The sequence below is a fragment of the Crocuta crocuta genome, unplaced genomic scaffold (assembly GCF_008692635.1).
Source record: "Crocuta crocuta isolate KB4526 unplaced genomic scaffold, BGI_CrCroc_1.0 scaffold10, whole genome shotgun sequence".
NCBI lineage: Eukaryota > Metazoa > Chordata > Mammalia > Carnivora > Hyaenidae > Crocuta > Crocuta crocuta.
Genome location: NW_027527551.1, coordinates 4,145,499 through 4,289,677, shown reverse-complemented (window position 1 = coordinate 4,289,677; position 144,179 = coordinate 4,145,499). Strand labels below are relative to the sequence as shown.

Here is a 144,179-nt window from a genome sequence, read left to right as displayed (position 1 = left end):
GAATGAACAACAAAAGGGAAACGTGTCAGAGGATACTCCCTTGGAATGTTCTTTCTCTGTAACTCTAGCTTTCAAGTTCTCATTTCCGTTATGGCTAAAACTGCCCTCCGTTCAAAACACGTCAGGCATTTCTGGCTTAAAATGCATCTGTTAGGATTCTCTCTGGCTCCCCCTGTTCTCTCCCCAGCCAGGGTCATGTCTGGGGAGAGAAGGACAGGCCTTGCTGATGACCTTGTTCTCATGAGGGGTAGGGAATGTCTCAACAGTGCCGCCCTTGTGTGCTCTGGCTTTGACTGAAAGATACTATCTTGAATATATTGGGCATTGACCTCCCTGTCCTTAGCACTCATCCCAACCTCACTGGCCAATGTTATTTCCCACTGTACTGTTAGCACTGGCCTCGTATGATGATTGCTCATGTGCAAGTTCCACGGTTCTGTCCTGTCCAACTTGGGTCCCACCTCAGTTTGGATGGTGCTGCTCATCCTCAAAGAATCAACTCTTTTTTCTGTGCAGTACCTGGGGTGGGCTGTCCATCCCACATCCTATGCAGAGTCCCAATGGCTCTCAATTCCCATCTCCTTCCCATTCCTCTTCGGGGGCCTTGGAAAAATTTTGGATATTCTCTCTCTAACCTACAGGAGTCAAGGCTTAGGAGGTGCAACTGGGAAAGCCCCGTCTGTAGCAACTTGCTTTGTTGCCATTATTCCTCTGCTGCAGCCCCCAGATGTTGCTACGAAGAAGATCCATAATATTTTTAAGACGACCTTCCCCCCACCAAAAAAAGATATATGTTTCTATATACCCTGCAGACAGAGACAAAGCTTTTATGCCTTTAGGTCAATGAATCTTCCTAAAGGCAGGAGTAATAGTCAAAATACTTAACTATACTCAGAGCACAGGCAGCAATCCATCAGTATGGCTCCAGCCTAGTTACCTAAACAGAACTCATTGAGTTAGACTCTACCTATGATCTCTACGTTATCCCTCAATGATCATATTAAATGTAAATGATCAACAACACAATTTATTTTTTTTTATTTATTTTTTTAATGTTTTATTTTATTTCTAGGAGAGAGAGAGACAGACAGCGTGAGCAGGGGAGGGTCAGAGAGAGAGGGTCACAGACTCTGAAACAGGCTCCAGGCTCTGAGCTGGCAGTCAGCACAGAGCCCGACGCGGGGCTCGAACCCACCAACCGTGAGCTCATGACCTAAGCGAAAGTTGGACGCTTAACCGACTAAGCCACCCAGGCGCCCCCAACAACACAATTTAAAAACAGAGATGGCCAGATTGAATTAGAGAGCAAGAACTAACTCTGTGTTATCTACCAGAAACCAGCCTTTGATATAATGTCACAAATAGGCTACAAGTAAAAGAATGAACAAAGTGTACCACGGCAAAACTCATCAAAAGAAATGTGGAATGGCCATTTTAATATTAGACAAAGTAGACTTTAGAACATATAACAAACATCATCACTGTTAGCAGCCAAAGTTACATATCCTTTAAGTTTAGCAAGAATGGAAATAAAATATCATGTTGCATGCCTCCCCCCAACCCGGCATGAAAATCATATCCCCAAAAGGAATCTAATGGCCATGCTGCATCACATCCCCACATTTGGGAAGGCAGATCCAGGTGATTGAAAGCCTCGTAGAACTCCATAGAGTTGGGATGGACATTTTCTCCAAGAAGGAATTCAAGAGCACTGAATAAAAGTAGCAGATGTCCATGACAAATGGATGTTTCTGGACTGGCTATGTCCCTAACATGTCACACAAGTATGAAGCATAGCAATGGCACCACCCCATCCAAGAACAACATGTCAGTGATGGAGGAGATTGTGGGAGTTCTGAAGCAGCCTTTTACAAGGAAATCATTCTCTGAGAGAATGGATAAAGAAATAATTTCTCTTCAGAATTTATCAGCACAGACTCTAAATTCAGAGATTCGAGGAACCAGAAAAGATGTTATCATGGAACCCAGGTTTTCAGGAAAGAAACACAATGTTATTTTACAATGTCCTATTTTGTGTACCCCCATGGACTTACACAAATGTTCCTGCCATCCCTCAACATTTCCCAAAAATAATTTCCTCCAAAAATATAACCCAAGCCTTCTCCCTCCATGTAAAGTTGGGAACTCTCTCCATCAACTTCTGGTTCACAAGATATTGGAAAGCTTCTTGAAGATATATCCACTTGATATAGGATCAAGTGGAACACCTCAAATCACAGACTCTAAATGAAGGGGAATTTAGGGACCTTCTATTCCACCATCTCTCCCACAGGGGTTGAGATAACCAAGCACCATAGAAGACCTTCAGAAGAGACTGGTTGACCAACTGATTATGACACATACTGAATTAGCTCCTTTGGTAAATGTCTTAATAATTATTTGAAAAGAGACTTATTTTTCAATCAGTGTGTTTTGCAAAATAACACAGACACACACAAACCAGCCACCACCCATCCCCCCAAAAAAGAAGAAAGAATCTCCAATATTTCTGTAGACTGGGATCTACTCATTATAGGCCTTCTTCAATCTAAGGGTTGTAGAAGTTTGCCACCTACTGACTTTTTGCTGAAGTACCTTGTTCTTCTTGAAATATTGCAATCATAATTCAATGCCAGCAACATGCATTGAGGTCTGTTGGTTGTTGCAATTATTTCCCAATAAAGTGTGAAGAGTTTTTTTTTCATTTTCTTAAAATAAAATCCTGTAGGGAAGACAACCAAAAGTTCAAAGATCTCACACAGATAGGCAAGTGTTCCGTGCTAATGTTCATTTGAAGGCCCTCTGCTGGCCATCCTTATTGTATGTATTCCTTAGTTGGGAAAAAAAGAAAAAAGAAAAAGGAAGGAAGGAAGAAAGAGAGAGAGAGAAAGAGAGAAAGAAAGAGGGAAAGCAAGCAAGAAAGCAAGAAGGGAAGGAGGGAGGAAGGAAGGAAGGAAGGAAGGAAGGAAGGAAGGAAGGAAGGAAGGAAGGAAGAAGGAAAAAGAAAAGGAAAGTAAGGGCACCTGGGTAGCTCAGTCGGTTAAGCGTCTGACTTCGGCTCAGGTCATGATCTCACAGTTTGTGGGTTCAAGCCCCGCAGTGGGCTCTGTGCTGACAGCTAGCCCAGAGCCTAGAGCCTGCTTCATGCTCTGTATCTTGCTCTCTCTCTCTGACCCTCCCCTGCTCATGCTGTCTCTCTCTCTCTCTCTCTCAGAAATAAATTAAAAAACATTAAAAAAAATTTTTTTTAAAGAAAAGGAAAGGAATCACAAAAAGCTGGGAACAGTGAGATTTTCTAACATCTTTCAGTCCTCTCGGCCACTCCAGCATTTCTTTCCCTGCTTGTTTTCTTCCTTGGGAAAATGGGTGGTATGTCTTATTCCCCTTTATGGAAAACAGGTCAGTGGATCTGGCCCTGACCTTCTGTCTTGTACTGGGCTGGCTTCGATTTTTTTCCATTATTCTTATTCTTTTTATTTTTTATTATTCTTATTCTGTCACTTATGGCTTCTTTCCTGACTTCTTTCAGAGGTATTCCTTAATATAGGCCATGTAGTACATACCAAGGGTTTAAAGTAATATCTAATTACCAATAAGCTGGGAGCTCTTAGAGGCAGACACATAAAACCATCCCTAAGCATTACACGGTGATATTCTACAGACTGAGGAGTGAACGTGTCAGGACAAGATGCATCACCCACCACATTCTGAGGGTAGAGTCTGTCCCACTAATTATTTTCTCTTCCCTATTCCCATTTTTTAATTTTTCTCCCAATCTCTCTTTCTTCTTCAGAATTTTTTGGGCTACACTGCCTCTCTTCCCTTTACCCTGCAGGCTGAGATCTTCCCTGAAAATATTGTCCATTTGTCTGTAGGTGTGGGAAAGCTAAGCCAGAGAAGTTTTGAAATTCCTTGTGGCCATCGGATTCTATGGTAATCAATCAATCCACTGCCCATCTGATTTTAAACATACTAATATAGACACAAATGAATTGCTAGGTTTTTTCAGTAAATGAAAACTAGTTAATAAGGATTGACCTACAAGAACTATAACCTGAAAAGGGGTCTGATAATAATAGAACTTATCACCAGCAAATCAACATGGAGGTCCAAAGGCAAGGAATAAGAAGATTATAGCAAATACAGACAAGAAAAAGTATTGCCAGGGGCGCCTGGGTGGCTTAGTCGGTTAAGCATCCAACTTTCGCTTAGGTCATGATCTCGCGGTTCGTGGGTTCGAGCCCCGCGTCGGGCTCTGTGCTGACTGCCAGCTCAGAGCCTGGAGCCTATTTCAGAGTCTGTGTCTCCCTCTCTCTCTGACCCTCCCCTGCTCACGCTGTCTCTCTCTCTCTCTCTTCTAGAAATAAATAAAAAATATTAAAAAAAAAAGAAAAGAAAAAGAAAAAGTATTGCCAGAGTTAGAAATGTTTGAAATGTGAATAACAGTCTTTGCCACAGTTTCTTAATCTAAATAGTGAGATAGTAAGAGAAATCCTTGATGACACACAGCTGCATCAAACCCTGAGCAGAAACTCAGGGTTTCTGGTCAGAGATTTAAGGTTAATCTAAGCCTTATAAATACTTCCAAAAATTCCAGAATAGAACGACTTCTCAGTGAGTACCTACTGTGTCGCTACTCTATTGCTGCATAACAAACCATGTCAAAATTTAGTGGCTTCCAATAATGATTTATTGCTCAATTTTGCGATTTGGATGGGACTTGGTAGGACAGCTTACCTCTGTACCATTTGACATCAGTTGGGCCACTTCTGGCATTAGATTCACATCCACGACAGCTCACTCGCAAATTGTTGGCTATAAGCTGGGAACCATCAGCCTAGAGCTTCAGTTCTTGTGCACAGAACTGGACAAGTGTGTGTGCTGCTTGGGCTTCCTTAGGACATGGCAACTGAATCCAAGAAGGAAATGGAACCTGTCAGTCCTTTTAAGGCCTCTTAAAGGCTGGACTTGAAACTGACATACTGTCACTTCTGTCATGTTTGCTTAGTCAAAGCAGTCACATTTAAGACCCAGATTCAAGAAGATGGGGGAGTACATTTTTCTTTCTTTTTAAACAAATTTTTGTACATTTTTTCATATGTATAAATTCAGCCTTGGAAATATTAAGTAACTTACTAATATTATGTGAATTTAGAGAAACTAGAAAAAGGAACCGAGGGAAAATTCTTTTTCCTTAACCACCCAAGACCACTTGCAACTTCTGCTTCATGCAGAGTCCCTGGAGAAGAGAAGAGAAACAAAGAGGGATAGGAACAGAAGGCGTAAGGGAGAACTGAAGAGATTGTCAAGAGATTTGTTTCTCCAACATCACACTAACATGCAAGCTCCTTGGGGGTAAGGATTGCTGTCTGGTTTGTTCACTGCGATAGACCCCATACTAGCCTAGGACAGGTGCTTCATAAATATCTGTCGAATGAATGAATGAGTGAATGAATAGGCAGTATGAAAAGACCACCTCAAGTTTTAATTCAATGAACATGCTAGGTAGAGGATTTGGAATTGTATATTTCATGTAAGCAAAAATTAAATTAAATTAAAAATTAAAAAGCACTGTCTAAATATTGAAAACAAATAAACCTAAGAATATTACATTAGTGGACTGACCACAAAGAATAATTATTTCAAATAACTCTGAAACACAGCATTTTAACTCCATATCATGAGTAGGATATAAGATAAAAGCCTAAAGGTAAAAGAGCCATAAAGAAAATAAATTGTTTCGGTTATCATACTGATAATAATTATATTTGAAATTATCATGTGTTTGTTAGAGACTAAAACATGTTACTAATTATGAACCAAGAGTTTCAGCATAACAGACAGATAAATATAAAATCAAAGACATCTGTAAAACTCTATACTCTAAAATTTGAATTGGAAATTTCAATACAAATGCATATTTTTTCTTTTTCAAAAATATGTATGTCCCAGCTCCAGCCACTAAAAGGGCCTGAAAACAATAAGAGCCTAGTAGCTCTGAGCACCACCTCCACCCACATTGTGCCCTATAACGACCACATCCTACCAAAAGAAGTCAGGATTGCTTGGAGAAATGACTGATTCCAGGAAATAGCAAGAATGTGTAAGATGATTCTGGGCCACTTTGTTGTGCAAGAAAGTGAAGAAATTATCAAGTATTACTGCAGTCGTATACAAAGGTTATAGTGGCCATCAGAAGGAGCTCCAAATGGCCAAAGATAGATCAATTTGAGCAAAGAGTAACTGCAATGGATTACAAATATGAAATATAAAAGAAATCCATTTAGTTTATAATCAGTAAAATAATAACTCAAAAGGAAAACATAATTATCACTTTGAAGATTTCCTTTTTTAAAACATTTTATTTATTTATTTTTTAGAGAGACTATGAGCAGAGGAAGGGCAGAGAGAGAGGAAGAGACAGAATCCCAAGCAGGCTCCATGGTGTCGGTGCAGAGTTTTATGTGGGTATTGAGTTCACAAACCATGAGATCATGACTTGAGCTGAAACCAAGAATTAAACACTTAACCAAGTGAGCCACCCAGGCACCCCATCACTTTGGAGATTTCTACCACACCAACTCATTATTCTTAAAACTAGTAAATAACAGGGGCACCTGGGTGGCTCAGTCGGTTAAGCGTCCGACTTCAGCTCAGGTCATGATCTCTCGGTTCGTGGCTTCGAGCCCCACATCGGGCTCTGTGCTGACAGCTAGCTCAGAGCCTGGAGCCTGTTTCAGATTCTGCGTCTCCCTCTCTCTCTGGCCCTCCCCTGTTCATGCTGTCTCTCTCAGAAATAAATAAAACATTAAAAAAATTTTTTTAAACCAAACTAGTAAATAACATGAAAGAACTAGCAATTAGTCCTGCCTTTCATCTATAAATTGGATTTCAGCAGAACCAAACAGGATGAAAGAAAATTCTTCTTGATAGAAATGCAAACAGAATGGTAGAATTAGATGGACACCACTTTGCAACCCCTACTAAAATAATGATTCTAAGCCATGAAAATGAATGAAGGGGCACCTGGGTGGCTCAGTGGGTTAGGCGTCCAACTTCGTCTCAGGTCATGATCTCGTGGTTCGTGGGTTCGAGTCCTGCATCAGGCTCTGTGCTGACAGCTAGCTCAAAGCCTGGAGCCTGTCTTTGGATTCTGTGTCTCCCTCTCTCTCTGACCCTCCCCTACTCATGCTCTCTCTCTCTCTCAAAAATAAATTTTAAAAAAACATTAAAAAAAAGAAAATGAATGAATACTAAATCTTTAGGTGAAAAGCTGATGGAAGTTTTGTAATAGAGAGATCAGGCGGACACACCTGAACCCCCCGACCAATCTTTTTCTTTTTTTATGAAGGTTGTATCAAGAGCTGTGAAGGGTCTGAGATTTTACTCCATTTGCAAGATAACAAATTAACTTGCCAAATTTCATGGAAGCTGATTAAACTTATAGCCGCTGGGTTAAAGAGTGTGATATTTAATTTGATGTGTTAACATGACTGGGCCATGGGGTACCCAAATATTTGCTTTAAATTTTATTTTTGGGGGTGCCCATGAGGGTGCTTCTGGATAAGATTACCATTTGAATCCACAGACTGAGTAAAGCTGTCTCCTCTCCCCATCTGCTCCACCCAAGCTAAATAGAGCAAAAGTGAGCAAGAAAAAGTTCTTTCTATATTCAAGCTGAGCTGCCACATTGGTGCTCTCCCACCTTCACACTTGGATTTGAACGGAAACTTACACTATCAGCTCTCCTGCTTCTCAGGCCTTTGGACTCCTGGGTCTCCCAGCTGCATGACTACAGATCTTGGCCTTGTCAGCCTCCATAATCAGCCAATTCCTTACAGTAAATCAGTCTCTCTGTCTCTGTCTCTGTCTGTCTCCTGTGTATGCGTGTATGTACATGCGTGTGTGTGTTTCTCTGGAGAATCCAGTCTAATACCAAGGACTGTCAATTACAGCAATAAGCAGTGGCTATTTTCAGTATCATCATTTTCACACTGGTTCCCTGAGCCTCAATACTAATAGAGCAACACAAACAGGGTCAGATGACCTTGAATATTTAGTGGGTTGCTTTACAAGAAAGGAATCCCAAGTTTAGGGAATTCTGATATTTTATATTGTGCAGCTCCAGCAACAGACACTCTCTCTTTCTTCTAAGACTGTTCATATGCAAACATCCTTGAAAACATAATGTAGACAAAAGGCAGTTAAAGTTTTTGAGAAATGCAAGAGCCCCACGGAGAATTGTCTACCAACAGTATAATCTGTAGATCAATCTTCACATCACTGAAAATGGGGCATCTGATGTCCCTGATGTGATGCAATAAGAAGTACACAGCACCACCTAGGAGTCATCCTTGCCAAAGAGGAAGTCTCTGGATCTCCTCAAATCTAGAGATCTCACTGCTAGCTTGAAAATAATAAAAGAAGAGGTAGAACAAGGGGATAAAAGATCAAGTTGGATGAAGAAGTGATCAGCCAAATCAGCCAAGAAGATAGGAGGTTGTATGCAATCAATGACCCAGTTCCTTCAACAAATAAGTGGAATTTTCAAAGATGGGAGGAGAAGGAATAGTTGGATTAACAGACACTTAGGAGAAGCACCTGGGTGGTTCAGTTGCTTAAGCATCTGACTTTTGATCTCGGCTCAGGTCATGATCTCATGGTTTGTGGGTTCAAGCCCCACATCAGCCTGCTTGGGATTCCCTCTCTGTACCTCCCCCACTTGCTCACTCTCTTTCTCTCTCTCTCAAAAGAAATTAATAAATTTTTTAAAAAAGAGAGAGAGAAACTACGGAAACAATGCAATGTGTGGGCCTTGTTTGATCCTAGCCTAAATGAATCAACCGTAGTATAGTTTTTAGAAAATGGAGAAGATATGAGCATGGATGGGGAATTAAATATTATTAAAACTACATGAAAGAATTATTATTGTTATGAATTATGTTTTTAAAAAACCCTTGTGTGTTAGAGTTAATTACTGAACTATTTGTGGATAAAATGATATGATGTCAGCATATGCTTTAAATTACTTCACCACCACCACCACCAACTAAAGTGGAAGGAGAAAAATGTAACAAGCTTGGCAAGACATTATTAATTGTTAAAGCTGGTGATAGTACATGAAAGTTAATAATACTATATTCACCTATTTAATTTTGAAATTTTCTGTTGAAAATAAATAAAACTGTGGAAGAATGAGAAAAGCAAAACAAAAGTGAAAGAAATGAGTTATAAACATAAAACGTAGTAGGGGTCCCTGGAAGAATTGCCTTAACTTAGCCTTTAGTGGAACATCTCATATCTTTGGAAGCCTGTCCTTCAAGAGAAAAACTTACATTTTTCCTTTTCAATGTGGAATAATTAATACCTTTTGTTCAGTGAGAAGATAGAATTCCTATGGCAAAAAACAAAACAAAAAAAATGAGGTAGGAGAAGGGAGGTAGGGAGAAACAGAGGAGGGAAGGGATAGAGAGAGCGAGAGAGAGAGAGAGAGACTGATACAGATATATCCCCTTTTCTCGTGGATTTTATAGTCTAATAGAGGAAACATCCATTAATGCAATAGTTACAGAGACGAGTGTTTAATTATGATTGGAAAAAATGCTATGAAGTTAGAGAGGAAATTTCTGTAAGAACAAACAGCACAAGAACTTGTGAGGCAAAACACCCTCCGTAAAGAGTAACCCTGATCGTTCTGAGATATGACAAATAAGTAGACGTTACATAGACAAAAGGGTTAGAGGAAAGCTGTTTAGGGCAGTCAAGAGAGAAGGTCTTGACCTTAGGATGCAGGAAGGAGAATACATTGAAGGGTGGCATGAGACTACATAAAGAAGGGAGACCCTAAGAGATCTCTGCAGTGGCCCCACTAGAAATACTTGTGGCTTATGCTAGAATGGTGGCAATGGAGATAGAGAGAAGTGGACCCATTGGGCAGATATTTAGAGAGTAAAATTAATCCGTCTTGGTGATGGATTAGATATGATGATGGGTATGGATGTTTCATGTTATACTCAGTATTATTATTTCTGTGGTATCCACCCAAAGCACTGAGCTTTAGGGCCTGCTGTGCTAGAGCATCACTGGGTGGGTTGAGTTGTAGGGTGCCAGGAAAAGAGACTGTGAATTGGTCCCCAGAAAGGACTGATCCAAGTATTTTACATGAAACCTGGAAGACTATTAGGAGAGAGCCGACGTTGCTGTCTAGCACACCCACCAGGCTCACACATATTCACACCCACTGCCAGGCTCTGGCTCTTAGAAGCTAGAAGATATGGGTCAATACAAGTTTCTGGGTCATGAGCTCAGGTGCTGCCACTGAGGTCTATGGACCATGGGATCCTTGACTCCTGTAATGGGCACTGGGCTGAAATCTTGAGAGGAAGAAACTGGGGGAGATGGGAGCCATCCAAAGTAGGAGTTTAGATCTGGAAGTGACGAGTTCCACCATAATCCTTTGAGAGCAGGCTGGTCTTTTCTTGTGAAATCACCCAATGGTCCTTTTTATTGTATAAATGTGAAGGAAAAAACCCTCTATGAAATATTTCCACTTCAGAGGAGGACCTTTGCTTTCACTTTGCATAAACCAAGGCCTGCTTTCCACTCCACCCATGAGAGGGAAAGACCCAGGATTGTCTAGCAGGCTAGAGTCTACTGTTTTCCCTAATTGTAGATCTGGAGAGAGGGGAGAAGTGTGCCAGTGTGACAGCTCCTAAATCCATGCGTCCTGCTGCTAGGCTTACTTTTGTCCATGAATAGCATCCCTTGGAAAGGAAAACAAAGTCAAAATACAAGAGGTTCCCCAATATAGTGTTTATTCCACAAAGCACTGGATTTCAAAACAAAAGACCAAGGGGTGCCTGGGTGCCTCAGTTGGTTAGGTGTTGACTTCGGCTCAGGTCATGATCCCACAGTTGGTGGGTTCAAGCCCTGCATTGGGCTCTCTGCTGACAGCTCGGAGCCTGGAGCCTGCTTCAGATTCTGTGTCTCCCTCTCTTTCTGCCCCTCCCACGTATGCTCTGTCTGTCAAAAATAAATTAAAAATGTCACACACACACACACACAAAAAGACAAAAGACCAAGAGTCAAAACTCTTCATGTCCACTTACTAGCTGTATGACCGTGTGCAAACATCATATTCTCTGCATCTCCCTTTCCTCATCTGTGGAACTGTGATAATAAAGTCCTCTCCTCACTAGGTAATTATGGTGATTGAATGCACCACTCTGTGAAAGAACTCAGCATAAATGATTAAAGAGGGGCTGATTGATAGTTGCTTTCTTTCTGCTGAAGGGTATCAGTTTTTCAGTCATCTGCCCTTGTCCCACAGGGAAAACTAACGAAAGGAAGCACACTTTAAGGAGGATCATGCGGCATGTGTGCTCAGCCTGTCTCCAGTCACTTCTGAGTCTTAAAGGACACTAACCAGCCAAACCCAAATGTCCGAAAGCCTGGCCTTTCAAGTTGGCATGCCAGAGGGCAGCCTGAGCAGCTCTGCTTGGTCGACCAAGTTTCTAGCTTTGATGCCACCCCTGTCGGACACACTAGCACAGCCTTGACACATGAATGTTGATGAACAAGCATAACATCTGTCCTGCAGTCGTAGGTGCTGGAAACCAAGGTTCATCCCACTGATACTCTTGTTGACTGTGAAAGCTTTGCTGAGTCCTAATGAAAGAGGACTTCAACTGCCTCCGTTTTCACCCCCAACGTTCTAATGGATTAAGTTCTTTCCAGCTTATCTCTTAACTCAGGCAAAAGACAAGACTTCAAGCAGGGCATCTCCTGATGGGAGCAAACCTACCCCCTCAGGCAGTAAGGACTGTCCTCAGCCAGCAAGACCCCATGTGACTGACCCCAAGACAACGATCGACTTGACCTTTCCTGCCCACCTGCATGTACCTTTCCCTCACATTTTCCTTATATAAACCCGGGAAGTATTTTTGCCCCTTTGGAGACAGTCTTTGAGATGCTGGTCAGCAGCCTTCCCGATGCTGGCCTCACTGAAAAAATTCCTTTCTTGTTTGACTGCCACTCGTCTCCCTGCCTTCAGCTTTTGTCCGTGGTGAGTGGCCGAACCTGATCTGTTTGGGATCCCCAGAGCCGGGTGCTCTGGCAGCCCTGACTTTAGCTACACTAATGACCAATTCTTCCTTGCTTATGACTAGGAGTGATCAACTACAGCTTCTAAACTGGAACTCTCCTGGACTTGAGTGAAAAAATGTTAATCAGTATTTCTCAAGGTGTGGTCGCTGGGCCACCTGCTCCTGAAACTCCTGGGGAATCTCATTAAAATTGAGGCAATCCCCAGAGCTACTGAATCAGAATCTCTAGGTGTGGGCTCAGGGATCAGCACTGTTAACCTTCACCACAGGAGTTTGGATGCTCATTAAAGTTTGAGGACTGGTTAAGCAAACCCTTTCAAACTGCTAAGGCTTCAAGGGCTATAGATAATAGATAATACTTCAAGCCAGAACAATGTTTAAGTGTAGTGAAGTGCTGAATTCCAAAATATTGGTTATAATTTTAAAATGGAGTGCAATCTGAGGGGTGCCTGGGTGGCTCAGTCAGTTAAGTGTCCAACTTCAGCTCAGGTCATGATCTCACAACTCTTGAGTTTGACCCCAAGTCAGGCTCTGTGCCGACAGCTCAGAGCCTGAAGACTGCTTCAGATTCTGTCTGTCTCTTTCTCTGCTCATCCCCTGCTTGCACTCAGTCTCTCTCTCTCAAAAATAAATAAACATTAAAAAAAATGGAGTGCAATCTGAGATGTGTAAACTGGTGGCAAAATCTGATTTTTGGCATTTCACTACATTAATCAAACACATTGGTTGCACTAAAATGGGCAGATCTGTCCATAAGGTAATAAAAATTATTTACTAATGAAAAAAAATTATTTACTAATGGCTTCAATAGGGTGTTACATCAGTCTCTGATAATTAGAATATGCACAGTAGATAACCACTTGCCAAGTGCATCAGTAGCTGTAACCATTGAATGTGAACATTCCCTTTAGGCTTTTCCTTGTCTGCTGTGAACTTAGAATTGGATTTAAGTAGGAAAAACACTTTACATTATACTGAGTAGCAGAGTCTCCACTTCAGGCTTCATTAAAGAGAATAAACATGCCATCTCTCCCCCTTCCATATCCATTAGTTAAGATAAAAAATTGGTCAGTGGGGCTGGTGCCAAAGAGGCAGGCTGTGTGGTTAGAACATTAGTTACACACAGGAGAACTGGCCAATTTTGTTGGACTGGAATTGAAGGAATCAGTATAAATTCATGGTTTTTAACATATACACATAGATGGGGAGATGGATGGATGGATGGATGGATAGATAGATAGACAGATATGGATGTGTATAAGTGTGAGTGTGTCATGCTGTCCTAGTCTGCTGAGAAGACCTAAAAGCAATGGCATTCCAGTACTAATGAGCATCAAGTTCATGCTTTCCAAAATACAGTCTGTCTCCATGAAAAGAAACCAGGACACTTTAAAGAAATGACTGGTTTCAGGGCTGCTGCAGGAAAATAGCAGGTAAGCCTAAAATGTGGTGTTGTGCCAGAAAGTAAAGAAGTGCTCAAATAATGTTGGGGGCATGTCAAACGACATAGGAGCCAGGCTGAGGGGCTGAAGAATACTGAGAGCAACAGGTAATAACATACTGAAAAAAACAGAAGTCCATGAGTCCCTATGGATATAAATAAGTTAATTTAGAAATGAATGAAAGAAAGTGAATGATAAGGATTCTAAATAATAAATATAGAAGGAATATTGTAATTAGCAAATCACCATTTGGCAACTATCATGGTGCTAATTTATTTAATTATGAATCATCAATGGATGCTAAAACTAATGAGTGAGATTAAAAACATAATATTTAGATGATCTCAAAGCATCTCCCTACAAAACACTTATTCATTACTTATTAACAAATGAATAATAGTTATTCATTTTATAATAAAATAACCAGGAAGATGCCATCCTAACCAAGTGACAAAAGGCAGCAGCAACAGTAATAGGACACATGCATACTATGTGCCTCCTGATATTATACACCGAGAAGAACACAACATCACTTCACTACTATTTCTGCCAGAAATGTATAATCTGAATCCAATCATGAAGAAACACCAAAAAGAAAAAAAAATTTGAGAAATATTCCACAGAATAAATTTTTAAAACTGTAAATGTCACAAAAGATAAGGAAAGACAGGAAAGACTAGGGAACTGTTCTAGACTGAAGGAAACTAAAAGAAATGACAACTAAATATGACCCATGAGCCTAGATTGGATCCTGGACCTATAAAGGAAATTACTGGGTCATTATTGGGACAGTCAGCAAATTTTGAATGAGGTCTGTGTATTAGATGATAGTATTGTTCAACATTAATTTCTTGTGGTTATATAAAAGAGAGCCTTTATTTTTAGGAATTATATATGGAAGTATTATGGGACAATAACTTTCAAATGGTTTAGAAAAAATTAGGAGTATCCAGGAGAGAGGAAATGATAAAGCAAAAGTGGTAAAATGTTAAGAGGAGGCAAAATTTGTCAGTGTCCTGATATGTTCTTTCCCTAAGACTTGCATATTAAACTGGCGGGGGCGCCTGGGTGGCTTAGTCGGTTAAGCGTCCGACTTTCGCTTAGGTCATGATCTTGCGTTTCATGGGTTCCCCGCGTCGGGCTCTGTGCTGACTGCCAGCTCAGAGCCTGGAGCCTGTTTCAGTCTGTGACTCCCTCTCTCTCTGACCCTCCCCTGCTCACGCCGTCTCTCTCTCTCTCTCCCCTAGAAATAAATAAAAATATTTAAATAAATAAATAAATAAACAAACTGGCAAAAGACAGGTTAACAGGAGAAAAAGATTTATTCATGTGCCCATAGGAGCCAGTAAACGAAGTAGCTGGCTTCTTAAATAGTTTAAGTTAAAGGCCTATACAGTAAAACGTTGATTGGTGAGCATAATTCATTCCAGAAACACACTTGTAATCCAAGGCACTTGTACATCACAGCAAATTTCCCTATAATAAATAATGGAAACTCAGATGATTTGTTCCACAACCCAAAAATATTCATATAAAAATGATTATAATACAGTAATATAATACAAAACAATAAAGAAAATACAAAATATTAAGAAAAGTAAACAAATTAACTTGCACTTACCTTTGAAAACCATCATGGCTGGTGTGAAGGAGACAAAAGAAGAGGGTTATTGTGTAGGACGACTTTCACTATCACTAATGGAATCACTGCTAACTATTGGCTCAAAGGAATTTTTTTCTGGATGGGGGCCATTGTATATATTCATACGGATGTTGACTACAGTACAATATTAATAAACTCTCGCAGATCACAACCAACACTGCAGATATAAAACAATAATAAGAGAATATTTGAGCAATTATATGCCAATAAATTGGGCAATTCCTAGAAACATAAACTACCAAAACGGAAACAGTATGAAATAGAAAATTTGAGCATACTTATAACCAGTAAAGAAATTGAATTAGTAATAAAAAAAATCTAAAAAACAAGAGTCCAGGGCTGGATGGCTTTCAAAGGGAATTCTACGAAACATTTAAAGAAGAGTTAACACCTATTCCTTTGAAGCTGTTCCAAAAAAATAGAAATCGAAGGAAAACTTCCAAACTCATTCACTGAGGCCAGCATTACCTTGATTCCAAAACCAGACAAAGACCTCATTAAAAAGAACTATAGACCAAGTACCCTGATGAACATGGATGCAAAAATTCTCAACAAGATACTAGCAAACAGGATCCAACAACACATTAAAAGATAATTCACCAAGATCTAGTGGGATTTATACCTGGGATGTAAGGCTGGTTCAATATCTGCAATCAATCAATGTGATACATCGCATTAATAAAAGAAAGGACAAGAACCACATGTTCCTCTAAATATAGGCAGAGAAAGCATTTGACAAAATACAGCATCTTTTCTTGATAAAAACCCTCAGGAAAGTGGGGATAGAAGGATCATACCTCAGGGTGCCTGGGTGGCTCAGTTGATTAAGTGTTCAACTTCAGCTCAGGTCATGATCTCACAACTCCTGGTTGCAAGCCCCACATCTGACTCTGGGCTGACAGCTCAGAGCCTGGAGCCTTCTTCATATTCTGTGTTTCCCTCTCTCTGCCCCTCCCTGTTCACACTCTGTCTCTCTCTCTCTCTCTGTCTCTCTGTCTCTCTCTCTCTCAAAAATAAATAAAAACATTTTTTAAAAAAGAAGAAAGATCATACCTCAAGATCATAAAAGCCATAGATGAAAGATCCACCACTAATATAATACTCAATGGGGGAAAAACTGAGAGCTTTCTCCCTAAGATCAGGAACATAAGCGATGTCCACTCTTACCACTGTTATTAAACATAGTATTGGAACTCTTAGCTCAGCAAGCAGATAATGCAAAGAAATAAAAGGCATCCAAATTGGCTAGGAGGAAGTCAAACTTTCACTCTTTGCAGATGACATGATACTCTATATGGAAAACTCAAAAGATCCTACGAAAAAACTGTTAGAACTGATCCATGAATTCAGCAAAGTCACAGGATATAAAATTAATGCACAGAAATCGGTTGCATTTCTAAACACCAATTATGAAGCAGTAGAAAGAGAAATCAAGGAATTGATCCCACTTACAATTGCACCAAAAACCATAAGATACCTAGGGATAAACCTAACCAAAGAGGCAAAAAAATCTATACACTGAAAACTATAGAAAGTTTATGAAAGAAATTGAAGAAGGCATATAAAAATGAAAAAATATTCTATGCTCATGGATTGGAAGAACAAATATTGTTAAAATGTCTATACGACCCAGGGGCACCTGGATGGCTCAGTCAATTAAGCGTCCGACTTCGGCTCAGGTCATGACCTCGTGGTTCGTGGGTTCGAGCCCCGCATCGGGTTCTGTGCTGACAGCTCAGAACTTGGAGCCTGTTTCAGATTCCGTGTCTCCCTCTCTCTCTGCCCCGCTCCCACTCATGTTCTGTCTCTCTCTGTCCCAAAAATAAAGTATAAAAATTTTTTTAAAAAATTCTATACTACCCAAAACAATCTACACATTCAATGTAATCCCTATCAAAAGAACAACAGCATTCTTCACAGAACTAGAACAGAGAATCCTAAATTCATATGGAACTAGAAAAGACCCCAAATAGCCAAAACAATCCTGAAAAAGAAAACCAAACCAGGAGGCATCACAACTCCAGACTTTAACCTGTATTACAAAGTGGTAATGATCAAGACAGCATGGAACTGGCACAAAAACAGACACTTAGATCATTGGAACAGAATAGAGAACCCATAAATGGACTCACAAATGTATGGCCAACTAATCTTTGACAAAGCAGGAAAGAATAGCCAATGGACTAAAGACAGTCTCTTCAGCAAATGGTGTTGGGAAAACGGGACAGCGACATGCAGAAGAATAACACTAGACTGCTTTCTCACACCAGACAAAAAAATAAACTCAAAATAGATGAAAGACCTAAACCAAAATCCTAGAGGAGAAAGCAGGCAACAACCTCTTTGACCTCAGCCACAGCAACTTCTTGCTCAACATGTCTCCAGAAGCAAGGGAAACAAAAGCAAAAAATGACTATTGGGACCTCATCAAGATAAAAAGCTTCTGCATGGCAAAGGGAACAGTCAGCAACCAACAGAATGGGAGAAAATATTTGCAAATGACATATCAGATAAAGGGTAAGTGTCCTAAATTTATAAAGAATTTGTCAAGCTTACACCCAAAAAACCCCCAAATAATCCAGTGAAGAAATGGGCAAAATACATGAATAGACACTTTTCCAAAGAAGACATCCAGATGGCTAACAGACACATGAAAAAATGCTCAACATCACTCATCATCAGGGAAATACAAATCAGAACAACAATGAAATACCACCTCACACTTGTCAGGATGGCCAAAATTAACAACTCAGGGAACAACAGATGTTGGCGAGGATATGGAGAAAGAGGAACCATTTTGCACTGCTGGTGGGAATGCAAACTGATGCAGCCACTCTGGAAAACAGTATGGAGGTTCCTTAGAAAATTAAAAATAGAATTTCCCTATGACCTAGTAATTGCACTACTAGGAATTTATCCAAAGAATACAGGAGTACTGAATCAAAGGGGCACATGCACCCCAATGTTTATAGCAGCACTATCGACAATAGCCAAATTATGGAAAGAGGTCAAATGTCCATCAACTGATGAATGGATAAAGATGAGGTGAGTTGCAATGGAGAATTACTCGGCAGTCAAAAAGAATGAAATCTTGCCATTTGCAACAACATGGATGGAACCATAGGGTATTATGCTAAGCGAAATTAGTCAATCAGAGAAAGACAAATATCATTGACTTCACTCATACGTGGAATTTAAGATACTAAACAGGTGAACATAAGGAAAAATAATATAAAAACAGGGAGGGGGACAAAACATAAGAGATTCTTAAATACAGAGAACAAACTAAGGGTTGCTGGAGGGGTTGTGCGTGGGGGGATGAGCTAAATGGGCAATGGGGCATTAAGGACGACACTTACTGAGATGAGCACTGGGTGTTATATGTAGGGGCTGAATCACTGGATTCTGCTCTTGAAATCATTATTGCACTATATGCTAACTAATTTGGATGTAAATTAAAAAGAAATTAATTTAATTTAAACAAATAAACTCTTGTCATCTACTCTATTTAATGTAACTGGGAATAAAGCCGCAAAGGAAAGGGTCTATATTGGCAGGCAGCCTGACCTAGAATGAAGCAAAGCATTCCTAAGCTTACTGTTTAAAAGCAGAAGACTGTCCATAGGTGCTTTGAAGTGACAAAAAATACACTAGTGACAGTTGTGGGCACCTTCCAACGTTCTGAAAAATCATTGATTTCTGCCAAACACCTTGGCCTGAAACAGAGCATCTGAGCTGGGAAGACTATCACCCATAATCCCGCAGAGAGAGAGAGAGAGAAAGGGAGAGAGAAAAGAACCATTGGCTCACTTGTGATCATGTGACATTGGGCATCCCATACTACAAGTTTTGCAAGACGTTGCTCACTTATCAAGTTAAAATCTATTACAAATGTTTGCTTGTCTTGCAGAACACTAAAACACAGAACAAGTTAGTCACAATCAGAGGTTTTACTGTATACCTAACTTGATAGAAGGAAAGGAGAGAGAAAGACTTTTCTGCAAAGAACAAATAAGTTTCTTTAAGAAAAACAAATGGGTGTTTTGAACAATTGAGAGATAAGAAAGTGATAGTGTTTGTCTATATAGGTATGAATGGTTTTTCTGTCTCCCTCAGGCCCACAAAACTCCTGGGTGAAAGAATTTGGGGAAAGCTTTATTTATGTTTTCCCTTCTGGGAGTAGATCTTCCCAAAAGAAGGAATTTATTTTCCAGAAATTGCTGCTTTTAGTCAGATAAGGAAAGCTCCAAAAAAGGCTTTTTTCTGCATCTCTTTATTCTCAAATATCTTGAGCTGGAAATAATCTCTATACCAACCAACTCTGAGGTTCTGAGTTGGGAAACCTTTTTTTTTTTTTTCTTTTTGAGAGAGAGAGAGAATCTTAAGCAGCTCACACTCAGTGTGGAGCCTGCTTAGGGGCTTGATCTCACAACCCTGGGATCATGATGTGAGCCAAAATCAAGAGTTAGATGCCTCACCAACTGAGCCACACAGGTGACCCCAATAATTAGGATATCTTGATGGAAGATACGTAGGAGTCCTTTGTATTATTACTTGCAAATTTTCTGCAAATTTGAAATTATTTCAAAATAAAAAGTTTTTAATGTATACCCTAACCTCATAAATTGGAAAGTTAATTTAAAAATATATACAGTGATCTTGCTTTATTCTAGTGCCAACCCTGAAGGGCAATTCTGAAATATAAAAGGAAAGATTTAATTTCCATAAAAAAGTTAGTAGTAAATGTCCACCCTTGAGGAAGAGAGCACTGTAAGAAACATTAGCAACTCAATCCGGGTGGAACAACGTGTTCTCAGAGCTCTTCAGGAAGAAATGCAGCCTCTCCTGTCAGACAACAGATCTCGGGCTGACTGTAGGCTAACCACCTAGCTGAAGGCTCTGTGGACAGCTTCCTGGCATATAACCCATTGCAAAGATGACCTGTGTCCACGGTTTGATTCTCTTGCCCCAAATCCCTTCTTAGAAACTTATATAATGTTCAGATCTTCACGTTAAAATAACAGGGCCTCGCTTTTTTATTTTGCAGAACGCAAGTCCTGATATTTTCCACCAATAATAATACAAGCAACTCACATGTATTAAATATTTACTCTGCATCAGGGCCTCTCCTAAATATGTTACCTGCGTTGTTTTATGTAACATGCCCATTTTCCTGTGAAATAAGGACTATCATTATTCTCTTCCTTTTACAGAAGAGGAAACCAGATGCTCTGAGTGATTAAACTCTCCAGGATTACAAAGCTGTTAAGTGGCTGCATCTGGGTTTGAACCCAGACTTTCCAAGATATAATTAACCAGGATATAAGACGCTGTGCTATGCCTCAGCATTCTCTGGTTCCCTCTAGACTCCAGCTTGAGGTAATAACTTAGTGTCAAAATTTTGTGACAAATGTACCATCTCAGTTAAGAGAATTCCTGAAGTGCCCAAATGGACACCATCTCAACACAAACCCAAGAAAGAAGGGAAGTGCTCTGCAAACAAGAGCTACCTCAGGTCAGAGTTGATTCCCATACTGATGCCTTTGGTTGCCTCACTGTCATGGCAAACTGGTAAGTGTTCGCTATCTTTAGTTTGCATTGGTTAAAGGGCACACAGAAAAAGGTCGTTTACAAAAGATACTGAAGAACACTCATCTCCAAATTTAATGAATTTTCCTTTATATTCTTAATTATAGACTCTAGACAACATTCTTTCTTCCTCAGCTGAGTGTTATGTACATCAAATAGCTACTCCGGAACAGTATCTACTAAAATAAATTGGGAGTCTCCAAGAACCAGGACCAAACTAGAAGAAAATAATGATCCCTAACTCCTAGTTCAGTCCTAAGAGTTCTCAAACTCCCTTTCTGCTTCCGTACACAATGGATGATAGTTAAAGTGTGCCGCACCTCCTTACACATTTCCTGGAGGAAAGCTACCCATCTCTCTTTCATTCAAGAAAGGATATCAGAATCATGGGAGCTCAAGTGACATCATTACAGGGATAACATTAACTAATTTATGAAAAAGAACATCTTTTGCAAATTTCTATGTGTTAACTATTATCAGGAATAAGTCACAAGTAGCTATGGATATGATATGTATTATTTGTATATATTCTAGATTAAGTTTATCACTTCCTATTAAGGGCTATAGTATTTCCCCCTCTTCTTTTTCAATTATTTCATTTTACCTAGATCACCAACATAGCTGATCTGACAGAAGCATAATAGGAGCATGAAGTCTGTTAGGAATTCCTGCCCAATCAAGTCTGGATCTCTTCATCAGCTGGGAGACAAGGATGGTGAGGAATGGGATGTGGAAAGCAAGGCTAAGAATCTCTGTCATTCTCCCTGTCTCTCTCTCTCATTCTCTCTCTCTCTCTCTCTCTCTCTCTCTCTCTCTCTCACACACACACACACACACACACACACACACACACACAAAGTTATTGAGGTATAATTGACACATAAAAATTGTATGTATTTAATGGGGCACCTGAGTGGCTCCCTCAGAGTTAAGTGTCCAACTCTTGATTTCTGCTCCGGTCATGATCTTGCAGTTCATGACATTGAGACCCACATCAGGCTCTCTTCTGACAGGGTGGATCCTGCTTGGGGTTCTCTCTGTGCCCCTCCTCTGCACATACATGTTGTCTCTCTTTCTCTCAAAATAAATAAACATTTTTTAAAAATTATATGTATTTAAGGTGTACCACTTGATGTTTTGATATATGTATACATTGTGAAATGATCACTGCAATCAAGAAAAAACATTCATCACCTCACATAGTTACTATTTCCTTTTTCCCTTTTTTCTGTGAGTGCTGAGAACATTTAAGATCCATTCTCTTAGCAAGTTTCAAGTATACAATACAGGATTGTTAAGTGTCACTTTGCAGTATGTTAGACCTCCAAAACTCATTCATCTAGCATAAGGGAAACTCTGTACCCCTTGACCAACATCTTCCCATTCCCCATTCCCCACCCCTGGCTTCTGTCAACCGCCATTATACACGTTTCTTCCGTAAGTTTGACTATTCAGTTTCCTCATATAAGTGAGATCATGTAGTATTTGTCTATGTCATCCCCATATATAGGACTCCTCTGGTTGTAGACCGTTGTCATCAAGGCACTGGTGGCCTGACTTTGGTCACATTTATCTCAAAAGTGACAGGTTACAGATGAAGGTCCAAAAGGATCAGAGATGTGTTCTTCAGCCCAGGTGGCAGCCACTACTTGTGTAATTATATTTGGGTTCTATCCTTATATTCCCAGACCTCAGAAAGCTGGACAGCTTGATGCCACAGGTACTCCAAGCTCTGTTCTTGGTCTACGTATGTGACATAGGCTCTGAACACTTCATTATTAAATGATGATGATTATGACAAGTTTGAGTACATCATGTCACAGCTATTGCCAGAAATACACGAAATAACTTTTATTATCTCTCTTTCCCAGATGAGAAAATTGAGGTTTAAAGTATTTAAATAACTCATCTGGAGTCAAAAAGGCTTTATTTATTTATTTATTTATTTATTTATTTAAATTCAAGGTAGTTAACATACAGTGTAGTATTGGTTTCAGGAGTACAACCCAGTGATTCATCACTTAGATATAACATTCGGTGCTGATCCCAACAAGCGCTCTCCTTAATGCCCACCACCCATCTAGCCCATCCCCCACCTCCCTCCCCTCCAGCAACCCTCAGTTTGTTCTCTGTATTTAAGAGTCTCTTTATGGTTTGCCTCCCTCTCTGTTTTTGTCTTATTTTTCCTTCCCTACAATATGTTCATCTGTTGTGTTTCTTAAATTCCACATATGAATGAAATCTTATATTTGTCTTTCTCTGCCTGACCTATTTCACTTAGCATGATACACTCCAGTTCTATCCACGTTTTGCAAATGGCAAGATTTCATTCCTTTTGATTGCCAAGTAGTATTCCACTGTATCTATATACCACCTCATCTTTATACATTCATCAGTTGATGGACATTTAGCCTCTTTCCATAATTTGGCTATTGTTGATAGCACTGTTATAAACATTGGGGTGCTTGTGCCCCTTCAAATCAGCATGTTTGTATCCTTTGGATAAATACCTAGTAGTGCAATTCCTGGGTCATAGGGAAGTTCTATTTTTAACTTTTTGAGGAAACCCATACTGTTTCCTAGAGGGGCTCCATCAGTTTGCCTTCCCACCAGCAGTGCAAAAATGTTCCTCTTTCTCTGTATCCTCACCAATACCTGTTGTTTCCTGTGTTGGTAATTTTAGCCATTCTGACAAGAGGAGGTGGTGTCTCATTGTGGTTCTGATTTGTGTTTCCCTGATGATGAATGATGTTGAGCATTTTTTCATGTGTCTGTTATCCATCTGGATGTCTTCTTTGGAAAAGTGTCTATTCATGTACTTTGCCCATTTCTTCACTGGATTATTTGCTTTTTGGGGTGGAGTTTGATAATTTCTTTATAGACTTTGGATACTAACCCTTTATCTGATATGTCATTTGCAAATATCTTCTCCCATTCTGTCAGTTGCCTTTTAATTTTGTTGATTGTTTCCCTCACTGTGCAGAAAACCTTTTTATTTTGGCAAGGTCCCAATAGTTGATTTTTGTTTTTGTTTCCCTGGCCTCTAGAGACCTGTCTAAGAAGCTTCTGTGGCTGAGGAAAGAGGTTTTTGCCTGGTTTCTCCTCTAGAACGTTGATGGTTTCCTATCACATATTTAGGTCTTTCATCCATTTTGAATTTATTTTTGTGTATGATGTAAGAAAGTGGTCCCATTTCATTCTTCCCAGCACTGTTGCTGTCCTGTTCTCTGGACAGTTGTCCAGTTCTCCCAGCACCATTTGCTGAAGAGACTGTATGTTGGCTATTCTTTCCTGCTTTGTCAAAAATTAGTTGGCCATATGTTTGTGGGTCCATTTCTGGGTTCTCTATTCTGTTCCATTGATCCATGTTTCTGTTTTTGTGCTGGTGTCACACCATCTTGATGATTACAGGTTTATAATACAGCCTGAAGTCCAGAATTGTGATGCCTCCAGCTTTGGTTTTCTTTTTCAACATTACTTTGGCTATTCAGGATCTTTTCTGGTTCCATACAAATTTTAGAATTGTTTGTTCTAGCTCTGTGAAGAATTCTGGTGCTATTTTGATAGGGATTGCATTGAATGTGTAGATTGTTTTCGGTAGTATAGACATTTTAACAGTATTTCTTCTTCCAATCCATGAGCATGGAATATTTTTCCATTTCTTTGTAACACACACATAATTTGAATCCAAATCTCATTGACTCCCAAGCAATGCTTTTCACCCTAACTTGATTTTGATCGGGCTGAGCCCTTTCAATATCCTTCCCCTAAGCCTAGACCCTGACAGAGGCTCTGGTTTTCCTGCCACAGTTCTCCTATCACCCTCAACAGGCAGAAACATCCCATAATCCTTGACAGGTAGAAACACAAAGATGGTTAGCATTGACGTCATTTACAAAAAGGGCCTCCCGTCTCTGCACAAGTCTCTGAGCCAGCCCTTCAGGCATGCCTATATTGCAAACAGGTTTCCTGGGGAAGCAGACTGTGGATGGAGGTCAGCATCCGGGAAGTTTGTCAGGATGTACTCTTAGGGAGCACGGTTGAGCAGAGAGGGCAGCTGGGCTGGCATGCAGCCCCCCCATTCCCCATTGGCTCAGCCAATCAAAGGGGCGTTCTGGTGCTGGGATGGCCGTTCAGCACAGGGCAGCCCATCTTTACTGCCCACATTACTCAGGCTTTGGATGTGAGCTGTCCTAGGAAAGCATGGAACATCGAGCAAAGCAGCTCTCTTTGGCTGAGGAAGTTCCTAAGGGGGGCTGACAGCTGAGGACTGTGCAGGCAGCACTCCCAGCAGTAGGTAAGATGAAGGGGGTATCTCCGAGGGATCTTTGTGGATGACACCTCCTTCAACACACACACACACACACACACACACGTAACATCCACGATACTCACAAATGCCTTTTGGAACTTTGTCTTTAAGAGGAGGGATAGAGAGAGGCTCCAAGATGACCTGAAAAGACAAAATTGGGCTGCTGAACAGATCCAGCCAAGTTGCACTACTTGTGTCACTCAGTTTTCAACTGCTTACAAAGAAGAAGCCTTCTCCCTCGTTTCCTAATGCATCTTTCAAAATTTGCTTTCTGGAGCTCTGACTCACAACACACCCAAATGCTTATTTAAGTGTTCCCAAGCTTCCTGTTAGAATATAGGGACTGTCTGCTGGGAGAATACAAATAACTCCAGGACCCCCGCAGGCCTTCAGTTAGCATCTTCCCTAGGCTTCTGCTGTCTTGGACCTCACAGACTATGTGATGTGAAGGGAGAGGAGATTTTTCTGTACAGTGCTAGGTGCCATGGCTGGCATGCAGTGGGTGCTCAATACAGGTCAGTGGCCCAAATGACGTGTTCTCGTTGGGAATTTGAACCCCTCTTCTAATGCTCGTAACAGTCCACCACTCAGTCCCTCAGTCTTTGTGCCGTGTGTTTTCCTGCTCTCTGCCCAGTGCAGGTTCATTTTCCAGGCTCGGACTTGGTATCAAAAGGATTGATATTACTTCCCACGTGCCCCTATATGTAGGTATCCAAATACATAAGCTGGTAGTTAATTTAGTTAAATCCTTGAGGCTTAAATAAAAAAATAAAAGGTGAGGCTCACACATAGTTGTCTAAGCATTCAAAAGAGAATTCAGTACTTCCCAATGAAGTCAAAAATATGATTGACTCACATACACACGCAGAAAATTCAATTCTATTTCCCCCTTGGTGAAGGCAAACTAAGCCAAAAAGCTACGGATCTTTTGAGGTAGATGTAATGATTTTGGCTGACACTGCATTTTGGAAAGATAATATCCTTACAATATTTTCAGATCTCTTCTTGTAAGAAATAAAATCATTCTGTTGGGACTCAGAACCCTCTACATCAATCCACAAAATCTCTGCTGATATCCTTCCTGTTTCGTCTGCCTATTTAAATAACCAGACTGTTGGCCCTTTGCTGGCTGGATCCCTTTTGCTTCATCTATTTTTCTGTTTGTCGGCCTTGATTCTCCTTGCTGTAAGTAGGCTGCTTTGCCTGGAAAGCTGTGTCCTGTTCTTGACTCTGCCAGCAAATGGGCTGCATAGCTGACTTGACAAGGTTCTTTGGGTGGAGGAGACAGAAGTGACATATTGGGTGGCCAAGGAACAGGAAAATTTAGGTTACAGGTTAGAAAAACTTGAGAATGTACATTTTAAGTTTTAAAAGCACCGTCAATTTTTTTTTTAAGTTTACTTATTTCTGAGAGAGAGAGAGAGAGACAGAGCACAAGCAGGGAAGGGGCAGGGAGACAGGGAGACACAGAATCCGAAGCAGGCTCCAGGCTCCGAGCTGTCAGCACAGAGTCCGATGCAGGGCTCCAACCCACAAGCTACGAAATCATGACCTGAGCCCAAGGAGGACGCCTAACCAACTGAGACACCTAAGTGCCCCAAGCACTGTCAGTTTTAAAGCACTAAAGTTATTCCTCGTAACTAAAGTTATGTACATTAAATAACTTAAAAACAAAATAAGCGTCCAACTGAATTAGGTTTATGAAGTGTTATTTCATTAGGGACAAAATATAGAAATCAAACCATAAAACTTTCTTCTTCAAATTCTTAGGTCTCATTTACAATTCAGGAATAATTGAAATGTGTCTGAGGATTTGGATGTTTGACATGATAAAAAGAATATTTATATTCATAATACAGTAGGCCTTTGCTTGTTTCTCTTTTTAACAGAGTAGGAAAATAATTCAGGAAGAAAAATATCTGGGATCTTACTGATCCCCCAGAGTTTTTGCCTTCTTAACATCTCTGCATTCATAAAACAAAACAATTTGGCAAATGCCTCTGCATGTCACACAAAGCTTCACGAGCCTCACAGGAGCCCTTTGACTGGCCCCGTCTTCTTTGTGCCTATCGTGATGGCTGGCCCAGAGCAGGTCCTCAGTAACTGTTTAATAGGTAATGGAATAGAGCTACTGCCTCATGGCGGGAAATAACCTCTCATGACCTTATGAAGTAAAGGTAAAGAACACCGGCAGAGAATGCATACATCCAGGAAGTGTCAGAAGACGAGAGAAAGGGAGGGAGGGAAATACATAGTCTACTGGTTAACACCTCTGATACCTTTGATGATATTAAGTCTGAAAACTTTCTGCTGTGCACTTTAAAAAGCAATCTGCATCAATTAATACACTTAGGTAATAAACATTTATTTTATGCCTAGTATGTTCCAGAAACTGTTCTAGGCAGTGAAAAAATACAGCCATGGGCAAATTCCCTACTGTCAATGAGTTACACTCCAGGGCAACCTACATCACCAACCTGAAAGGCCACTACTGATACCTCCATTTTTATGAGTAGGGAAATGACACAGGTTTTCTTGCATACTATGCTTGGCATGCCTGAACTGTCCAGTGTCATCAAGTGGCCCTGGTTTTGCATATTAGCATCCAAATGTATTTAAAGGCAGCTTTATAGACAAACCCAATCACTTTACACTGTATAGCCAGCAATTGATACTCTAATTCAAGCAAGTTTTTACCACTAGGAAAAAGGTCTATTTAAAAAATACATACATACATATACACATACACACGTACACAAAAAAATAACTTCCTAATGTTTGCATTAATGTAGCACTATGAAGAGAATATTAATATGCCCCTGATTTTGCATGATGTTTTTATTAACTATTTTTCCATACTTTAAGTAGACTTCTAACTTGATTAATAATCAAGCTGGTTTTTCTATGAACTCCATTCTTTCTCTTAAAAAGAAGTATTTCCATGGGCTTATTGGATTTTTGACAAAGTGAAAGTTTACTGGAAATATAGCAAGAGTTACATGCTAAAGCAAAAACATTTGGAAAATTTAAAATTAAACAAATATATGAGTGTTCAACCTTTACAGAATGAGACAGTACAAAAGGAAACGTTGTTTTAAAAAAAAAGAAATCAAATTCAGTCCTCTTGAAAGATACTATAGACTTAATGATTAGATAGCAATTAGATATTAAGAACCACTTGATCTTAAATCCTTCAAAGGCTTGTACAAATTGGACCTATTAAACAGTTTGAGCATTTACATTTTATGCTGAATCGAACAGCTGAATTTATATAATTTAGAATTCATTAATGTTTTAATTCTATCCACCAGAATTAAATCTTTTGGATTCTGTTGCCTTTGGGTTTCACCAAACACTGAGTGTGGTGAGAAGAAAACCTGATCGAGGAGACTCAGGAGGCCTGGGTTAGGGTCTCACCACTGTTGTGTGACCTTGGACAGAGGTGTCATTTCAGCACTTTGAGGTTCAGTTTTATCTTTCCATCTCAAAAGACCTTTTTAAAGATGGAATTAGGGGTGCCTGAGTGGCTCACTCAGTTAAACATCCAACTCTTGATTTTGGCTCAGGTCATGATCTCAAGGTTCACAGGCTCAAGCCCTGTGTGGGGCTCTGTTCTGACAGCACGAAGCCTACTTGGGATTCTCTCTCTCCTTTCTGCCCTTCCCTCGCTCCTTCCTGTGCACACTCTCTGAAAATAAACTTAAATTAAAAAAAAAAAAAAAGATGGAGTAAATGTAGGTAAAACTGCTCTGAAAACTGTAAGAAGGCAGTCCTGTTGCGTCTGACTTATTACTACTATTACTCTGCTGCTCTCCCAGCACTGGAGAGAGAATACTAATCACAGTTCTCCACCTCAGGCTGAGGGGGTCATATCCCAGCGGCTACAAGTATCCTGTAACAGGCCAGACCACACGGATCCTCTCCTCGGTAGGTCGTGCAAAGCCGTCTAGGTGTTCTTCGGCTTCCAGCTAGTTGCTCTCTTAAACAAAATGAAAACTGGACTCACTGATTTGAAAGAACCAAGATTCTGTATGTGATTCACACTCCAGAAGCATTTAGTGTAAGCTACAGTACCAAAACCTTACAGAATCTCCTGATTTGGTGCATTTCTGCCAACTCTAGCCATTAGTTTAGGATTTCCTTGTATGTTCTGATAATTGCTATAATGAATTTATCCTGAACTATTTCTCTTTTTGATCCCTTTTTGACCACAGTATTGAGGTGTTTGGATGTAGGGTGATCCTTATCCTTTCCCCACCTTATTTTCTCCCAAAAGAAAAAATACACCACCCCCCTAAAAAAAAACCCTGCATTCACTTATGCAATCATCTCCATTAAAATTTTGTGCCTATTTTACCACCCATATCCTATCCTGCTCACCCAAATGTCTTTTCTGCCATGGTTTGTTGATTATATTTCAAAAGCCCAAGCGCTTCTAAAGTCATTCCTTTGTCACTGTTGGCAATTTCATCAGATTTATCAGTTTTGTTTCTTCCCCAATTTTCCCCCATGTTTTCACACAGGAAAACACTACATATTTGGGAGGCAGGACAGAGCCCCTGCTTTCGACCTTACTCTGCCACCACACTTATCCTTTCTCTTAGTCATTTGTCTGTGCCTCCAAATTCACCTACTTAGGTATCCTTGTAACAGAAATTGTTCATCCTTTTTGAAAAAGCAGGCTCCTCTGTTTTCATATTTACCCTCCACTTTTTAAACATCTCAATGCTGCTATGAAAAACAAAAACAATCTCCTAGAAATTGTAGTATTAATACTGGTTGTATGATGATTAAGGATTATGATGTGTGTAATGGTATTGTGGTTTTGCTTTAAAAATGAGACCTTAACTGGGGGACGTCCGGGTGGCTCAGTCGGTTGAGCATCTGGCTCCCGGCTCAGGTCATGATCTCACTGCTTGTGAGTTCAAGCCCCACGTGTGCTCTGTGCTGACAGCTCGGAGCCTGGAGCCTGCTTCCGATTCCGTCTCCATCTCTCTGTGCTTCCCCTGCTCACGCTCTCTCTTTCACTGTCTCTCAAATATAAAATAAAAACATAAAAAAAAATTAAAAAAAAAAAAGAGACCTTACTGAATTTATAGGTAAGATATAATCTCTGGGGTTTGTTTTGAAAAACTATGAGAAGGGGTGGTGAGGAATGATAGGGCCAGATTGGCCATACTGTTGGACCTAGCTGAGAAAAGTACATGAAGAGATCACTATACTCTTCTGTATGCCTATTTTAATATTCTCTACAATAAAATGGCAAAAAGTTTTTTTTTCTCTTCACCTGCTATAGTTTGAGCTACTCTCATAAGATCTAACATAATATGTAGATGACTTTTGCTATTTAAATATTACTACAAAACCAATGCCCAAAATACAAAATTACTATATACTATGGTATATATATTAACATTATATATACCAATATTAAATGCCAATGATAAGTGATCATTTATTCTTTACCATGCACTAAGCCAGTAGGCATTGTTAAGATGATTTACATAAATTATCTCATTTATTCTTCACAATATGCTTCTCAGATAGTAATCACTAAAGGCTCAGAGGTTAAGAAACTTGCCCCCCATAAGGATGGAAATAAACAGTTCAAATAAATGTTCATTACCAGTTCCAAATATGAAGAATATAATTATTCCCACAATAACTCAAGCACAATGTTCACATTCATATTGATGTACTTCATTTCCAAATTATCATAAGCTATCAAGTAGACTTGGCCAGAAACAAGGTTGAAATCAGTTTACATTTACCTAGTTAATACTTGGTGGACTTAACAAATTTTATTTGCATTCACAATAAAATCAAGTATAATGCTAGCTGACTGCAGAGTCACTATTTACAGCCACAGGTGGAGGGGGGGAGGTAGCAAAGTTTAAAGGCAGCAGGTTTAGCCCCCTTAAAACAATCAATAGCTGTGTGCAACCATGGGAAATCTGGCCCTAAAGACGATAGTAATCAATCCCCTATATTAGACCATTGAATCCTGAGTAGTTCACATACACACACACAATTTAGTGATTATATATTGTATCAGCTTTAAAAAGGTTCATGCAACTGTGGATTTTAATGCAGCACAGTTCCTTAAAATTGTCATTATTTCCTTAATGGAACTAATGCATTCCTAAACATATATTTTCACAAATTATTTTTACTGGCTTTACCTAAAAAATTGGCTATTTTCTTCTGGAATATAACTGAATCCCAGGAAATAAAACTTGAGAATGCCTGTGTAAGGTGCAAAAAATTGTTTTCAGTTCGTGCAACCTGCTGGCTTTTTAAAGAGTGTTTCTTTGGCATGAAAAGAAAACATAGGAGACATACAAATCTTTGCAGCTGTAAATTAACAAATCAGGGTACATGCTTCCTGAACACAGATCTCGCTAAATAAGAGTATGTTCACTAAAAAAACAAAAACAAAAACCCTCAGTCAATCGGACCAGAAAAGGCTATAAAACGTTTTTTAAAGAAATTTCAAATCGATTCACTGTGTTAACAAATCCAGTAACAAATGTCTTTATACAATTTCTTTAAAAGCCAGGTCCTTCCCCTAGCATATGGTAAATTCTTTTATTTACAAAAGCGCACATACAGAATCTCAGGAAATTGAGGTATTAGAAAATTGAGATATATTTATACAGCAGAGGTAGTAATGAAAATCCATAACTAAAAATGAGCTTATTTCTTAGCATTATAAAAACTTTACATTATGACCCCTACATCGTTCACATTTTCTTAAGTAGTATAAGATAGATTTTGGCACTTTGGTGGTCTTTGTTATCCCTAGGTCTTTTGACAATTAAACATTGCTATCAAACATTTGCTTTGAGCTTTCTCCAGCAGTGTTAACAAGCTGTACCAAGCTCGGCATTCTTTGGCCAGATGTTTTCCACCCCTACTTCTGCCCTTTTGATGAATTAAACGAACTAGTTGACCAGCTAGAATCAAGGGTGACACACAACATGGCCAGAGAACACAGCAAAACTAATCTTCTCTCAAAAACAAAAAGACACTTGCCTTTCCATCAGTATGAATGATCTTCCAGAATTAAAGTTAGTATAAATATGATACACTTCCATGTTTGACTACTGGTAAAATGAGAAATGACAAATCTCATTTAGGGATGAAATGACTTCAAATTCATCTCAAATGAGAAATTATTGGGTTTAACAATGTAAAATATTTTATCACTGAAAAGACAGGACAGTCTCATCAAAAGCTAATTTTTGGCACTTGAATCTGTGCATCTCTGCAACCCAGAAAACGTCCGAAGAAAAACTGAAAGGGCTGCCTTTCTCAGAAGGGCTAGATCACAATGGGGGCAAGGAGAGAGGTGGTGTCAAACACTGTACTGATGCAACAGGTAATCAACAGAAACAGTGCGGTTATACTCTTGCTTAGAGATCATTTTTAATCATGACCCTTCCATTTCATAGTTCAATAAATTAGTAGTCTTAAAAATCCTATTGAAAAAAACTGCTTTCCTTAGTTACTACCACTTAAATATTATCTAAAGCTATGCTGTCCAGTAGCCACTAACCACATGTGACTTTAAGTTTCAGTTAATTAAAATTAAAAATTCAGTTCTTCAATCATAGTAGCTTCTCTTCAAGGGCTCACTAGCTACATGTGACTAGTGGCTACCATACTGGAGAGCACAAAGAACATTTTCATTATTGTAAAAAGTGCTATCAGATAGCACTGATCTGAAGAAAGTGCAGTGTGCTATATGCTCATGAGATTTTTCACTCTTCTTGAAAGTTGTTTAAAAGTATCACTAAATCTCTGGGCTACATATGAATAGTGATCTCTGCTCACAGCTATCACAGGATGGTATCAACTTTCTGATCACCATTCAATTTATGAGGTACTCAGGAGTTCCACGTAAGACTCAAGGAAAACATGAACAAGATTATTTTCACTATCTGACCATAAAAGAACAAAGTGAAGACTGCATGGATGATGAAAGTAACTCAGCACTCATATTTAAAACAGATCTTTCTTCTACTAATATCCATAAATCTTGAAATGTAAAAGCATGCATAGCTACCATTTAAAGCTTCTCACAAGAATGGGGCAAATAGCCCAGATATTGCTCTATTTTACTTTGGTGTCTTAGCAAGAGGGGAAAAAACATTACTTAAGTACAAACCAAAAAAATAGTAAATTAAAATAAAAAGTCTTAGGAATAAATTGCTACCAAACAAGGACAAAAAACCAAGTTTTGGTTTCATGCATGCAAAAATGCTCTCATTTGTATTGATATCTGATATCTAGGTGGACTAACTTTGAATGCCTTTGGGAAAATCAAGTTCATGTTGTTATTTTCAAATTTACTTTGTCAGAACACAAAGTAGATAATAATTATATATCACTTCTTCCAAATAATTCTTGGATGGGAGGCACGAAGTGGGGAGCTGAGTGGATTGCTTGTTTTTTTTTTTCTTAGTAGGTAAAAGCAGAACAACTCAATCATAAAATGCACACAGCTGTATCTAAAAGGAAAATGCAAACACAACTTAACCAACTTTATTTGACTGCATCTTATTTAGACAGCTTGCACATTTCAAATCCCATTAAATCTCTCTCTCCAAAAGGATATGGGACAATAGAAGAAAATTATGCAGCAATATCCAGTCATCAAACAGCAGTCCAATATTTTGAGATACACGTGATATTTTATAGATACTCAACTCATATCTGACGTCAATATAATTTATGGTTATGTTTTTACAAACCTGAAAGCCCTGTAACATTATAGCACTCATTTTAGTGATGTCATGGTGCACTGAAAAGAAACTGATGCACTACCAATTTGCTTTTATCTATGCTCCTGGAAAGTGATGAACTCCATGATTTTTAGACACCATAATAAATATACACATCCAGTCTTATACATGTCAGCCAATACCATAACACAGGGCAAGGTAAAGTTAAAACATGTGACAAACAAACTCCTTTACACAGATTTGTCAAGCAAGTAGGGAGGGTAATTTACTCAGTAAGTAGGGAGAGTAAAAAACCAATTTTTTAATAATTTTTTCTTTTTTTATTTTGTTGGCTTCAACTTCAAAAACTACTGTCTGGTTTCTGATCTGTGGACTCCCCTAGAGTAGTTTCATCCTAATGTAAGGGAAATTACAATCAGTCCACACATCAAAAATGGTAGCATACCCGTTAGCTTTTTCAATACTAACATATATAGCTTCATGGTAGCATGTATAAAAATGTTCAGCAGTTCCAACTGCCAAACCAGTGTCAGTGGATAGTACAGTCAGTCTTAAAGAGGCAGCACCCCGTTAAAAGAAAGTTGCACCAATTTTGCTCAGTTTTAGCCAAGTGAACTCACACTATCAATTTTAAATGAGACTGTTTGAATATTATATAAGACGAAAGCCCAATATCAAAAAGTAAATGAATGCTTGATGCTGCTTCAACTGGAATGGAGACTTAATTTTGATGCTGGGTTATCATGCTAGATGTTAACATTTTAGTCTACTTAAGTAAACAACTTTTGCATACCCAATTAAAGACATTAAGGTAGACATTTATATTCAACATACACCAGGTTGAAAAACACGGCAGCCATCTGACTCTTTGGCCACAGGGTTTAAGGTCACGTTTATAAACACCCAGTCAGTTCAGCAACCTGGTCAATTCTGGGAGAAAAGGGTCAGTAGAGATGGTTTGACAACCTACCAAAAACATAATGGCTGAAATGAAAATCTAGCATGTATCTATCCACTTTAGAACTGTCCCCATTAGTGAGTCAAGCAAATATATGTTCATCAACAATCATTACTAATGAATCAGCAGGTCAAATATAAAGCAGTGAGATAAACTTTGACAACTCTTTTAGTTCAGTTCCCTCCATATCAAAAATAACAGAAGCATCACTATGATTGGCATTCCTCTAAATGCTAGAGCCCAAATGACGTGTGACCAAAGACATACTCAAAACAGTCAGCTGGAATCCAGCTGAGTATTGAGTGATCATCACATTTTTAATGCAATCAGTACTCTGCCCATTAAACTTTCAAAGAGCAATGTAAAATGGAAAGAAAAATTGACTTTAAAAATGAGGAACTATAAATGATCCCACCAGCAGGAAGATTTTATTTTCACCAAATCTGTGTATCTTTATTTTAAAAATATGTGTTACCATGTTCACTTTCAAGACACTACACTGAGCAAGGAGCAGCTTTCCTTTAAAAAGAAAAAAAAAAAGGCAACAAACTTTCCTGAAAGGGGGCTTTTACCAACTGTTAATGGAGGTAGGGTTTTTAAAAATACAGTAATTATAGCCATAAAATAAAATTCAAACCAAATCCTAGAGCAGAAATAAAGCATATCCAAATTAAAGAAAAACAAACACAGATTCCTAGAAAACATTTTTCACAGAGAATCAATCTTTTTTTTTTTTTTTTTATGGGTACCTAGGTTTTCCAGTTAAATTATCCATCACAGGTTTCCTGACTCAACTGAAAGCAATTAACTTAAAAATTTGGTACACTGCACAGACTGACCAAAATACAATGTAACTGAACACGGAGATAACTATTAAGAAAACCCATGGAACTCACTCCAAAAAAAATTCCAATTTTCCCTTTTGTTTTTCTCGGAACTAAGCAAAGCTTCCCCAAGAATTTGCTTAAATAAGTGAAAATAAAATAAAATCAGCTTAAAATGGATACAATGAACCTTCAAATTTATTTCCAAGACCAAGAACCAAAAGTGAAACATTTTAAGAAATGGAAGCAATGTGAATCCAAATCAAGTGGGAAAAAAGTTCCAGCTACTTTGTAAAAGCTGTTTTTCACAGCTTAGCAATAATTTTGATTAAATAAAATCATACCAATTTACATTAATTTTCTATTCTTTTCCAAAACTTCCCTCACTCTCAAAAAAAAAAGTGCATCCAAAACCCAGCAATTCCCGGCTCCATCAACTTTTCTCAGCCCTTTTGAGTCATTTCTCAAAGATTTTCCAAGAAGATTCAACTTCTTACTGTAAGGAAAGACGGGACTTTACAGTAAACCACTCTGTCACTCACCTGGAAAAAAGTATCCAAATTATAAAAATCTGAAATAATTTATTACCAAATTTAGAATTTAAATAAAAACAAAAGTTTGCTTGCAAAGGCCTGAAAGAAAAGGAAAAGATAGCATGCATTCAAAAACTAGAGATGAAGACAAATATACTTATCTACACAGGCACTGGCAGACGCGATTTAATTGTTATCTTTACTCATTGTAAGACACACCCAACCCTACATAACATTTGTTTTTCATTCACTAATCACTGAGGTACCAATATCCAAGAATGGAAAATTTAATATTGAAAAAATAAAACCTAAAATTGAAGCTTTTCCCCCACCCCCTTCAGAAAACTATGGCAGGTTTCATGAGGAATGTTAGTATACTTAGAGATTTTTACAGTCTACATTGGCTTTGTTAAGGAACAAAAATCATGTTCCACTTACTGGTTCTGTGACAAAATGATCACTGTGTAAATAACATTGTCAGCAGACTTTGCAAATGAACAAACAAATCTTGGCTATCAACTGGCACATCTTGCTGGTACCAAAAGAACTCTTTAAGTTTAAAACAATCTCTTTTAATTCAGAACAAATGCGCCATGCCAAAGTGCAACAAATATTGTGCGACACTCAATGAGACACTGACAGATAAGAGCTGCATGGAAATTACTAAATCCACCTGCAAAGCAATTCTGTACAAATTGCATTGCATGCAAAGGTCGATTCTGCGTGGTTGGAAAGTTGTTCCTTGATATCAGTTTCTCAACGCAGCCACAATTTAAGTCGCAGTGCATCAACTCCGTTTAAATAGTATCTGAACAGCCTCTTATCTCGAACAAAACCAAGATTTTCATAAAGTTTCAAAGCAGACTTATTCGTTATTTCTGTTTCCAAAACAACCTTCAAAAAAATATGAGAAAACTAAGTTATAATTTTATATATTTGAAATTAATACATAATTTCATAATTTGACAAATCACATATAAAGTAAACAGATCAAATATTTAAGAAAAACATTCCATATTGGTTTTAAAATTGGTGGTAAAGACAATAAATAATGATGTATAGAAAGAACCCAGAAAATGGTCATTGAAATTTTAATAGTAATTTTCTCTTGGGGTAAGCAGAGGTAGGAATGTGGACATTTTCTGTTCCATTGATTTTTGTGATGTCTGGAATTTTTAGCAATGATTATACTGAAACAAAGATGAATTATTTCCCCGTGGAGAGAAGAAGTGTGACAAAAAAATGGAAAAGAAGAAAAACACCAACAATACAAACTTTAAGAAAATACAATCTGAAACTATTCAAATTGACCTCCAACTCTTTACTCCTATATTTCCATTAATTTGTCATCATTTATGCTGGCAACAACTACCCTATTTGTCTAGAATCTAGACTAGAATCTGCAAACTATGTCCCTTGGGCCAAATGTGTCTACTGCTGATTTCTGTAAATAAAGCTTTATTGGAACGCAACCATGACCAATTGTTTATATAAGGTCTATGACTTCTTTTCTCAATATAAGGGCAGAGTTGAACAGTTGCACCAGAGACCTATAGCCCGCAAAGTCTAAAATATTTACCCATCTGGTCCTTTGCAAGAAAGTTGGCCAATCCTAGACCGAAGATACCCAAACATTAGTCAACTGGATCACAGACAGCCTCCTCCAGAGTTTCTGAGTAGATTTTGGGTGGGGCCCAGGAATTTATATTTTTAAAAAATTGCCAGTTGATGCTGATGATGCTAGTTGGAAAACAACAGTCTGAGAGCCACAGACTATACATTATGGACATCAACACTTAACAGAAGAATACACAAAATATTAACTTCTGAGTCATTTTTAGTATTACTGAATCAATGGCTCTGACAATGAAGAACTGATACTTTTTGAAGATTGTGTGATTTTCTTTTATTATTACTATTATTATTTTGTTTTTCCCTTCCTCTACCCAAACATCCTTTATTCCATCCTCCCACCTTTTACATACACAGCTCTATTTGCCTTTCTATCGATTCTCAACCTACCTCATTGAGCCACAGTTACTGTTGGGATGTCATAAGCCTCAGGTGTTTGAAGTGGGACAAAAAGGGCAAAGTATAATTAAACAAAGGTCTGAGTCACTTTTTGTTCTATCTCAAGCTATCAAAACATTTAACAAGAATTCAAATAGATGTAAATAATAAAGAAGAAAATGTACTTCATCATATCCAAAACTGAACTCATGATCAGTGCCTCTTCTACAATTCAATAGATCATTAACAATACTACAATGCCTCAAACCTGAAAACCTAGGAGTCACTGTTGAACTTCTTTCCTCTCTACCCAACTACATACATCCAAGCACTGAGTATTTCTATTCTTTCTCTTAAATCTCTCTAAAATCAACCTTTTTCCTTTTATCACTACTCCTACCACTCCAGTCCAAGCTGGCATCAACTTTCATTATAATTACAAGATACTCCTAACTCAAAAGGTTTCCCATTTTCTTTAAGTAGAATGATGTTCTTGTTAACCCCTGCTTAGAACCATTTACTGCCTCCCTTTTGTCCTCAAGATAAAGTTCTCAATTTATAGATAATCTAGGGGTGCCTCCCTGGGTGGCTCAGTCAGTTAAGCATCCGACTCCTGATTTCAGCTAAGTCATGATCTCATGGTTTGTGAGACAGAGCCCTGCCTTGGGCTCTACAATGACAGTCATGATCAGACTTTGGTCATAATCTCACAATTCGTGACATCAAGCCCCACATCGGGCTCTGTGTTGACAGTGCAGAGCCTGTTTGGGATTCTTTCTCTCTCCCCCCACCCTTCTGCCCCTCCCAGACTCTTTCTCTCTCTAAAAAGAACTAAATAAACTTTTTTTAAAAAGTTAAAAAGATAAATAAAGACAATGTAAAGAAACCTAAAAGACCCATCAAATTATGGGCTCTATCTACCTCGCCAACTTTGCTTTAGGTCTATCCCCTGGCTCTCCATGATCAACACTAAACTTTCAATTTCTGGAACCCACCTTAGGCTTTCATATAAATTGCTTTCTGTCCGGAAGGATGCTCTTCCTGTCCCCCCTGCTTTTGGCCTTAACTTATCACTTCCAGACTGGGTGGATTATCCCTTTCTTTTCATATTACCCCACTGCTCCTTATTCAACTGCATTCTCATTCAACATTTGATGACCATGTCCTCTCTCCTGCCATCTTCCCGTCTGGGACAGTCCAGTCTGATCAATACAGGTTTTCAATTTTGAACAAATCTCTTAGGTAACTCCTAGACCTCTGTTTTAGACCACCACCTACTTACAACTAAAATATTTCATCAAAACAATATGTGAAACAATGGTACAACTCAAAACTTGGAACTTGATTTCACAGAAAAAGGAGTGACAGTGTTTTTTTAAGCTAATACTTACTGAAGGCTTATTAAATGCTATCTAAAGCATTTATATGCATCATATCATTTTATATCCATTTGTGATATTATTTTCATAAATACCTCATGAAATAGAATTTTCTCCAATTTACAAATGAATGAAATTCAAGGCCACCAGTAGTGCAAAAACAGACCAGACTCCAAATCTGAACTAGAACTTAATAATATCCACTCTTCTGTGCCTCCCCAGATTGTTTCCCAGAGTAAAACAAAGGAGGAAATGGGAGATCTAACCTACTTACAATGCAATGAAGGGGATTTAAGTCCATCTTCATTAACATTTGGCAATCAAAAATATTCAAGACACATCTGAGGCTAATTATGGCTACATAAATACACACTTGAGGTGTGGTAAAGAGTTGAATTTGCCTTTGTTGGCATCCTAGCAGATGAGTGAAATACAGCCCAATTACACAGACATGGAATTACACAAAGGGCTGACCTTAGTTAAAAATCAAAGGATCCTCTCGGTACACTCATACTCTGTCAACAAAGAGATCATCTGACAAAACAGAAAATGTCAGAAAAAAGTAACTACTTTTTAATACTTAATCACTTAAATTCTTTTAAATATATTAAAAGAGAATCTGGGTTTATAATGAAAACTCAGTATGAAACTATTCGCTTAGTCCACATCATGGGAGTATTACATAGGAAGCCAAAGGATAATGAAGTTATTTTGGTCCCAAAGAAACTTGGCAAAGTTGAATTCTACTTAACAGAAAAAAAGGATTACAGTGAAGTTCCACAGATTCTCTTAGCAACAAACCATTGTCAGGATAAGCCAAACTATTNTTTTAATATTTTAGGCAGGAAGTGCTGGAGCTGCTGACTGCTAGAACGTAAGTACTAGCTTATCATCTGGCACTTCATAGACCTTATACTGATACTGCTGAATGAACTTTATTGCTCTTCATAACATTCCTGTAAGATGAGAATTGCCACCATACTGCATAGACAAAGAGACAGGCTATAAAATATGTTAAATGACTTGCCTACAATCACACAACTATACTAAGTGACAGAAGATGAATCTAGAACCCAGGATTCTCATACCCAGTTCTTGAATTAGGACAGACTACTTGACAAAAACTCCTTATAGCTTAAATAACTCCATTTTACTCTGCTCTTTACCTAGCAGCCTCTGTCTGATAGCCAAAATGTTTCCAGTGAAACTAAAAATGTTCAACATCTGATTGCTAAACATAAAAAGCTTAAAAGTCACCTTTGTACATTATCAAAAAATAATAAAAATACATGATGTGTATTTGTACATATCAAAATATCAAATGTATTTTGTTAAAATGTAACAGATTTATTACTGGTTATACTAAATTAGACCACTGTTGGTAGGAATGTAAATTGGTACAGCCATCGCGGAAAACAGTATGAAGGTTCCTCAAAAACTTAAAAATAGAACTACTATGTGATCCAGGACTCCCATTTCTGGGTATATATCCAAAGGAACTGAAATCAAGATCTCAAATAGATTATCTAGTATCAAATAGATACTCCCATGTTTATCACAGCACTACCACAATAGCCAAAACACGGAAATAACCTAAATGTCCAATGTCATATACATACAATGGAATGTTTTTCAGCCTTAAAAAAAAATCTTATCATTGTGACAAGATGGATGAACCTGGAGGATATTATGCTAAGTGAAGCACATCAGACATAGACAAATACTATATGATGTCACTTATATGTAGAAACAAAAATAAACTCATAAAAGCAGAAAGTAGAATGGTGGATGCCAGGGAAAATGGGAAGATGCTAGTCAATTAAAAATGGTTAAAGGTCACATATGACACATTCAAATTCAATTACGAAATGTGGTGTATTCTCATCATATAGGAGTTAATTCTGAGTATTAACATCATGGCAATCATACCTTAAATCAAAAAATTTTTTTGAAACTTAAATTCCCAGAGATGAAGACTTCAAAATGACACGTATAGCTTAAAAAGTAAAGCATTTTTCACCATGCTGACCAATCACCTGCCCCATTCTAATTTATTTCAGGAAAAGAGCACATAAAAGCAAATGGTCACCGTGTGGGTTCATTATTTTAGATATACAAATCCTACTTTAAAAGTAACATCCTAAGGGTGCCTGGGTGGCTCAAGTCGGTTGAGCAGCTGACTCTTTGATTTCAGCTGTCATGATCTCAGTCGTGGGATGGAGCCCCACATCGAGCTCCATGCAGGATGTGGAGCCTGCTTAGATTTCTCTCTCCCTCCATGCGTGCATGCACATGTTCTCTAAATGAATGAATGAATGAGACATCCTAGAAAACTCATTCATACTATTTGTATGTGTTTTTCTTACTACTTCCCCTAATGTAACACACAGAGAGAGCCAAGATGCCTGTCCCAGTATGGCAGCACGAGCGTTCACAAGTATAACCACATTTAAGCCAGATCAGCAATATGGGTAATTTATTTCTGATTCATGAAGCGACAAATCTCCTTGTTTCTTTTTTTGAATGTTATGACTTTTCAGACAGCTCCAAATATACAAAAAATGAAAAAGATCTTTTAGTTATGCTGTTTTAACAGGTCTAATTCTGACATAAAAAGTTAGGAAAGTCATAAGGCAAAATGAAAATATCTATTAGATCAGGAGGGTATTTTACTATTGCTTGAGCCAAAACATGATCTACATTTCAACTCTGTGATTACTAACTTTGGTTTAATTTGCTGTGAATTTATCCTAAAAATGACAAAAGCAATATACACTCAACTCAAGGTCACAAATAAATTCTGCAAACAGAAAAGAAAATAAAAATATAAATGGTAAGGCTTCACAGAGATTTCCAAATGTCCCTCTCTTTATAGGTGCATACATTTAAAAATTTCTATCTTTATAAGAATTTTAAAAAAGCAGCACAACCTAAGTACTAGAAATGTAATTTATATCCCTTCTCAAATGTCTTTCTGATAATTTGTCAAAACTCCTTAACACTAAGAGAAAGGAAGCTTGGCCTAACTTAATAAAAGTAAAATCACATGTTGGTTACTTCAAAATTGGTCACTGTATCCCTAGATAATTAAAATTTCAGTTTTCCTCAGAACAATGAATTACATACAAGATTGTTTTTACATATAATTTTATTTTTACCAAAAGGTGTTTTAACTAATTAACCCTGCAGATACTTAAAAAAAATTTTTACTATGTACAAAAATAAGATAACTGCTCTTCCTAAAAAGCTTATAGAAAGCTCAAAGAAATGGGATGCGTGGGTGGCTCGGTCAGATAGGTGTCCAACTTCGGCTCAGGTCATGATATCATAGTTTGTGCGTTCAACGTGGAGCCTGCTTTGGATTCTGTGTCTCCTCTCTCTGCCCCTCTACCCACTTGTAATCTGTCTTTCAAAAATAAATAAGTGTTGGGGCGCCTGGGTGGCTTAGTCGGTTAAGCGTCCGACTTTCGCTTAGGTCATGATCTCGCAGTTCGTGGGTTCGAGCCCCGCGTCGGGCTCTGTGCTGACTGCCAGCTCAGAGCCTGGAGCCTGTTTCAGCCTGTGACTCCCTCTCTCTCTGCCCCTCTACCCACTTGTAATCTGTCTTTCAAAAATAAATAAGTGTAAAAAAAGAAAGAAAGCTCAAAGAGAAAGACAAATTAGTAATTATACAAGTCAAAATTCACAAGTACATTTAAAAAAAAGAGGTAGAGATAAGATGCTATAAGCACAGAACTAATCCGTCCACAAGTATTTATGAACCATCATACTCTATCACAAATGCCACACAAGGACCTAAGAAAACAGCAGTAAACAAGAAAAGGTATCTCTGCTCTCCATCAGTGGCTCAGGCACAGACTCTCAACAAGTATATTTCAGNGCTCAAACCCACAAACCGCGAGATCATGACCTAAGCAAAAGTCGGACACCCAACTGACTAAGCCACCCAGGCGCCCCGCTACACAGTTGATTCTGTCCAGAAGGATTAAAGAAAACTTTAAAAAAGTGTTACTTGTATTGGGTCTTAAAGACTGAGAAGTAGGTTAACAAGCAGGAGGACCAAGAAGCTAGTAGGCCTGGCAGACACATCAGTGAGAAAGTAATTACACTCGAGTGGAGGGGGAAGAAACCAAACCAAATAGGATGAAATGGCAATAAAAGGAAGTGGAACAAACACATACAAATTAACTATCAAAAATTAAAAGGGAGAGGGGGATAGAATTGTTGCTTATTTAGTTTAAAACTCAATGAAAAGGAGAGTGAAAGCCTTATAAGGAGTAAACGAAGGTTCTAACCCTTCCTAGAGCAAATCCTTTATCTGAACAATGTGGGGACGCACACAATTTTGTTTAAAACATGGAAGAGTTCTTTAATCCAGAGGCAGAGCAATTCAAACTGCAAAAAGCCACACAAAAGAAGTAAATTCATGGAACTATATCCATTTCAGATTAAGATTAAGTAAAACTCACTGCTTCAAAAGAAAACTCAGAACTAGATCTTTCAGCCCACAAAAAGAGTATTTCTGCCATAAAATGTTATCACTAATTTAGGATCTAACTTTGAGATTAAAACAATATAACCCAAATCTCCATATCATTCCCTGGAACTTTCAAAGAAAAACCAATACTATTTAAACCTCTGCTCAGTTAAGGTAAGGCACACACCCTGTCTCACAGGTAGTGACTAGGATAACTCACAAAAGGCATAACTACAAGGAACATAATACTCCCTGTTCATAACATCCCTGCTCACTGGAAACCACTCTATTCAGTAGCAGTGGAGGATCAAAACATGGTTCTATCAACCCAAAGAGTTCTCCAAAACATTCAGCAACTTTTATGAAGCTTGACTTCTCTTCCTGATGGGCTACACCAGTGTGGCTACGGTCCAAACAGAGAGACTTAGACTCATCAATACATGCAGTCCAATCCTCTTCTGCAAATGTTACCAGACATTTAATTGGTCAGGGTCACTGCATCTTTTACTCTTTGATATTAATTGCTGTGAATAAGGAGATCCTTCACTGTATATGAATTATCTTATTTGAAATAAAACCGAATGCCCTGATATGCCAGGAGGACTTCCTCTGTGCTACACAATAGATCTGTAGGCCTACTTGGACAACTGCTACTTAGAGTGACCTGTTCACTAATGTGAACAAGGAGCAAGAGAATACTCTATGGTAAATCTCTGTATTCTGACATGGAAACATGTTCACGAGATAGTGTTAAATGAAAAAAGTAATTATTGCAGAATAATAATTATGGTTTTACGTGTATAAAAACTATTACACAGCGAAGATGTGGGCTTAGAATGGAAGGATACATATTTAAAGATGAACAGTAGCTATGAGTGGAAAGAACAACAAAGCGTTGAAGAGTGTGAGGGCAGTGAAAGAAGGGACTTTGCGCCCCCACATATACACATACACATAATGGTTAATGAGTCAGTATAAATTTTGTACAGAACAAAAATCCACCTTAAACAAATTATCAAAACAAGTTATAGACTTTTGAGGAAAAAATTACCTAACTGCAAGTGGTTTGAGAACTGACTAAGGCATATTTGCCCTCTAACAACAAAGACAAGCGTCCCTTATAATGTTCATAAAGTTACTGGCACAAAACAACTTTGTTCCCTCACTGTCACCACTGCTGTATTAAAGACATCTACACCTCCCTGGTTTATACTTCTTCCCTTCTGCACGAGACAGTGAATCGTATCATCTCCAACCACCACCTTTAGTTACAGAGCACTCACCACGTGTACAGCACAGTGCTGCACGATACCACACAAATCCTACCTACGGCTGGACTGTACAAATGAGCTAAACAGAAGAGATGCTCTTAGGTTAAAACATAAACAGGTCTACATTCAAAAAGTAGTTGTCTTTTTTTCTTGCTAGCCTTAATCATTATTTAGTGCTGAGAGATTTTTTTTCAAACATGAAATGTCTTTCCTGAGCTGACAGTTGGCCCACAGATTTAAAAAAAAAAAGTTATTTAGAGAGATACTAAGGCCAATACGTAAGAAAATTACAATAAGATATGTAACAAGAGCTGCCTTAAATGACTTAACTGATAACAAATCCTGTAAATACCAATCCCTCTGAATACCAATTATTTACTGAAAATGTCTAAGATTTCACCTCTACATTTGGACAAAGAACAAATTTTAGCTCCCATTATCATCCTAAAATTTGTTCTAGGTCAAAACTCATGTGTTTTTAAAAGGAATATAATTTTCACCACAAGCTACACTGTTATGATAATAATTTGCAATGAAATTTGCAATACAATTTATTGTGGGGTATTTATTTAAAAAACAAACAAGCTGATAGAACACAGACTTGGATAAAAGGTTTTAAACATTTAGAAAGACTTACCTCATCACAGTCTCCTTCAACCATGGCATATATAGCTTTCTTAACCAAGTTAGTACCTAGAATATAGATTTGAGTATTAATGAAGGATAATTTAGTTTCTTAAGGATACCTAAATTATATTTATAATAAGCATAGAAATACCAAATGCTGGCTTCTACCTTGAATGGAGATAACAGACTATCTTAAGTGAGAAAAAATTTATCTTTAAACTGAGAGACCAACAGAACCTACACAGAGTAATATAAGTTTCCTCTTAAAAGACTTATCTCCTTACGCATCTCTTCTTCTCAGGTGTAATTATTTGCGTCAAGCAGGAGTTTGTGCTATTCTGTTTCAAAGTAAGAGAAAAGGGAAAAAAGAAAAAAAGCAAGCTATGGGATGGCCAAAACAGCCCAGGAAATCCTTAAATTAGCCAGAAGTTACAACAAGACCCTTGAGTCAATCTTGCCAAAGATCACACCAGAAACTGCTGTGACCCAGAGTGGGCCCAAGACACTGGGTTGGTTCCTACAAACCTTACAGTGAGCCTGGGCATTCCCAAATGATGCCAGTGGGGTCTCTGCAAATGTCTAGCTACATGTATCCTAGTTTAGGGTCAGATATACTTCGTACATTAAAGGGAAAACAATTGCCAAATCTGATTTTAAGAAACCCAAATTCTGTTAGGAAATCTCTTAATTTTCAAAACAATTACAGGAGCAAGAACACATTATATGGGCCAAACAAAATGTCTGAAGGCCAGGGTGCAATCCTCAAGCCACCAGTTTCTGCCTTCTGAACTAGACAGATAATTGCCTATCATTTGCCATGAGCTCTTATCAACTCTTTTTAATGCAAAAACTCAAACTTGGCTTATATAACAAGTTCAATTCATTAAAAACCCTAGCAGCAAACTCTAACACTGTAAAAAAAAAAAAAAAAAAAAGTTGGTTAAATCTAATGTATTAAGTCAACTTATTCACAATAATTTCTCATGACCTCTCAGACTGTGACAGTCTTAAATTGGACAGTAATACTCGTATTTAAAACAACTAGAAGTGACAAAGTGCTAGTAACTAAATACTGGTCTAGGCATCAAATCTTCTTTCACAAATACTTAGTGTCACTAGATCCCAGAATCTGACATGCTCAGACAAGTGCTTGATCCCCCATTCTGCACAAAGAGCCAGTAGGTCCTAGACACTAGGACATCACAGTCAGCTGGGGACACTTCCATCCTACTTCTAAGAGGCCATACAAGATTCCCAGGAAGAGGGACCTAAGCATTTCTTTTTCAACCACCCTGATGATTCTAATGACCATTATAAATCACAAGTATAAGATTGACTGAAAATGCCAGGAAAAGTAGACCCAAGAAAGTGATGAATTTGGGAACAGTAAGAAACAATTCTCCTGGTCCTCCATGAATTGCTGATATAATGTTTGATGACTAGTACTAAATAATGGTAACAATTTCTCCATAATTTTGCCTTGAGGTCCACTTAACCTAAGTATAGACAGCTCCTCAAGGGCTCTGATCATGTGGGCCAAAAATGCTATTAAAAACTGCAGCACATAGTCTAAAGCAAAGCATTTTGAATGTGATCAAAAAAATGTTTGGAGGTAAAAACTGATCATCTGTTACTTGTCAGAATGATAATTTCTCAAACCAAACATTAATAAAGAAAACAATTCATTTTAAGAACAGTTTGAAAATATTTTGAAATAAAAACAACCTTAATTTTCTCCCTTTAGCTTCTCATTTCTACATATTTACACTTACGTCTTTTGTTTTAAAACACAAAAATGAAAATAGCTTATGCATTCTTTTAGTGACATAGTGTTTTCCTTACCAATGCCATTTCTCCTGTATTTGGAATCCACGGCTAACATGGCTATATAACCTCTGCGGAACATCTTTTTGTGCATATCCAACTTGCAAACGATGGCACCTACACACTCCTCCCCTACCATGGCCTTAAAAATAAACAAACAGTTATGAAGAATACATTGCCATCAGGTACTGCACAATTACCCAGGGAAACAGCAACCAACCGCTGGTCAGCATTTTTGAGGAAAGAAGAGAGAAGAATTTTAGCAAGAGGGCAATCACAGTTTAAATCCCAGAACTCCTTCAAAAGTTCCAGTTTTAAAATCTTTCAACATTGTTTAGGGCACAAATGTCTTATGTTTATTATCAAAGCCTGGAGGGAAAAAAGCAAGATTTCCACAAAGTAAATATCCAAGTACTTTATAAGAGGTGCTTATAATTATTTGCAATAAAGACCTACATATTTAAAATTCAGGAAGGGGGAAATACGTGAAAGTAATTTTTTAAAGAAAATGTCTCTTCAATAGGGCATAAAATATTGTGAAACCTATCAAAGTGCTATAAACTTAAATATAATTCTAATAAAGTTTTAGTGAAAGACAGATAGAACACCTAATATTTATACTACCTGAACAGTAGAGTTCGATTTTGATCAGGGGAAAAAAACCAAAACAGAACAAAACAAAAAACCATAAATGACTTTCAGAAAAGAGATTGTTTTTAAGGTATTCCTTGCATCCTACATAAAGACTACAAAGACTAGATATTCCATGGTCTCATTTTTAGGACACTCTTGAAGGTGTCTTTATCATAAAGTTCAAAGACTATCTAGACCTTAAAACCAGAGCTTAATAGTAAAGCAAAAGCTTTAATATACAGAGCTACTTTAATAAAAATGTATGTCTTTCCAGAGTATTAAAAGGTTAAATGTTGAATAAATGCTAATTATCCCCCATTTTTACTAAGATTTCCAGGGTTATCACTGAAAATATGTTTTTCAAAAGTTCTGTCACTGATGAAAAGTTCTAGTAATACTGTATTCTGGTAAATATCAATAACGTAATAGCTCTCATCGTTTAATGTGTCAGCTAGTTAGAAATACTTGTTTGCTCTAAAAAGCTCTCACTTAAAAGACATGAAAACTTCAAATTATCTCTTAATAAGATTTTCAGAAGAAACTATTTCAACAGTAAAAAATGGGAATTGGTTTAAAAAATTAAAAAGCAGTTTATAGTTAATTTTAACTTAATTTTGATGTGACATTTTTTAGTTCACCATTCTGTAAAAGGATTAAAAAGCCTTTTTTAAACTCTGGAGAAATCTTTTAGATAAGACAATTCTAATGTATTTCACACAAACCTAAACTAGGTTAGAAAAATCCTTTGAAGGGATATTAAATTCAATAGTCCACTCTAATTCATTTGTTTTATCACACAATCCAAAACTATCTTGTAAAATAAACCTCTAAAATTATTTCCATTTTCATTCACATTAAATCAATCTGGTTCTGTTAAAATTGTTTCCAAAACTAAAATTTCTGGGGAACCTGGGTGGCTTAGTCGGTAAAGCATATGACTCTTGACTTTGGCTCACGTCATGATCTTGCAGTTTGTGAGTTCAAGCCCAGGCTCTGCACTGACAGTGTGGAGCTTGTTTGGGATTCTCTCTTTCTCTATCCAGTTCTCACTCACATTCTTTTATCTCTCTCAAAATAAATAAATTAACTTAAAAAAAACAAGCACCATAAAATTTCTTTCTGAAATAAGAGCTGATATATAGACACAAAAGTTGCCTGGTTGAACAACTCTGACAGCATTTTCTGACTTTAAAATAACTCATCTCAAATATATGTGGTTGTGTGTATATAGATGTACATACATGTTAGACCAAAAGGTACATTAAAAAACGTTTTTAAGTAGGCTTCACGCACAGCACGGAGCCCAACGTGGGGCCCAAACTCATAACCCTGAGATAAAAGACCTGAGCTGAAATCAAGAGTAGGACACTTAAAGGACTGAGCCATACCAGGTATCCCACATTAAAAAACTTTTTCACCTGACCTTGTAAGTCAGGGAAAATGGAAATCTATAAAAATTTATGACATAAAACTGTAGGACAGCTACCCTCCATAATTAATAAACCATCCCAAAGAGGAAATAATCAAAACCACTAGACACAATACATTTGGACAACACTTTCAAATAGGATAGGAATTTCAAATCTTATCTTTTGACCAACGGAGTAATAGGCAAAAAAAGTATTATATCAGTTCACGCTTGGACTAGGTTGACCCTTTCTAATTAAGAATCTGTAGGAGCAAAAATCAAGTGGTACTCATCATTAAAAAATAAAAGCCCAATGTGGAGCTAGGGTGGCTCAGTAGGTTAACCGTCCAACTTCTACTCAGGCATGATTTCTTGATTCGTGGGTTTGGGCCCCACATCAGGCTCTGTGCTAATACCTCAGAGCCTGGAGCCTGATCAGGCTAATATATAATAAAAGCCCAATATATAATGTACTGTTACTAATAAGATACTGGTAGTGAGAAAGGCCTGTCCATTTTTTTCCTAGGAAATTGCTGATGAATATATAAGAATTACTAAACTGCTTATCAGTTTTTCCAAATAAAAGCTTCTGCACATATATCTGGAAGTCATACTATTAAATGTGTTCTTTTTTCAAGGATGGGAACTGAAAAAATCCTGGCAAGAGTAAGACTTAACTCCACAAGGACAAATGCTTGTCAATCTATAAAACTTGAAAAATAGAAGTTGTGTGAAATAGAAATTTCCAAATTCCAGAATGCTATACATAGGAAAACAGAGGAAGCCAGAAAGTTAAATTTAGAATAAACAGAAGTACTACAGTACATCACTGGTAATAAGTTTAAGAGGTTCAAAAAGACACCAAAAGCTAAAAATACCATGAACTCAAAAATAGCAGAGATAAATTAGTTAAGAACAGAGTAATTGACAGGGTCTACCATTTGTATAGTACTCTACTTTCATATCTGTTACAATTATTAGGAAGAACTATAAGAAACTGTCATTTTTGTTAGGTATGGTCAAGTGTTGGCAATTTTCTAAAGTTCAACCTCATACATTCCATTTGATCCATTACAGGTTATATATAGAATCCAGAAACATTTTGGAGGTTTTAATCTCTTGAGATTATTGACGTTTGCCAGGACAACTGTCTCTTGATGAAACATAACTTGGTGACACAATGATCTTCCCTGACTAGATCAAGGGTATGTCATTTTTCAGGTTCTTACTTATTTCCATAATGAGAAGTCAGGTAAAGTCCTAGCATTACCTCTCTGCCACTAAATATCTGAAGCCTTTTTCTTTTTCTTTTTAAGATTTTAATTTTCAGTAATCTCTACATCCAACTTGGGGCTCAAACTCACAACCCTGAGATCAAGAGCGGCGTGCTATGGGGTGCCTGGGTGGCTCAGCTGGTTAAGCGTCCAACTCTTGATTTTCAGTTCAAGTTGTGATCTCATGGATTGTAAATTCGAGCCCCATATCAGGCTCTGTGCTGACAGCATGAAGCCTGCTTGGGATTCTGTCTCCTTCTTTCTGCCCCTCCCTCAAAAATAAATGTTAAAAAAAAAAAATAAAGAGCCACATGCTCCACAGACCGAGCCAGCCAAGTACCACTAAACACCTGAAGATTTAAACACTTTCAGTCACTCTGGTCCTTAATTTTTTTTTTCATTAAAAAAAAAAAGTGAAGCTGAGCTAGATTACATTTAAGACCCTTTAGAATTCTAAAATATGATTTAAAATAAACATACACACTTATATTTGTTTTAAATTGTTCTCAAAGAAAGTTTAAATTTTTTTAAATGCCAACATAAAGGCTCCAATTCTAAGTGGCCTCTGATTAACTGTTGTATTCTGTTCAATATCTCCAGATACATACTTGCACCAATAAATCTTAGATGTCAACCACTTGTACATATCTCAATTTCCAGATATTCAGAATTTAATATTAAATAAACTGACTATTAAGGGCTAATGTACAAACTAGCTGGTAAATTGGAAGGAGTCTACATAAAATCAAAACTAAAGTTTAATACTGAGTTTATCAGAGTCTAAAATGGCAGACAAGTTGAGAGAGGCCCAGGTAATATCAGAACTCAAAGCTGACTAAATATTATATATACAACCATTTTCTGTAGTTAACAGAAATACATATTTCAATTTAAAGTTTGACTCAATCATATACTTTTGTGGGTAAACTTACAATTTTTGGCAATTACAGTGGCATTTAATGACACATATATAGTGCTATAAAGTCATCCCCATATTCACTGACACAGGCATGTCTCTGAACTTGTATTTTGATACAATGATTAGAATCCTGTCAGAGCAGTTTTGCAGAATAGAAGACAGTTCCTACAGTTTAAACAAATACACTAAATGTAAGTTTAGCAAAGTGAACATAAAAAACAGCAGAACTACCATTATCTACAATTCTGAGGTTATATTTTTAGATGACCACCAACATACAGAATCAGAATCAGAAAGATGGATTTCTAAATAGTGTCAAAACACTTGGGATTTGCTAAGTGCAACTGAGTCAATGCTAAAACATAAATTATAGTAGCTTTTCCCTTTACATAGCATAAAATATTTCCTAAAAGTATGTTGCCTTTAGTGAAATTCAAGAAATAAAATGCTTGCGAGGACACGATACAAAACATACCTCCAGTTAATATTTAAGTGAAAGGTTTCAGACTAAAATTGGTCAATATTATTGGCAAGAAACTATTGGTACTGCCAGTACTACATAAATTAAAAAAAAAAACACAAACACCTATTTAGCTGGTTTCATAGCCAAATCTTTTTCACTTACATAGAAGTCAAAAAACTTTGTCCACTATGCTTTACACAAGCCAGGGTTACTACTAGTGTATAGGTGTATCTATGATCAGTTTCGTAAAGGAAAAAAATTAGGTTAGTAACAATTTCACACTTAGGTTTCCTACATGCCACAGAACGGCATTTTGTTCAAGCTTCAGGAGTCTTTTCAGCCACCAGAAGTGTTAGTAGCGCCTTCTATAATCTAGCACCAGAAAGCAGGCTGGCTACAACTGCTAATTGTCCTGTTGAAGTAAAAGGAAACAATCTCCATAATTACAGAAAACGCTTGTAAGACTGAATTCTCCAATGTGGCCGCAGCAAGTTTACTGACAATCATGTGCACCAAAACATGTTTATGCATACACTCTTCCCTGATTACGGCTGTAATTGAGAGATTAATAAAGCCTGTATCCGAACAGAACCATGTTCAAATTAAATGATTGCAAAGTGCTTTGAGGATGAGGGAGGGTAATTAAAGACGGTTAAACATGATTATAAGCTAATATAAACAGAATCCGAGACCCCCAACATGCATCGTACAGGCTTGTCGTCGCATTTACAGGAGCACCAAGGTAAGCCAGAGCACGAAGTCTTACCTCCAGAACAGTTTCATTAAATAACTAGGAGCGTGGACACGCACTTTTACATCACGGAACGTACTACGAAACGCAGAGGTATGTATACATCCACTGCCACGCTCAGCCCTCACACACCCTGCCCTGCACGGCCTGGATCTCTCTGCTGCGTCCACCCTGTTCGCATTCCATCCACTTACCAAGAAGCACAGCTGTGGCCAGTTGTGGATAAAATATCTATAGGTATAAATGGAGTAGGGTTCAGACAGATCTTTGGTGATCAGTCTCATGATATCGGGCATTTGTAGCTCGGATTCATATCGGACATAACGTATCGTCCGATCCTCCCCGGGCTCAACCTCCCTGCCCGGGGGGCTTCTCAAACTGCAGCCGGCGGTCAGGGATGAAGACAGCAGCCGCACCTGCTCCTCTTCCTCCTCCTCCTCCTCCTCCGTGCCCTCCGCCAGTCCATTGCGGGCCGCCGCAGGATCGCTCGCCGCCACTGCCTCCGCCGGGCTGGGGAGCGCAGTTCTTCCATTACTGGGGAGGCAGTGAGGGGGGCTCTCGCCCGAGTGTACCCCAGCTCCTTTTGTTGCAGTCGCTCTGGGCCCCCCGTCGGGGGTGGCCGTGGTCGTGGCCGCCTCGGCCGCGCTCAAAACCTTGCTCTTGAGGGAGGCGGCCGCCCGGAGGTGCCGCAGTTCGGGGCTGATCAATCCGTTGAGCTGCTGCTGCTCCTGCGGCGGCTGAGGGCAGCGGAGGCACGGATGCCCCTTGGCCGCCGCCGCCGCCACCTCGCCGCCCGCCGGGCTCCTGCCGCCGCCGCCTTCGTGCTCCTCGTCGTCCTCCTCGTCCTCGCTGCAGCAGGCGAGGGCGGCCCCCGCCGGGAAGGGACAGCGGGGCTCGGCCGCCGCCGAGGCCGGAGGTGCTGGTGGTGGGAGGAGGCTGCTAGGCCCAGGCGGTACCTCCGCCATCCTAGAGGCGACACAGACCGNCGCCGTCGCCGTAAAGCGCCTCGGCTGTTACCCCGGGTAAAGTTTCCTAGGCCTGGCTTTACGACACTTCCCTGCCTGCCGGCTGCCGGGGCCAAGGGAAAGGGGCGTGGAGGGAGGTGACCTGTGGAGGGGCGGGGACGAAGGTGTCTCCTGCGGGCTCTGGGAGAGGCTGCGAGTTAATGGGTGGGGCTGTGGGGCGGGGAGGTCGCCAAGGGCTTTGGAGTCTCCGGCGCCCAGTCCACTGTCCTCGGCGTTGGGACTCCTCAGCCGGCAGAGCTTGAGACGCAGGACCGGGGAGAGATGGGCGGGACGGGTGCTCTGTCTTCCAACCCCGNCCACCTCACAGGAGTCTCCTAAAAATGCTCCTCCTCCGCTGTGCTACCTTTGCCCTCACCCGAGGAGGGGCGAGGGAGGGAGGCAGAGGAAGGAGGGCGGTTACCCGAGCCCCTTAAAAATGGAGCAAAACGGGAGAAAATCGAAAGAGAGGAAGTTAAAAGCTGTTGAAAACTGGTAGGTTTGCAGTGTGAATTAAGTTGAACTATTCTGCGCTTTTGACACAAGAGAAGGTGGACAGGTGGTCCTCGCTCGCTCCCCTTGTCCCCTTCCCTCCCGCCCAGTAATTTGGAGGGAAATGTGATTTAAATGTGCTGGACGCATGCAAGCACGCCTGGGCAAGGGTTAGAGATGGTGGGAGAAAGTGACAACGACTGGAAAAGCACACTCCTAAACTTGTGACACAAACTGTCACCGGGAAAGAGACGTCCTGAACCTCCCCAGTCACTCCACCAAGTGGTCTGCCCGGGCGGATGCAGAGAGAACAGCCGCACGCACTTGAGCATGTGGCTGCGCTCCTCCCCCGACCCGTAGTCCGCAACTGGTGATTTCCAGCAGTTCTGTTCTTGTAACTCACCGGCACACGGAGCAAACTCAGTTTTTTGAAAACTGACTTGTAGAGCTAGTCATGGCAGCAGCAGATGGATGTTTTCAGGGACAGAATCTATGACTGATTATGTTTACAACTTTCTGCCTTGATCTAAACTCTAAAAAGTGGGATTTACTGTAGCATAGCTGTTAGGTACCATTGTTAAGATCCTTGTCACTAAAGAAGGCAAGGAGAAGCTATCACGTTCCGTCTAGAAGTTCAGTCTATAGTGATAAAAATAATAAAAGGTGTTACTGTGTGCCAGTACTGCTGTATCTTACATGTATTTATTAACTCATTTATAGGTTTTTGTGAAAACTAATTTGTAGATGTTTATAGACATACTGGCATTTGTGTACAAAGAGATGTAAATGCTTATTTATTTCAGCCTTGCCTATAGTAGGAAAAAATAAGTCCAAACAACCTAAGTATCTATCAATACAGGAATGATTAAGCTTAAGATACCAAAATACTATAGTTAATTATGTTATTGTTTGAAAGACCGAATATAATAGAATATATTGAGTTATTAATAATAAAATATATTGGTACCCTTCCAGTTACTAAGGCTGCATTGCAAATTACCCCCACAACATAGTGGTAAAAAAACAGCCATCTATTATGCTGACAGATTCTGTGTGTCAGGAATTGAGACAGCACAGCACGTGTGACTTTCTTCTGCTCTCTTATGCATAGGGCCTCAACTGGAAGGCTGAGGATTGAAATCCTCTGAAAACTTTCATGTAGGTCATTGATACTGGCCGGAGGCTGCAGGCTGGAGACCTCAGCGCACCTTCTTGCAGACCCCTCCAGGCGGTCTCTTACTGTGGACTTATTTGGGCTTCCTCCCAGCATGACGGTGAGGTTCCAAGGGTGAGTATCCTAAGACCGTGAGAGCCAGGTAGAAGCATATTATGTTTGATGTGCCTTAGACATCATGCAGGGTCAATTCTGCTGCATTCTCTTTATCCAGGCCCTTATAAAGCCTAATCCAAGTTCAGGGGCAGGGGAGATAGATTCTTCTTCTTGATGGGGAAAGGCAAACTTTGTAGGGAGCATGTGGGACCAGCAATATTCCTGTGGCCATTTTTAGAAAACACACATTGCCCTAGGTGCTTAAGACCTCCTAAACACCCTAAGGAGGTAAAATAAACTACTAAGTACAATGGGATCCCATTTATGATTTTTTAAAAGTACAAAATAAAACCATATTTTCAAATGCACGTACAGCGTTTAACAATACATCTTTTTCAAATGACATAGTTTCTTAGTTTAACCTGGGTGGTCCTCCCAGAAACCATAATCTGTTCAAGTGGTGGGGGGTGGGGGGCGGAGTGGCCAAAATAGCCCCACACAATTCCCTAAGACGGGTTTAATTTTTTCCTAGCAAAATGCCTCTCAGTATCTGTGGAATAACTGTGTCCTGAAAAAGATACGACTCCACTGTAATGAATGAGTGGCAGCAAGTCTTATTGTTCTTTCCGCACTGTAACTTGGCACTGAGCTTTCCCACCCTGAGGGGCTCACTTAATGTTGTCCCACAGTTATTTTCAGAGAGATGAGAATTATAAAGACCTCCTTAAAGTCAGTGACTGAGTCTTATTCACTCAGTATTCACATATTTAATACATAAAAGGGGACCTGTTGGGTTTTATTTTTACTATGTTATGCTATTCTCTCAGCAGTGTAGGATGTTTATAATTACAGAGTAAATTCTGGCCTCCTTCCTAGTTAACCAGCTAATAAGATCTCTGATACCTCAGCTCCAGTGACTCTTGTTTTATATCCCAGTATTAAGATCCCAATGATGATCATCTAAGCCAGAAGACTTCCTCAAGAAATCTGTCCTTCTATTTGTAAAACCTTTTAAAACTGATGCTTGTGAGTAATATGCTGATATGATGATGGCATTATTTTAGGTATAGAAATGGGATTAGTTCACTCCAGTATTTTAGGCATATTTGCCTATTAAGAAACTCCGAAAAGGCAACTATCTCCATGGGCGATGACTTCATGGGAAGGAGGAAAAAATGGTCTTGGAGCAGGGGAAGTGTAACAAGTGATAGTCTTTCAATTAGTGTTTTCATTGCTTTGTAATATCTTATGATGCAATAGTCACTTATTTACTATTGTCTTTGTTCTCTTTTGAACAATGAAAGGACACACCTTAAGGGTTTTTTTAGAAGAAAAAACTCCTCATTAAATCAATCAAAATTACCAACAGCAGTTTTGAAACAATATCCTCAAGCGACTTCCTTAAGTTAGCTTGAAAGGAGAATCGTTCCTTCCCAATTCTAACAGCTAGACCTTTTTTTCTTATTGGCCAGGTTTTGGTAAAAGTAACTGGGAACGGACATGTTAGTAATGGAGATATCCTCGAAGTTCTCTGACTCAGCATGATGTCATGTTATGTACCATAGGCACACATACTGAATAATTTAAATATTTGTATAGTTTTATTTTATCTGCCACATGGCTCTTAATCCTACTAATCCTACCTATTATACATAAAGCCTTGTATATGACTGTCCTTAGTTTTATCCTAGATGAAAGAAAGGGGATACATTGAATTTGAGGTTTATAGAATTTAATCAAAGGATGAATATTAGTATGTTGTGTTGCCACCTGCAGTCCTGGAACACTGTGAGATCCCCAGGTAAAGTGCTTTAGTTAACAACTTGATTCCTCCCTTTGAACTTGAGGAAGTGACATTCCGTTCTTTCAAATGCTCTGCCCCTTTGCGAGCAGTGTTTCTCAGTCCCAATTGTAGGCGCGGGTTTCGTTTGTATAATGGAGGCCTCAGGGGAGTAGAAGGAACCAGAGAGGACTGTGAGCAAACGGTCAGTATTTCCATTACTTTCAACCTCATACTTTCATAACCTGCCCAGGGCAGGAACACGTGGATTCTCTTATCTCCACCTGGGTAAGTGAGAGGTGCTGGGCAGAATCATATATTCGTACATACCAAAGCCATTGAAAATATTTGATCTCCAATTTAGCTATGCTCTCAGCCGTCAGTACTCTAGAGTTGTTTTTACCAGTTTTCCAGACCAGCTTCATCCAACAGCAACTATCTCTGACCACTACTTACTTCACACTCTGCTTCTCAGCAGATGCCCCTATCTCTACTTCACTCAGAGAAATGAACTCTTATAGGGATGCACTCACTCCACTCCCACCCCCCGTACCAATAAATGCATCTATATCTGCATTGACCCTTATATCCTCCCCCGTCAGTTTTAGAGGGTAGAAGATGGCCCAATTCTTCCAGACTAATACCTCCCTCTACCTGTGAGCTTGATGTCATCTCTTTCAGTCTCCTTTTTTTAAAGCTTTATATATAGATATAACTTTATTTTTTAGAGCAGTTTTAGGTTCACAACAAAATTGGGTAAAAAGTAGAATGATACACTGTTTACAATTTCTTTCTTTCAAGTCCCCTTTGGAACCTGTCCCATCATTGTTCTCTCTCCTGAATGTTCAATGGTACCTTTGCTGGCTGTTGCCTCAAAGCTTATACATGCACTCCATCTGGAGACTTCTCCTACCATCCTTTCTCTCTCTGCTTTCCATCGCAGTGAAACTGCCAATCTGTAGTAGGTAGCCACCATCTGCACTGAGATGCAAGGATGCAAGGTCCCTCGTTAGCCAATCAGTTGGCTTCCACCTCAACCCTTCCACTGACACCTCTCTGGCAAAAGTCACTCGTATGCCCCAAGGGCTAGTCCCATTAGCCTCTTGAACTCACATGTCACTTTATTTCCCCATGGCATTTGATCCTGCTATGCCCTTTTGAAACTCTTCCCTTGGCTTCTGTCATACCACACTCCTTTGCCCTCCTCCTCTGAGCACTCCTCAGTTTTTCTTGATACCGTAGTCTATAATCATCACAGCAGTAGCTAGCATTTATTTCGGGCCTACCATATATTAAGTATCTTATAAGCAATAGCCCATTTTAGTTCTCACAATAGCTCTATGAAATATGAAGCAAAATTAGTGGTTACAAGCCAGACCAGAATTGGGTCACTGGCCTATTTCTGAGTCAGTCACCGGAAACCCAGTCATTGGGCTTACTCTTATATCAATGAGGCCCATTTGAGGCTGAGAGTAAGATGAGCTTCTCCTGATATATATGACTGGGGGTCTGGGGAGGTGAAGAAATATCTATAATAAAATTGGGGTTCAAATCCTGATTCTGCCACTTACTAGCTATGTGATCTTAGGCAACGTAATGTCTCTGAGTTTCAGATTGTTCTTATTATGTATGGATAATACTATATGCCTCACAGAGTTTTGGAAGGGTTAAGTGAATTAATATATGTAAAGTGTTTAATACAAGCACATGGTGTGCCCTCAGTAGATGTTAGCCATTCTCCCATCCCACCCATCTATCCTCAACATTTCTGCCACTATCGTCCTCATAAAATGCAAACCACGGGGTGCCTGGATGGCCCAGTGGTTTAAGTGTCATTCATTCACAGTGTTACTTCAGCTCAGGTCATGATCTCACAGTTTATCAGTTTGAATCCACATCGGACTCTCTGCTGTCAGCGTGGAACCTGCTTCAAATCTTCTGTCCTCCACTTTCACTGCCCCTCACCTGCTCACTTGCTCCCTCTCTCTGTCTCTCAAAGATAAATAAACATTAAAAAAATGCAAACCAATTATGTCAGTCTTTTGCTTAAACTTCTTCAGTGACTCCTCATTGCCTAATAGGGTGCTTTGGTCACAAATAACAGAAAAACCAACTCAATCTAGCTTAAAAAAAAAATAAGGGAGTGAACTAGATCATGTAAAAGACCATAAAAGACTGTCAAGGTGAAGTACAGGGTTAATTGGTTCAGTGATAATTGAGAACGCAGGTGTCTTTCTCTCTCCTGCCTTTTATATAATCAGCTCTATCCTAAAGCTGCTTTCCTTCCTAGTTATAATATGGTTGCCATAAGTGTTTGGGACTATGTGTTTGTTGATTCATGCGCAGTGAGAGGAAGGGACAGGCTTTCAGTAACTCACAGAGTTACTTTCCCAGAAGCCTCTAGCAAACCTCTCTTGATGTCCCCTTGATCGTAATTGGTCATATGCTACTCCAGAGTGAGCCAGTGGAAAGAGACTAGGTTTACCCCCACTTAGGCACCTGGGACTAAGAGTGGGTGAGCTTCTTTAGAGGCATACATGCTGAGGGAGGAAGGTGTATACTAACAACACTGAGGTTCTGTTAGAAAGGAGAGTGGGGAATTGATGTTAGGAAGGCCGTGTTTTGTGTTCGCTGTATAGACAAGACCCTCTTGGTCATTTTATTTTGAAGCACGAATTATTTCTTGCCATTCACAATTTCAACTCAGAGCATCTGTTTAATAATTATTGCATATGTGAATGATTGAACTTTGAACCAAACTATTACCTGTAATACCCACAATGTATGTGTAAAATGATTTTCTGGTTTGTGTATGTGTGCTCTTCCTGCTACTGGTTTTTAAAATCATTACCTCTACCATTCCTAATCTTTCTGTCTCTCTGTCTGTCTCTCTCTTTCTCTTGTACCCATGCATGCACATACGCGCGCACACACACACACACACACACACCCCTACTCTCACCACTTGCAAAACTGACTTCTCCCTACTCTCTGAGTGCTTCTGATTTCTGTGACCAAACTTGCTCATGACTTTCTTACTCTTCTGTGACTTCTTTTAGAATAGAAGACCTTTTTAAAATGTTTATTTATTTTTGAGAGACAGACAGAAAAGTAGAGCACACAGGTGAGGGGCAGAGAAAGAGAGAAACAGAGAATCCCGAACAGGCTCTGTGCTGTCAGCACAGGGCTCGAATTCACAAACTGTGAGATCATGACCTAACCCAAATTCAGGAGTTGGACGCCCAACCAACTGAGCCACATCGGCACTCCTAGAAAAGAAGACTTTAAAGGGTGGGAATTATGTCTTATTTCTCTTTTTGCTAGTAGATGCATAATACATAATTCCGAATGCTTGAGTCAAAGATTGATCTTGCTCTACACTTTTTCAGACTGTAGATGTCTCTCTGTGTAAATGTCTTTAAACACGTTTTTTTATACAGGTCTTCTCATCACTAGAAGTGATTAAGAAAAGTATCTTCATGGTCCTGAGAATCTAGTAGTATCATCCAGGGTCTTTTGCTTAAGGTTCTTTTTATTAAAATAAGCACTTACAGGATTGGCTAGGGGTGCATTCTTGTCTTTCTTGCATTGGTCCCAAGTTGGAAGCAGAGACGAAAACTGGAGAAGCCGTCAGTCCTTAATTAAGTCCTTGTCACTGGGGTCAGTTGTTACATAAGTTGGTTTGGATTCCCACATTGTGACCAGAGGTAGCACTCTGGCTTCCTCCAGGTCCAGGTCAGAGCAGCCTGGCTTCCCGAGTTTTCACTATAGAGGGGGGGTTGGTGGGCAGGCTGCTCCAGCTTCTGGGTCAGAGCTTTGTTTTTACATATGTCTGCCTTTGTTGGCTACTGTAGTCAGTATCAGAAGTCAGGAATGTAGAAGAGGGCCCAAGAGAGAGTTTTGAGGTGCTGGAAATATTCTCTAATCTATTTTTTTGTCTGAATGCTGGTTATTTCAGGAATGTATACTTTTTATAGAAATTTATTGAGCCATAAGCTTATGACTTATGTATATATGTGATATTTCAATACAGAACTTACTTTTTAATAATGTCATGAAAAGCAAAGAAAAATCACTTGCAAATGCTTTTTTTATTATTAAAATGAACACCCTGAGATGATGTGTTCAATGACAACACAACAGTCTACACACACGGCTGACAATTGGTTGGCTGTAGCTCACCCCAGGTTACATGAAATGCTTCAGTGAAGATACGCTTTCATCACTAGGGACCTGAGTCTGGAAACCGATCTAGGAAAAGTAAGTGATTTTGTAGACTTTGTCTGAATATTGCATTAAAACACAAACTATGTGAAACGAAATAGTTGTTTCATTGCCTTCTTTCTCAATGGGAAAATGTGAAAACAATCAAGACATTAAAAAGCTAGGTTTAGAGAGCACAGCTCTAAGAATAGTGTTTTGTTCATTGGGAATGTGTAGGTCTCTGGTCCTAATATACCTTGCTTTGTTATTCATTTTAATATGTGTACAAAACTGTCAAATCTCAAATGCAGCCCTAGTAAAGAAATAAAAAGAATATGATAGCCAAGATATATGTTATACACTGCAATGGAAGTCCCTAAGTACTCTATAAACTCACAGCTGCTTCTCAGAGTTCTTATAGGAGAAACCTTTGAAGTTAAGGGAGTGGTTAATGGCTCCTTTGATCTTCTTAGTCTTTTTGCACTTCAGGGAGCTTTGGAGGGGGGCAGTTCTGCTTATCACTAAACCTATTGTTAAGCAAAAAGAAAAAAAAAAAAGAAGAAAGGCAACTTCCTAGATCTATTGAGATAGGTGGTGCAGGTGAGGGACTTTCCCAGACAAGCTGTAGGAACTGCTCCTTCTGGCCTGTTTCAAGAGGTAATTCTGCCCAAATTACCTCTCCCCTAATCAACTTCCAGTACCTATGTGGTTAGTTAGTTGCCTCCACCCAACCTTTTTAAAAAATGTCCATCTCAGTTGTGTTTGGCATATTAATATTGCATTAATTTACTTTCCAAAACATCTCATGAAATATTCTTTAATAAAATTGTTTTCCCTCGAGACATATGAAGAACTCTGAACATGAGGATATTTGAGAAGTCAGATTCAAGATGATTATAGTTCTTGGGGCGCCTGGGTGGCTCAGTTGGTTAAGCGACCAATTTTGACTCAGGTCATGATCTCACGGTCCTGCGTTCAGCTCTGTGCTGACAGCTCAGAGCCTGGAGCCTGCTTCAGATTCTGTCTCTGTCTCTCTGTACCCCTCTCTGCTCATGTTGTCTCTCTCAAATATGAATAAATGTTTAAAAAATGTAAAAAACATGAAGATGATTAAGTTCTGTAATGTTTTCTAGTAGTATCTGCATTAAAGGTCATTGCATCATTGAAATCTATTAAGTATAAAGTATTTGCATTATTACACCTATTCAGTAAAATTGTTAAAAATATATATATGCTGTATGAAAAATGTTCATGCCTAGACTTTAGTCTTAAAACAATTTTTGAAACAACTGCCTACCCATAAAGGAATTTGTCTTATTATAAAGATATTTTAGATAACTTTTGGTGTTTTAAACAAACTACTGCACGCTCATTCTGAAGAGAAATGCTGAAAAGTGTAGGGAAGAAAAGCGTCTTTTTTTAAATGTTTACTTTTGAGGGAGAGAGAGCAGGGGTGGGCAGAGAGAGAGAGGAGAGAGGGACAGAGGAACAGATGCGGGCTTTGTCTGACAGCAGTAAGCCAGATTTGGGGCTCGAACTCACGAACCATTAAAATCATGACCTGAGCCGAAGTCGGCTACTCAATCGACTAACCTACCCAGGTGCCCCAATAAAAATGTTTTACATGTGATGACACTCAGAAAAAAATCACAGTATATGATGCATTTTCTTCCAATCTTTTTATTATGTAAATATATAATATGTACCTTTATATGTGGGAGTGATTAGCTTATTCTGTATGTGTAGTTTGTATACTTTTATAAAAAGTATTATTTTCTTATGTCTTTAAAAATTATTACTATTTTGTGAATTATAATATATTTACTCCCCCATTGTTGGATGAAAATGCCTTTTCTTTGAGGATTAGAAACAATTGGTTAATGTATTCAGAGTACCCCTGGTTCACCCCATAAGGGTCTTGAAAATTAATTTGAAAAATCTCTTGAAGCGTATACACACATGCATATGTTTCTGTTAAGTGAGAATAGGGTTCAGGACTACAGTGCTGAATGAAGAACTCACAGCATCCCCAGGACCACCACCATCACAATGTGTATCATCTTTATATTAATACACACTTTCATCGGGTAGAGTGAATCTTCAGAGCAAGTTTTGGAGAGGTTCAATATAATCAAGCTATCTCACTTATTCATCTGTTTATTCAGCAAACATCTATTGCTCCACTCTTAGGCATTGTAGGTATCAAGGTGAAGGGCAGACTTAGCCCTTGCCCTCACAGACCCTGTAGTCCCTATGAGGACAGTCAAACCAGAGAATGTAGTAACATACAGAAAGGGCTTTGACAGGGAAAGCAATGATATGGTCAGTGCACATTGCAGGGGCAGCTGTATTTTCCCAATGAAGGCAACATTTAACCAGAGACTTGAAAAGCAAGCAGGAGTTAACTAAACAAAAGAGACTGGATGGGCAAAGCCTGGGGAAGATCAGAATGCCTGGAAGGTGGAGTGACAAGTAGAAAAGGAAGCTGAAGATTTAAGCTGAAGCCAGATCTTAAAGGGCCATGTCAGCCACCATAAATTTAGATTTTATCTCGAGAGGTACGGGGAATCTGTTGAAGGTTTGCTCTTTGAAAGGATCACTCTCTCTGTGGTCTTGAAGATGGATGGGAATGGGAGTTGAGGGAGGCAAGGATTATTGCCAGATTACAGGTGGGAAGACCAGCCCTTTAGCTACCGTTGGCCGAGGGGTCCTATGTGATGGCTGGAAGTGGAATTCTGTAGCCATTCTTCTTTTCATTCACCCATTCATCACATTTAGCTTTTGACCCTTGCAAACCAACCTAGCACATATTAAGCACTAAATAAATGGTTGTTGCTTTTTTACTCCTTTATATGTTTGGAAAAGGAATCCATCACCTAACTCTACTTTTCTCTTCTTCCAAAGAATGAAGTATTGGGAGAGAAAGTATCCATCCTAAGGGACTTACCTGCTTTCTTCCTAATTGAGGGGCTTCTCCACTTTCCTACAATGGCTCAACTATCCTGAGCCAGTTGCTGAAGTCTTCATTTCCCTTATAAAAGCTTTCTGAGCTTGTACAGAAAGCCCATAAAATTCCTGATCTGTATAAAGCAGACAGTACCTCAATATCATGCAGGCTTTCCCCATTGTAACAGTAATACAGGTTCAACAAAAACCCATGGAAAACATAGACAAATGGAAAGAAAAAAAAAGCCACCATAATGCCACCCTCAAATGACAACCAATATTACTATTTTAAGACATTTCATTTTGGTCTTTGTCTATAGTTTGGGGAGAATTGCTTTTAGATCATTGTGATACATGTACACACATGTATATTTATATTCTGAATTTTTAAAACAACATAGAAAAAGTTCATGTTACTTTAAATATTATATTAACATTTTAATTCTTACAAAAGTCTCACTATATGTCCTGATCGATTTCAACACACAGCCATCTTTAGGTTGTTACCAATGTTTGCACTATAAATAATGCTATAATGAGTAGTTTGAGCATACAACTTTGGGGATACTTGGGATTGCGCTTTTGAGATCAATTCTTAGAAGCAAACCTAATAATCCTTTTTTAAGGCTTTTGGCATATACTGCCAACTGGATTTACAAAAAGGAGTGTATCCAATTTACATTTCAACATATGAGAGTACTTCTTTTATTATTATTATTATTTTTTTTTCCAGAGAAAGATAGAGCATGAGCTAGGAGAGGTACAGAGGGAGAGAGAGAGAATCTTAAGCAGGCTCCACTTTCAGTGTGGAGCCTGATGCAGGGAGGGCTTGATCCCACAACCCTGGGATCATGACCTGAGCTGAAATCAAGAGTCAGACATTCAACTGACTGAGCCACCTGGGCACCCCAAGAATACTTGTTCTAATTAGACAATATTGAAAAGAAAATCTTGCTAATTTAATAAGAAAGTAAAATTTTTTCAAAATAATTTAAAATGTTAGCAGTGTTTTTATATTAATAACTATATTAATAATAATAATATTAACAATAATAACTAAGTAAGCTAAAGGGAGAAACTGACTGCAAGGATATTAAGCCAGACCTATCCTAACAGACGAATTGGCTGCATCTTCCATAACTTGCTAAAATGAGGAGTAAGTGTCAGAGTTTTAGTATTCCTTGACATACTCTAAATTTTTCGTCATGTATTTACTTCTGCTTGACTCTGCTTCTTCTTAACTTTTGTCCACAGTATTTTATAAATTAACTCAGAGATTTAAAGGAAGAGATGTACCATAAACCATAGCACTAACATTAACTACTGATCATGATTTTTTTTAATTTAAATGTTATTTAGTTAACAGACAGTGCAAAATTGGTTTCAGGAGTAGAATTCAGTGATTCATCGCTTACATACAACACCCTTATTGTGTGTGCCCTCCTTAATACCCATCACCCATCTAACCCATCACCCACCCCTTACCCTCCATCAACTCTCAGTTTGTTTTCTATCAATAAGAGTCTCCTTTGGTTTGTTTCCCCCTCTCCTCTTGCCCTCCTCCTTCCCATATGTTCATCTGTTTTGTTTCTTAAACATATGAGTGAATGCTCATATTCCACATATGGGTGAAATCATATGGTATTGTCTTTCTCTGGTTGACTTGTTTCACTTAGCATAATACATTCTAGTTCTATCCATGTCGTTGCAAATAGCAAGATTTCATTCTTTTTGATGGCTGAGTAATATTCCACTATGTTTGTATACCATATCTTCTTTAGCCATTCATCAGCCAATGGACATTTGGGCTCTCCATAGTTGGGCTGTTGTTGATAATGTGCTATCAACATAGGGGTGCATGTAGTCCTTCAAATCTTTATTTTTGTATTCTTTGGGTAAATACCCTAATAGTGCAATTGCTGAATTGTAGAGTAGCTCTATTTTCATTTTTTTGAGGAAACTCCATAGTGTTTTCCAGAGTGGCTGCACCAATTTACATTCCCACCAGCAGCGCAAGAGGGTTTTCCTTTCTCTCCATTCTTGCCAACACCTGTTGTTTCTTGTGTTGTTCATTTTAGCCACTCTGACAGGTATGAGACAGTATCTGTCATGGTTTTGATTTGTATCTCCCTGATGATGAGTGATATTGAACGTCTTTTCATGTGTCTGCTAGCCATCTGAATGTCCCCTTTGGAAAAGTGTCTATTCATGTCTTCTGTCCATTTCTTAACTGGGCTGTTTCCTTTTTGGGTATTCAATTTGAGTATGGTTTTAAATATAAGGCTTTGAAGTTCATTTAGTGAGTTAATTTTATTTTTGTTTTATTAACCTAGTTTTTAATGTTTCAAGTTTTTATTTAAATTCTAGTTAGTTAACATAATATTAGTTTCAGGAGTAGACTTTAGTGATTCATCATGTATATTAAACACCCAGTGCTCACCCCAAGTGCCTTCCTTAATACTTATCACCCACTTAGCTCATCCCCCCACCAACCTTCCCTCCAGCCATCCTCAGATTGTTCTCTATGTTTATCTTTCCCCTATGTTTATCTGTTTTGTTTCTTAAATTCCACATGAGTGAAATCATATGGTATTTGTCTTTCTGTGACTGACTTATTTTGCTTTGCATAATACTCTCTAGATCCATCCATGTCGTTGAGTAAGTTAATTTTAGATGAAAAAGTTAAAAGCTGAATATTAAACTGACAAAAATAATAATGACTTAACTAGAGAAAACACAAGAGGGCAATATTGCACAACAATAAAATATGTTTGTATAAGATAAAAAGTAAGGCTTTAATCAACTGTAATTTTTTCAGTAGATGTTTAAAGTCTTGTCAATATGTGCTATCTTTTTATTCACAGTGATAGAAGAGTGACTTTGCAAGAAAATTTAGTGTCAACATCCATACAATGAATTTTGATGTATTTGAGTTGTATTTTTTAATCCTCAAAAGAAGTGAATCTGCTTTCCACTGACTACTACATATTGCCTGATTTCAGTTTATAGAAAAGCAAGCAAGTAGATCCACTATAGAAGAGACACCAAAAAATAAAATATGTTTTCCTCTGGGAATATATATGTATATATTCATTTCATTTTTTTCTGACTAGGAATATGTGATCCATTAAATCTCCATGAAAGAGATTTTTCTTTTAAAATAATATTTTTAATGAAAAAATTAATGAAATGCTAAAGGAAGAGCATATTCTAATGATTAGATAAGCAAACATGTATGGTTTTTTACATTCTTTAATTTCCTGACACTTAAATAGGACTATAATTTTGATTAACTGACTAGGCCCTAAATAAGAGCATGAGAATATGGGAGGTTTAAGGCAATTGCATGCACCTTTGTATTTGCAAGTTCTCACAGATCTTGATTTCATCTACAAAACAAGCACAGGATAGTATCTGTGTGGTCATACTTCCCATAGTCTTAAACTAATTTGGAGTTTAGAGTGCCAAACAGGATAGAGAGAGAGAGAGAGAGAGAGAGAAGTGTTTTTCTGAGCATACTGGTGGGAACAAGTCCTGAGAATTCTGTGATCAGGTAACTGGTACTTAGAAAAGCAACATAACATAGTAGTTAATCGCATGGAGTTTGAATCCTCAGTTTCTGCCACACACTAGCTGTGTGACTTTAACCTCTCTGTGCCTTATTTTCCTTATATGCATAGTGCAGTTATAGTCATTCACATCTCATGAGGTTTATTTTGTATATTAAAGGCATATATAAATACTTGGAGCAGTGTCTAGTGCAAACTAAGCTTTATTCGTAACTTCTATTATGCAAGGGAGTCTAGGAAAACCTTTAATGGAAATAAGAACCCAAATATCAAAAAATGAAAATACAGGCAGGAACCTTATTTGACATACTGAACCAACAAGAAAAAAAACTTTAGATTATAACCAATTTCTCTTTGTTTTTGAGTTTAATTATTTATTTTGAGAGAGAGTACAAGCTGGCGAGGGGCAGAGAGAGAGGGTGAGAGAGAGAGAGAGCCTGACATGAGGCTCGAACTCATGAACCGTGAGATCATGACCTGAGCTGAAGTCAAGAGTCAGATGCTTAACCGACTGAGCCACCCAGGCACCCCAGTTAGAACCATTTTTCAAGGTCAGCTTGACTAAGGTTTTTCTACAGTTTCTAGGGAAAAGGACTCAGAAATTAATAATAGTGACTTACTAAATGCTGTAAGAGTGTTGTTCACATTAACCATGTAGAAAACCATATCTGCTTCTTCCGCTATAAGGAATGGTTAGTTATTCTAAAGTCCTTTGTTTAATGCTCATAAAACTCTCTATTAAAGAGACCCTTTGGGCCCAGTGCTGTTACTCACAGGATCCAAAATAATGAGTATGCTTCAATTGCTGGAGTTAGGGTACAGGGTTTCTGAGAAGGCAAATGGGTTAAGCAACACCTTCTAGAAGGAAAATAAGCAGCAGCTTATTTCTGCCATATACAACATGATTTGTGGTGCAACATAGTTCAGTCAGGCCACTTTCATATTCAGAAACTAGTTTCTCTTCAGGCAACCCTGAAATTGGAAACCCAGGATATATGAGTTCTGTTCTTGCCACTGACATTGCTGTTCTGAGCACAGGTAAAGGATTCTCTGTGATACTATTTGGTCTTTGAGTGAATTCCTCACGTCCTTTATCATGGTTTCTAAGTTGTTTGAAATATCAAGTAGATAGTTAAATGAATCATTTAAAAAATTATTAACAATACTGAACTTTTGCTTTGTAGTATTCCGTCTATATTTTAGTTTTCACTTTGGATAGAGTGGTTAAACTCTGGCAGTATCTTGCTAGGAAGAAATAATCACAGTAATTTAAGTGCTTGTGCACATTTCTACAGAGATCATTTTGAAATATCAATGAAACTTTCTGTCATATCCCCGTGGTGCTTGAGCAATTCTGAGTGCTATTGTGGTTTGAGAGGGTGCCCAGTGGGCTGGGAAGATTTCTCCAGGGAAAGCTGCCTGACTGGCTTTATTATAAGGTAAGTTTATCTTGGTGAATTACCTAAAGTTATAGCTTTAACTTTCCAAGTTCTGGCATTTAATTTCCAGGTTCTGAGCTGAGCAGATTAGACCAACCAAGATTGTAGGAGACTGATTATAAATGCAGCGAGCACTGTGCAAAAGATAAACACAATCCCCATCCTCATTGAGCTTAAGGGAGAGAAAGAGTAAACAAATAATTGCACAACTAATTATGAAATTAAAAACTCTAAGTAAAAAGTCCTTGGAGCTATAGAACACGTGATAGGGAATGACTATCAAGTAGATTATGAGAAAAGACTTCTTTTTTATGGTTTCCAAGTTGACATTTTTGTTTATTTAGTTAAATATGCTATCATACTGTAATAAATTGCTATGTCTATCTCCACAATAAATGTATCTATTCCACAGACTTATAATTTACAGTTTGCTTATCAGGGTTCTCCAACTTCAAATTGCATCTTCACTTTTTGCTTTTTCTTACACCTTTATATAAGCCATTTCTAATTATTGATACACTCTGTCTTCAAGTAGGCTAATATCACAAATCAAGTTATATGAAAGGAAGAAATTCTTTTATCTTCAGAGGCTTGTTTTTCACTATTTGTTAATGTTATTCATCAAAATCTGGGGTTCTTGGGTGGCTCAGTCTGACTCTTGGTTTTGGCTCAGGTCATGATCCTAGGGTTGTGGGATCAAGCCCCGCGTCCAGCTCCACACTTAGTGTGGAGCCTGGTTGGGATTCTGTCTCCTTCTGCTGCTCTCCCTGCTCATTTTCTCTCTAATCATCATCATCATCATCATCATCATCATCATCATCATCATCATCATCATCTGAATTTGTGGGTTCCTTAGTGCCCCACTACACTCATGGCAAAAACAAAAACCATTCAGAAGTTAATGTATGCTCTGATCAAAGTCCTGTGCCTTCAGAATGAAGTAGCAGGAAACAGCCACCTAGCCAAGTGCTACAAAAATGTATAGCAGTGTTATTCACAATAGCCAAAAGGTAGAAACAAGCCTAATGTCCACTAACAGGCAAATGGATAAATGAAGTAGGATGTGTGTGTACATACAATGAAATATTCAGCATTGAAAAAGAATAAGGTTCTAATAGATGTTACAAAATGAATGAAACTGTTACAAAATGAATGAAACTTTAAAAAAATCATGCTACGTGAAATAATCCAGACGCAAAAGGATGAATATTATTTAATTCCACCTATACATGAGATACTTAAAACAGTCAAATTCATAGAGATAGAAAGTAGATTAGAAGTCCCTGGACTGATGGGAAGAGGGATGGAGAATTCTTATTTAACAAGTATAGTTTCTGTTTTGGATGACGAAAATGTTCTGGAAAAGGATAATGCTGATAGTTGTACAACATTATGACATAGTTATGCCATCTGAATTGTACACTTTAATTTTTTTTAATTTTTTAATGTTTTATTTATTTCTGAGCGAATGAGAGAGAGAGAGAGGGAGACAGAGAGACAGAGACAGTGTGAGCAGGGAAGGGTCAGAGAGAGAGGGAGACACAAAATCCAATACAGGCTCCAGGCTCTGAGCTAACCGTCAGCACAGAGCCCAACACGGGGCTTGAACCCATGAACCGTGAGATCATGACCTGAGCCGAAGTTGGATGCTTAACCAACTGAGCCACCCAGGCACCCCCACTTTAATTTTTTTATGTTTATCATTTATTTCTGAGAAAGAGAGACACAGTGTGAGCAAAGGAGGGGCAGAGAGAGAGAGGGAGACGCAGAATCTGAAGCAGGCTCCAGGCTCCGAGCTTTCAGCACGGAGCCCAATGTAGGGCTCAAACCCATGAAGTGAGATCATGACCTGAGCTGAAGCCAGATACTTAACAGACCAAGCCACCCAGACACCACCTGAATTGTACACTTTATGGCAAATTTTATGTAACGTAAATCTTACCATAATAAAAAGATATCAAAACAAAAGACTATATGAAAAGTTGGCGGACTGAGGGGGATAGTCACCCGTCCAGATGGTGTCACTATGGGAAGCCTGGTACCTTGTATGTCAGTATTGTTTGTTATAAAGTTAAAGCATTTTTTAAAATTTCTTTCTTATGTTTTTCTTTCTACACTGGATATTTTCAACATTTTTAGCTACCTTGTAGTTGTTTTATTGTGCCATTTAAAGTATTTTTGCATTTAGGAAGGAATACTGTATTATTATCCTTATCATCATTATTATAAATTCTCAGATTGCTTTCATGGTTCCAGTGTCCTATTTATACTGAGGGTTTAGTGTGCCTGGTATCAGCCTGTAAAAGCAGGGACTATAAGAAGAGTTTGGTAGGGAGGACACTGCCATAACATTTTGTGTGATTCTACTGCGCTTTTGTTCTTAGCATGTCAGTACTGTCAGATGGAATTGCAATTTTTTTTACCTAGTTTTGTGCCTTTTAGAGATGACATAGGCTCCTGTTGACCTCAAGAGGATGCCTAGATTAGGACAAGGTCTACAAAGAAAGTGCAAGACTAAAGATGGTCCGTCCAGTATGAGAAAACTCTTTTTACAGAATTAATGAAATTACATGCAAACTCTTTTACTTCTAACACCTGCTTGGTCCTGTAGAAATACTTTAATCACCACAAAGCATACTTAAATGTTGGCAGCAGGACAGACTTGCTTTGATTTATAAGAAAAAAAAACCCACCCAAATTCATTAGGTTCGGAATTAGCTAAACCTCTTAAAAAACATGCTTTATGATTTAAAAGGAGCATAAGGAAATACACCATTATTATTAAAATCATGGAAATTATTTAGAGATAGCTTTTATTATATAAAATGATCAAATAATATATTTTCATTTAAAAAGCCAACAAGAATGGCAGATAAAGAATAAATATGAGAGTTTCCCACCTCACCCCATCGCAGACAATACCTGTCTTCTGAAATAACCAATGTTAACAGGTCTGTCCTTTGTCTATCCAGTACATACAAATAAAATAAATAAGATAACAATAAATAAAGTAATATATATTATGACTATAGTAAGAACAAAACATTGTTCTGTAACTTGGTTTTTCATATATTTGTTAAAATAGTAAGGAAAGAAAAAATAGATTATTATTTAGATTTGATTTGTAAATATTGCCACATTTCTTTTTTTTTGTTTGTTTGTTTCTCATTTCTTTGGGGGTTTTTTTGTTGTTGTTGTTTCTCATTTCTTTTGTTTTGTCCACTGGGGAGCCCAGTGCAGGGCTTGAACTCACAACTCTGAGATCAAGACCTGAGCTGAGATCAAGAGTCTGAAGCTTAACTGAACCACCCAGGTGCCCCACCTCTTGTTTCTTTATCTGTGAAATAAGTATAAACGATAGAAAAAATTCAAAGTGGAAAAAAAATCGCTGATGTCTGTTTCCCCTGTTTTATTGCAAGCTTCTTCCGGCCAGGAACTGTGTCCACCTGATTTTTGTAGCCTCAGAGCCTAACACAGTGCTTGGCACAAAATAAATAACAAGGTAAACACTTGTTAAGTATTGCTGACTCAACTGGGGGAGTATTTTTTACCTCGTATGGGTAGATTGTGGCCCTACAGTGTGTGCTCCAGGGTGCAATACCTTGCTAATACAGTCATGTGCTCCTATAGTATGTGACCCTGGCCTGTTTAAGATACCACTTCACATCACAAGGTGAAGGCCACAGGCTATGACCTGTCTTGAGAATTCAGGAATCCAAAGATATGAATCATGCACTGATGGCTTTCTTCTCCCAGAGCCCCCAAATTCAGCGGTAGAGGTGACATTCCTCTCTGTCAGATTTCTAAAACACACACCAGGAGCTTCAGGGAATCTCAGAATCCTAGATGGTTTCCATAAACAGGAGTTTGGAAGGGCCTCTTAGATTTATGTATAGCAACGTTAATCTGCTAAATATTTGAATAGTCTTAATCTGCAAAATATCAAGTAGAAGAGAAGAGCAGTTGTGTTCCCAGGACAGCATGCCACAGCAGCAGTGAAATTGCCACACTGTATAAATGTGGACTAAATACAAAGAATAAATAGAAATTTAGGTGCACTTAATTAGTTCATACTTTTGCCCCAAACATCATTTATCCCTTTAATGTCAGTGTTTAAAAATTAATATCACAATAAATATTAATAACATTAATATTTAAATTCACAATAATATAATATTTTAACAAATTCCCAACCTTGGATCCATTGCTATTGTGTGGCTTTGGTCAAGAAATTACTTGATTCCTTATGAGTGGTTTAGATTAGTCAAAAATAATCAGTTTCAGCTTGCATGATTTTAACCTTTAATCTTTTGGTTGTGGTTTTGTGTTACACTTTGTTGAGGTGGACCTTAAGACTATGTTTCAACTCTACCAGAAAGCGCCATGATCATTGAGTCAGCACTATCTGTCATGGTCAGCAAAGGAGGAGGGCAGTGCATGTATGGTGGTTTGTGCAAGTGCTGTTTTTCTGTTTATTCTGTTTTAAGTTAATTTTAAGGTTTCTTCAATTCTAAAAGTCTAATTCTGTTTATAAACATGGAAATATGTTATAATATATTGTCAGTGAAAAATTTTTATTGTGTATAAGTAAGTCCTTTCTGTGTATACATATTTTAGCATAAATTCTGGAAAGATTCTCATCAGATTATTACTTGGTAATCTCTTGGTGATAGAAATAAGGATATTTATGTATTTTTGTCTTTATTTTCTAATTCTTCACTGATCATGTTTTGCTTTGGTAATCAAATTGGGAAACTTTTTAAAATGTCTGATTTCTAAAACATACTTAAGTGCATTTGCAAATTACAAATTTTAACAGGTATAAAATTATAGTTAATCAAATCATGTTAGATGAATCATTTATTATAATAAGCAAAAGAAATCTAATTGACATTAATATTATCAAATAATAGTTTATGTACATACTGAATACTAGTATCTATGAAAACTTTTTTTAGTAAATTTTAAATTGAGGGGCACCTGGGTAACTCAGTCAGTTAAGTGTCTGACTCTTGATTTCAGCTCAGGTCATGATCTCATGGTTTCATTAAATTCAAGCCCTGCAATCAGGCTCCTTACTGATGGTGTGGAGCCTGATTGGAATTCTCTCTTTCCCTCTCTCTCTGTCCCTCCTGTGTTCTCTCAAAATAAGAAAATTAATAAACTTAAAAAATAAATCTTAAATTGAATACCGTATACATTTTATAATTATAATTATGCAATTATAATTATTCATTAAAATTTCCAATAGTACAAAGAAAAGTACAAAGTAAAAAATAATCTTCCCCTACCTGATACTTTCAGTCTTCCTTCCAATCACAATCACTGGTTTATTGTATATCATTATGAAGTCACCATACAATATATAATCATATATATGTATTTATACATTCTTCTTCCAAAAAGAAGCATACCAAATATAGCATGCATGTTTTTATTTGCTTTCTCTTGATAATATGTGTTAGAGATCATTTCCTATTAGTTCCTATAGTTCTACTCCATTTTTTCTGTGGACTGCATAATATTCTGTTTTAAGATGAATCCTGATTTGTTCAGTTAGTCCTCAGCTGATCAACACTTAGTTTCCAGAAAAGCTTTTTAGCTATTTCAAACAATGCTGCCCTGAATAGAGTTGCTCATTTATCTTTGAGCAGTTGTGTGAGTGTTCCAGAGGAGAAATTTCCGGAAGCACAATTGTTAGGTCAAAGACATGTGCTTTGAAAACATTGATAGGTATTTTTCAGATTACTCTCGAAAGAAGTTTTATTAATTTACTTCCTCACTATCTTGTATGTGAATGCCAGTTTTATTTAATCAAAGCCAACAGTTAATTATAGGTAAAAGATGGTAACTTGTTGTAAGTGCCATTGCTTTAATTATGAGTAATGTCATCTCTTTCTGCAATTTTTATACCTTATTTTGAGAATTGCCTGTTGCTGTTCATTCCTCATTTTTCATTGTATTTTTTTCTAAAAGCTCTTCCAGAAATGGTTAGTGAGTTAATAGATGATAATAAAACATTATCTAAAATTAGTTTCTTCTAAGTTGTTTGTCATTGGTGTCTTGAAAAACATAGGTTCCATTCCACTTAGTTCAATAAACACTTAAGGGAAGCTTTCCAAATGCAGAGCCATCCCCTCCATGGGGACAAAAAGATTAAATGGATAAAGGCTAGCTCAGGAAGCTCACAATTTAATACAGAAAATGAAAACAAAAAGCCAGCTCTTAAAATAATATTATGAGGCTGTAGGAGAGTACAAGAGATTACTTTAAACAGATTGGAGTCAGGGAAGGTTTAACGGAGTAGGTGCGGGATGAACTGGGCCTTGAAGGACAAATGTATTAGTTACCCAGGGCTGCTGTAACAAAGTACCACTAACCGGTGGCATAAAACAGCAGAAGTGTACTGTTTCACAGTTCTGGAGGCTAGATCCAAAGTTAAGGTATTGGTAGGGCCATGCTGCCTCGGAAACTCAGGGTAGAGTCCTTCCTTGCCTCTGCCCAGCTGCTGGTAGGGGCCAGCGATCCTCAGCCTCACTTGGCTCATGGCTGCATCAGCCCAGTCTCTGCTTCTGTTACCATCACCTGGCCATCTTCACCCCTTCTTCGCTCTATGCGTGTCTATGTCTGTGTCTAAATTTCCCCTTTTCATAGAGTCACCGGTCATACTGGATTAGGACCCACCCCAAATGACCTCATCTTAACTGAACTTGATCATCTGCAAAGACCCTATTTACAATAAGATTACATTCATGGTACAGAAGTTAGGACTTCAACATAACTTCAGGGGATACATGTTCACCCATAACATCCACCCATAATGGATAAGATTTCAATAGAGAAAAAGGGAGGGCAGTTGGTGAAGGGTAGGTATCCTAGGAGAAGAGAAATGAGTAGAGACTTGTCAGTACAGGGCATGTCCAGAAACTTCAAGTACTTGTCCAGTTTTGTGAGAGCATGTTGCAACTAAGAAAGCTGTGGGAGAGGGTCTTAGGCCCATAGTCCCTCCAGGGAATGGGCACCCACTGAAGCTTTGAGTCACTGGTATCTTAGGGAGATTATACAGTAGCTTTGTGGAAGATGAATTAGATGGAGACACTAATGGAGGCAAGAAAACCAGAGAGGAAATTATTGTAGCTGCCTCAGAGAGGTCAAGCAGCCAACACTGAACTTCTAAAAACAGTGGGTTAGGGCATCTGCACTCACCCTCACACTCTCTCCATCCGGGGCGCAAAAGGCCTGCTGGCTTGTGATTTGAGAATTTCTATAATCCAGAGGATGTCCCCACCCCTTCAGAAAACTGCTTGAAATACACCCATATATCTCTTCATCTGACTGGGTTGCTTTATGAGTGGCAGTATTGTACCTGACAAAGGTCACACATGTTGCTTATTCTAAAAGAGGCCCTGGGGTTTTTTTGTGGCTCCTTGGAAGGCCTTCCTTTCTGCTTTCTTCCCTAGCATTTTCAGACTGACTCACCAAAATATCTTGAACCAGGAAATGAAATTTGAAAAACGTCTCCTCCTTTAAGTTCTTAAGAGCTTTTCTGCACCTTTTGCTCAAAACAGTGCATAAAAGTGGGTTAATGGCTGAATTAAGCGGTGCCAGCCAGGCAGATATTGTCTGCATCTGCGGAGGAAGTGTCCACCCACTGTTTACCATTGTGCTTGCCTGTGCTATGTTTACAATAATGTAGGGGTTCCAACAACAAAGGGAAATAAAAGTTGCAACAAATAGATGAAAGGTACCATTGCATATTGTGCAGAGGTGTTGCACATTTCAAAATGTCCTGTTTTTCTGCTCCAAGGAGAAGGGGAGCTGGGTATGTACAAAGTATCAGCCATCCTCTAAGACTAGTAGTATTCCTGCCTGGGGCTGTTTCTCTTAGGATCCTCAAATACCTTTAGAATCTTCTTGGCTATTCTTTACAGAGAAGGCTCTACTTGGCTTCATCTTTCTCAGCAACTGACTTTCAATGTCATGTAGCCAATTGGCTTGATCCCAGGCTGCTACTCCTGCTGCTCCACATAACTGTGCAGTGCCAACATGCACGTAGGGGACAAGAAGAGCAAACCTTTCTAAGCCTGAATTGGGTTAGCCGAGTGCCCAGTGTTGCAAGCAGCTGGCTGATAACTCAAAAGACCACCATCTTACAAGGAAGAAAACTTGAGAAGGCAACTTAAAGTTGGATCCAAATTCCAGTGCTAATGCTTGTTTTAAAGATATTTTATGTGCAGTGCCAGACACCATGCATCTATCTGTACACATTGTAGGCAAGGCGTATGCTCAAGGCGTTCAGCAGCCCAAAAGCTAACACCCAGATAGGCAGAATTGGGTTCTAACTGATAACATGGCATTTATAATCACAAGGTGGTCCTGGTAGTAAAGCTGGATTCAAAACAAGAACTGCACCAAAAATATTTGTTATCAAGATCAGGGACTCTTGTTTATCATACATTTTCTTAATGCGACAGTTTTAAATTCTAGCCCCAAATGTATTCATTGCCCTCTGGAAGAGTTAGATACCAATTTTGCAGAGTGTAACTTTTTTTATTATAATTTATTGTCGAGTTGGCTAATGTACAGTGTATATAGTATGCTCTTGGTTGCAGCGTGTAATTTGATTTTAAGGTAGAAAAAACTTTCGTCAACATGAATCTATAGTTTATTCACTTATCCAACATTTTCTAAAACCTTTCATTGGTGGGAAATAAAATATCCCTTAATCTATTCAATTATCTTTTAGAATAGACAAATATATAAACATCTTAAGAGTAAATATCAGCATAGGAAAATCTACACAATGCTTTTTTTTAAACCATAAGTAGGAAGTAATAACCGTACTGAATTATCCTTACATTCAAGAACATTGTGAAATAAACAGCACTTAAAAAAATCTTTTCTCCTTAAAATATGGTAACAGGAAAGAAAAGCATTCAGGATCACTGTTTCTTAGTATTGTGTGTACTCAGGTAATAAAGACATTTATTTAAAGAAGTATATATATTTTAAAGTAATAGCAACAACTATAGTAAGAGTTGTAGAGAATAAATTGCTTCATGTTTATCCCTTTTTCCCTTTTTGCTTCTCTCCATTTTTTTATCTACTTCTCTCTTTCCTTTTTCTTTCGCATTCTTCCTTGATTTTGGTTCTTTTCCCTTTTATTTCCATTTTCCCTTGTTACAATTTCCCCATTTTCTCCCTTCTTTACTTTTTTTCCTCTTGACTCTTCTCTTTTGTCATCACATTTTATAAATATAGCAGCATATGCAATATAATTATTATGTTATCAAATATTAAATAGTTGTTAGATATTTTAAAATTTTCCCAAAGCCAACCTATAACAAATAAAAGGATAAAACTCATCAAGAAATTGAATCTTTTCTGTCTCTTTCTCATTTTACATAATGTTTAGAAACAAATGAGTCCACTTTTCCTGTTCAAATACCAGAAGGTAAAAATAAAATTAAAAATTACTACTAATCAAAATGAATTATAGGGGCGCCTGGGTGGCTTAGTTGGTTAAGCGTCCGACTTTCACTTAGGTCATGATCTCGCGGTTCGTGGGTTCGAGCCCCGCGTCGGGCTCTGTGCTGACTGCCAGCTCGGAGCCTGGAGCCTGTTTCAGAGTCTGTGACTCCCTCTCTCTCTGACCCTCCCCTGCTCACGCTGTCTCTCTCTCTCTCCTAGAAATAAATAAAACATTAAAAAAAATTAAAAAAAACAAAAACAAAAAAACAAAATGAATTATAATGAGCACTTAAAAGAAATCACATAGCTTCTGTGATATTGTTTCTTTTTTCTTTATATTACCAAAAACACAACTGGAAAAATATTTATCCACATTTGTCACCCTTAGTTAATAAGAAATATGGACATTACAGAATAAAAATACATGGTGACAGAAAATACAATTGCAAGGAAGTTTCCTAGGAAAAATGGTGCCTAAAGATCAAAGCAGAACTTGAGATACTAGCAAGGCCATGGTGACCTCAAAGGTTGTTCTCTGCATAGCTGTGAATCTGCTTTAGGTATAAAGCTTGCAAGAACTTGAGCATCCTGAGAACATTCCAGATTAACTGCCCAGTTTGACAGAAAGCAATTAAGGGCTCTGAAAAGGAGGATATTTTGAAACTAAAAGCCCAGAAATTCATTTTTTTAAAAGTAGGCTTCATGCCCAGCATGGCGCCCAATGTGAGGCTTGAACTCACAACCCTGAGATCAAGACTTGAGCTGAGATCAAGAGTTGGATGCTTAACTGACTGAGCCTCCCAGGAACCTCCCAGAAGTTCATTTCTAAAATATTCCCTCTGTGGGGAATCTTTTCTCTGTTCAAAGCATGACCAGACACTCAACATTTTCTTCAGGAATTGAGGTTAATAAACTATGACTGTTCAAAAGAAACAAACAAGTAAGTAAATAAACTATGACTGTTCAAATGGAGGAAGAATGGCAGGTGTAGATGAATTCTAATTCATAAATGTATTAAATGGCAATAATTACACCAGCGATACCTGATGTCCTTTCCTTTCCATTTTGCTGCTTAACCCACTCACTACCTCTCCATGTCTTTCATTACTTTTGATCAAATTGATTCAAGGATGCTTCATACCCTCCTCTTTCTACCCTCTCTGGGACTTCCTCACTGTGCTCCAAGGGCAATGCCTTTGTAATGAATAGACTGGGGTACAGATGAAGTATCGTTCAGATTTGATATTTCAATACAAACCCAATATATCTTTGTATTGAAGTGAAACAAATGTCAGTCCCCCTTTGTGCATTTACATCAATTTCTCTCTTCTCTCCCTTCGTCTTCAGTGATGCCATTATTTCTTCTACAAACCTCAGAAGTTATTGCCCATGCTATGCCCAGCATGTACCCATGAAGATTTGCACGCTTCTTTTTCTACATGGATCTCTTCCCTGCCAAAGGTAATTTTGGTTTTACTATACATTAGGACTTTTTTCTCCCTTAGTCTCACATTATAATGTCATCTATCAATTGTCCAATAGTAATTTATCAACAAGGTAAATTGTCCTCATGATGGCTTCTCCATGAGCTCCAGTGACCTATTCCTGCTTGTTTAGGGCTTGTTGAGACCCTCCTCTGTGTCAAGAAGACTAGAATTGCAGAGTCCCATTCTGCCCACACGGGCATTAAAGAGAACTGAAGTAAGCCACCCTATGAGCAGGATTCCAGCCTCCTCGGCTCACCCTCGCTGAGAAGATCTACCACCATGTTTAAAATTCTCCGCTTCATTTTCAACTAAATCCGGAGCAGATTACATGTCCTATTTTTGTGCTAATGTTTAATCCTCACAGTACCCAAGGTAGGAAAAGTACAGGTGTGATCAATTAGTATCCTTTTCTGAGGGAGAAGGGAATCAAAGGAGGAAGATGAGCTCTAAGGTGCTTTCCAGCATGATAAATCCCTGTCTGAAGCATCTATAATGGTGGGTATGCTTAAAATGTTTTATCAGGGACTTACGTGTTGGATCTATAAAACAGTACTTACTTTATAGGGTTGTAACAAGGATCAAATGAGACAACATCTGCAAATATTGTCCATTAAGGTTCATCTTCTCACTATTTAATATAAAATTAGCATAAAGCTAGGCAATGTTGTGTTTAAACTAAACCAGAAGTGATTTAAAAAGTCTTTTTAAACATGTATTCATTTTTCAGAGATGGAGAGAGACAGAGCATGAGTGGGGGAGGTGCACAGAGAGAGGGAGACACAGAATCTGAGGCAGGCTCAAGGCTCTGAGCTATCAGCACAGAGCCCGATGTGGGGCTTGAACCCATGAAATGTGAGAACATGACCTGAGCCAAAGTCAGATTCTTAGCTGACTGAGCCACCCAGGCACCCCAGAAGTGATTTTTAAAAAGCATGTATTTCTTCCCACCCAAATCTGTTATTTAATTCGTTTTCCTGAACATGGGTATTTGGTGAAGAAAATACATTGTCACTTTCAGGAACATAATTTTTTATATTACATTATTCTCAGTAATGTGCTGTCTTGATCTTGAGACAAGTGTCAGAACACAAGATGAACCTAACAATAATAATAATGATAATAATGATAATGAAAATAGTAATATTTTTATTTTCTCCTTTTATCTCACTCTCTTAATGTGAAACCATGTCAGTACTGTTCTGTTTTTCCATTCTAATAATACAGAGGAATCTCAGAAGTCAATTAAATGTCCAAGAAGTCATTTTGTAATATCTGCTTGCCCTGATGGCAGGCGACTGAAATATTGGACAGGTGTTTTTCTTTCTATTAAGTACCATGGCCTAAGACTATATGCATCTAATCTTAAACAATTTTCTCTCATTGTTTTTGTGTTCCTTAGAGCACAAACCAGAAACAGTCTAATACTGTGGGTGAGAGTATCAGTTGATAAATTTGGAGGTTGATTTAACAATTTTTATCAACATTTTAAATGTGCATACTCTCTAATCCTGCAATGTCACTTCTAAGGATTTCCCCTGAAGCAGTATTTGCACACATACCCGAAACATATATACTAGGTTGTTCACTGTAATGAATGGAATAACACTATCCCCAACTCAAAAGCCAATTAGGAGAAGGGCTGGTTAAGTAAAATATAATACACTCAGAGAATAGACTACTATACAGTTGTTAAAAACACAAGCTAAATATGCATGAAGAAATATTGAAGAATGGACACAAAACCACTAAAAGTGGTTATTTCTCTAGCAAAGCCATTATGGAGGATCTTTACTATTTTCTCCATTATATATTTTAATAACAGTTGAATTTTCAAAATAACGATAAAGTGTTTCGTTAGCAAAAATGCACTCTCACCTAAGTATATCATAAATACATATAAAAGCTCAAAAGACAGTGGCAGGCAAACCACAGTGGTTCATTGAGGTAAAGCAGGAAGGGCATTGTGCCTCTAGACTTCAAGTCTAGTGTGCTTTTTAAAAAATAACACCACTTACATCTTTGTGCAAGCCACATGTGGCATTGGTGTGTATACCTATGAAAGGAGGAGGGCCATGAGATCTAGCCAACTCTGTTCTTTTAAAATTTGGCATTCTGTGTGATCCCAGGACGACTCCTTCCTGTGCTCCTCCTGGTGCCTGCTTAGTGAGTCACTCCCTGGCCTCCAGCCTCTGGGCACCCTTGAGCAGCCTAAGGTGAATGAGCTTGTTCTCTTGAGGCAGATCCAAATGAAAGTTAGTGCTGCCTATAGAACTGCACTGAAAAGGATCCTGAGGACAAGTCCGGGACATAGCGACATGATCAAGTAGAGATGTTGGCCATGAGTGAGTGTGATACCACACATGTGGTATCTTGTGGTGGTACCTTGCATTTGCTAAATCAGACCATGAATACCACAATGAGTATCATCCAGAGAGCTACTACCACTTCCACAGCTTTTCCCCAGACTTAATGACTCAGGACATTAAGAAGTTGTTATTGTTGTTTTTTTTAATGTTTATTCATTTTTGAGATACAGAGAGAGACAGAGACAGAGAGACAGAGCGTGAGCTGAGAGCGAGGGAGACACAGAACTTGAAGCAGGCTCCAGGCTCTGAGCTGGCAGCAAGAGCCCAATGTGGGGTTCGAACTCATGAATCGTGAGATCATGACCTGAGCCGAAGTCAGACGCTTAACTGACTGAGCCACTCAGGCATCCCATTAAGAAGTTTTTGAAGGGCGCTTGGGTGGCTCAGTCAGTTGAGCATCCAACTTCTACTTTGGCTCAGATTATGATCTCATGGGAGTTTGAGCCCATCATTAGGCTCTCTGCTGTCAGTGCAGAGACGGTCTTCAGATCCTCTGTTTTCCTCTCTCTCTCTCTCTTTCTCTCTGCTCCTGCCCTGCCCCTCCTGCCTTCAGACTCTTGCGAGCTCATTTTCTCTCTCAAAAATGAATAAACATTAAAGAAGAAAAACAAAGAAGTTTTTGAAACCTGCCAAAACTGAAAACAATCCTCCACATGTCATGTTCTGAGTAATCATTTGAGTTGCTGCCTATTTGGTTTCTCTGAGTGGCTTTGAAAAGTATGGGAGGATTATCAATTGCCCAGAATTGTTCTACTTTCTTTGAGTGGTTCATTTTTCCTTGGGTGTCAAGAATCTTTATAAGCTTATTTTCTGTATTGTCAAAATGTCTTGGAATAATAGAATCCTAGATCTATTTCATTCTCTTGCCACTGAGCATAACTATACTCAGAGCGACCCTGTTCTTACTCTTTTATCTTCAGGGGGCTCTATTGCTTTAAAATTTGTCACCCTTTCTTTTTATGCTTACTTCTCTCATAGGTGGATCTACTAACTTACTCAGTATTCCCTTATTTTAAAGTCTATCACACATCTTATTAAAGTTATCTTCCAAATTTAATTTTTGCATATTTTATCTTCTCAGTTGAATAAGTAAATGTTAAATGGTAATCAATCAGAAAGTATTAACATTCAGTATTACACTGAATCTAACTATTGATAAATATTGTCCTTTTAAAGATTCCTGAAAATGTGAATCTTATTTGCCCACGTCCTTATAACCAATGGAAATACCTTTAAATAACTTCTTTCCTTCTTTCCTTTTTTGTTTCCTTTTTTCTTCCTTCCTTCCTTCCTTCCTTCCTTCCTTCCTTCCTTCCTTCCTTCCTTCCTTCCTTCCTTTTCTTAAGTAATCTCTATGCCCAACATGGAGCTTGAAATCATGGGGTGCCTGGGTGGCTCAGTCAGTTAAGCGCCAACTTCGGCTCAGGTCATGATCTCACGGTTCGTGGGTTCGAGCCCCGCGTCAGGCTCTGTGCTGACAGCCAGCTCAGAGCCTGGAGCCTGTTTCCAATTCTGTGTTTTCCTCTCTCTCTGACCCTCCCCTGCTCACGCTGTCTCTCTCAGAAATAAATAAAACATTAAAAAACATCAAAAAAAAGAAGTCACAACCCCAAGGTCAAGAGTCGCATGCTCTACCAAGTAAGACAGCCAGACACCCCTTTACTTCAAATTTCTTACTAGGAGATACTTACAAGTCTGCTCTTAAAAGTCTGATTCTTACAAACACTGTTTTGGGTTGATCTGGATCAATAAAAGACAAGACTTACCCATAAGGTTTCTGAACTTTCACTTGAACTGGTCCAAATCTGAAGCAGAAAGCTAGAAATGATTCCAAGGATTCTAGGGCACAAAGGCGAGGATGTTTGTGATAACACAGAGTGCTGCCCGTTTGAGGAACTGGTAAATTTACTGGATCCTAACCAATTATGTCCTAACCTATGTCATTCCCAATTAATGAACCCATGACTTCTAACCCAGTTCCTTACTCTTGGGGACTAGAACACTTTGTACAAGTCAAAGATTACTTGACATTTACTAATGCAGAAATGTGAAAAGATCACTCCCTTTAAAATTCACTTCACACAGGCCAGATTGTGCATAATGCCAAATTTACTAAGAATTAAGAACATTCATCTAACATTTTGCTTAACCTCACTCTAGGTCCAATGGAACCTTAAGAAATTCTAATTCTTTCTATTGCACACACGCGTGCACACACACACACACACAGTGTGTGTATAAACTGAAGTTGCAAGGTATTTTTCATTTGACTTGAGTAAAATTATTCAATATCTTCACACGTCCCTAAAGGGAAATCCTTTTTCAAGAAGCTAATCCCATTTATGTCTGTGGGATTAGTAAAAACCTTGAAGTACCTACAGTGGAGATGTCATAAATGCTACTCATTGCTGTTTCCCAAGGAATCCAAGCTCAAACCACAAGGTTGGTACACGGTCAAATCCCTGTACATTGTTGCCTTTGTTCAAAACTCCAAACTCCAAGCTTCACTGTGAAATATTTCTAAAGTAAACTGAGGCATGAAGTTACATGTGCTATTGCTGTCCTTATTACACTGAGGCCAGTGGTGTTTGATATGTTTTGGGGTGAAAAGGAACAGGAACTGTACTCTTAAGATTTTATCGTAAATCTGTCTAGCTCACTTTTTTTTTAATGTTTATTTATTTTTGAAGGAGAGAGAGAGAGAGAGCATGAGCGGGGGGTGGGGCAGAGAGAGAGGGAGACACAGAACTCAAAGCAGGCTCCAGGCTTCGAACTGTCAGCACAGAGCCCAATGCAGGGCTTGAACCCATAAACCGTGAGATCATGACTTCAGCTGAAGTTGGATGCTTCACTGACGGAGCCACCCAGGCACCCCTGTCTAGCTCATTTCAAAAATTTTTAACACTGACATAAAATTAATATACCATAAAACTCACCCTTTTAACAAATAATTTGGTAGATTTGTGTATGTTCAGAGTTGTGCAACCATTACCACTATTTGGTTCTAAAACATTTTAATTCCCCCAAAAGGAAATCCCCAACCCATTGGCCATCACTGTCCCTCTCCTCTGAGTCCCTGGCAACCACTAATCTGTTTTCTGTCTCTATAGATTTGTCTATTCTGGACATTTCACATATGCGGAATCATAGACTATGTGGCCTTTGATGTTTGGCTTATTTCACTTTGCACAATGTTTTCAAGGTTCATCCGTGTTGCTGGAGGTATTGGTACTTCTTCTTTTTGTAGTTAAATTTCATTGTATGGACATACCATATTTTGTTTATGCATTCATCCATTGATGGGCGTTTGGATTGTTTCCACCTGTTGGCTATTGTAAATAGTGCTGCTATGAATATTCATGTACAAGCACTTATTTGAGCGCTTGTATATACCTAGAAGTGGTATGGTAATTCTGTGTTTAACTTTTTTATTTTAGTTTATTATTTATTTTTGAGAGTGGGGAGGGGCAGAGAGAGAGGGAGAGGAAGAATCCCAAGCAGGCTCTGTACTGTCAGCACAGAGCCCGATGTGGAGCTCGAACTCACAAACCATGAGATCATAACATGAGCCAAAACCAAGAGTCAGACACTTAACTGACTGAGCCACCCGGCCACCCCTCTATATTTAACTTTTTGAGGAACTAGTAAACTGTTTCCCACAGGGACTATACCATTTACCATCCATACTAGCAATGTGTGAAGATTTTAAGTTCCCCACATTCTTGCCAATACTTGTTAATTGTCTGTCTTTTTGAATACAACTATCCTAATGGGTAAGACATCATATGTCTTTGTGATTTTGATTTCCATTTCTCTGATGACTAATGATGTTGACAATCTGTCCATGTGTTTATTGGCCATTTGCATATCTTTTTTTTAAATTTTAAATGTTTTTATTTATTTATGAGAGAGAGACAGCGTGGGCAGGGGAGGGTCAGAGAGAGAGGGAGATACAGAATCTGAAGCAGGCTCCAGGCTCTGAGCTGGCTGTCAGCACAGAGTCTGACGCGGGGCTCGAACCCACCAACCATGAGATCATGACCTTAGCCGAAGTCGGACGCTTAACCGACTGAGCCACCCAGGCGCCCCATTTGTATATCTTTTGAGAGAAATATTTATCCACATCCTTTGATGTTTTTTTTTAACTTGTCTTTTTCATTGTTCTGATTTCTTTTTACGGGCTTGTCAAGAGCCAGTCATACAGACATACCCACCATCAATAGCTAAGAATAAAGGGAAACTATTATCAAATTTCAATAGGGGAAAAAAACCCATATTTTCTTTGCTTCTATCGTGGAAAGAGATACGCTTACTAGATTTCCTCTTTAAACATGTAGTAAAAGGATCAAAGTATTAATAATTTTCTGTGGGTTAAACATATTTGGATAGTACAGTTTTATTTGTAATATGTGAATTAACAATATCTAGCTTCCAGGGTTGTTGTAAGAATTAAATACATATTTAGTTCACCCTTATATCCCCTAGGCTTAGTGCAGTGCATGGTATATAATAGGAACTCAATAAATACATAATGAATTAATAAAGTACTCAATGGAGTCCCACAAACATATCAATATGTATGAATTCACCCCCATCCTCTTCAGGAGACTTGAAGGAGCAAAGAATAGCCACACTCTCAGAACTAGAACCCTTTGAACTATGTGGATTATGCTACATTATGAAATACTACAAGATTTATGGACCCTCATGGTTTAAAGGCTGTGAATGCTAGAACTCCACCTGTCTTCAATGAAAAATGGGAGTTTGAAGGTGTTAGAAAGTGCTTGCGTTTGGGAAGGTAAAAAGACCCCCATAGTGTTCCTAGCTTTGTGATACTGAGTTGCTTCTGTCTGTATTTTTTGATTTGAGGTTCAGTATGTGAACCCCCAGCGAATTAGACCCCCAGTGACGAGGCACCCACCATCACGGTGCCATACATGGAGAGTGGAGAAGCTAGCATGTCAAGCAACTCAAGACAGTGAGGTGGCTTGAAGGCAAGGGTGTTGTCCGACTTTTGGCAATGCTTGCAAAGCTGCTATCACAACTGATATTTCATAATTGAAATTTCAATTGCTAATTAAAATGTCAGATAATCTCTGTCTCCCAACCCCACTCATACAGCTGGTTTTATCTTCCAGATATATTGTGCATAAATCAGGAAATTTCATTACTCACCTTCTAATATTATTGTCAATGTGCATAGTCCAACATTACCAAAAGAAATCCTGCTTACGTACTTTATAAACAGTATTTGATATTCGGCCTGAGAAAAAAAGCTACTTATTGTGAATTGAAATTTTCTTTCTCTGTGATATAAAATTGCCTGTTAGGGGCAAGAAAGTTTGTAATACCTGGAAAGTAGAAATGACTTACTCATACAATTTAAATTAATGTAACATAAATAACTGAAGGCACAGATTAAGAAGCACTAGTTATTTTATATTTAAAATTAATTCAAAACATATTCTGATATATCAACAAACTTAATTTGCACTTTTTAAAAGAAGATCTTATGTTTTGAGAAGACTTAACATTGCTAAACACTTGAATAATAATCTTTGGAACAAAAGGAAATTTATCTCTTAAAACTTTTAGACACAGAGAAAACACTGTGAATCTACAAATCTCTTTTAGTTCCAAACGTAAACTGTAGTTAAGTTTTTTTCACATTTATTTATTTTTGAGAGAGAGATGGAGTGTGAGTGGAGAAGGGGCAGAGAAAGAGGGAGACAGAATCCAAATTAGGCTCCAGGCTCTGAGCTGTCAGCAAAGGGCCAGATGCGGGGCTCGATCTCATGAACCGTGAGATCATGAGCTGAAATCAAGAGTCAGATGCCTTAACCAACTGAGCCACCCAGGCACCCCTGTAGTTAATTTCTTTTCTTGAAGGTACACCAGGCAGAACTGAAAGATCAATATATTCTGGTAGTTTGGATGAGCTCCCCAAGGAATACATCTTCTAGCAATGACCTGAGGCTTAACTTCTGCTAATTCTAATGCTATTGCAAGAAAGTTCTTACCTTCTTGGGTCTGGAGAGCAGAATTTCCTTGCAACGTCTGGTATTTTTTAGCAGTTGCTGCCTGTGGTAGAATCACCCAATGATGCACTTTTAACCAGTGGTGTGTCTTCATTGGGCTTTGTCTGTCTTAAAAAGCATTCAAAGAAGAGGAATGGCTAGTTACATATTGGTGACTTTTTTCTCGTGACCCAGAGATCAAGAGTCACATGGTCTACCTACTGAGCCAGTCAGGTACCCCTTATTGGCAATCTTGCTAGCTGAGATTTCAGGCAGATATAGAGCTAATGGAAAAGGATGTGCCTTGTGTAGTAGAAATAGATGTAATAATCTGAAAACCATTAGAAATAATAACATTGAAAATAATTTTTTATGAGAATAGTTAGGTGAATGGTTCTTTTAGCTAGTGGTCAAATTCTTGGAAACTGAAGCTAAGGATAATTACATGGCTTTGCAAGCACTCCATTACTCTGAAGTAGCAGAGGGTTTTGTCTAATAGGCTGTAGGTGCTGAGAGATGGTAGATGATGGCCATGGAAGGTCGTCCCTGGAAGAACTGGGGGCTGTAAGGGGCAGCCTGCATAGGCAGGCAGAAGCTGGCCATTGTTTAAACATGACTGGTCACACCATGGCTCCCAATATAGCTCATCCTAAATTGGATTTTGTGGGGCACCTGGGTGGCTCAGTCTGATAGGCATCCGACTTCGGCTCAGGTCATAATCTCACAGCTTGGGAGTTCCAGCACCACGTCTGGCTCTGTGCGGACAGCTCAGCGCCCGGAGCCTGCTTCAGATTCTGTGTTTCCCTCTCTCTCTGCTGTTCTCCACTCGTATTTTGTCTCTCACTCAAAAATAAATAAACATTAAAAAATATATAAATAAAATAAATTGGATTTTGTTTCTTGGTTATGTTTCTCACTTGGGAAATTCAAAAGAAAATAAGCCAGGGAATTTATGGAATCAACANTGATTGATTTGCGAATGTTGAACGAGCCCTGTAACCCAGGAATGAATCCCACTTGATCTATGTGGATGGGAATCAACATATTTTGAATACTATGCAGAATGAATAGAGTCCTAGGATTCAGGCATTTAAATTAATTCATCTGCTTTATTTTTCAAGCTCTATTATTATTATTATTATTACTACTATTATTATTATTTAAAGATTTATTTTATAGGGGCTCCCAGGTTGATTGTTTCCCACTCTTGGTTTTAGATCAAGTCATGATCACACGGCTCGTAGGTTTGAGCCCCATTGTGGGCTTTGAACCAATGGTGCAGAGCCTGAATGACTCTCTCTCCCTCTCTCTCTGCCCCTTCCCTGCTCATGCCAACTCTTTAAATAAACTTTAAGTTGTTTATTTAATTTATTTTGAAAGAGAGGGAAAGAGCAAGCAGAGAGAGGGAGAGAGAATCCCAAGCAGGCTCCCCACTGTCAGCACACATCCTGATGCCGGGTCTCAAACTCAGGAACTGTGACATCATGATCTGGGCCAAAATCAAGAGTTGGATGCTTACCTGACTGTGCTTCCCAGGCACCCTAACTATTGTTATTTTATTTGAAGCCCATTCTGGGTTTGATTTCATGTACTGGGTTCTTCTGAAATTGTATGAGAATGTTACTCACATGGAGAGCACATGGATACTATAATAGTATCTTTCCTTTCGTATAGTGGATACCTAAGAATCTAGAAACATTTTTCCAAAAACCATGTTCTTCAAAATCATAGCATCCAGCAAGGATGATTATGCTTATTACACTTACAAGAGGCAGAAATGCAATTGTTGTTGAAACAATTTGTTCAAATGATATAACAACTTCACCATTGAGCTATAATTTATCCTGAATTGCTAAGGTCCTATCTTAATGATTCATGCTGCTGTTTGTTCAAATAGAAGGATATTGATTTTAAAGCAATCACAACTGAGATGTAGCTCATATTTCTAATAATTTTCTCAGCAATACTGTTTCATTTCTCAACCAGAAGTAGAAACAGGTATAAATGTATTGAAATTGTATATTTTGGTAGTACAGCCTCTACTTTTTCATAAATTAAAAAAAAAGTATAAGATGGGGCTTAGTCAAGAGACAAAATAAGAAATGTAAGATAAGTTAATATATAATATCCTTCTTATACTTTTTATTTCTTGGAGAAATGGCAAGGTGAAGAAATCACAGTCTCAAAGAGGTAAAATATGTAATGATATTAAGACTGAGATTGAAAGTAAAACAATACCTGTGTTTCTAGTAAATAAACAAAAACAATGGGATTTATTTAACTGGTTACTGAATTTTTAAACCCTGAATTTCCAGATGACATCTCCATGAGCTAGTTCCTTTGCTTCAGCTAAAGCACTATTTATAGGCATAGATTATTATAGTGAATAATTACCTCATATTGATTTTCCTAAGATAAAGAGAGGATATAATAAATTATGCTCAATAACCTCTCTGGAATAATATAAAAATTACCAAAATTGTGGTCATAGGCTTTCATTTTTATGAAGCAAGTTGAAACAATTTTAAAAAATGACGAATTGAAATTAACACATCTTCTGAGACAAAAGTGAAACTGAGCACATTATTAAGCATGTATTATACAAAGAAGGGCTATCTTATTTAAGAATTCTAGGGGCACCCAGGTGGCTCTGCCGGTTAAGTGTCTGACTTCAGCTCAGGTCATGGTATTGCAGTCTGTGGGTTCAAGCCCCACATTAGGCTCTGCGCTGACAGCCTGGATCCTGCTTCAGATTGTGTCTCTCCCTCTCTTTGCCTCTCCCCCACTTGTGCTCTGTCTCTCTGTGTCTCTAAAAAATAAATAAATGTTAAAAAAAAGAACTATAATAGAACAAGTAAACTTACATTGACTTTAATAGCAATGCCAGACATCTGTTTAAATATGTATTGCTGGGAGCCTGGGTGCCTTAGTTGGTTAAGCATCTGACTTTGGCTCAGGTCATGATCTCACAGCTCGTAAACTTGAACCCCGTGTCGGGCTCTGTGCTAACAGCTCTGAGCCTGGCATCTGCTTCAGATTCTCCCTCTCCCCTCTCTCTCTGCACCTTGCCCACTCTCACTCTGTCTCTCTCTCTCTCTCTCAAAAATAAATAAACATCCAAAAAATGTAAAATAAATACATAAATACGCATTGCTTATTATTGTCAGTAACCTACAACATCACATTAATGCTGACAGTTATGAATGATAGCCAGACGCGCATCCTGATGAAGGCAAAATACATGGAAATGCACTTTGCAGTTGTATAGTTCTTTTTTTTTTATCACAGCGTCTCACATTTATTATACTATTTTATTCTCAACATGAACTATTTTGTACATTACACCTACTCGCATAATTAAAAATCTCTTTTCATTGAAGAAAGCCAACCAAATATCCGCCAACTCTTTCACCAGTTTCTTTTAACCTAAGTTGTTTTTCAAATGTTACTTTCTTTTTACTAAGTCCAGTTTCACTGTATCTACCTTCCCTTGTTTTATTCCATGGAATACTGCTACCTCAGGAAAATCTTCATCTTCATGATCAGGACTGTTTGTGTTTTCTTTCCTTTTCCCACTGAGTAGGACCACTTGAAGTCTTCTTTGGTAACTATGGCATATTCTTCTGTGTATTATAACATTATTCATTTGTTTTGTCACAGGATGTATTATACTACCCAAGCTAATTTGTACATTTTATTCAGAACATAACAATAGAACAGAGATAATAAAGATTAAAGGCTGTATTTTAAGACACCAGAAATACCATATTCCATGTTTTTGTGGTTTTATTACAAGCTCTCCTTGGTTGAAACAGCTATAAATGCATAACAGTATGCACTTAACAACTATTTGTTAGCATAGAAATGTCTTTAAGATATTATCTGAACTGTATTCACAATGTATCACCTGTCTACATGAAACTAGAGACTTACTAAGAAAACTTGTCTTATTTTTATGCTTCTTCATTTAACTTTTGCCTCTGCCAATATTGGTCTACTTATCTTTGTGATATTTTTATTGAGACAGTGGTATCAATGACTTTTCCAAAAATTATTGGTTCTATAAAATCTTAGAACATTTGTGTTGAGTCTATTGGCTTACCGCTGTACAAGTTATCAGAACGTAAAATCTCATCAGTACTGTAATACTTGTATATTTTCTATTTATATGTTCATTGTTAAGTTGTACTCAGAAATCAGATCTACTAGTTTATTCTTGAAGTCATCTTGTCTGGGAATTATTCACTTGTGAATTTCCATAGAAATTATTATTTTTTAATGTTTATTTTTTGAGAGAGAGACACACACAGAGGGTAGGGGCAGAGAGAGAAGGAGATACAGAAGAGTCCAAAGCAGGCTCCAGGCTCTGAGCTGTTAGCACAGAGCCTGACACAGGGCTTGAACTCATAGACCACAATATCATGACTTGAGCTGAAGTCAGACACCTAACCTAGGTGAGCCACCCAGGAACCCTTCCATAGAAATTATTTTTGGCGGCGCCTGGGTGGCTCAGTCGGTTAAACGTCCGACTTCGGCTCAGGTCATGATCTCACAGTTCATGGGTTCAAGCCCCTCATCGGGCTCTGTGCTGACAGCTAGCTCAGAGCTGGAGCCTGTTCCGGATTCTGTGTCTCCCTCTCTCTCTGTCCCTCCCCTATTCACACTGTCTCTCTCTCTCTCTCAGAAATAAATAAAACATTAAAAAAAAAAAAGGAATTATTTTTGGCAAGTGATCAACTTATATCTTCTAGAGACTTTTGCTTCTACTGCCCCTGGTAGCACTTGCGTGTCTCATGATGGCGGTCATGTCCACGCCGAAGAATTGTGTGAATGGCCGTGAATGAAACAATCCCAGTGTCATTTTTAATTGTTTTGTTTTTTTAATTTGGACTCTGAATGAATCGCTAAACTTATGTGGATTGCTAGCTAGACTGTCAGAAGTTACGTTGTTGACCCTTTCACATTGAATTTTCTTAACAAGCTGTAGGAGTAGGCTAGGGGATGATTTTTAAGAGATAGTAATAGTTGCAAGGGTAGCCTTCACAGTATTATAAACTTCTTGCATGTCTTTATATGCTACAGTAAGAGACTATATTTGAACTTAATCCAGCACCATTTCCATCTGGCTCGAATAAGAAAATGGCTCTCGTGGGAATTCTTTTGACTCTGTCCACCTGCTACGGGGTATTAGCAGATTAGAACAACATTGGGAAGAGCCTCATGTCATCTAAGTGAACAACAGCACATTTGTTTGTCTTTCCACCTTCAAGGATATCTGAAGGTCGAATTTTGAAGAGAGTGTTTTGTGAACATAAAGTAGCCATGTGCTTGTGTAGAAGAAGACCGATGCTTGATTACAAGGAGGGTCTTCCAACTACATAGCTACGGATAAGAAAGAAAGCCCAAAATGGCAGACCAGTCTTCCTTGTGCCCACTGTTCCAGAATGCTGAGGGTTTCATTCACCCCTAGACATCTCCTGCTCAGGGGGTCCCTGTCTTCAAGATGACCACAATCACACCGGAGTGTAAACAGTGATCAGCAGTCCTGTGCTATGTTAGCCCAGGAGAATACCCAAAGGGGAGGTGGTGAGAGAGGTGTTTTTCCTTTCCACAATGTACATTCCATAAAGGATCGAAATGTGCAGATTTCTTGATGCTATTCCTGCACTGAAAGAGAACAGTGTAAGAGCAGTTAAGTCCCCTGTGGGGTAGTATTGCAGGAATTTCTCATATCCCCACTGCAGGGTAGGAGTCCCAGGAATCAAGCAACTGGCCTTTATTTCCTTTTCTATAAAATAGAGTAATGGGTGCCTCATTCTTATGTAGTAGGATGTTTTATACGTACTTAAGAAATGTTCATTTGAGAAATAAACTCTATGAGCAGACTGTTTTTAAGATCCAGTAAGTATCTTATTATTTTTGACATCTGTAGTGGTAAATGAAAGAAAATGCTTTTCTGTTTTACTTCTGATTTAAGAAAACAATGGTATTTTTAAAAGGTTGATATGCCATGACAAGGGGCAGAAGACATTCAGAACAGGGGTCTGTGAGGATTAGTATCGCAGTACACAGTCAGCAGAAAATTGAAAGAGTGATTAGTCTGGCTTGTCAACAGGTAATGTGGGAGATAGAAGAACTAATATCCAAGGCATGTGGCTAATTCCATATGCCTCCGGAAAAAGGAAACCGCACTGGGCTTCAGTTATTGAAGGAGAAATTATTTTTAACAGTGTGTCGTGCCTCATTTTATAGTTCATTTAAAAAAAGCTCAAGCTGAAAACTGGCGAAGCCTGAGGAATAAAATCTCCATCTGTACGCGCATTCGAACGCGTGCAGACACAAGGGACTCTGGTGACCAGCGTCGTGCCTTCTCATCAAGGAGAGTTTTCCAGAGGTCGGAGGAGGAGATGCGGCCACGTGTCACCCGGACGCAGGTGCAGGTGCAGCCCCTCTTCTGCAGAGAAGACACAGTGTCTGGAGTCAGCCGGTACTGGTTTGTCGTCTCCTGTGGCGCCTGCCAGTCGTTCGCAGGCTTTTGTCTATGCTTTGTGTACTCCTTGACTCAGCTTGAGCCCAAAGAATCAGCAGCCGAGGCCGGAGTCTACCTTTCCGCAGAGAGCGCGATGTTTGATGTTTCTGAACATTTTTGCAAACACGCAACCCCCACCCTGAGCTCCTGCAGCCTTACAAGCTCTTCTCACATGAAAGTACAAGACTCCAAAACGGCACCTTCCCCACACTCTCCTCCCATTTAGGAGGCAAGCACACGGTGTGTTCTGACAGCTGGCTGTCCATCTGCTGTTTGATGTGTGGCAGAAAAGCACCGTGGGGGTAATAAGGGAGATGGATGTTTCTCTAGGTGACTACCGGGCATTCCTGAGAGCTGACTCCCCTGGGCTCTCTGCCCTTGTGCCTTGAACACCGCCTCTTCCCACAGGACCACAGGCCCTGCCTTCTTGTGCAGTGCAGCTCAGCTCGCCCTACGTACCTCCCTGGCGTTTCATTGATTCGCAATATCCTGATCACAACAAACACGTCTAGCGCTTCGTTCCGGGGCTGCCAGCAGGAATGCATTGGTAGAGGTTTGCAACAGCTTCCATTCTGTTCTTTTTCAATTCGTATTCACGCCTGAAATTCTCCTTCGTTGTTACCCATTCGTGAACCTTTCCTCGTCTCTGTTCTATAACAGGAGGAGGAACATTTAGGCCAGACCAAAAGCTATCACCTTGCAAACTGTATCAAGCCAAAGATAATTTTTTTTTAATGTGGCTAATCTTCAGTTTGCCATGTTTGAAGTTTATAAATAGTTTAAATGTCTGTATACACGTTGCTGCAGTATGCGTATCCAGTTTAAGAATTATTTGGACAGTTAGCTCCCAAAACGACTCCATTTTTTAAAAATTGCACTTGGTGTCTACAAAGATGTCTTGCACTTTTCACAGATAAATGCCTTACAAGTAATACAATGTAAAAAAAGGAAGCATGAATTGTTTAAATGTCAGAACTGTCTCAATTCCCTTATTAACAGATAAAAGGGCTGCTTTTAAAACAACATAAATAGCACACTTGGAAAAACCAATCGTGTACACAGTTTAAAGCATAGAAAATATTTAAAAATTCATTCTCAGTCTCAGTATTATCTTTAAAACAATTTTTTAAACATTTATTCATTTCTGAGAGACAGAGACAGAGTGCAAGTGGGGGAGGGCAGAGAGAGAGGGAGACACAGAATCCAAAGCAGGCTGCAGGCTCCGAGCTGTCAGCTCAGAGCCCAACATGGTGCTCTAACTCACAAACTGTGAGACCAGGACCTGAGCCAAAGCAGGACGATTAACCGACTGAGCCCCCACGCGCCCCCTTAGAGTTATCTTAAAATCAGCATTACTTAGAGTTGATTAAAGGGAACTACCCAAAGGTTGTCATTTGAAAAGGAACAACTCCTAAGCAGTGATTATCAGAAAGTCCATTCCACTAGGAAGGAGAGAAGCGTCCCAACCATCCCAGTGGCCTACTCACTGGTGTGGAGCCCCTCTTCAGGACTGAAGAACATTTTGCTGCCAAGACGACACCGACCTTCTTTCTTCTTATCCAGTGTTGTCTCTGTTTTGATTCCCCCTCACATTCTTTGCCCATTGGCAGTGAGAATGAGGCCGTCATGATTAGCCTGGCATCTAGTCTCAGGAATCCTTTAGTTCACGAGATGGGAGAAAACAGCCCAGGGATGGCCGCAGTCAGCCAGGCCCATCTGGGCATTGCTCCCACCTCCTGGATTGGAAAGCCAAGTGTTTCTGTCCTCCCCTAGGAGACAGAAGAAAACAATGGATTGAATTTTCTCGCTGGTTGTGGGGCCAGGTTGGCTGGATGTAGAGCATAACACAAATGGAAATCTTTGCTATGAAATTTAGGGTTTCAAATAAGTGAATCAAGGAGTTCTTCTGAGGATTAGGACATAGTTCTTGGTCTTATTTAAAATGGAAAAGAAAATCTCTTTTAAAATAAATTAACATTTATTTATTTTTGAGGGAGAGAGACTGAGTGCGAGCTGGAGAGGGGCCGAGAGAGAGGGAGACACAGAATCCGAAGCAGGCTCCAGGCTCTGAGCTGTCAACCCAGAGCCCGATGCGGGGCTTGAACCCACGAGTCGTGAGATTATGACCTGAGCTGAAGTTGGATGCTTAACCAGTTGAGCCACCCAGGTACTCCAGAAAAATCTCTTGTTTTAAGGAGCCTAAGGAGGTATCAACATTTGCAGCTAAGTGGACTAAAACTAGTACCATACTGTCTTGAAGGTGGACTAAAAGGTAAATCAAGAAGAGGCAAAGAATAAAAAGATGCCAAAACAATGTAACAACAAAATTTGTTTCAAGAAATGTATAATCGGTATTCCCAGTTTTGTAGTTTCTGTTCTTCAAGCAAAATGAAAAGATAGAAAGAAAGAAAAAGCAAAAAAAGAGAAACTCTTTAGTGAAAGGGAAAAAAATGTTTGGAAACCTAAGCTTGGTTTTAGATATTATATTTTTTTATCTAAAACATGATATTTTAATATGCTTTCAGATTTTAATTTTTTTCTGAGCTGGCCATCCTGCAGAAAATGTTGCTCACTCCTATCTAGAGACAAAGACAGAGGAGAGAGAGTAAACAGCAGGAAATGGCAAGGTCAGGGGAAAGACAGTGTAATCAGAAGTGAAGACACAGGAGGGCCTCTGTCTCGCTCTCACCAAAGCTGAGGTAGGACCCTGTTTCCCTGGAGCAAGTACATGCCACAAAGCATCAGAGAGTTTTACAGTTTGCATTGAATTTCACGCAATATGGAGGTGGGGGCTCTTTTGTAAGACCGCAGATTTTATTCACAATTAGTCAGTGAACGCCTCGTTTTCATCTTTCTATTTAGCCATCAACTGGCAGATATCAAAACTCCTTCTCCTCCATGGCCTCTTCCACCATCTTTACCTTTGGTTTTCTGCGTTTGGGATGATGTCTGGACATGGTTTTCTTTGAATTTATCCTGTTTTGCATTCACTGAGCTTCTTGAAATCTGTAAATCTGTATCCTTCACCAAATTTGGGAACTCTTCAGCCCTTATATCTTCAAGTACTTTTTCTGCACCAATCACTTTCTCCTTTCCTTCAGCAACTCCAATACCATGAGTGTTGCGCCTTCCATTTTGTCCCTCAGGTCCCTGAAGCTTGGTTTTGTTTTGTTTTTTTATCTCTTTCAAATGGATCATTTATATTGATCTATCTTCAGGCATATTGACTCTTTGCTCTACCATCTCTATTCTGCTACAGAACTCATCCGGTGAGGTTATTTTTTTTTTTTTAATTTCAGATATTTTTTCAGTTTCAAAATTTCCACTTGGTTCTTTTTTTTTATACTTTCTATTTCTCTGCTAAAATAATTTATCCTTCCATTCATGATTTCAGTAATCTTTACTTTGTCTCCTAGACATTCATTACAAAATTTCTTTAAAGTCTTTGTATTTTAATTCCAACATCCGGATGATTTTGGAGATGCATTGATTGATTGTCTTTCTCTTGCGAATTGGTCAGAGTTCAAGGTTCTTTACATGTTAAATACTTTAGGATTGTATCCTAGATGGACACCTAAAATATTGCACTGTGATTCTCTGGGTCCTGTTAAAATGTCTAGAAAGTGTTGAACTTATTTTTCCAGCAGGTGATCAGCTTGCCTAGTTTGAATCATAAGTTCTAGCCCACCTGTGGGCAATGGTTCCAATGTCAGTTCAGTTCTCAAAGCCTTCACTATGCTTGTAGGAGAGCCTGGGATTTGTGTCCGTTCACTTACACAGTTCATTCTTCAGATCTCTCTTCTCGGAGCTTTTCTTCATACTCTTCAGTTCCCATGAGTCTTTTCTCCAGGCTTCTCTGGGCATTGGGATGGTTTTCTTTCAGAGTTTTAGCCTTCTGGGGCACCTGGGTGGCTTCCACAACTCTAGATTTTGGCTCAGGTCAACGATCTCACAGTCTGTGAGATGGAGCCTCAAGTCAGGGTCCATGTTGACAGCATGAAACCTGCTTGAGATTTTCTCTCTCCCTCTCTCTGCCCTTTTGCTGTTTGCGCGCTCTCTCTCTCTCTCTCAAAATAAATAAGTAAATATTTTAAAAAAGGATTCAAAAAAGAGTTTCAGCCTCCTGTGTTAAAGGAGATCCCAGGTCCACACAACTGACCCATCTTCAGAGTGAAGCAGTGAGAAAAAAATGAGAGAAAAATAATGGGGCTTTCTCTATACCTTTTACATAACAGGAGCCCCTTTTCCTGCAATGACAGTGCCTCAGATTACAGCTGGCAGAGGAAATAGAAAAATAAGGCTCCTCCCTGCCCTGCAGCTTGCTGGGATCCTTCTTCCCAGTCCTCTGGTCCGAAAGTGTTTGCTGTCTGTATCTACTCAGCATTTCGCTGATTTGGCCCACCCTCCAGGAAACGCTAAGAGATTAAGAAGCAAGAAAGCCAAAAACCAAAAAATGGCTTCAACCCCCACAAAAATCTCAGTAGAAAAACTGCCACCACCACAGTGGGTATTTTTTCCCTTCTGAAGTTTGAATTCCTGCTTTAATCTGCCCTGTTTCGTTTTGTTTTATTTTTCAGAGTCTCCACGTGGTTGCTTCTTGTCCTTTGTCCAGTGTTTTGTTTTATATTCAGTGAGAGGGAAAATTAAATATATAGTTTGATTACATTATGTAAAAATATATGTGATAATATGTAAAACTTTTTTAAAAAATGTTTGTTTTGAGAGATAGAGTGTGTGTGGGAGGAGCAGAGAGAGAGAGGGAGAGAGAGAATGCCAAGCAGGCTCAGCACTGTCAGCGCAGAGCCTAATATGGGACTTGAATCCAGAACCATGAGAATCATGACCTGAGTCAAAATCAAGAGTCGGATGCCTAACTGACTGAGACACCTAGGTGCCTTTTTTTTTTTTTAAAAGACCAGAAGGTCAAAATTATGATCTTGGTCATTTTGTACTGGTAAGATTATGGTTTATTCCCCTCATTTTATATTTTCTAAATGTTTTATAACACACCTTTCTCAGCTTTTCATATTTAATTCTGTTTCTTCCAAATATTTGGTTAGCTAAGTCTTTGCTGAAGGAGCCTGTAGCTTACAATCATTAGAAACCATTAAACTCTGTACCAGCTAGATTGCTTTCAGCTTCAAGAACCAGATCACCAACTCAGTGACTTAAACAATAATGAGAATATTTTCTCACACAATAGAAAATCCACAGGAATGGTTGGAGGGTTGGTTGACTCTGTAGCTCTGTCTTACCACCTGCCATTCTTATGTTTGGCCTAGGCTTCAGGCTTAGTTCCTTCATGGTTGCACAATGGCTGCAGTGGCTCCAGACATCACATCTAGACATGACAACATTTAGAGGCTGAAAATAGGCCATCTTTCTTTTTTAAGTTAAAAACATTTTTGTTCTATTTAGAGAGAAAGAGAGAGTACAAGTGGAGGAGAGGGGCAGAGGGAGAAAAAGAGTATTTTAAACAGGCTCCACACAGCTCAGAGCCAACTGTGGGGCTCGATCCTATGACCCTGAGATCATGACCTGAGCTGAAATCAAGAGTCAGATGTTCAACCCACCGAGCCACCTAGGCGCCCCTGTCTCTTTCTTTGAATTAGTATGTGATTTTATTGTAAATGACAGAACACCCGAAATAACAGTGGCTTAGGTGCGGCTTCTTTTTTTGCTGTTGTTGTTCTTCTTCTCATGGTCTCCATCCCCAAGGTTGTCCACAGTCCCTAGTGATTGTTTTACCTCCAGCAATCATATCTACATTCCATACAGGCCAAAGAAAGGAGAAAAGAAGATAAAGGGCACATGTCAGTGTCTAATAAGGAAGATTCTCAGGAGTTGCCACACCTCACTTCTGCTTTTATCCTATTGGTCAGAACTTATCAGGCCACAATGAGCTGCAAAAGAGGGTCAGGAATGTATTCTTCAATCTGGATGTCCGTGTCCTCAGCTAGCATTCAACTACTACAGACTAAGTGAAGCATGCATAGGGGCAACAAAAAGCGACACTGCCACTTTCTTGTACCTCTCAGCTACCTTTCTCACAAGCCACCAGCAGACTTCCCCTTATGTCTTATTGGACAGAAAAGCATTGCAAGACCATGCCTAGGTCAATCCTGGCAAAGGAAGAGTACCATCATAATTAGCTGTATAGTCAGGATTCACCACCTAAGTTTGGGGCTAGGGTTAAGGTCTCCCAAAAGATATGGCTTCCAGAAAGAGAGCAGACACCTGACAGAAGTTAGAACTCATAAGAGGTTGGAAGAGGCACAGGAAAAGGAGGGGCNTCACAAGCCACCAGCAGACTTCCCCTTATGTCTTATTGGACAGAAAAGCATTGCAAGACCATGCCTAGGTCAATCCTGGCAAAGGAAGAGTACCATCATAATTAGCTGTATAGTCAGGATTCACCACCTAAGTTTGGGGCTAGGGTTAAGGTCTCCCAAAAGATATGGCTTCCAGAAAGAGAGCAGACACCTGACAGAAGTTAGAACTCATAAGAGGTTGGAAGAGGCACAGGAGGGGTCCAGGGTGGATGTGGTAGGCAAGGTCACCTTCACACTCTTCTTCTTCTTCTCCTTCTCCTCCTCCTCCTTTAACATTTGTTTATTTTTGAGACAGAGAAAATGCAGGTAGGGGGAAGGGTCAGAGACAGGGGAACAGAGAATCCAAAGCAGGTTCTGCACTGACAACAGCAAGCCCAGCGCAGGGCTAGAACTCACAAACTGTGAGATCATGACCTGATTGGAAGTCGGACACTCAACCGACTAAGCCACCCAGGTGTCCCCTTCTGTATGTAGTACAACAGTGTTCACATTTCTGATTTTAAGTGCAATGGAAATATCTATCTGTGATGGCTCTTATTACAGTTTCATCTCTTCACAGCTTCCCAAATAAAGAGTGAATTTATTGTGTATTTGTGGGGAGAGGAACAAAGTTCAATCAAACCCAGTTACTGCTAACAGCTCCCCCATATGTATTCTCTCCTTCTACTTAAGAGTTAATTTGAGGGGTACCTGGGTGGCTCAGTCAGTTGAGCGTCCAACTTTGGCTCAGGTCATGATCTCACAGTTTGTGGGTTCGAGCCCTGCGTCGGGCTCTGTGCTGACAGCTCAGAGCCTGGAGCCTGTTTCGGATTCTGTGTCTCCCTCTCTCTCTCTGCTCCTCCCCCACTCATGCTGTGTTTCTCTCTGTCTCAGTAATAATAAACATTAAAACAATTTAAAAAAAGAGTTAATTTGAATTAAATTCTGAATATTAAAACTATTTCCATTAGATAGGCTTCCCAGGAAAAATATAGAATGTTCCTTACTTAGGGTTAATGAGGAGGATCCCTGCAGAATATAAAACAGAGAAAACAAAGTTGGCATTTAGAATTTAGGGCATTTTGATTAGTCACATGGACTCTTTTTATTTTGCCATACATAAACTTTTTGGGGAAGAAGGAACCAATATATGAAAAAGGGTGAAAAAAAACGATGGAAGAAAATGGCAATGAATGAAAGTAGATGAGAAGGAAACAATAAGAAGGCACATATGTGAGAGGGAGAGAAAGGGCTGTGTGCTTTTGTCACAATTATGTTGCTATGGCAATGAAGCAAAATTGGGCTGATGTCGCTCTATTGGTTCTGTTTTGAATGAAGGACCAAATATGTGCAGGCAGAATGACAAATTAAGTCTTCAGTAAACCGAAGAGATAGTCTAACTGTATTTTCTCTAAAAATTCAACATAAGAGCTTCTACATTCTCAAAATAATAAAATCTAAAGAAGATTTTGTAGACTTAATACAATAATATTGAAGTCTCTTAGGAATTAATAGGGAAAGAAAATGTCTCAATTATAAAATATATGTTCTCCGTAGAAAAAATTTAAATGCGTCAAAGAACAAAGCAGATTATTAAAAAAGACACCTGATTCTGTCTGTTGATGTGTGGATGCAGAGCTCTTCAGTCTCTTCATTTATGTTTTTACCACCTGGGGTCACATTCTATTATTGCATGTTGAATGTCTAAGTTAAGTTCTTCACTGTCTTAGTTAGCTTGGGCTGCTATAATAAATTACCAAAGACTTAACAAATATTATTTCTCACAGTTGTGGGAGTTGGGACGTCCACTATCAAAATGTCCACAGACCAAGCGTCTGGTGAGAGCCTAGTCCTTTCTCACAAGGACTCCATCCTTATGACCTATTCACCTCCCAGAGGCTCCACCTCCAAATACCATTGCACCCCTGATTAGGGTTTCAACATTAGAATTTTGGAAAGACAAACATTCAGTTTGTCAAACAGCACATTGTTACAAATAACATTTCATGGAATTTTGCATACATTTTTTTTTGTACCTCCATGAAGTACTTAGAGCTACTCTTGACACACATCGCCACATTAATACAAAATTTCTAATTGGCAACGAGAAATATAACTGCTAGGAAGATGGTGGGTTTTTAGCTACAAAACTAGTACATTCTCTTCTAATAGTCAAATGAGCAGGTAAAATGTAAGTGTGTATGGAGCCTTGGTATTTACAGAGGTCACTTTCTTTCCTAAACAGTTGATACACTCTATTTCCAGTTCTGATACCATATAATGAATTCACTGTACAAGTTTATCCCTTCCAAACACAATTTCCAGATCACCTTGATTGGAATTGTAGTGGTTCCTAACTGTGGGGATTTAGGTCACATATTTACAATACCTTGGTTTATTTCCTTCAATAGCTGTTCATGTTCATTTTATGTAGATGTGACGTACTTAACTCTAGGAGTAACTGGGTCACCTCATCATCACCATCTTCTTCAATGGTCCCTGTTGGTTGGGCATTTTGTCAAGAGAGGATTAAAAGGTTTCAGTCTATTTATTAAAATGCTTACAGAAAGATAATTTAAAGGCTATGGATGTCTGTTGAAAATATCATTTGCCTGACAAATATTTATTGAATACTAAATGAGTGGACTGGGGAACATTTGTTGCAACATTTGTTGCTTTGCACAGTACTCTTATACCCTTTGGGAAATAATCCTTCCAAGGAAATGGCCCCAATAGAGGCTGTCAATCAAGTCAACCTACCCTCTTGGGCATAGGGTTGGACTATGGCCAATCAGAATCTTTCCACAAGATTTTTCAGTACTTAATTGGGCAAGTGGGTGGCGGAAGGACGAAAACAGATACATTATGCTGGACAAAGCTTCAGACAACTCCCAAATCTTTATCTCTGACTCTAATCTCTTCTTTATCCTATAGAATTTTTATAGACATCTCCATCTGAATGCTTCATCAACCAGTGGCCCAGATAGAATTCTTCACCCCCCCATCCCACTTACCTCCTGCCCAAATCGATTATTCAGCATTGTTGTTGGTGTTCAGCCATCCAAGCCAGAAATATGGAAGTCATCCTCAACACCTCCCTCTCTCTCACCCCCAACACAATCGGTCACTAAACCCTATTAATTCTACTTTATAAAGACTTGCAAATTTCTTCTCTTCTATTTCTGTTGCTGTGGCCTTGGGGCAATTCTTTATCACAAACTCTTAACTGGTCTTCTTGCAGCCAGTCTTAAAAGAGCCTCCAATCTGTTCCATCCAGTCCCCATGCCCACCCTCACCCCAGGCAGAATGAGCTTTCTCCTTCAGCACCTTAGGGACATTTCCACTCCCTCTGCAGCCCCTTCTCTGAACACATTCTTGCCTCCAGCCACACTGAACAGCCTGCAGTTGCCTGAACTGTGTTCTCTCCATGCTCTAGGCTGTTCATTTTGCTTAAAATACCTTTAAATACTTCCCCACCCCCACCCCATGGCTAACGCCTGTTCACAGTTTAAGGTGGGAATTGGGTGTTGTTGCTCCACACATCCTTGGGTGACCGTTTTCACCCATGACTGCCCGGTTGAGAGCCCCCAGACACGTTCTCACAGCACTGTGGTCTATGGTAGTGAAGGACTCGCCATGCTATGCTGTGAAAACACATCTATTTGTCTTTTTTCCTTACTAAGCTGCAAGTTCTTTGAGGAAAGAGATGGGATCTTGTTCAGATTTGTATTCCATTCCCTGATTTGGAGTCTGACACATAGTAGACCCTTAAAAAATACCTATTGAAGAATAAATAAATGAAGGAGTGAACCCAGGGAAGACGCACCATTAACTGTAGTTCTTCGATGCTGTGAACCGATTGTCTTCTTGACCGATGATGAGTCTATGAAGTGCTGCTAGATCAAGTCTTGTGTGAATGAACACTGTACCCTCATGAAAATTTCTTTTGCAATGAAAGCTGGGAAACAGAGGTCTTCATTTTGACAGATGAAGAAACTAAGGCACAGAGAGGTTAAACGACACTCAAGGGCACACAGCAGGGCCAAGCTGGGTTAGGATTCTGGGCTCTTCTGTCCTGACTCCTGTTTTTTTCCAACTACTAAGCTGCTTCCCTCAGTCACCTGTAATTTCATATACTTCTGATTTTGTGTTTTTGAGAAATGTGTTGAGTGCCTCTCGCCTCAGAAAATGAACATTCCCATCTGCAGATAACTCCCAATTGACACTTAACTCCTTTCTGAAACGAATTTACTCCATATTTCAGGCAGGAAAATTAAACAGAGCACCTTCCACGTCAGCTGCCCCTGGCCTCCTCCACACACTTCAAAAATTCTGAGGAGAGCAAAGGCACCTCGTTTGTCTGGGGGCATGAACACGGTCTCTGAGACAGGATCGCTTTGGTTGGGGTATGCGCCTCCCTGGTAGGTTTTTGTAAACAGAATTCACAGGTTAGTCGTGGAACTAAAGCATTTGGTTCTGGAGGTGGTGGGGTGGGTGTTCAAAAAATAAAATGCAAAGATGAGAGTTGTTTTCATGATCATTTTTCAAAATACTTTAGGCTTCTTTTCAAGCCAAACCTGGTGTTAGTGCTCGCTTCTGTTTCCTTTTTTTCCCTAGTTACTCTGTGTATCTGCTTCCATCTGCTAACATGATTTACCCTGATTTGTCTTCAGTTTGTCTGATTTCTGTACTTACTGCTTATGGCATTTAAACATGTTTAGCAAGTCAGCTTGACTGAGGTGTCCTTTAATTATACAACATAACCTAGTTTAAAAATATTTGATCTATTTGAATTGTTGAACTCAAAATACGTGTTGGGTATTTTACATTAATTTAATTTTATTTTTTAAAAATTTTTAATGTTTACTTTTGAGAGAGAGAGCGAGCAGCGAGCATGAGTGGGGGAGGGGCAGAGACAGAGAGAGGAGACAGAATTTGAAGCAGGCTCCAGGCTCTGAGCTGTCAGCAGGGAGCCTGAAGCGGGGCTTGAACCCGTGCACTGCAAGATCATGACCTGAGCCGAAGTCAGACGCTCAACCAACTGAGCCACCCAGGCCCCCCTACACTAATTTTAAAAAGAGTATGTTTGAAATATGGCTAGTCTGTTTGTCAAATGTTGCCTTTTATTATTCTCAGAAGTTTTCATATTTCTTGCCATCGCTAAGGATGTTTAGTCACCCAAAGAATAACATAGAAAAAAGCTGTAAACCTGAACCCTAAAGGACAAACTGATGGTGAAAGGTTGCCATCTTACCAAGGCCTCTCTAGGGTCCACTTTGAACCACAGATTTCACGCAGTGTGTGTGTGTGCATGCGTGTGTGTATATACATACTGTATGTGTACATATGTATTTGTATACATGCGTGTATATATACATGTATATTTGTACACATATTACATGTGCTATATGTACACATGTATATATACACATGCGTACTTATATACATGTGTATATGGATACTGTATGTGTGTATGTATATATATATATATATGCTGTATGTACATATGTATTTGTATTTGTATAAAGATATATTAAGTACAGCCACCACACATTAGATCAAGGCACCCTATGAAACATTCTCTACTAAGGACAGGAATAATTTTGAGCACTATGGGGGAAATCCTAAAGAAGCCTAATTAAAATCACCCATGAACAGATATTGCTTTTTCATATCAAGTATTTATCACAGAATTTGAGCTTTCTTTAAAAAAAAGGCAGTCTAAATATTTACTAACAAAACCTTCAGAATCAATTTCCTGCTGACTTGTAGATGAGAAATAATAAAAATTCTAGGTGATATATGTAAGGTTTGTGACCACACAACAGAGAAGAAATGATTCTGAGACTGATGATGCCTCCACCTGCCAGGTCTGGAGGTCTGAGCGACCTCCCTGATTCCTTGGCCCCTGCCTGTCTTCCCCTGCAGCCTCCAGGAATGGCTGGCCAGACAGCCTCGGGCTTCCGGTAGGGGCTGCTGTTGTCTAATACAAGGCCTATTGTTCTCGATACAATTGGGTTATCCCTTCAAATCATTTCTAACCTTTGCCCTTTCCCAGGATTTAATCTATTTAAATTGATATGGGTTATTTGCTCTTGAGTTTAATGTGAATTTAATCTTACCTTACTGTCTAATACACGGAAGTGCTATTTTGGTTGCTGATTAGCATTCATTTTCCCCAGAATGTGTTCTGAATATCAGTGAGCTCGTTCAGGAGAATGAATGAGAATTTTGTTTTAAAAACAGTGAAATATCTGATTACTTTCTAAAAACACGTGGAACTGAATCTTGAGGTGATCAATTCTGGAATCAAAGGAAGCCTTTCAGAGGAATTGAAATACCAGCCTTAAGAGACAAAGTTCTGCCTTAAAATTTTTATTTTTCTGCTGTAGAGATGCATTATATTTGCATTTTTGAGCCTGAGTAATTTTAATTCCATTTTTATTGCACAAACCCAAGAGGAACATTTACTTTGTTTTCATTGATTGGTTATACAATTATTCTTTTCAGATACTACAAGAACCATGAACCATAATATTATATTCCTTGCTAATACATTTTGGCAAAAGTATTTACATGAAAACACAATACATAAATGTAATGACTTTCTCAAATGAGTACATTGTTGCCATGAAGCAATCACGTTTATTTTAATGCAAGTAAAATTCATTAAACTTTTCTCAATTAGCAAAGCGACTTTTCCAAATGAACTAGTGAAGGAAAAACACTGCCTGTTTTATCCTAACCCAGTTGATTGTGGCCTTTTATTACCAGATGCCTATTTAAGGAGGAGGGAAAAAAAAGTAGTTTTCAATTTTAATACACTTGATGCAATGCTGACTTCTAGGAGATTAGGTATGCTTCTGATACACTTAGTTTCTTTTTGGTTAGTTTCAAAGTAAAAGTTAGATGCGAAAGCAAAAGCCTTTCAAGCAATGATTCTACCTTCAAGACTCTCTCATGTTGAAAGAAGGAACTTGAAGGCCCAAATGAACAAATCCTTTGAATTGCAAAACTTAATTTAAACAAAAGAATGTCGTATTTGTCCCCTTTCACTAAAATGTTTAAATCCCTCCATAAGCCCAATAACCAGATTAAGTCATTTGACACACACAGTTGAGTTGAGCCTTATATCTGTAAGTGCAAATGTAGCTTTTTGGGAAAAGAATACAATTAACTTTGAATTCACATTTATATAGTATAGATTTCAGATTAATTGAACTGCCTCTTTCTAAAGTAATTTTTCAATTCTAATGTTGGTTATTCATTTTATGTATAGACTGAAAACACCTTTTTCTTTTCTTCGGTATAAAGAAAAATAAAAGGACACTAGCTGTGCACACACTGAATGACTCAGAGTATGGGATTTATAAAATCTGTTAGATATTCCTAATAAAAATGCGAAGACTAAGAAGTTCACTATCCTATGTATTGATGGGATTCGTGCTCTTAAAATACTTCATATCATGGAATCTAATTCTGGGAATATCTGTTTAGCATTCTTTGGATGGACTGTAAAATGTTAGTTAAATAACATTTCTGAGGATATAAGGTTAATAATGAAAATTCCAATTTCTAATACTGTTCTTTTACAATAAGGGACAATTGATATAGTCTCTGTGTTGTAAGGAGCTAGAGTGAGGTGTTAAAGTCTACCTTAATACTGAGGAAACTTATCAAAATCTTTGTCTCTCTCTCATATTCCCAATAGCTCTTAAATTGACAGGGGGTAGAGTCCGAAAGGAAAAAGAAAAAAAATGAATCACAGCAATAAATTAGGAGCATATGATATTCTCTAATAAAAGGAACCAGACTCCTTGGGAAAATGGCTGATTATAGAGCTGAGGGAGAAAATATTCCAGATGAACTCAGAGAATCCTGTAATGCCAGCGAGTAGAGAAGTACTCAGAAAACAAACAGAAAATGAGGCATATCAAAGGGAAACAGGATCCAACCTAACAGAGCACCAATGGACAAATCTGGAAAAATTTAGGCAACAAAATAAATAAGGTAGTATTAGATTATAATCCAAAATATGAAATAAATGACAAAGAAGATGCAATTGAACAAATAAAAAATAAATAAGGGAAAAGGGTATAATTCTAAATGATTTATATAGATACTCATCACCTGTCTCAGTTCTTCACCCCTGCATGTGGGTCATGCTTCCAGACTTGCTTCTGAAGAGTAGAGTATGGGAAGGAGAAATGATAAGTAACTTTACATGATAAATACAGCAAATGCTACCTGGGCCACATCATTCTGGTTCACAGCATCAGTAATGTGACATTCATAGCATGTATCCCTTATATGATGTGACAAGAATGATACCTCACCTCCATGGTCTTCTTCTCAAATACCCCTAACCCCAGTCTAACCATGGAAATAAACATCAGACAAACCCATATTTAGGGATACTTTATGAAATATTTTATCAACACTCTTCACATTGGCCAAAGTTATCAAAAACAAGAAAAACCCTAGAAACTGTCACAAGCCAGAGGAGGTTAAGGAGACATGGTGACTAAATGTAAGGTGATATCCTGAAATGTGACCCTGGGACAGGGAAAAATTGATGAAACAGACTAAACTATGGGGTTCACTTAATGGTAAAGTACTGATGTTGATTCGCTAGTTGTGACAAATGAATCACTATACACTGTTAACTGTAGGGGACACTGAATGAGGTGTTTTCAGAGAACTCTGGGCTATTTTTGCAACTTTTCTGTAAGTTAAAAATATTCCAAAATAAAGAGGTTATTAAAAACAAACAAAAGGTATTTAAGATCTTACTTCTGTTACATAGGTCTTGACAGGTTTGGGGGAAGTTGGGAGTGGGGTAACAGGAAAATGTGACCCAAGGATTAATCCTTCCTTTAAACAGCATAAGTGTTTTAAATCATTGTATGGTAAAATGGACTTTTTTTTTTTTAAGAAAAAGCATAAATAATTTGTGAAAAATACTCCCATGTTGCACGCACACCCCAACCTTTTCACCTTTCTGGGTATTAGTGACCATAATGCAAATTGGGTGTGAAGAAGTCCATGGTTTGTATTTAGGTAATGATTGACATGGTGGATGTGCCTGACTGTATGAAATACAGGCTAGAACTGTGATTTGGACATAACAAAAACAGGGCAACTGTTTTTATCCTGAGGACTCCCTTTGCCTCTTGAATGTGTAGATCCCCAGTCTAGTGGACTCCAAGTTTTTAAAATTGTCCCTTACCCCCCTTTTTTTGAGAGAAGATCTTCTCCAGTAATTACATGAAAAAAGATACATAGGAAACACATTTTGGACAACATGAATCTCTGAAAATGTCTCAGTGAAGTGATAGTTTGACTGAGCCTAGAATTCTAGGAGGAAAACTATTTTCTCTCAGAATTTTGTAGGAAATACACCGTTTTCATCTAGCTTCTTGTGTTTTCTAGAGAAGTCTTAATCTGCTTCTCAGTCTTGATTGTTTATATTTAATCTGACGTCTTTCTTTGGAAACACTGTGAATCTTCTCATTGTCCTTTGCGTTCTGAAATCTCATATTTAGGAGCTGATTATAAGTATATTTTCACTAATTGTGTTGGACATATTCAATGTAGAGATTCATGTCTTCATTTAATTTTGGGAAATTTTTATGAATGTTTTTATTGGTGATTTCTACCTCTTCATTTTCCTTGTCACCCTGTTATTTAGGTATCGGATCCTCCTGTGTTGCTCTAATTTTCTTAAGCCTACTCTTCCATTTTCTATTTGTCTTTTAATCTGATTTCAGGGAGAGTTTCTCAGTTTTTCTTCCAGTCTATTTACTGAATTTCTCATTTCTATTATCATACTTCTAAATTCCAAGAATTCTTTTTCTTTTACATTTTTCTGAATGTTCCTTTTTTAATAGGACATGTTTCATGGATGCAATATCATCTTTTATTTCCTTGAAGATTTAATGATAGCTTTTTAAAAAGTTTTCATCTCCCCCTGTAGTCTTTGTTTTCGCCAAGCTGCATCTTATTAACTTTTTTCCCTTGGTCCATTTTGTACTGTATCTTTTATTTTGGAAGTTTCCCTCAGATATCTAAGAATTCTTAGCTGCTTGATAATGATTACACGTGGATTACTTAAAAGCCCAGTGAAAGTTCTCTGGTTAGCCCAGGAGGCTTGATGACTAAGGTCTCACTGTAGAGTGATCAGGCTGTTGATGAGAGCTCCCAGCCCACAGCAGTATTTCTAGGTCATCTTTCCCTGGTGGGGTCAGATTTCTGAAGAAGAACCTTTATCATTCCTCCCTGAATGATATAAAGATAACTATCTGCTTTCTGGAAGCCAAGTTGGGAGGCGTGCTGGCAGTAGTTTCAACACTGAGTATGGATCCATATTTCACTTTGTCCTTTCCTTTTCACTGTAAGGTCAACACCATTAATGGCTCCTAGCACTTCCCAGTCCAGGGACCCTCTTTCTCCTCGCTCTCTAAGGGAATCAGGTACGGGTTCTCTGCCAGGTAGAAGGGATGGGATCCAGTTATAACCTTCTACCAGTCCTCCTGTTTTCTGTTCTTCATATACATTTTCTTAAGTATCTGAGGCCATCAATTCCTGAGGCTTTAGAAATTCATTGTGCAAATCATGCTGGTTTTTTGCTTTCTGGTTTACTAGGCTAGATACCTGCTGTCCTGCTTTCCGGCTTCCAACATTGTGTCGCTATCATGTTCTTTCCCATTGTCTTTGAGACTTTACCACTCTAAAAACAACAACAACAACAAAAAAACCTCCTCAAACCCAACCTAATATGATACTTTATGTGACTTTTGGTTAGGGTGTCGAAGGAAATGTGTGTGCTTAACCTGCCATCTTTAGATGGAAGTCCTGCACGCCTTTATTGAGCACCTGCCCAGAACCTGCTACAGAGCTTTAGCCTGCTATTGCCTTGTGGAAATGAGCTGTCCAAGTTGTCCAGGGAAACTGGAAATCTGTGTTTAATATGAAATAGTGAAATGAGATATTATTAATTAAATATTAAAATACTAACATGAAATAGCCCAATATACACTATTAGCAAGTAGTTAAAAAAATTTAAACATTGTACATAGAAGACATTTGTGAACCAGACTGAACTGCAGATTTCCAACCTCTGCCACAGATCTATTCATCCTGGTTTCATTTCTCGAGATTATATAGTGTCATTCAAAATTTTCATGGCCCATGTCACCGGAAATTTGGATGTTAATTTCTGGGGAACAGTAAGCTTGTTAATATGTGGGGGGAAAAGGAAATTTGGGTCCATTAAGAAAGGAGCCCAGAAATTCTGTATGTTCTTTGCCATGGAGAAGCACTATTTTTTCATATAGAGTTGACCCTACTCCTCAAAACCAACCTGATTTTCCAAGGTCCTTCTGATCAAAATGGATCCTGTAATAGTATCTAGCTGCATAAAGGATAAAGCTCTCTACCTATTGATAGGAAAAGATTGACAAGATACCTTGTTAGGTGAAATAAAGCACATTAGAGAAGAGTATATCTCATTTGAGACTTCCTATGTTAGAGAAAATGGGGATGTATTTTTATAGTTGCTTATATATTCATGAAGAAAATCTTTAAGATTACATATAAAAAATGAAGAATGACTGTTAACCTATGGGGTGGGAACAGGGCAGATGGGACAATCTGGAGAAGAGGCTTTTGCTTTATACCATTTCCCTCAGGTATGATATCACGTTTTGAAAAATTAAATTAAAAAATATATCCTATTTTAAACACAAATCCGTATCCATCTAACTTCAATTTTGTAAAGGGTGTTTTGCTGGCTTATGTACTGGAAAGGTCCAGGGGCTAGGTAGATGGGCAAGGCATGGATGAATAAACCAGAACTTTCTTACTTTTGTTCTCTGTCAACCCTCAGCTCCTCAGTGTTGGCTGCATTCTCTCTTGCAGCAGATGGCTGCCTGCAAAGGTTCAGTAAAAATCGCCACAAGATGCCTGAGTCAGAGGCTTACATTACTCCAATACCTTCCCAAAGAGGAAGAGAAAACATCTTTCCTTCTCTGGCCATAAAGGCCCAAGAACTCTGTGCCATCCTTCCTGATCCCTGAACCAATTACTGTGGTCTGGAGATACCATACTGTATTCTGATTGGCTAAGCCCAGGTCACATGGGGATGGCTAGGTTGCCTTCCTTTGTGTTACCACACAGAAAGGGGAAGAATATTTCCCCACGCTAGGGGAGATGGGTAATGAACACATATCTACTATAGAACCAAATGTGCTTTAAAACCAGAACAAACCTAAAGACTCAGACCTTTATATCTTGACTTGCTGCAGAACCCCGGGAACCATAATACTAGGGACATGGAAAACGACCATTACCTCTCCAAAAGTGTGCTCTCCATTTCAGTGGGCTCTGAAGTTGTGACTGGAATAGGACATCTTTCTCTAAGACCCTACCTGATTGAAGTTACTGTTGCAAACTGAGAAACACATTAAGCCCCTTCCCCTCACAGACTGTTTATTCCCTCCTGCTCTAGCTTTTGAATCTAAACATTTTTTCTTTTTTCTTTTTTTTTGAATCTAAACTTAAATGGTGAGACAAAGGAAGACGTTTGCCAAAAGAGAGAGCAATACAGGAAGCTCTGGTTTCAGAAATGCTGAATTACTCTTCACAAAACTGCCAACTTTTTAGAAAAGAAAAAACAGCTAAGCTCATTAAAAAGTCATCTAACATGACTGAAGACAGAAGGGTGGATGTGCAGTTAGCGAATTACCTAACTCCTGCATCTTTTTTTTTTTAATTTTTTTATTTATTTCTAGGAGAGAGAGAGAGACAGCGTGAGCAGGGGACGGTCAGAGAGAGAGGGGGAGATACAGACTCTGAAATTGGCTCCAGGCTCTGAGCTGGCAGTCAGCACAGAGCCCGACGCGGGGCTCGAACCCACGAACCGCGAGATCATGACCTAAGCGAAAGTCGGACGCTTAACCGACTAAGCCACCCAGGCGCCCCCTAACTCCTGCATCTTGCAGCTTTCTCGGAACCCTGGGAGAACCCATCTGCTTCAAGAGTGTACACAGGTACAGTCAAAAATAGCTACACCCCATGAACTAGGAGAGGAAGCAGGGTGAGCTAAACCACTTGGGTCCCTGAAATATCAGTTTCCTCATCTGCAAAATGGGGATAAGCCTGTTTTATAAGATTGTGGAGAGTTATATAATGCCCTGTTGCTACTATAACAAATTACCACAGATTCAGTGGCTTAAAAGGACACAGACTTCTCTTTACGGTTCTGGTGGTCAGAAGTCGTAAATGGGCTGTCAGGACTGCATTCTTTCCAGAGTATCTAGGGGAATAATCCATTTCCTTGCCTTCTTTAGACTCCAGAGGCTGCCCACATTCCTGGGCTCCTGGCCACATCACTCCAACTCCTGCTTCGGTGGTCATTTTCTTTTCTGACTCTGACCCTCTTTCTTTCCTTTTATAATGATCCTTATGATTACATTGGTCCACCCAGAGACTCCAGGTTAATTATCCAATATCATTTTCCTTAATCACACCCACAAAGTCTCTTTTTCCATGGAAGGTAAGAGACTTACAGGCATCATGGGTTAGGACCTAGACATGTTTAGATGCCATTATTCTTCCCTTCTACAGGAGCACAAAATGAAACAATATCGGTGAAGATTTGCAATGTGGTGTTTGCCACATAATAGCTACTTGACCAAGTGCCAATTTGCAGATTTTAAGCTTTAACAATTCAGATATCTGACTATGCATTCAGTCCACCACTCAATTCTTAGATATTCAGTAGTCTAGTGGGGGTTGGAATACATAACTCTATTTTCTCATGGATGCCATCCTAATTTGTTTATATTTATGAGCTCTGGATACTGACCTTAGAAGATACTTTCTGTTCAGAAGTAAAGGGCAGTCTTTGAATGGAACTATTTTAAACAGCAAAACAGTTAACATGCTAGTTCTCTTCAGTGACTCTTTAATGAAAGCCAAATGGAACACATAGGTTGTGGAGAATTTTCAGAGGATACTCAGTGTCCTAAAAAATGTTACATCTTGTAAAAATTAAACGGTTATTTCATCAAAGTATGTTGTAGGAGGTCAAGATTTGACAATACAGATGTTTGTGCCTCAGAAGGCCTCCTTATTTGTATTTGGACCAACAGGTTCCCAAGGCATCCCCTTGGGATACCCTTTGGGGAGGGTCCTGCTGGCCCTAAACTGTACTCTACACCTAGCAGGGCCCTGAATCAGGGTGGTGGATGCTAAATACTGATGTGTTTCACATGGCCCATTGCACTCCAAGGACCTCAATGGCCAAATAAAACTCCTTACCACTTTGAAGATACGCAGTACCCTTTGAGAGCCTCCCAAAAAGATTCATGAAACTTTATTCATACATCTAAAGAAAGAAAGAGATGATGGCTTCATTAATTTTAGTGAAACAAATAAACACCCATGATACCCAGAGGGGTCCATCTTTGCAGTAATGAAGTTTATATTTGGTATGATGGGCCATCCCTCATATGTGTTCTTCCTGGTTAATAATAGTCTTTGTTTGGGAGGCACTCTCCTAGGAGGGAATGCTAATGTAATACTCACTGAGTTTTTCTGCTACTGGCTGGGAATTATCAATAGGTCATAAATAAACTACCAGTACATAGGAAAGACAATAAGATTATATATACTCCTACTACCTCCAATTACAGTAAGAGCAACAATTATAAGGTTGCACTCCTACAGCCACCCTAGGGAGAAAATGAAAGGAAAATGTTCCATTAGCTTAATGAAGAGAGCACAGCAGAGCTACAGTCAAATTTTCTCACTATTAGCACCTATGGTGTGCCCTAGCACACAAGGGAAGCTCAATACACAGGGTAACAATTAAATTTCCTGACAATTAGCCCCTACCACGTACATTCCCTGAACCCAAAGGAGACATTTCAAAGCATCACATTTACATTCTCCACCTTTTGACGATGGAATTTGAGTGAGTCACTTGCTTGTGGAAATGGAGTCGGGACTAAAAGTTTATTTTATCGAGAACAGCAAAGTGTCATTGGCAGACTTTCTGGAGAGTACACAGAAACTGAATGGTGGGTTTGTAAAAGGGGGAACTGTGAAAGATGAAAGAAATGTTCACGCCAACCTAATTAGGGCAAAGATGGACTGGATCCATGTTGGTAATTTCAGTGTTCAGAGTAACTTCACTGCTACCTGTGTTAGGAAGGAGACCAGTTGTGGGGGAGGTGCTGGAAATAGATACGAGGTCTCTCATTCCAAATGCCAAAGAACCAGGTTTGCTTCCTGGAAGGCACTGTATAGAGAAGGAGGCTCCTGAGACTGGCTCCCTTGTGTCCAGATTCTGGTCTACCCCTTCACCTCACCGAACTCCGATTTCCTTCTTCTGCAAAATGGAGGTGGCAAATGTCCATGGGTTATCAGGAGGATTAAAAGAGAAAAGGCCTAGGGATCTATCAACAGTAAGTGCTTAACAAATGTTGGTTATTATGAGAGACTCTTGAATGCTGAGAACTGAGCACTGATGGGTGTGGGGGGGGAAGAGGGAGATGGGCATGGAGGAGGGCACTTGTGGGGCTGAGCACTGGGTGTTATATGGAAACCAACTTGACAATAAACTTTGTAATAAATAAATAAATAAATAAATAAATAAATAAATAAATAAATAAAATAAAATAAAAGTAAAAAACCCCCCAAATGTTGGTTATTATGATCTATATTCAGAACCAGCCTAGAACAGTATGCATTTGGATGGCCTAAGTACATATTTGTGTGCAAAGAATATTCTCAAAATTTCCTTCTGGAGACCAAGGTTTAAACTTTACTTGGGCAGTAGACAGTGAGCAGTTCACTTTGTTTCGTCTCAATTTAAGAAGTAAACGATGTTTTTGCAGTTTGGAGATGCAACTATCTGAACTGCTCTACAAATCATCCATAGATATTATGGACAAATACAGGCAAACAATGGGAACCCCCACCCCCATTATCTAGAGCACAAGAGGCTTTTGCTTGGTCCAGCTTCTGCACCCCATGAAGTAGAATACTGACCTTGACCACACCAATCCACTACAGCGATTGCTTCTTGTTGCCATGTGGAGTTGCTGTTGAAAAATGGGTGCTCCACCGTCCAACAGGCCTGACACAGAGTGCCAGGAAGTCTCTGGGCAGCACAAAGCAGTTCTTAAATGAAGACCAATACCTCTTCGTTGGAGCCAGCTTTGATCAAAGGTGCGCCTCCAGCATAAGCCTTTAACCTGCCTTGTACCCCATGACCTCCAGGGCACATATTGGCCTTAGTAACTCTGGATCGGAGTGGGTTCAACCCAGAAGGCTCTCTCAACCTTCCTTGTAGTTCACACCTCCAGGAATCAGGTCACTTCTCAGTTTAAATCCTCAAAACATGCTCAGGATGGTTTCCTGGATTGCAGTTTCCCAACCTTTGACTTCTGTTTTTTTCTTAGTTTATTGTCAAGTTGGTTTCCATATAACACCCAGTGCTCATCCCAACAAGTGCCCTCCTCCATACCCACCCCTCCTCTTCCCCTCTCCCCCACCCCCATCAGCCCTCAGTTTGTTCTCAGCATTCAAGAGTCTCTCATGGTAGTAGTTACTGATAGAAAGCTGAAAAGAAAAATGGCAAGTCAAGTAGCAGACTTTATCTTATTGAGAAACCATGTTCCCGAGGATAGTGTGTCAAACATTATTATCCTTAGTGTCTGTGGATTGTGCTGGTGTTTCAGAAGGTAGTTTGTAACTGCAGTTAGAATTTAGATGTTTCCTGAAATTGCCACAGTAGTTTTAACATCATTTAGTTTGTATGAAGATACTGAGTTTGAAAAGTGAAAGCACTTCTCAGTTACACCTTCACCTGTCCTTGTGATACCTGCCATTTTGTGACAAGCAAGGTCACTTCTTTCCTGAATGGTGTGGAAGCTGCTTTTCACGGCACTTGCTGCTCTCTTCCTGATTACCAGAAGGTTCTCTCTTGCCCTCTGCCTCGCCTGCCCTCAGTTTCTCTGACAGTTGTCCATTAGGTTGTAAAAATCAGATCCTGCTTCCATCCCCCAGAACTCTTCATCCTTTTCTTTCCATTTTTTTTTTACCTCTAAAGAATTTATCACTACTCACATACTACATATTTTACTTATTGCTGTAATTTTGTTAACATTTGTTAAGTAGAGCCCCAGGGTGTCGGAGGGTGGCCCACGATTCAACAAAACAAAAGGGAAAGTGAAACAGCAAAGCTTATTACTCACAGGTTCCGGAGGAAGTACGTGGCACGCCTCAAGGGGCCCTGACGGTGGTCGAGGCAAGGTGCCAGGGGAGACAGTAAGGTAAGTCTGCAGGTATACCTGGGGGTTCCTGGCCAAATTGGCCAATTCAAACCAAAAAAACAAAAAACAAAAAACAACCAAGGTTTTCATCTCATTTAAGCGGTGCAGGAGGAGAAGGCCCAGGGAGATGGGGGAGAGTGCTTATCCCAAAGGTCGTATCAGGAACGTAGATTTACTTGTGACTGTGGGCATGTGTTCAAGGGAGGGGCTGATGTGGGTTCGACACCCCAGCAGGCAGCTTGGCCACACAAAATAGATGCTAAGGCAGCACCCTTGTGGTGTAGTTTAGCTACACTCTCAACACCTAGTTATGTCTTTATTTTCTGTTTCTCCTTACTATAAGTTCCATGAAGATAGTGGTTTTGTTTTATTCATTGTTGAATCCCTCATGCTTAATTTAGTGCCTGAACATAGTACATGCTGTATATATACGCTGTTGAATTAAAAGCCCACCCCCAGGTTCACAAAGTTGTGTGTGTGTGTGTTTGTGTGTATGTGTGTGTGTGTGTGTGTGTGTGTGAGAGAGAGAGAGAGAGAGAGAGAGAGAGAGACCCAATCAAGGAACTTCCATAAGGGAAAAATGTTCTTCTTAATTTTCTTTTTTATTTTAGAAAAAGAGCAAAAGTGGGGGAGAGGGGCAGAAGGAGAGAGAGAGAAAGAGAGAGAGAGAGAGAGAGAGAGAATCTTAAGCGGGCTCCTCACTCAGTGTGGAGCCAGACACAGGGCTTCATCCCATGACCCTGGGATCATGACCGGAGCTGAAATCAAGAGTCAGACACTCAACTGACTGAGCCACCCAGGCACCGCAGGGGAAGTTTTCTGTAATTCCACAACTTGCTTTCCTCACCATGTGCCCTATGATCATTGTCACCACTATCACTTTTTCCTTTTGTCTCTTCTCTTTGCCCAAAATAATGTGCCTACCAAAGATAAAATTTGGCTTATGCGAAATGTAGATGTACAAGAGAAACATAGAAAGTGATGGAGACCTCAGAGATTATGCAGTCATCTTGCCTTGTTCCTACATTTTTTGGATGAGAGAACTGACAACAAATGATATGGTCACAATTGCATAACCACCAGCACTGGCTTTTGTTTTAGTTTTGGGATAGATAAGTCTTGTGACTTCATAAAAAGATTTGAAAACCTGTCCTTATCAGGATAGAAGCTCCCATAAGCTCATGAGCCCTCATGCACCATTTGGGACCTTGAAGTAATGACACGGGCTAAGTCACTGTGTCAGGCAGGCCATGGGAGTAAGATGAGCAGAATGGTTGACGTGGTGTGATCTGATCTGAGAGGTGGTATGGAGGCCCTATAACCCAGGATACAGAACACTCCCCACGTCAGAAACTTACCTTTTGTCTTTGTGTGAAGCTTTACTCACGCCACAATCCTATTTGAAAAGTGAATCCTCTGAATGGTGTAACACGCAAGGTTCCTTATACTTCAGTGGGGGACACAGAAACTTTGAAGTGATCTTAGATTTTTGGGATTTCACAGGAGTACTGAGATTCTAGGATTGGGGAAAGAACAGAGTGGAAACTAGGATGTGCTCAAAGATGAAACAAACATGCTGAGAGCTCGGAGAACTTAAGTTCTGAGTTGCTTCTCCAGTTTAACGGGTTAAAAAACAAAGGCTTTATAGTGTTAACGGTGGGATATGATGTAGAACTAATCACGTCGTATAGTGGTCCAGGGAAGCAGTGACACACAGTTACTTAACAACTGTTAATTTTACTAATTAGCCCTTGATTCTCACTGAGTAGTGATGAACGTGTAAAGATGGGTGCAGGGTATCTCTGGATGTTCTCTGCAGCTCGTGTACCTGGCATGAAACAAAGCATGTTTTGTGGATAGTGATGAAATGAAAGTATGCAGTCTTGTGTTGAGGGCAGGGTGGTCCCCTCCTGACGTAGGCATTGTCTGCAGAGAAGCCTAAACACAATAGTAAAACTGACCAAACATTGGTCTGCTTTTTATTGTCATGTGCCAATAAATCTGAATTATTATAATGTTAGTGACAAAATAGTCCTCTCCCAAACGATCTCTTGCTTGTCTAAATTCTAAATCATTACTGTGGCTATTGCAGAGTTGAAATAAAATATATGTAAATTTCAGATTAGCACATTTTGATAACTTATCCTTTAATAAACAATGCATCCTGCATGGAAGTTAATTTGGAGAATTCCCAATTATACCATCAGCCCGCGCACATGGACTTGGCTGCATCCATTTCTTTCCATAGTAATAGCAGTTGGGGATTGGTTGGGTTTTTTCTTAATTATTTTTTAATGTTTACTTTTGAGAGAGAGAGACAGACAGACAGACAGAGCACAAACAGGGGAGGGACAGAGAGAAAGAGGGAGACACAGAACCTGAAGCAGGCTCTAGGCTCTGAGCTGTCAGCACAGAACCTGACATGGGGCTTGAACCCATGAACCGTGAGATCATGACCTGAGCTGAAGTCAGGCACTTAACCTACAGAGCCACCCATGCGCCCCAGTTGCAGACGGTTAAAGCCTGCTTTGCAAGGAATTTCTATCTCCAAACTTTATGGTTGTACATGATCCTATGTTTAAATAGTATACTTGAAATTAATAATTTAGCTCAGTGATTTTAAAGATAGGAAACAGAACTTGAGTCATTTCGATCCAGTCATTCTGGGACGTTTTATTACAACAGTGAGACAGCATGCTAAATCTGAAGTGTGAACTTTTTGTTTGAGAAGTGTAAATCTTATTTCAAACATCAAATCTTATACCAAATTTGAATAATACTTCTTTTTATTGTTAATCATTTGTTTTCAACTAGAGTAACTCAAGAAAATAGAGGGCTGCATCATGGTGGTATGATTTAGTTGTCTAAATTTTTTAGACATTTTGATTTTATTAAAATTTACATCAGTTACTCTAATGCTATTATGCGTTACTGTGACAGGCCAAAATGTAGAGATAAATTCACCTTTAATAGACATTAATGTAATTAAGGGGCACCTGGGTGGCTCAGTTGGTTGAGTGTCTTACTGGATTTCGGCTCAGGTCATGATGTTCGAGCCCCACATCTGTACCATCAGTGCAGAGCCTGCTTGGCATTCCTTCCTCCTGCCTCTCCTCACCCCCTCTCAAAATAAATAAATAGGCATTAAAAAATACATTAATGTAACTAAAGGTATTAGTATTTTTTCTTTACTTATTCTGCACTGAATATTTCATTTATCCCCCCCACTGGCATGATTATTATGCCAATAAAAAAACCCAAAATATCTATACATAAGTGTTCAGTAGAAGACAGTGTTCACTATGTGCATTCCTTTTCTGGCCATCATTCTTATTCCTTTCATGATTAGCACCGAAAACCACATGGAGGGGATAGGCATTAAAAATAATCCACTCCAGGTGTCAAATGCCCTAGTATGCCACTAATATCTACCCTGATTCTATACCGAGATCTTCAACTCGGATCTCCAGTAACTAGTTGCAGCTTTGCAAGTAGCCTTTGTATTTTGGTTGACTTGCTAGGGATTACTAGGCCAATGTGCTGTATAAGAACAATCTGAGTTCCATTTTTAACTTCGTTGAAAGAAAGGAATTCTTATTATTGCAATTACTTTGTCTTTACTGGTTAAATTAACATTCAGCTATTGAGGCTGCCGTGCAACAGACGATATTATTTCACCTACTGTGTGTTCAAAGTAGTCTTGTCACAGAAACAGCGTGCTAGCATGAAAAGCCTTAGGGCAAATAGGTAAATACATGTCTCTTGTGAATTAAAAAGGGGTAATTATGTCAGCCTCGCTGCATTGGTGTGTGAACAGCTAAAAATAATGGAAGTAAAAGTGTCAGGTGATATTTAACACTAAATACAAATAATCACAAGGTTGTTATAAGAAAGAGAAGGACCTATAAAACATAATTTTCAGTTTCTCTTGAGAGAGTATCCAAATTAGAATATGAAAACGCATGCATGAATACTCGTTTATTTTCCCTTCTTTTTATTCACCCCCACTCCTACACACCACAGATTCGATGGCTGCAATTTTCCTGTCAAAATAGATCTTTGCTATAAAAGGCCCTCAAATTATTATTTTTATTTAAAAATTTTATCTTTACGTTTTATACAAACAAAACTCAAAGAAATCCTGATACTGAAAATATTTTGGCTTCCTAGAAACAAGTAGAATTATGCTGTATGGGGTGTGCTTATGACTGAGATGCATTTAAAGACAAACACACCTAAACTCGCAACAGCTCCAAAGCCGTCTCTTTGGTTAACTCCACACTTATTCCAGTGATTCTGTCATCGTACCAAACCTTTCCGGAAATCTCTTTTTCTTTGTGAATGGCCTCCAAATCATGTGGCATATTCTTCCAAATATTTGACTTCTTATAAATTGAATCCTATGAATATAAGATGGTTGATTAAGCTAGATAAAGTGGGTTTTATTTAAAGAGGCAATCATAAAGTTCATTTTTCCTTCTGCAGCTTCTAAATTAGCTTTGAAGGCTTTTGCAAAGAGAAGTCTCATTTTTCTAGCTATGATGGATTCACTAGAATCATCTCTCGAGGAGACTAATTTGAAAGACAACATGTATTTGAATACATAAGCTGGTAGAGTTAGTGAAGTGAGTCTCATTTTCAAAAAAATAGTCAAAAAGATTCTAATGGCTTTTGATGTAAAACCATGATTGGTGGAATAACTAAGTTCACTGTGTTTTAGCAAGAATGAACTGCTTGAAGTTAGAAGTCACCAGGGGACTGGCTGACATGATCAGTTTCAGCATCATATTAAATTCTCTCCAATCTTTTTCTTTTAAATTTTGCCTAGAGCTTTATCAGTGGTAGATTAATAACACTATTTTGCATATAATTATTAAACATAATTATATCATTAAGTAATTATATAATTATTCTAACCTTATTCTAAAAATGATTTGAGAAAACTAAAGGATATGATGGCAATAAAGATGGATTAATAAAGATCAATATAATAGTATAAGGTAGTTATAATAGAACAAAAATAGATGCATTGAAACAAAAAACAGAGAATAGTGAAAGGAATACAATACAAAAATAATAACCAACAATATATTTTAAACACTCTGGAAAAGGTCAAATAAAGGCCAACATTTCAGCTCTTAGCTCTTTAAAAAATGTTTTTTAATGTTTATTTTTGAAAGAGAGAAAGACAGAGCATGAGCAGGAGGGGCAGACAGAGAGGGCATAGAACCTGAAGCCGACTCCAGGCTCTGAGCTGTCAGCACAGAGCCCCACGCGGGGCTTGGATCCACAAACCCTGAGATCATGACCTGAACTGAAGCCAGATGCCTAACTGACTGAGCCACGCAGGTGCCCCCAGCTCTCAGCTTTTAGTTACCAAGGCAGAGAGGATAATTGTCTGTTACAAGAATGAGCATGTGTGTAAGCACTGTGTGCACGGAAGGGGAAACAGTGAGGCTGGTTAGCTCCACTAGATGAAAATCTACATCTGGCTTTGCCACTAACACAAACTTTTAATTTCTCTGTGCTGCACTAAATGTGGGAATTCAATATATTGCTTTCCTTTATTTTGTTAGGACATTACCAAAAAAATTGGAATGGAAATAATTGTGACCCACTTCCAGTTTACAAGTCATTAATAAAATAGAAAAAGCTCACATTATTTGAGGGTGAGTCAAAAGCAATGAATGAACATCACCTATGCAATATTCTCTTTAGATGTGTCATGTCATTTAATTCATACACCAATCTTATGAGGTAAGATTTCTATTTTACAAATGAGGACCCCAGGATCAAGGTTTACTTACACTGAGATGGCATTTGAATTGTACCACCCCAAAGCCAGGGTATATTCTCCGCAGACTACACTGCTTATCACTGAGCCCCTCTGAGGATTTTACTGAAAAATGATCTCAAGTAGCATAACGAAGAGTTATTCCTATATTAGATTCCCTAAGTGTCAAACTTTGATTTTCCAAGAGCTCCTAAATAAATTTTGTGCACTCATCTGTGTCTCCACCTTTCTGTTCACGGTTTACCACCTGAACTATTATTTACTCAATATTTTTCTTTATATATATTCATTTTTAATTATTTATTAAATTTGATTTTAATTCCAGCACAGTTAATACTGCTATATATTCATTTTTTATCTGAACTTAAGGAGGAAACTTTATATCACTATTAAAGATGTAAAACCAGTGTATTTGCTAGAAATAGAAACAAAGAGAAATACCTATGAGACCTGTAGGTTCGAGCAGCCCCTGGGAAGTTCTCAGGCGCCACCAGCCAGGCAACCGTAGGGAACTCCAGGAAGTTCGGAAGCCCCGCCCCTCCGTGGGCGTAGGGGCGTGGTCTTCAACGGGCTGTTCCCTCAGGGTCGCATAGGCCTCCATGTTACCCTGTCGCTCACTTTTCCACTTTCAGACAACAGCGAGACTCAGACCTTGGGAAGTAGAAGGAATATGCCCATTGCTGTTAGTACTCTGCAGCCACAGCTTACTGTACTTTATTCAATAGAGCTAATTTGGGCAAAAGGGCCGGTAAAACAAAACAAAATGTCCCTATTCTGTGTGGAAAGAACAAACTATTTTCAACTCTTTTTAGCATTACTAAGATTTAAGTGCCCTGTAACTTCTGATTTCCAGCTAAATTTGACAACTCAAATGGTGCTTTATTAAATCAATAAATCAAGCAATTTGACATTAAAAAAATATGTTGTCAACTAAATCAATTTTTTCTCTTATTTATTTTAAAAAGTCTCAAGAAAATCCAAAAGATAACAGCTTAAAGCATTTGTATATCTTAGATTATAAATTCTGGGAAAGCAAGCACTTAATTTTTTCCTGTAGCCTAGTACAGGATACATTAAATGTGTGCTTCAGAATATTCTGAATGTATTCATTTCCTGATCAGACATTAGACTCAGGTTTGATCAGTGGTTCACTTTATGAAGAAATGACTTTCACATGTTACAATTCGTTATGAATGGCACAGACTAATCTTGGATGATATACAGAAAAGTCTTCCAGACAGAATTAAGCTCTATCAATAGTTTGTGGGCTATTACTGCATTTGTTCAATGTTCCTGTGGATAGGTTTTATTTTCATTCAGTCTCACTTTTGGCAGAGTGCTATTTTTTCAAACCTTATAATATGTAAATTTTGAGTGAATATCCTCCCCTGAGACAAGTTGTTAAACTTTAGCGAGCTTTAGAAAACTTACACCCACTCAATTCTACAGCCGTTTTATTAATTCCAAGCACCCAGTCAAGCAATGGAATAGGCATTCCTGTAATATAACCTAAAGCTGAATGTTTTAAACCAAGGCCAAAAAAAGGGTGCTTGGCTGGCTTAGTCGATACAGCAACTCTTGATCTCCAGGTTGTGAACTCAAGCCCCGCGTTGGGCATACAGCTTACTTAAAAAACAAAACAAAACAAAACAAAACCAGCGAGGCCAAATGCTATCCCAAATGGACAATTCATACAATTTGGGAGAATCTGAAGGTATAACCATCTAACTATAGGTAGAGACAATGGCATGAAAAGGCCATTCTGAACATTTGCTACAGAAGGGAAAAGCATTGATTGAATACCCATGCAGAGGACTTGGTGTCATTTAATGCTCACAATAACCCTATGAGGCTAGGAGGAAAGTGAAGATCACAGAAGTAAATTTATCCAGGACCACACAGTTTGTAAATAGTAGCGCTGGGTTTTGGAATCAACTGTGTATGACTTCAGAGATCACATATTTCCTCTACACCACTTAATTATATGGATATGTTCCATGTATGTTAATGGCTATGTTCAAGATAGTCACTTGGGATTCTTGGATACTGGCGACTCTGTTTCATCAGTATGTGTGAATCACAAAGCTGTAGCTTTATGGGATGAGAGGAGTCGTAGCAGATCAGGGCATATCTATTGAATAAAATCAGGATCAACTCTGTTGAATAGTGGGGAACTCACAAAGCTATTGTAGAATGAGTTCCAGAAGGGATTTCTAAGATGGAAATGCCAAGTGCTTTAATGTTCACTGAAGCAGAACTGCAGAGAATGTGTCCTACGATGGGCAGCGACTGCAGGCCTCAGCTGTTGCTGGCCCAACAGGCGGAGCCAAAGCTCTGCACAGTCTGCCTGAAAGTGTCATACATGGTGGCCATTTCTCTCACTAGTGCTACAGATGGCAGTCACGGGGCAGAAATCACCTATGCTGAATGTGGACTGAACCACCTTTTGCACAATGAACTTTTTATATACAGATGCAAAACCATAATCAAACATCATCAAGGGGAAAGACAGTCTGCTTTATTACATACTAATATTTTGCTACTTCATTGAATCAAGACTAAGCTTCTTTTGTTTCTGGTGGCATGGGGAATACAGATGGGAAGATAAATGTCACTGTCCTCAAGAAGTTCAAAATATTGGTGTGGGAAGTCGGGGAAAGGTTTGCAAACTAATATGTGAGACCAGTGCTTGAGAGCTTGTATTCTTCTTCTTTTACTTTTACACATGTGTATGTGTGCACGTTTATTTACTCAAATGAAACATGGCTAAGGTACAAGTTCTACTATAGGTGAACTAGAGAAAAAATTCGCTAATTGACTATAACATATATTATCATATCAAGTTATATAAATTCTTTACTTATAATTTTCTTTATAATTCTATTTATACATCATCCTATTGATAATACAGAGGCAAATCTCAAACTATGCATTCAAAATTATCAAAGAAGGGGAGATAGGATAGGGTAATGTATATTTAGTATGTAGAAGTGCTTTCATAAATTGTGTATGTTAGGGTGGAAGTTAAATATTGCAATAATTACTTTTCTTAGGAATTTGTATTTATCCAAATTTCAGACATTTGGAAGCAAAAAATACTCCTTTACATGTAGACACTATGTTAGATGTTCAGGTTTCTGGAATTCTGTTTTGTCAGATAGACTTGCACAAGTATGATGTTGCCCTTCTGATGCCCTTGTTTGCCTGATGAATGTCTACTATCACTTCTTTGAACAATTTCTTCAATAATTTCTGTATTAACAAATGTATAGTCTTCCATATTACAATGCTAATACGTTGTGGGAGTTATAAGGTATCATTCAAAATCAGATACTATCTGTCTTTGTGTCTAATTCTAGAGTGGCATTTAATAAGAGTACAATAAAGTTTCACACTAAGGTTTTATGGATTAAATTAAGACCTGCATTTCAACTAGATTAGTCAGCAGTTTTTAGTTCCAAGTCATACCTTATGTTCAATTTTGTTTAGGCCTTTAATGTTAAATCCAATGGCTTGTCCTTTTAATATGAAGGAAATTCATATTATGGGCATGAAGCCACTGATATCCATGAGTTAAAAAGCCCTATTGTGCGGCGCCTGGGTGGCTCAGTCATTTAAGTGTCTAACTTCAGCTCAGGTCATGATCTCACAGTTTAGTAGGAGTTCGAGCCCTGAATCAGGCTCTGTGAAACCTGCTCGGGATTCTCTCTCCCTCTCTCTCAAAATAAATAAACAAACTTAAAAAAAAAAAAAAAAGCCCTCTTGCCACTACTAATTAAGCTATGCACATTACTAACCACTTTTCCTGGTTACTTCCTTAGTAAAATCAGAGAGGCTTGGCATTTGCTTTATTTCAGAAAAAATTTTTTTCCCATAGATTATGGACAAAGATAGAAGTTCTTTAGAAACATGTTAAATAAAATTGATTTAAAATATAAACATATAGGGGCGCCTGGGTGGCTTAGTCGGTTGAGCGTCCGACTTTCGCTCAGGTCATGATCTCGCGGTTCGTGGGTTCGAGCCCCGCGTCGGGATCTGTGCTGACTGCCAGCTCAGAGCCTGGAGCCTATTTCAGAGTCTGTGTCTCCCTCTCTCTCTGACCCTCCCCTGCTCACGCTCTCTCTCTATCTCTCTCCTAGAAATAAATAAAAATATTAAAAAAAAAATAAACATATATAGTAATTGATGACCTTTAAGTAATTTTTATCTATTCTTTCTGGATTTTAAAGCATACATTGTAGAAATGGTAAATAATAAAATATCTGGCTAAGAGGTCCTCAATAGCCTACAGTATGGGCTAATGAAAGATCTTTGCTAATTGTGATAGATAAATTTTTTAGGCTGAAACGTAGAAGACTGACAACCTGTCCTATTAGTGAATCTAAGAAAAAATTATTCAAAAATTGGTCAATCTACAAGAGGCTACAGAATACTGCATTACACTCAACACTTACTAAGGTACCAAGTAAAATATATTTTAATCCCTGGTAAATACTATAAGTTTTCCTACTTCTAAAGTATAGAAGTGATTTCGGTTCTTCATTTTAGACAGGTGAAAGGCTAAAATGATTTCTGAACTTTTAATTATTAATTTCCCATTTTACCAGTACATATAATACTTCTTAAATTTTTATTTTTTAAATGTTTATTTATTTTTGAGAGAGAGGCAGAGACACAGAACCTGAAACAGGCTCCAGGCTCTGAGCTGTCAGCACAAAGCCTGACACGGGCCTTGAACCATGAGAAATGACCTGAGCTGAAGTTGGATGTTTAACTGACTGAGCCACCCAGGCACCCATTTACTTCTTAAATTTTTAAATGTCAGACTGACATGTTATCATTTGCTGTCTTGTCTATTCTCAGGTTAGTTTTTATGAAGTAGTTCAAGACAACTGCAGCTCACAAAAGCTCTCACAATTATCATGCTATTTCTCCAATGCACATATTACGTACTGTTACACACTCACTTCGATAATTTCACAACTGTTTTCATTCTTTTGGTTTATTTTTAGCTCATTATTTCTTGTGCATTGTTGTTTCTGGGAGGAAAGTTTTACCAAGCGTTTAGAAGTAATTGGGAAGTATATTCAAGCAAATGAGTCTTTCTTATGGGATACATTTCTCAGGAGGAAATCTTCAAAAAAGAAAGTATTAAAGTCTGATACTTAAATATTTTGAAGATAGGTCAGACACATTTTAAGTTAAATGTCAGGTTGTTTTTCTAAAATAAACACAAAATTTATTTTTATTATGACTCATGCACTAGACTAGAGAACAGCAGGTTGAAGACACAAAAATATTCTTTGAACACTTCAATAAACACAATGTAAACATTCACTTTAATAATGTTTCCTTTGTTAATACAAAACAGCGGCATTTTTCCCTTGCCTCTGGCTAAGCCATGACTAGCTGAGTAGCAACAGCAGAGCGCTGAAAGAATTTTTCAACAGTAATTTGCTTGTTCTAATTTACTTTTCAAGGTTGATGATCAGGAGCATTATGTTGCTTGCAAAAAGATCTATTTCTATTAATTTGATCTAGTCATTCCTCTTGTTCTCATCATATTTAGTTTCCCTGGCAGCATTAAGTGAATCAGAAAGCCACTGGAACTTGCCTGTACAAAAGGAACTTCTATATCCTTAGGAACAGAACTGTCATACCTGTTGAGAAAGTATGGGTACACTGAAATAAGGGACTCGATGAAACCTTTGCTGTTTGCCCTTCCAATAGAAATGCTCCTTCTAGTTGCACAATAATACAACGAAGCATCATCTCTTCAATCCTTTCTTTAAAGAAATTCTAAGTAGCCTCGGTTTTTGACTTGAACACACTCATTGCTCATCAATAAGATCAATACATAGAACGCGTATGTTATTTTAAAATTTTACATGGTGCATATTGAAAAAGGCCTTATACCAAATGTATAATATTCTAAAAATGTAATGGGAACTAATCAAGTTATTCTTCACATCTCCAATAGATTTGGAAATCGCTAAATGTTTTCCTGATCTCCTTTTTTTGAGGGAATGTGTATCATTAGTTCCAATGTGTAGAGTTCCAACATTTAAAGAGCCCCAGCTAAGTAATTTGGAAAATTCAGTGGTAATATTCTTCACATTACTGGCAAAGAAAAACTCTGGCTTTAATCAGTGACAAATGAACAGAGTTAACAATATGAATAAAATGGATCACACTTAATCCAGGCTATGCTTCTAAAAGGGAAGTCACAGGGTTTAAATATAGTCATTAATTATCTCTTTATAGCCTGCAGAGGGCACTCAAGTCCTTTGACAGAAAAAGTAAAAATTTTAAGAGGGATAATAATTTTTTTATTTTTCATTTCTATTATTAGCATATTAACTAAAGAATATTGTTTTTACAGAAACTATGATTTAAAAAGAAGACATTTAAAGGAAACATACAGTTTGACCTCAAACATTTAACGGATTATTAAGACATATAAATTTCCACACATCTTACTGGAAAAAACAATTCAGCAGGTGGTTTCCATCCCAGGGTACCTGACAATCCGTAAATGCTGTGCATCATACATTAGCACCACACTGCCAACAATTACACAGATTAGTCAGGGCCTAGAGAAGTCAATCTGGATCTCAGAGTAAACTCATCATACAGATAAGGCATTGACTTCTCCAGGCTACACATAGACAATATTAGTATCTCCATAAAACAGTTGAAGAAAAAAATTAGAAGCTAGTTGAAAAGGCATCAGTGCCTAAGAGAAAAGGTTTCAGTTCCTAAGGGATGTAACCATCTTTTGGAGTAACTGCATGAGTTCTATGGCAATTTTCATTTTAATGAACCTCTCCATTACTATTAATAAATATGTTTGGAGAGCAGATACTTGACTTCACATAGTCTTCCTTTGACATGATACATAGGGAAACCCACCAAGTCATATGTTAGTATATGTATATCCCTATACTATATATACACTAACATATACATTACACAAATACATATGTGTACACGTTTTATGTAGATTCTTTCTCTGACAGCATACTTCAAAATATATTACATTTTATTAACTAAATATTGACTGCAGAGAGTAATTATTAAGAATACTAGTTTCTTAGCAATATAGCCAGGGTATCTTGCCCTTACATGTTAAGTCTTTTTCTGCCTTTCAATTTTCCTCTGGTTAAGTAACTTGCTCTCAAAAGATATTTAGAAACAGACTGGTTACTAAATTGAAACCAGAGAGACTGGTTTGGCACCAGCATGAATTAGATATGCATAAGACATTGTTGCAGTTTAGAAATTGGATCACAAAATGTTTGGGTCAAAAAATGTAAGAAAGTTATTGTGTATATGTAACTTACACTGCGAACTGCTACTAGAATAATGAACAATTATAAAGCATTTAAAAAGTGCCATGTCAGTAATAATAAAGTTAACCAATAATAACTTAATATTCAAAAACACTTTTGTTACACACCATTGTTTCTTTTTTTAAGAGTCAGTCTTGAAACATATTTGAAATATTCTTGAAAATAAATCTCCAAATTTAATATCTTGGAAGATAAATACTGACATTGATGTTGATAATAGTTTCTAAAAGTGAACTCTTTGAGAAACCTAACATAAAACACATCTTAAGATTTTATTCTTAAAATATTGTGCAAAATTACATAATTATTTTAAAGTTAAGGTTATGGAAGAAGAGGTACCCAATTAAATAAGAAGGCAGAAAAAGTAGTGAGCAATACAGTGGAAAACAGTTATTTTGATAGTTTAAAAATAATCTGAATTATTTTTGTAAAGGCATCATTTTACCTTTCTTTATGGAAAAAAACATTCTGAAAAAGAGCGTGATTACCTTATCATAGCAATGTAACAAGCCCTTTTTCCTCAAGAAAGAACAAAGTTAACAAATAAAGCTTTGAAATCCTAAATCTTAAGATGAATAATTGTGTATTACACATTTCCCCACTGGATTTCTTTACCACATAGCATGACATTTTTTAATGGGGGGAGGGCGGGGAGAAACCATGCAGTTTAATAAAAATAGAAGCATTTTCTCAGCCCAAGTTGTAGCCGTTGCTTTGATTTGGGGTTTATCTCCGGGCCAGTATGTATACACTCTAGTACATGAAACAAAACTAGAAGATATACTTAGAATATACTCTTTGTTTCTTCTTTCTTCAAAGCCTATGTTTCCTAAAATCATTGTTAGTCAAAGCAAAAAGAAATGTTTGTTCTATTACGTAAGAAATAAACTTCATTTGGTATTCAATTGACTTTCTAACTTAGCAGACAGGACTTTACATCTTCAAATACTGAAAATAAATTGCATTCTTGGCCCTTGCTTTAAAAGGTTAGAGAGAATAAACGCACACCCTGGTAGTGTTCTAGTGATCTCCCTAATCTCAGTTGCACTTTGTCAGAACGAGGTAACTGGTAGTTAAGTGAAATACCCTAGATCAAAGGGGGATTAATCACCAACTGAATCCTTGCTGAATAAACCTGTCATTCAAGAAAATTATTTCCACTGAACTTAGCAGAGGATTGAAGGTATTTGCATAACAGGGACCAACGTACTTCAGCCAGGTTAAAAGGTTCAGAATTCATCCCATGTTTAGCTTTTTGCCTCCTTTTCCTTTCAGCAGCTGGGCACAATGGTTTCTAATCTGATAATACAGCTAACTATCTAAATGATGTCAGAACAGGAAAGTATTGCAAAGTTTGGATGAGGGATGGATCAATTTCACTTTCAGTAACTCCTAAATCTGATTTGTTGGAATTTAAGATGTAATCCTAAAAAAGTCCCTTAAACCTGAGGGCTGTTTATTAACATCCCTTTTCTGACCTTTGTCTTAGAAACAACCGTTCTGCTGTAGCAGCAGTCCCCGCAGAGGCTCTGGACGATAACTCGACCTACCTGCCTCTCGGGGAGAGAGTAGGGGCATATGAGTATCTACAAAGCAGTTTGAAATACTATAATACAAAATGAAAGAAAATATTAGTTGTTACTGTATATAGAATTGTGCTTGGAAAGATCTTCAGTCACACAATATAAAAAAACCACAATAATTTTAACTGAGAAATACTGAGTTTGTGTGAAAAAATTAGTTTAGGAGACAGACTGTTTAATCAAAAAAGCCTTTTTATACAAATAATTCTCTTAAGAATTCCTGACAAGGCCATTTACTTCAAACCTGACATTCGAATTGATTATCTAAAAAGGGAAAGTAAAAGTGCCCACCAGTGTAAAGGTATTACCTTACACTCTAAGAATATTGCTGGCTTTACAAAGTTTTAGAAACATTGCTTAGTAAAAAATGAAGAAGGGGGTTTTATGAAAACCATGAACTAGTTTTTTGAGTGCATTGTCAGAAATTTAACACTTTTTGTACCTTTCGGGTCTATGGAAGAATAATTACCCTTACGATAGACATCAGATTTCATAATCATATTTTGGCACTGAAAGGGAATTTAGCAATTCTGCATCTAGAGTATGTCTGACACCATCCAAATCTTTAACTGGAAGTAGATGCTCATATTCACCACAAACGCAAAGCATCTTTCAAGTTTAAAAATGCAAAGAATAGTTATCAAAGAAATGAATAAAATCCATAGTGAGATAATTTTTTAGAAAATGATTGAAGTTTTAACCCAAGAAAGGACTCTTAGAGTGTCTTATAGCTTAGAATAAGAACATGTCAATCACGATTAAGCTTCTGGAATCGGAATCCCTTTGAAATGCAGCTGTTTCTTCTTTAATTGTGGCAGCGGACTCTGAAGAAAAGAAAGGTCCAGCCTTAAAGATGAGTAAGGAATACAAAATAGCTCAGGATTAGTTGTGGAGTTCAAAGGTCGCTAATTACACTAAGGAGTTCCCAGACACAGGGAAAACATTAAACAGGTCACCTACCAAACGGGAAACAGACTTTGTCTTCAAAAATTATCCTGAAGTGACAGGTTTCTAGACAAAATCAAAAGCATCACAGTGTGCCCAGCTGATCTCAACAGGATGAAAACATGAGTTGGTTTTAGTTCTGTAGCATTATGTTAGAATGGAATGGCAACAGATGGCATCAGGTTCCCCTTCGCCCTATACTTTTCCAGGACTCCCTAGATTTTCCTCAGGCTTCTAGAAACTGTCAAATCAAAGATTCACTGGTTTTTCTGACTGCTTATAAGGAAAGTTTTCCCTGGGGGATTATTATATTGAATATCTATGTACTTACTAGATAAATGCCTCTTGCCCATCTTATGTATGCTACTCAACATTTATACAATAATCAAGATGTCCAAATGGCTCCGTTAATATTAACATAAGTTAAACGTTAAGCTTTCCTTGAGTTTAAGAGAGATCAAATAACTTAAGGGAAGTGGCTTTTTCCTTCTTTCAAAAGAAAAGTTTTTACTACTGATTATCTATGATTAAGCTAGAATAATAAGTTAAAGTCCTGGTCAGGCAGTTATTCTATTTTCTTTGTTACTTGGAATAATTTTGAACATAGAGCATTCTACCATGATAATGCCTTGAGAAAATGAGAATTTATAATGAGTGAGACTGACCCCAATTAAAAAATCATATTTTAAATCCTAAATTTATATGCAATAACCCTTCAAACTATCATAGCTCTCTTTCAAGGAGTTAGAAGCTTTCTTTAAGCTTTTCCTTAGGAGGCTCATTAAGAAATAGAAACCAAGAGATCATTTAGTTGAATGAATCTGTAATGCATATTTTTTATAATGCTTCTAATTCTGTTCTGTAAAAAGAAACCTGACATGGATTAAGTTTTAAGGATCTTGAGATTTCATCTTTTCTTGAATGATCACTTAAAGTCCAACTTGACAATGAACTGCTGTGAAAATAGAATGAGACATATAATTGTAAAGACAGGTAGAGAATTAAGAGTAGGGGTGGTTCCTAAAGAAATCAAGAGAATGCTAACGAGAAAGCAGGAGTGACAAAATAGGCTACATGAGACTGAAATAAGATTACATAATACTCTCTACTCACAGAACAGCTTTTGGATTTTTACCTGAATTCATTAAGAACTTTCATACAAAACATGAAAAACAGTTAATATTCCCAAACTTATTTTTTTAAAAATTTGACTGCAGGCATTAAGTGATCACAAGACACTAAGCTCATTTTCTGAAGGTGCCCCACTCACTCCTCTTGGTGTGTTTACTGACATACTGAGCAAAAGGTTCTGTGGCAGATGAAGAAGTTCACCTAAAAAGTAAAGTAACTCTAGAACGGAGATAAACACCTCATATAGAATTATCCAGATCCTTTATTAGTCAATACAATAGTTCTGATTAAGAACAGGTTACTATTTAAGAATATTCCTTTGTTTTCATTGATTGTTTCTCCCCCCTGCAAAAGATTTACAGTGGTTCTGATCTGGTATCTGGTATTTCATAACAACACATTGAAATAGCAGCTGACTACTCAGGTTTGAAAGGGCAAAGAGTTTTTTTATCTTGCACATCATCTGCAATCCCTTAGGAGTGGCTGCCTGCACCTCTGCAATGAGGAGCCTCAGCATCCAGGAAAGCTCAGTGGAGGAAGAAGGCTACAACTGATTGGTCATGTCCGCCACAGGGACAAAAAAGAACATGTATGGTAAGGTGACACAGGAACAGTCTAAAATAAGCCTAAAGTGAATCACAACTGTTTTATGCTCTGAATCTCATTTGAATAAAATCAAAGGGTAACAAAATAGGAGATATTAGCTTTTAAAATGTTCTTTCAAACTATGTCAGTCTAAAAACATTAAACAAGAGCATTTTATAATTAAATCACTCAATGATTTTTTTTTCGTTCATAGGTTATATGCATACACATTAAAAATAAAAGATGAATGATTTAAGCTATGTTACCATCATATAAACCCTATTTAAACCTGAGATAATTACAGTAGTAATGATCCATATGTTACTGGAGCAGGAGCTTTAGAATTCCAGATGTAATAGTCAGAAGATACTAGTTTCCGGTCTACAGAAAAAGGAAATAAATGATAAGACTGTATTATCTTAACAAAAATTCAATGAGAGAGCAAAGTCATGATATTTTAGAATTGTGGAACACAATTATTTCAAGAAAGGCAACACTCTGAAATATTCACTTTAATTTCACTTTATCAAGGCATTACAATTTTTACAACTTTAAAAATACGGGCTTATTAAATACATAAATCCATCTTTGAGCTTATTTATGCCAAATTTATGCCAATATCCCTCACTCATACCACTTTTATCAATTTTCTCATGGTTTCCCTAAATTATTTCTTATGGACCATATGTCAACTACAAAAAATTAAAAAAATTTTTTATTGGTTTCCCTTCTGTAACCTCTTCACCATGGTCCTAATTCTGATCTTACTATTCTTTACCCTTTCAAAGTTTCAGAGATAGAAATAAACATCCAACTTTCTAGCAATATTCTTAAAGAGTTGCTTCAATGGTTTCTTAAAGTTCTGATCAAATTTACGCTTTTTGTTTTAATAGCTTTAGAGCTCTGAACAAATGACAATCTTTCTGCACTCAAGTTTTCTGATATGTAAACTTGAGATAATAATGCCCATTTGGAGCTAGACCCATGTAAAATCTAGTTATGACACACATCACTACATATCTAATTCTGCCTTTTCTACCTTCCTTCTTCATAATGAAAAAGATATAGGTAGGATGTGTTACCTTGTTATTTATTTATCTTTTTCAGTCTGAGAACCTAGCAATGTCAAAAGGCAACAAAGCATATTGGTGAAACAGGCCAACTCCAGAGCCAGCCTGCTTGGTTTGTTTCCCAGCCCTGCCATCTACTACAATCTGACCCTAAACCCTGTGCTGCATCAGCATCCTCATCTGTAAAGTGAAGATCATTCTTACACAGGGTACCGCGAGGTTTAATGAGTTAACACACATAAAATACTTACAACTGTTTAATGAGTTAACACACATAAAATACTTAGAACTGTGCTTGGCACACAGTTAGCAGTAACTGTTAGCTATTGTTATTTAAATAAACATTATTATTGTCATTGTTTCAGAACCAAGTTGTATATTATAAAAATAGATTTTATCGTCAAGATGATGGCAAAATAAAGGTCTTACATAGTTGCACAAAGTGGTAGCCATGTTTTGAAATTAACAGAGGAAGGAAATAAAAGACTGGTCATAATTATGCATTTAAAATGACCTTTTATTCAACATATTAATTATTATATTAATATTTTAGTTTAGTTTATATTAAAATTTTACATTACAAAGCAGGTATACTACTGAAACATCTCATCCTGTATGATGTTTTCTGAGAATTACTACATGCTTAGTTAATATTAATAAGATACTTAAAATATTTTAGATATTACCTGAAGAGACAACATAGACAACTTAAATATTGTCCCATAGACAGTCTAAAATTTAGTCTGTTTGTATGCAGTAACCCATAGATAGAATCCAAAATATTTGTGTTTAGACAAAACCACTGGTTTGTCTAAGCTAATATAACTCATATTTTGCCCTCATTAAAAAAATGCATTATGAAGATTCTTTCATGTTTATGCATTTCTTTAAAATACAACCGAAAGAATGATACATGAGAAAACAGGGAAATGCTAGGGAGGTAAAGAATATGACTTATTCTGGTTACATTACATAGAATGTATTATTGCCATTCACAATTGCTTAGAATTCTATAGTTCTAAGTTTTGAAACTTTCAAGAACAGAGTCCTGTCTTATCCTACCTACTTGGGAGACTATAGTCCTCAGTTTAAGAAATACATATCTGATTTTAATACCTTTATTCTTCTTAATACATGAGGCAAAGGGGTCTGCTTACATCTAGCCTCATTCTAGCTACTTTTCTGTTCTATGCTAGTATAAATATTTGATCTGAATTAAATAATTGATTCATTTATAAATGAATCATCTTTCTGTCTCACTGTATTTTCACATACAGTATATATATTTATTATAACCAACAAACTCACTGAAGGCTAGAAACCTTCTTTCTATTGCCCTCCCATTTGTAAAATGCAGAGGGTGCTAAATAATGCTCATTGACTATAGCATTTGCTAAAAATATTTAACAACTTAAATAATCATCATATCTAACGTTTATTGAATCCATGCTACATGCTATAAGCATCACACTATGTACTTGGTCAATACAATTTTATCAAATAACAATCCTGAGGTAAACAGTACTATTATTTCCATATTATAGATGAGGAAACTAAAACTTTGAGTTTACTAACTTGCCCAAACTTACACAGGTAATAAACTGTCTGAGCCAGACTCAAACTTTTGTCTGTCCAACACCAAAGCCCCTGTGAACAACTTCTGAATAAAGAGTATATTATATCCATAGCAAAACAAATCCAACTTTATACTAGAGCTTGCCTCTCTGCCAGTCCTTGCTTATTCAGACCATTTTATAAATAAGAGAAGGCAGGGGGAAATGTCAAATACACATTACTGGGGCGACTGGGTGGCTCAGTTGTTAAGCATCCGACTTTGGCTCAGGTCATGATCTCACGGTTCGTGAGTTCAAGCCCTGCATCAGGCTCTGTGCTCTCAGCTCAGAGCCTGGAGCCTGCTTCAGATTCTGTGTCTCCCTCTCTCTCTGTCCCTGCCCCGTTCACACTCTGTCTGTCTCTCTCTCTCTCAAAAGTAAATATTTTTTAAAAAGTACACACTTGTTACGTAGGATAGGATCAGGTCAGAATTTTTATAAATTGGCATTATTCTCTAATCTCTTTCTGTTACATTTTATCTTAGGTAATTAATTCCATAGCACCATTTTATTCCCTCAAGTTCATGTGAATCTCTACAACTTACGTGTACTTATTTTTGGTTTTCCTGATGCAAAAACTTGCACTGAATGCTGATCCGCATAACAACCAGTGAGCGTATAATCTAAGATCCTAAAATGAAGCTAGTAAAAGAAGAGAAATATACCAAATTGGTAAAAGTGATGGCTATATTTTCCCCCTTGACACAATCTTAGGATACAGTTCACAAAGTAAAAATGTGTATGCACATGCATGCATACATACATGCGTACGTACGTGTGCATGCATGCACACCTTTTCCCCTTTGCACTAAGACCATTTCTCTGTAAGGTTGTCATTATGAAGTGCTGAGCACACACCAGACACTTCACTAATATGGACACTAATCTATACTGCAAAGCATCCTTATTTTATAAATGAGGCAATGAGGTTCAGAGATGGGAAAAATTAGCATCCCAGAGTGTAAGGAGCAGAGCTGGCATTTGAACTCTGACCCAAATGTCAACAAAAGCTGGTGCCTCTTCCCCTAGAGTGTCTGGTGTTCTGTATATCCTCTCCAGCTATATGACTGTGATATATTTCAGGGCATAATTCTTTTACAGGCAGGAATGTAAATATACACTTTTCTAACAAACCCAAGAATGCAATTACTAAAACTGGAACAGTTTATCTGGTGTTTGGAGGGAAGGAGACGTTCTGCTTAATTTTCCAGAAAGCTGAAATTTAATTTTTATAGAATTAAGCTTAGAAATCATCCTTTCCCTCACCTATAAAACCTTTCTAAAATGCAATCCATATTTCTGGAGTTAATTGATAGTGTGGCATCATCAGCATAAATGCCAATTACTATACCGTAGAAAGGGCCATTATCACCTTCTCTGAAGGACCGTGGTGGGGTGCCTAAGTCACAATGATACTCACATGAACCATGAAAGGTCTATGTCTTATGGAGGGAGCGCCAGTCTCCTTTTCCTGCGGTTCTCACATTTCCTGCTCAAACCTCCCCATTTTGCAATATGCTGGTATCTTTTCTGTGTTTTTTTTCCTTCTAGCTCCCATCCCTCCAACTGTCTCCCATTTCCTAAATTTTTCCTTTTGATTGCCAAACTAACTGATCCACATACATAGAATGTAAACTTTCAGCATTCCTAAGCAATTTTTTTCCTATTGCATCTCAAATTCTAATAGGAAAGGGCATTTTCTTGCTTGTTCGGTATAACTCTGGATGCTGGAAGTTATGACAAGACTGATTTCCACATAACTAGATATTATAAAAGAAGTCTATTCAGTAAACATAAATATGTATTATATGTTTGCGAAAAAAATTATAACCGAGTAGGTGATGGAAATATATTACGAAAGTCAGAATCCCTACCTCTGCCTAACCTATAATGTAGTAACATCCCACATTTTTTCTGAAAAATATCTAGAAGTAGGAATTTTTATAATAATCTTTGAAATAAAGCTTGTGGGGATAGCTGAAGCCAAGGTGGAAGAAATGAGTATCACTAGTATACTTCAGACTTCATTACCGTTTCCTCTAATTATCTTTATATACAGATTTCAATCTCCTTTGAAAACCATTCGATTTAGATTTTCGTGTTACTTTTCTGATCCCCNCTCACTATTTCTTCTAAATCATCCTCTTATTTTCTCTTTTTCTTATCTTATTCATTTCCACTGCCTCAACTATTTTTTCTCTTAAGCCATTATGTACTGTTAAGCTCTCTCTCAAAACTACCTACTGACACTTACCCTGGGTTATGTTGCTATTAGCAGCAACATACATGATATGAAACCCATTTCCTCCCAAATTTCTCCATATAGTACTTTCTTCTAAATATATTCTTCCTTCATCAGATATTTTTGTGGTAGGTAATGAACTAGATGTTGGTGATAAAACAATGACTGTATGACACTCACGTGGTCTCTGCCCTCTTGGAGTTTGAAGTGTGGTTTAAGCTACATTTTTCTTTTTTTAAACTTGGGCTTAAAACCATGTCTTGTTTCTATATTTAATTAGTGACCGATGGTTTACCTTTATCCCAGCTTGTCCAGCAGTCTTTCTTTCTGTGACCCTCAGCATCATTAACTTACTACCTTTCATCAGGAATACTCACATAGCTAAAAAATAGTTCCTCTGTCTCAAGTTTCATTATTTTTTTTCTACCCACCTTCTCACATCCATTCCAAATTGATCTGTGTAAAGTATTGTTTTCTGAAAGACCACTCCCATACTCAAAAAAAGTATAACATTTTCTAACAAAAGAAGTAAAGTCAGAATGCAAACCCTCCAACCCTATAATCTAGATCTAAATCACTTATCCAGCCTTATGTGTTACTACTATTTCTAGCACTGGTCCCTAAGTATGCTTTATTACCCTTCATTCTTTTGATTAAGTCATTTATTAACCTATATAAATGTTCATCAATCTTCAAAGCTTCATTTTCATGTTTATCTGGGCCTCAGAGTTTTGCTTAAATTCCATTACTACTGCAAAGTTTTCCTTGACCACTTGGTCAGAAGTGCTCACTATTTCCTTCAAATACCAAAAGCAGTTAGCGCTGATCAATTATTGACATGCATCAGTGGAAAATCCCTAGAGGTTAAGGGCTACATCTTCTATTTTTTGTATACAAATGTTGAATGTGATAACTAAGAGCTGGGTAGATAGAACTTAGTTAATTTGATGTGTTAAGGTTATAGTTAGTGTTTCACCTTAAAATTTTTTTAAGTATTAAGTGAAACAGTGACTAACATTAAACAGAAATCTCACAAAAAAAAAACTAAAAAAGGACTTAGCACCGACAAGAAGTTTCCCCAACAGAAAACAGCTAGGAAACATTAAAAATGAATTAGATGTATCCAATTTAAAAATAAAGTTTTATAATGTAGTGGCCATAAAATGTATTTACCTTTAAATATGCTGTACCTCCAATGCAAATCTCATCGAATGGCTGCTTCTCATGACTCTTGGCTCCAAAAGTTATAGTTCCAGAAAGACTAATTTCCATTGATTTGGGGAACTTCTGTCCTGAAAACACAAATGCACCAATCGACTATTTTATAATTTATTTTTATTAAAAAAATTTTAATATTTATTTTTGAAGGAGAGAGAGTATGAGCAGGGGAGGGGCAGAGAGAGAGGGAGACAGAGAATCTGAAGCAGACTTCAGGCTCTAAACGGTCAGCACAGAGCCCAACGCGGAGCTTGAACTCACAAACTGAGATCATGACCTGAGCCGAAGTCAGATGCTTAATCAACCACCGAGCCACCCAGCTGCTCCTACCAATCAACTATTTTAACTATTTTATTCTACAACAAATACATGAAAAAAAGTCAATAAACAAAATCTCACCAATAACCCAGATCAATGAGCTTTTCTCTCGAAATACTTCAAGCTGGCCAAAACTAACTTTGTATTCCACATGTGTGATTGGACCCCTTTAAAAAAGAAAAGGACACAATTGAACGAACAAGTAATCATAAACAGAAAAGTTTTAAGAGATCTAAGTCAAATCTTGCTACTCTTATTTAATATAAGGATTACATAAAGCAGATCTGTATTCAAGTTTGCAGAATAAAAGAGAATAATGAATATTCTATCTCAAAAAAAACACCAGAAACACAATAAACATTTTTGGTGATGATAGCATTTCATTATTAATTCTAAAGACAATAAAATCACATAGCATGTTTTAATACAGTTATATGGATTGACAGAACATTAAAACTATGATTTTGGCATCCTGTGAAAAGAATCATGCTGTAGAACAAATTTAAAAACAGAACTGATGAAAAAGTAACCTTATGATATAATTGGCTTAATTCACCAGGTAGGTGATAGTTGGGTTGACTTGTATGTACAGCACAGAGAAACTGCTAGAAATAAAGCCAGGAATGAAATAATCCCTAAAGAAGCTATATTGGTTTAAGTTTATATTTACCAGCAAGTTTAACTAGAAAAATGAAGGACATTTAAATGTTAAAGAGATTATTTTTTTGTTTAGATTATTATTAGCATTCCCAGTGATTTTTTTTTTTTACACATAGTTAATCGTCAAGTTGGTTTCCATATAACACCCAGTGCTCATCCCCACAAGTGCCCTCCTCCATGCCCATCTCCCCCTTCCCCCTCAAAGAGATTATTTTTATGACTAAGTTTTGGTTCAGA

The 144,179-nt window shown here is 38.3% G+C and overlaps 3 protein-coding genes and 1 non-coding gene across 7 annotated transcripts in view; 1 reads left to right on the top strand and 3 right to left on the bottom strand.

Annotated features, from left to right (window-relative positions):
• Positions 1-30,788: 30,788 nt before the first annotated feature.
• NAA30 (N-alpha-acetyltransferase 30, NatC catalytic subunit) lies at positions 30,789-54,173 on the bottom strand. Its single transcript, XM_077768561.1, has 4 exons — positions 53,403-54,173; positions 47,779-47,902; positions 45,947-46,002; positions 30,789-37,066 (listed from the first exon to the last, which is right to left on the bottom strand). Exons 1-4 carry the CDS (start codon positions 54,171-54,173, stop codon positions 36,929-36,931), a joined length of 1,089 nt encoding a protein of 362 aa, XP_077624687.1. The 3' UTR covers positions 30,789-36,928.
• A 368-nt stretch (positions 54,174-54,541) lies between these two features.
• LOC144235141 (uncharacterized) lies at positions 54,542-96,474 on the top strand. The gene is made up of 4 exons (XM_077768549.1): positions 54,542-54,704; positions 55,813-55,989; positions 80,727-80,840; positions 95,502-96,474. The coding sequence occupies exons 3-4, from the start codon at positions 80,819-80,821 to the stop codon at positions 96,002-96,004; spliced, it is 525 nt and encodes a 174-aa protein (XP_077624675.1). The 5' UTR covers positions 54,542-54,704; positions 55,813-55,989; positions 80,727-80,818; the 3' UTR covers positions 96,005-96,474.
• Positions 96,475-107,060: 10,586 nt separating this feature from the next.
• Positions 107,061-107,145, bottom strand: TRNAR-UCG (transfer RNA arginine (anticodon UCG)). Its single transcript has one exon. It is a non-coding gene; the product is annotated as a tRNA-Arg (tRNA).
• Positions 107,146-123,672: 16,527 nt separating this feature from the next.
• The window catches only part of AP5M1 (adaptor related protein complex 5 subunit mu 1), a 31,945-nt gene continuing 11,438 nt past the window's right edge, over positions 123,673-144,179 (bottom strand). Inside the window, exons 5-10 of one of the 4 annotated variants that reach the window (XR_013336145.1) lie at positions 143,364-143,449; positions 142,920-143,038; positions 140,050-140,146; positions 137,124-137,202; positions 125,667-125,876; positions 123,673-123,831 (exon numbers count right to left, since the gene is read on the bottom strand). Coding sequence is in view for 3 of the 4 variants with exons in the window: in XM_077768532.1 (XP_077624658.1) it covers positions 134,966-134,984; positions 137,124-137,202; positions 140,050-140,146; positions 142,920-143,038; positions 143,364-143,449 (400 nt within the window). In the remaining variant the exon portion in view is untranslated. Of the gene's footprint in view, positions 123,832-125,666; positions 125,877-130,541; positions 137,203-140,049; positions 140,147-142,919; positions 143,039-143,363; positions 143,450-144,179 lie in introns of those variants that run through there. The other 3 variants (XM_077768532.1, XM_077768537.1, XM_077768540.1) reach the window with 3 other exon arrangements.

Coding starts and splice junctions, on each gene's coding strand:
- NAA30 (XM_077768561.1), bottom strand. CDS start 54,173: ATGGCGGAGGTACCGCCTGGGCCTAGCAGCCTCCTCCCACCACCAGCA. Junction 47,903..53,402: donor GGCCACAGCTGTGCTTCTTG/GTAAGTGGATGG, acceptor TTTATTTTTAAG/GCCATGGTAGGGGAGGAGTG. Junction 46,003..47,778: donor ATACAGGAGAAATGGCATTG/GTAAGGAAAACA, acceptor TCTATATTCTAG/GTACTAACTTGGTTAAGAAA.
- LOC144235141 (XM_077768549.1), top strand. CDS start 80,819: ATGGATCTCTTCCCTGCCAAAG. Junction 80,841..95,501: donor GGATCTCTTCCCTGCCAAAG/GTAATTTTGGTT, acceptor CTCATTTTATAG/TTCATTTAAAAAAAGCTCAA.